Source organism: Lissotriton vulgaris, unplaced genomic scaffold (assembly GCF_964263255.1).
Source record: "Lissotriton vulgaris unplaced genomic scaffold, aLisVul1.2 SCAFFOLD_1412, whole genome shotgun sequence".
Lineage (NCBI taxonomy): Eukaryota > Metazoa > Chordata > Amphibia > Caudata > Salamandridae > Lissotriton > Lissotriton vulgaris.
The window spans coordinates 261,261-405,439 of NW_028255290.1; the positions used below are offsets into that span (position 1 = coordinate 261,261).

Below are 144,179 nucleotides of genomic sequence, written 5' to 3' on the forward strand. Positions count from 1 at the left end.
TTCTTGTTGTGTCATCCTGTAGTCTTCTGGAGGGGGGGCCGAGTATTATCACAGCTGGCAATCCATTGGTAGAGGTTTCTTGCCTTGGTGTTGGTCTCTGTCATAGTTGGAAGTGGATTTGAGGTGAGGGTGGAGGTGAGGTGTTCTTCCCGTAGGAAGTGGGCCAAATTCTCTCTAGAGGATTTTAATCTAGCACTGACAAGGGAAGGTCAGCCTGGAGGTGCGGACATTGAATCTGCTGTGTTCAACCTGAATAGGCGCATTACCGAGGCGCTAGATCAGACAGCGCCACTCTGCCGTACATCTGAGGGCGGCCGCAAGGAAAGATCTGCTCCTTGGTTTAATGGAGAGCTGCGGCGGACAAAGGCAGAGTGTAAGCGTGCCGAACGAGCCTGGAGGGTATCTTATGATGCTAATGCCAGGGAATCGTTCTTAGCTAAGAGGCGGCTGCATCACAGACTGATTAAAAAGTCGAAGGCTGCCTTTTACGCGGGGAAAATTCTAGGGGCAAAAAACTCTGCTAAGGAGCTCTTCGGTATCTATAAGTCACTGACTACAATCGACTCGTCCGCTGACCCGAAGAGCTGTTCGGTTGAAACATGTGACCGCATCGCCAACTATTTTTCCACCAAAGTGGAGAAAATCTACTCGACCTTCCCCAATCCGCCTCCCACGGGGGCTGAGTTTGAAGCCACGGCAGTGGGGATGGAGACTCTGGGTTCTCTCACAAATTTCATCACGCCACCCCCTGAGGAACTGGTCAGGACGTGCCTCTCGGTAAAATCTGGCTCCCCTATGGACCCGGTGTCTCCTAAGCGGTTGGGGGACAGCTTGAGTGTCCTGGAGCCTTACATTAGGCACGTCTTGGATATCTCCTTTAAATCGGGCATACTTCCTGAGGGGTGGAAACAGGCGGTGGTACTCCCCCTTCGAAAGAAGTCTCACATTGGTTTTGAGGTGTTGGAAAATCTGAGGCCCATCTCACTCCTACCTTTTTTGTCCAAAGTGGCTGAAAAGGTAGTGAACACCCAAATCATGAAGCATGTAGAGGAGGTGGGTTTGCTCCATGACACGCAGTTTGGTTTCAGGCCGCGTCATTCCACAGAGTCCGCCCTTCTCATGGCAACCGAACATTTGAGGCAGGGCGTAGACGAGGGGCAAACCATGGCCTTGATCCTGCTTGACCTCAGCGCGGCGTTCGACACTGTAGCACATTCCACCTTGCTGCAGTGTCTGAGCAAAGGTGGTATCGCCGGTACCGCGCTGAGGTGGATCCAGTCCTTCCTTACAGGAAGGAGCTTTCAAGTGAGGCAGGGGGACCATTATTCTAGAGGGGTACCTTTGGGCCAGGGCGTGCCTCAGGGCTCGTCCCTGAGCCCGACCCTTTTCAACTTGTATGTGGCACCTGTCGCATCGATAGTGGAGAGCCATGGCCTCCAATTGGTAACCTACGCTGACGACACGCAGCTGGTCATCTCCCTGTCGCACGCGCCCTGTCTTGCTGCAGATGGCTTCCAGTCGTGCATGAGAGATCTTGCCGACTGGATGGCCAAGAATTGTTTGAAGCTAAACGGCAGCAAGACAGAGGTGCTGGTGGTAGGGAGGGCCCAGTCAGCCTGGTCGTCAGCCTGGTGGCCATCCTGTCTTGGACCAACTCCTGCCCCTTGTCAGGAGGCCAAAAACCTGGGCGTCTGGTTCGATGCGGCTTTGACCTTCGGGCCTCAGATCAATCGGGTGGTAGGAGTTTGCTTTGGGGTCCTGAAGAGACTAAGGAAAGTTCTTGACCTTCTGCCAGTGGAAGCCCGCCAAACCTTGGTGCATGCCCTGGTGACCGCAAGGCTTGACTATGGGAACCTGCTGTACCTTGGGGCTCCGATTAAAAGCGTGGCACGCCTTCAGGTGCTGCAGAATGCGGCGGCACGCCTGATTCTTAGGCTGCCCAGGAGGGCGCCCTCGAAGCTGGCACTCCAAAAATTACACTGGCTTCCAGTAAAGAGCAGAGTTGAGTACAAAGCCCTCTGCACATGTCACCGGATTCTGCAGGATAGGGCGCCCCGACCCTTGCAGAAACTGATCGAAGCCTATGAACCATCTAGAGCGCTCAGATCTGCGGGAGGAGGACTGCTGAGGACTCCCAGGATAAAGAAAGCCCGTATGGGAGGTAGGTCCTTCAGGCACCTGGCCCCCAACTACTGGAACAAACTCCCAGTGGACCTTCGCTTGGAGCCAGTGGAAATGAAGTTCCGAGCTAAGCTAAAAACTCACCTTTTTACTAGATAATCCTGATCTGCCAGCACTGTTTTCCCTGTCTTATGTTTTTCTCACTGTCAGCGCGGGGACACGCCGGTGCGCGTAACTCAGCGCTTTACAAATGCCCCTATTATTATTATTATTATTCAGAGACTTTGTTCCACAGTGTGTGGTGGGTTTTCTGAAGGAGAAGTGGATGTAGTGGTGGTCAGTACAGAGGAGTTCTGTGGTGTGGTTGAAGAAGATGTTGTTTCCTCCTTCAAAGACTGGGTCGAGTGTGTGTCCTGCTTTGTGAGTGGGGGCAAAGACAAGTTGCTTCAGTCCTATGTTGGTGAGATTTTCTAGAAGGGTTGTGGTTTTGGGGTCATCGTGGTTGTCCAGGTGAAAGTTTAGGTCTCTGAGTAGTATGTAGTCTGTGGAGGTGAGGGCGTGGGGTGCGATGAGGTCAGTGATGATGTTGGTGAATGAAGCACTGGGCCAGGTGGTCAGTAGACAAGGGTCCCGTGGAGCATCATTCTGCGGTTTGTTTGGATCCGCAAGTGGATGTGTTCCATGTGGGGTGAGGCGTCATCTAAGATGGTGGTTGTCATGCAACGGGAGCCTTTGTGGATGATGGCAAGGCCCACTCCTGAGCAGGTGGGTCAGTCTTTTATCAGGATCTTGTATCCGTCAGGGATGGTGGTTGCGATATCGGGTGAGGAGCTGGGGTTGGAGTCCGGTGGGCTTGGGACTACTGCTGAGGTCTGGAGGTGGGGGAAGGTGCACCTGCAGTGTCGGCAGGAGATTAGCCTTGTGTATTGCTCGGCGTCGAGAGCTGGCAGTTGTAGTTGCATCCAGGGTTGAGAGCATGTAGTGTGCTGGGGTCATAGCAGCGGGGGGTCAAAGGACCAGGGCGCTGGTCACAGGAGGGTCAAGTGTGGGCGCAGACAGGCTTTCCTTTGGCGCACCATTGGTGCAGTGCCTACTATTAAGTAAGGGTAGGGGAAAGGCGATCAGGTGGGAGCGGGAGCGACACAATGAGGTGGCAGCAGCAGTGGTGAGTGTGGGAAGAGGGAGCGAAACAAGGAAAAGGGAAAAGTGTCAATAGGGGCAAGAGAAAAAAGAGAAAAAGTGACAAAAGTGGCAAAAGAGGCAAAAGTGAAAAAGAGAAAAAGTGGCACGAAAGGCAAAAGAGAAAAGGTGGCAAAAGTGGGAAAAGAGGCAGAAGAGAAAAAGTGGCAAAGTGGCAAAAGAAGCAAAAAAGAAAAAGTTGAGCGAGAGGAAAGAAAAAAGAGGCAAAATAAAAAGAGGACACAGAACAGAGTGGAATAGCAGAAGAGCAGGGTGCTCTTCTACTCGACAACCAGGGATGAGGCACAGGCAGGAGCCTGCCTGCGGGTGGAGGAGAGCCTCAAACACCTACATTGCAAGGAGTTCAGGCTCAAGGGCAGACCCTCACAGTAACCATGAATTGAGATTGCTTACACAAAGGTTGTGAGCAATAATTAATTTACATTTTTAGAAGTCTTCCAGAAAACAAATAAAGTTAAAGTCTATCAAGTTTTTTCATACATCTGTGAAAAAGTTCTTAATACTGTTATTTCTTCTGAGTGTCCCCGTTACCTGCAAGTTGATTTTAACCTTGGTCTGCATGCTCCTCCTCCTTATCATTAGGGCTTTTCTGATCCTCCTGGCCCTTGTCCCATTGCCCGTTGGTCCAAACGCATATGTCGTGCAAAATACAGCACAAAAGGATGGTTTTACCTTGAGGGGAGTGTAGCAATCTCCCCCAATACATGTTAAAGCCACTCCACTATTTACAGAGTCCTACACAGTGTGTTATTGTAGCTCAACTGGCCCCAGTCTGGGCAATTGCAAATCAGGTCAAGACCAATGGCTGCAGGCCATATGCATGGTCAGCTGAAAAGACCAGAAAGGAACAATCAGACAATGATCATGATGGTTGATGGACCAATATTCAAGTACATGTCTGTTATGTGTCCAGAATGACTCATGCACATTTTCACCATTATGAGACGTGTACTGACATTGTTTGGCATACACACCTTTTCATTTCTGGTATGGCTGATACTGTACCATGAACATTGTGCATCTTTACCAATATGGATTGTCAGCTTGCCATTGAGGAGTCACTTCTCTCACACTTCTCCTTGTTGTTGGTTTGGGGCTACTCTTGGCATATCTGACCTACTTTTCAATAGTTACTCAGTGCAGATGATGTGGTCCGACAGTAGCTTCTGCAATGAATTGATTACTGAGAATATGCCAATGTGGGACATTATAGTCTACATGTTGTAGTTCACTGTGTCCACTATGTTGACAGAACACAAGGGGAGTGTCGGAGAGATGGTCGGAAGCAGAAGCGAGGAGGCTGTATGGGGTTAATAATGAGGGTTTTATTGTTGAAACACAAAGGCTGTGGGGTTAAACAAACAGTCTGAATAAAGAAGACAAAAGGTCTGAGGGACTTCGGAGATTATGGTCATCGATTCCAGAAAAGGTCTCTTTGGGATTTTGATACATTTTTTCCATGACTTCTTTCGTCAGTGGGTCTTCGAAACCTATTACGGGTTTCCTTTGGGATGCCCGGTCCACGAGTCGCCTCAAAACAAAAGAGAACACTGGTCAAAAATCTAGGTTTAAAAGGGGGTCTATCATCGCCACCAAACCACGTGTGGTACACATGGAATCAATAGGGGGGGGAAGAAAGGTATGGAAAGTGTTCCCCTTAGTCTTTAGACTAGGTTCAGGATAGGGGAGGGCTTGCTCTAATCTGGGTTTAGGTGAGGGCTTTAACGCGGGTAACGTAGGCAGCTAGGAGTTGTAAAGGCGAAGGCTCTTCATTATGGCGTTTAAATAACAGATAGAACACGCTATTTCATGCACCTCTAGACCACCACACTTACACCTCCCTCCTCCCCTTCCCTAAGCCCTTTTCCCCAACACGTACCGCCACTAGCCACAACCCTCCAGAGTTGTGGCGGCTCGTGCGTCCTCCGGGCTCCACGACTCTTCGGTCCACATCTCTGGACCTCCATCCTCGTCTTCTTCTTTTGTCCCAGCATTGTCCTGAAGCAGCTCCTGACACTCTCGGTGTTCCGCTTCTTCCTCGGCATCGGCGCGACCTCTCTCCAGGTCCGGGATTCCGCGATGCTCCTCTTCCGGTCTCTCTACGTCGGACGCGCCTATGGCTCTGGTTCCTCCTTTTTTCAGTGCGTCATGTCCCGTCGCCCTGGCTCCCGATTCGTTGTTATGAAGGTGTGTCCTGCCTCCACGACCCGGGACCGCATCCAGGTCACTTCCGGGATTCTGTGAGAGGAGGGGAAAGTCAGGAATTAGCCATTTGGATCTCTCGGTGTCGTCCTCGCCACAAAGGAGGTAAGGGGTCCAGCCAGAATGAGGTGTCTAGTCCATGTATTCAGGTAGGGGCTTACGCGTGGGGTCGGGGTCTCCCTCACATGGAGATATATATATATATATAAGTCTTACAGTATAGTGCAACTGGTAAACTGTCAAAACTGCACTGCCTCACTAAGTGAGAGCAGTGTAGGACATATATTTTAGACATAGAGCAGAGTCTGCTCTATGTAGGCATCACTGGCACACAACTGGCAGCATTGCACCAATACAGGCACATTTGCAACAAGGTGAATGTCTGGCTGCATTTCCTGTCAGATCAACTTTGTGCATCATTGTCTACAGTGCTGCACATTCTGGACTCTTTGGAAGACTGATCGAGTAGACCTATGTGTCACACAATGGAAAACACATAGGATGGCAAGACTGTAAAAGATGACCCATATAATTTTACATGGTGTACATAAGCTGGAGAAGGGCAATTTTGTGTTATCAGTTTCACTGGTATTGGATATATGGCAGGTCAGATGACCATTGGATTTACATGTGAACACAGGCAACAGACATGGTGGCCCTTCCTTCTAGATTGTTGCATTCCTGATGATGTTTCTACCATTTCTAAACACACACAGTGGCTTAGCAGGTCTTATCATGTGTGACTTGCAGAGTTGTATTGGGCATGTGGCATGTTGTATGGTGCAAGTATGAAGCATACCCCTCCAACATATGTACTATCTCAGTCACCCAACAATAAAATGGCTATTTTATCATACATATTTTATTGTCATTAGGTCTGTCATATATTTCAGATGTACTTACCAACCAGTAGGCCATTCCCATATCTCTCATTCTGAAAGCACTCATTGATGATGGAAGCGTCTGAAGATGTAGGCATTGTGAGTATTCCCTGCATACTTTGCTACCACATGGATTAACATCAGCAGATGGTCCACTATTCCCTGCACGTTGATGGAATATGTGTGCTTCATATTGTGGTATAGTTGTGATATAGCAACAGGAGGCACAAGTTGCACATGTGTGCAGTCCATTGCCGCCAACACATGAGGGACTCCAGCAATGACATAGACGCCTTGCTTGTTTTCCAGTTGTTGCTGCTGTTTGTTGGGGAACATGATGTACTGGGGTGTCAGGCTTATGATGACATCCAGGACGGAGAGTAGGAATGCTGAAAAGGATGGCTGTATGATTCCTTCCACTCTGGGTGTGGTGGTTTGGGATGAGCCAGATGCCAGCATGTGGAATACTGCCATCAGCCTGGCCTGCAGAGGGATGCTGGTTCACCTCTGTGATGTTGCCTGCAGCCTTGTTGTAATCAAGACCAGGAGCTGGATGATGGAGTCCCTCCTGAGCCTATAGTAGGTCATGACCTCCTGCTCTCTGAGGCCACTGATGGTAGCTCTCCGGCGGTACACACATTCCCTTCTCCTGTGCGGTCTCCATGGTGGTGGTGGAGAGGGTGGTCTTTTTGGGGCTCCTAGTTGGAGCATTATCACCTCCAAAGTGATGTTTAGCTTGCCAGTGTGTGTTGCGCTATTTCTTACACCTGTGGTGTCGATGTACAGGAATTTTAAAACATTTTCAGCTATGCGCCACCCTTTGCCAATGATGCATCACTTTCCAATTGACTCAAAGATATCAATGTGTCAGTTCTGCAGTGGATTTTACATAGTAACCCCTACTGTGCATAAGTTTAACTTTACATGACGCATTCAGTTCAGTAGCAAGAAAAAAGTGATATAAGGCAGCGGAAAGTGACATATTGGGCCTAATGCATCTCTTTGTAAATTTGGAATATGGAATGTGGCACTGCTGCATCAAAAAAAAATGATGCCGTGGTGGCGCAACATCCTTGTAAATATGCCCTTGTATTTTTTGAGTCACAATTATACTTACAAGGACTTTGTAATTGCAGTTTATGTATTTTTGTTGCAGTGTGAGCAGTGTTACTTTTTAATTCGTGTTTATTTATTGTCTATATGTACGTTTTTTATGTTGTTAGTATATTTTGTGTGGGTATTAATAAAGTATTTGCTTAGCAGACACAATATTGATTTGTTTTTATTTATATTTTTAAATATGCATTATTGTAAATTGTAACTGTCATTCTGAAGTTTTGACTTGCTAAATCAGTTTTTCATTCACATGTGTATTTTAAATTTGCTTTACTGTATCAAAAACTCAATATGCATAATGTATGATGGTGTCTTTTTCAAGCAGGGTAAATGATGCTGCTATCCCTTCAAGTATTATGCCTTTATTTCAGGACACCGTACCTTAGCATTTGTGTTCAGCACAACATGTTCAGAAAATAACATTTGGAATAAAATACAATGAACAGAGAACTAAAACTCTATAATATATACTCTACAATTTCACAAAGGAGCATCCATGCAATGTTCTTCTTTCTTACAGTTACATCACAAGATCTGACTCATTCACATGCAATGCAACAACCTCCCAGTGCTTTGCAAAAAAGAGTCTGTAATTAACAAGGATTTTGAAAGTCATGCTGTTTTATCACCAAGAAACCTGATATACAGTCAGGTATGTTTGCAAACTTAGCACCAAGGTACCCATATCATTTCATGCCTGAGAATCCAGTTTAACCTGTTTATAAACAAGAGTAGCTTTTTTTCTAACATAATTTCTCAAACGGTTTCCCGGGCTATTGTCTTAGGGACACAGAAGAAACCCCATAATTAACAACTACTAATCTGTAAAAAAAGAAACTACCGCAATTATGACTGTGAATAACCTCTACTGTAATGCAAGATCAATGAAAGTCCTGGTTAATAATGATGTTAAAAGGCTGAGACCTGATAAAATGGACCATTGTTACCAAAGCCTGCATAACAGATTACAAATAATATCAGGCAAGGGCAGGGTGCTTTAGAAAGTGTGTTGTTTCCCTTATTCAGCAGTTCTGTTTGGAAGCCCAAACTCATGTTCTGCATGAATCAATACAATCAGAGAAGAAGAAGAAATTGAGGAAAAGGACTGTCATGATCAACAAATGTGAACATACAGGCTATGATCAATTGACACAGGGTATGATCTTTGGCCAACGATTTGCTCATCAGAAATGTTTTCATTTCTATTTTAAAGGAGGTAGAAGATGAAATCAGACGGATTTCTTTTAGCAAAGAGTTTCACATTTTCGGTGTGATACCCGTGAAGTCTCTGTTGCACGTTTTCTTTTTGTGGAAAATGTGTGGTTTCAGCAGCAGGGAACTAGTACTTCACAACTGAAAATTTGGGCTTTGTGAGTCATGCATATAATTTTTAGTTGGATTCTTGCTTCATAAGGTAGTCAGTTTGGTGATTTTAGATCAGGCAAGATGTCTTTGCTACTTTCTGTTCCGTTGACGAGTCTGGCCACAGCATTAAGAGAAGCCTATGGAGTGGCCAGCTTGTATTTTGGCAGGCCAGTGAATATAGCTCTTTCATAATCAAGCCTTGGAATGACTAGGGCTTGGACTGCAGATTTTAGGTCGGCCTGGGGGAGGAGGGGTTTAATATTCTTAGGGTGATTTGTTGTTGTTACTGATGCAGTTCTACATATACAGATGTTTGTCTAGTATAATTCCTTGAGGTCTGTGGCTAAAGAGAGCTGCCCCAGTGCCCGGCTACGGGGATAGTTCAGTAGAACTCTTCTTCAGGAGCGAAATCACTGTCATTTTCAGGAAAAGTCAACCCACAACCAGACCTGATAGACATCGCCACATATTCCCAATCTCATTCAAATAACCCATGCTAACTCCATGGTCCATCATCACCCCAGTAGAAATTGTTTCGACTATGAAGTTCATTTACTCAGGTGCCCCATCAGACCCCTGCCCCCACTAAATTCACCCCAGATGGCTGAAGCTCATTGGCACCATATTCACACCCATCCTGAAGCCCTTTACCCATTCCATGACCTTTCTAGATGCTTGTAAACACATAACTGTCCTCACATTGCTGAAGAAACCCTCGCAGACACTTCAAAGTTCTCCAACTTGACCAGTCTCTCCCTGTCACCATTCCAGGCCAAGGTCTTCAAGAAAATCATCAACAACCACCTCACCAAATACCTCAACAACCAACAACTCCGTAAGACTACTCCGTCTAACTTCAGAGTCAACCACTACAGACACTGCCCTCTTTGCCACAATGGATGACATCTGCATGACTCTTGACAGATGAGATACAGTGGCCCTCATCCTCCTGGACCTCTCTGCAGCTTTTGACAGGGTCTTTCACTCCATCCTCATCAGCAGCCCACAATACATGGGGCTCCAAGGAAATCCACTCTTTAGGTTCTGCTAGTTCCTGACTGGAAGAACCCAGTCAGCCAGACCGACATCGCACACCTCAAACACCTGCGACCTCCCTGAGCCTGGCCCTCTTCAACGCATACATGACTCATCTAGCCTGCATCATCTCCTTTTGTGATATCAACATCCAGTCCTATGCCGCTGACATGAAACTTATTCTCTCTCTCACAGACATGCAGTACCTGAATCAAGTACAATGCCTGCATGACTGAAATCACCCACTGCATGAAGACCAACTGCCTAAGCTCAATACAGACAAGATCAAAGTCATACTCTTCGGGAAGAGCACTTCATTGTGTGGGACTCCACCTGGTGACCAGCAGAGCTAGGACAAACACGCACTCCTACAACCCAGACCAAGCACCTCAAGATCGTTATTGACAGTAAATTCAACATGACCACCTAAGTCTTTTCTGTCCCCACCTCATACCTTGAAGATGGTCAGGAAGGTTTACAAGTGGCTCTCAATCAGCACCCCTAAATCATTACCTAGACCCTTGTCAGAAGCAAGCTGGACTACTAGAGAACCCATTATGCAGTGATCAACAACAAACTCATAAGAAGCTTGCTGATGATTCAGAACTCTATTCTCAGAATCACTCTCAAAGTTACAGTCACATCACACCTGAAGGAGCTCCACTGGCTCCTCTTTCGCAAATGAGCACAATTAAACTTCTCACACATATTTTCAAGGCACTACATAACACTGCAACAATTGGATCTGTTTTCCCAAACCTTCCAGACACCTCTCTTCATCTGGACTCCTTTTGCACACATCCCATGCATAGGGAAAACCAAATCTGGTTGTTGAGCGTTCTATTACATCACTCCTAAAGCATGGAATACCTTGCCACTACACATAAGAGCCTCCTCCTCACTTCTTGAATTCTGTGAGAGGCTGAAGACCTGGTTTTGAGTCGTCTCACTAGCCTTAAGGTTTGTTTCCCACCTCTTAGTTATCAGCGAAAATACTACATGGACACAATCTGGATCCTTACCGGCTTCAATGATTTGATTCCACATACTGATAGTGTAGGTAATCTCCAGGGGGTCCAGTGTTGATAAAAATGTACAATTCCTTTTATCAGGTTTACCCTTGAGACACAACTCATTCTAGTATCAACTCAAGGAAATTGCACTTCAGAGGAAAGTTTTCACTCACTGCAGTCAAACATCCCTGCAGTATTGACAAACTAACATAAGGGTGATGTGGTGAGGTGTGGTGCAGCGGCCAAAGAGGCTGAGTTTGAAGCACAGGGCTCACGGTTCGATCCCCTACTCCAGTGGCACCTCAGCTCAGCACCATGTGACTCTGGGCAATAGCTCACTTAATTTCCGCAATGGCCCTCAGCGCCTTGAGACTCATAGGGGTGACTAGTTTGCACTTTACAAATACAGATTTTTGCATGTGGAGATGTGGGTCGTGCCAAGTTGAGTGGGTGCAGAGGAGTAAGAACACCTCACAAACATCACATGGTAGAATTCTATCACTCGTCTTGTGACTGACAGAGCAAAGGAGGGACATGTGAGGATACTGAAGCTGGGCAGCGGAAGCAAACTACAGTCGTATGGAGTGATTTAAATGGGAAAAAGACGTGCAGATGTTTCCCAGCTTGAGCAGCAGCCTAGGGGGTGGCCTTGAGGAATAGCTACAAAGCAGGAATGTATTGGATTGGCATTCTTTTAGTGTAATCTTTATGCCAAATAGTGCAATTTCTAACACAATTTGTTCATACATTTTCAAAAACGTACTTTCTGAAAGGACACTGGAGAAAAGTTCTGGCACTCAATGGGAGAACATTGAGAACTGCTGCTACTCATTCTTCCAACATTCCTCCAACATCGACGATGCCGCCTGCAACCTCAGACACTGGATCAACGACTGCGCCAACACCCTCACCCTGCTGAAGAAACCTACCCACAGAGAAAACAGCAAAAGAGCTAGCTGCTTCATCCCAGAATTCTTAGCCTCCTAGCGAACCTGCCAGAAACTAGAGAAAAAACGGCACAATGAAAAGACACCGAACAGCCTCACATCCCACATAGACGCCATCCGCAAACACCATCACCTCAACAGGTCTGCTAAGAGGACCTCCTTCAAAGACCGCCTCGACAGCAACGCACACAACAGCAAGGAGCTCTTCAACATCGTAAAGGATCTCTCCAACCCCAGCTCCAACACCAATGACATTCCGCCGTCGCAAGCCCTATGCGACTCTTTCGCCACCTTCCTGCACCGCAAGATCACTGACATCCACCACAGCTTCAACGCCCAGACAGCCCCAACAGACATCGACACTTCAGACATCCCGCACACCATTGACCATGACCCCCTGCCAGCTTGGGCCAACGTGAACATAGATGACACCATGAAGACCATGAGTACAATCCCCTCCGGCTTCCCGTCGGACCCACTCCCGCACCACATCTTCAACAAAGCCAGCAGCTCCATCGCACCCCACCTGCGCAACGTCATCAATCTCTCCTTCGAGACCGCGACCTTCCCAGAGAACTGGAAACACGCCGAGATCAACGCCCTACTCAAAAATTCCAAGGCGGACCCGAAAGACCTCAAGAACTTCTCGCCCATCTCCCTGCTTCCGTTCCCAGCCAAGGTCATCGAGAAGATCGTCAACAGATAGCTAACCCGATACCTCGAAAGAAAGCGCATCCTGGACCCATCCCAGTCTGTGTTCCGCAGCAACCACAGCACCAAGACTGCCCTCTTCGCCGCCACCAACAACATCAGGACCCTGCTGGACAACGGTGAGACCGCGGCCCTCATCCTCCTGGACCTCCCCGTCGCCTTCGAAACTGTCTGCCACCGCACACACCTTCACGACACAGGGATCAGAGACAAGGCCCTGGAATTGACCACCTCCTTCCTCTCTGGCAGAACCCAGAGCATCCGCCTCCCTCCATTCCGATCTGAAGCCTCCAAGATCATCTGTGGCGTACCCCAGGGATCATCCCTCAGCCCGACACTGTTTAACATCTCCATGGCCCCGCTCGCCTGAAAGCACGACCTCAACATAATCTCCTACGCCGATGACACTCAACTGATCCTCTCCCTCACTAAGGTCCCCCTCACCGCCAAATCCAACCTCCACGAAGGAACGAAGGCCGTCGCCGACTGGATGAAGATCAGCCGACTGAAGCTAAACACGGACAAGAAGGAGGTCCTCATTCTGGGCTCCACCCCCTTCAGCCAGGGACGACTCCTGGTGGCCTACGGCACTGGGAGCAGCCCAGACACCCACCGACCATGCACACAACCTGGCAGTCATCCTCGACTCAACCCTCTCCATGACCAAGCAAGTCAGCGCAGTCTCCTCCTCCAGCTTCAACACCCTCCGCATGCCCTGCAAGATCTACACGTGGATCCCGACAGATACAAGAAGACCAGGGATTCTCTGTGACCTATCGGCAGAAGCGGAACTTTCCTTTCCCTCATCTCAGCCAGCTACTCGCGGAACCTAGCATATAGGTATCGTGAGCCTGGCACAACATGCCTTGCATATCCTGTTCTATTTCTACGCTTCACGGGTCCCGCATCGTGTGGGTTGTCATTTCCTTGCAACATCTCGACGTTTGATGAGGATTGAACAAACGCCAGTGGTGGTGACATTTGGCGTTTGAAACTGCAGGGCTGCGAGCAAGCGTAGGCGCAGGACTACCAGTCCCAGGAGCGGCCGCCCGCCTCAATCGCAACCACCTGGGCCGCTCTCCCTGCAGGCTCCTCCCCTTTTGAAGGATCAGAAAAGGCAGCTCCCTTGGACCCTCGCTGGGATTCTCTGTGACCTATCGGCAGAAGCGGAACTTTCCTTTCCCTCATCTCAGCCAGCTACTCGCGGAACCCGCTTCGCGGGTCCCGCATCGTGTGGGTTGTCATTTCCTTGCAACATCTTGACGTTTGATGAGGATTGAACAAACGCCAGTGGTGGTGACATTCGGCGTTTGAAACTGCAGGGCTGCGAGCGAGCGTAGGCGCAGGACTACCAGTCCCAGGAGCGCCCGCCCGCCTCAATCGCAACCACCTGGGCCGCTCTCCCTGAAGGCTCCTCCCCTTTTGAAGGATCAGAAAAGGCAGCTCCCTTGGACCCCCTCTGGGATTCTCTGTGACCTATCGGCAGAAGCGGAACTTTCCTTTCCCTCATCTCAGCCAGCTACTCGCGGAACCCGCTTCGCGGGTCCCGCATCATGTGGGTTGTCATTTCCTTGCAACATCTCGACGTTTGATGAGGATTGAACAAACGCCAGTGGTGGTGACATTTGGCGTTTGAAACTGCAGGGCTGCGAGCGAGCGTAGGCGCAGGACTACCAGTCCCAGGAGCGCCCGCCCGCCTCAATCGCAACCACCTGGGCCGCTCTCCCTGCAGGCTCCTCCCCTTCCCACACTGAACCTATAAACACATTGGTCTAGTCCCGCTGCGCGGGAGCGACCGGGAGAAGCCCGGGACCAGGGCCGGACCGTCTGTAAGGGTCGGGTCGGGCCACCCCCCTTTCATTTTGACTTCCCGATTATTTGTTACGTACACCTATTTGTCTACCTAGTGCATTATTTGGACACTGGTGCTGCCATATCGTTGGTTCAATTTTGTATTTAACTTGGGTTGTACCCCTTACTGCTTTGTATTCTGTGGGACGCGAAAGAATACTTGGTGTCCGGTATCAAAATGCCTCTACGCTCAGGTAGGGAAAGGCAGGTCCAGGTTTCCACCTCCAATGGCACCTTCACAGGTACTATTGATCAGTTCTTTAAACGTACCACCTGTATATTGGAGAAAGAAATAGCTCTTGCTGAAAAACGCTTATCACTTGACTTGATCACGGGCAAGCGTTCTTCACTTGGTAAAATTAATGAGGTTGTCTCCCCCGTTCCTCTAACCCAATTGTGTAATGTTACTACTAACGTAAATATAGACTTAGTGGTAGCAACTGCACCTATTAGTCAAACTCTGGATTCAGAGGGGGTTGTTATAGATACTGCTCATGACATTATAGCGGATAGTAGTAGTCCCACTTACCATGACTTATCCCGCAATGACACGGGTCTTTCTGATTCCCCTAACCTTACCCAAAGCACGGAGCAAGCAAATTTATCTTCTACTTCCCAGTGCTCGCCTATGCAAAATCCAGGCAAACGAAAAAGGGTAGATTCGACCGATATGGGGGGACATAACAAGGGGCAGAGAGCTAATAACGTATCCCCCCATACAGACAACCACTCCCACTGTAGTCGTCCATCCTGAGGAACATAATGCTACTATAAATATTGTAGAAAGTATACTCTTGGCCAAAATAGAATTACTGATCAAATCTTTACTCCTACCGCTATTTGACCGGACCAGGCTATTAAACACCAAGATGGATTCTTTGGATATACTAGTGAAAGAGAACATAGCTGCAACAAAAAGAATCCATATACCCTCAGCTCCCAAGGGTACAGATTTTACACTTTCCAAGAATAACCCAGTGAATATCAGGGACAGGGAAAATAGAGCCAAAACAGGACCAACTACTACAAAAGTTTCTCAGCAGAAACCCGTTCCCGTTTATAAAAAAAAACAGACGACCGAGAGCACACCTTTGCAAAAGGTTGCCACTGTTCCTAACCCACAGCCCCCACCTAGAAAATCACCTAAACCTACTAGCCATTTTGACCAAAGTATACGGCCTAGGTCCAAACCTGTACCCAGGAAACAATGTGTGAACCTCCCCCCCCCCGAGTCACTTCCATATACCATCATTTTAACTGGAGTGACCCCAATAGGAGAAGGTAAGAGGGAAACACACAAAGATCTCTACAACAAGGTAACATTTTGGTTAAACAAAAACCGCCCACTCCCTCCAACATCCAAAACAGAGATCCTTAACGTTAGGAGGGTGGACTGGGTGGGGTATAGTAAAAAAGATCTTGAGGGGGATTGTGTGGTAATCAGCTTTAGGGAGCCATGGGTAGCTGACTATATCAGCAGAGAACCTAGGTATGGAAGACTGGGTGATGTACAAACTTTGTCTCTGCATTCTTTCTATCCTACACTATCAGAGCCCAAACACCTCATCCCCATTTTCAAAAGTACAGACCTAGAGATAGATATTACCCTGAAACACCAATCTATCCAACGTTTCAGCCCCATATCTCTAACCGGTTTGCCCCTCTATTGAGATTAGATGGTGTGGATTGACTTAACAATGGGCCCCTTGGCCCCAAATTGCCTGGGGCTACAGAAAACTGTTCATTAAACAATTTTGCAAATATAGTGGATATGTTAGAGTCCGAGTTCGGAAAAGCCCCCATGGATGAAAAGGGACAGAGTAATCTTTCTCACACTTGAGAATAGTGGGGGGAATGCTAGTTCTGTTGTTATACCGATTAAGACATCTGTACCTACCCTTAAGATATTATCCTGTAATATTGCTAGGCTGAAGGGGAAATTGGTAGAAGCCGACTGGGGGTCCTTTGTGGAACATCATGATATAATTATATTTCAAGAAAGTTGGTCTGTGGATGCTATATATCGGGTTGGTTATTTGAATTTTTTTAAACCAGCCTGCAAAGGTCTAAAAGGTCGTCCATTTGGGGGTCTTGTTATTTGGATCAGACAATCTCTAGGCTTTAAGATTTCTGGCCTACGCACATTGAGTAATGACATCCTAGCGTTAAAATTGAGTAGTGAAATCAGCCAAGATCTCTTCTTGATTAACATATATGCCAGGGGGCGACCAGGAGGGAAGTCATCTAAAACGGCTGATGATCTAGATCCCCAACTGAATACCATTGGTAGAGACAAATGTGTATTGGTGGCTGGGGACTTTAATTGTACATTTGAACCTGTCCCCAATCTGGATAACGGGTGCTATGGCGAAGCTGATCAGATTTGGAATATTCCCAACTTGACCATCCCACCTGTTAAAAAAGTAACAGAGGCCGTCATGCAGTGGCTTGGTCTTTGCCTAGAATGGAATCTACGAGCGGCGAATGGGAGGACAAAATCTGACCTGATGGGAAATGTCACTTTTGACAATTGCCATAACTCGAGCCGTATAGATTACTTCTTAATCAAGATGGAGTTCTGGAGTTTACTAGAGGATATGGAAATAGTCGCAAGGTCAGAAAGTGATCACAATCCCTTAGTAATAAACGTATCAACAATTGGCGACCTACAGAGAATCAGTGCTACAAATTTAATTACAGCTGAGGCAGTCCTTACGAATGATTGCAGAAGGGTACGCTGGGCTAGGTTTCTGGAAGATCCTGCTATCATCGATAATGTTTCGAAAGAGGTATCAGCAGCGACTAAGCTGATGGCGCCTATTCTAGATGATGCGGGTTCACTGGAACAAATTGGGGTGATCCACGAGTCCCTTTTCAACAAAATCAAAACTTTTTTATCAAACCAGCTAGAGGAAGGAAAACTGGCTCGTTTCAAACAGGAGCTAAATGGTACGATAAGACCTGCCGTCTTGCCCATAGACCTGCTTCAGAACGGTCGCTCCACCACGCTCCTACTGTTCATCAGCTGAAACGCTCCTGTAGGAGAGTAGGGTCTGCAATCCTATGATCACCCAGATTTTTTGCTTTTGTTTCACTGGTTTACGACTTTCTCTGGCTGTGGGCCTGCTATTCAGACCCACAGCCTGGCTGTTCTCTTTCTAAATTACGTGATGTACCCTAGGTGCATTTACCAATTGGTACTGGGCCACCTTATCAGACCCTGTAACTCAGGGCATAGGTGTACCCAGGGCCGCCAGGGGCTGCAGCGTGTATTATGCCACCCCTGGCTGGCCTCCGAAATTTGACACAACTGGCTGCATGACAGCTGGGGCGAAGTCGTGTAATCACCCTTTGCTTTAGATATAGTAGCCCTATATCTAACCGTACAATGGACACCCGAGTTCCTATCAGTCACTCCTATGGCAGGCCTTGACAATCCTGAAGGCAGAGTGCGTGGGCTTGTGTGAACTGTGCTCTGGCCCGAGCCGAGCTCGGTTGCAGCTTGCGGATAAAAGACCCAATGGCTGTTCCATGATAACGCGTACCACACCGGTAACTTCGGTGTCGCGTTATCAAGACATGTCGAGTAAGGTGTCATACGAATCGGGATGCTGCCCTCTCACCAACCCTGGCGACGAGGTTAGCATTCCGCCCTTCTAGAGGGACACGACATGTACGTAACTGTGAACCCCGGTTAAAGTTAACTAAAGCCTCAGCTCCACAAAATGGATGCTGCCACCACAGACACGAGTCTGACCTCCTGCTGCTGGGAGTCCTTCCAGCGAGGAGTGCTTGGACAAAGGGTTTCCTGTCGAGGGCGGTGTTCGCACCGTCCCAGACAGGGTTTGTGTATTCTGGGTAGGTAGGGCTTTTGCGAGAAGGTGACTGCGGAGTGGCACCCCGGTGCTCACTACGCATCTGCCGGTCAGAACCAGTTCCAGGGGCGCCAGCCCTGGCCTGGGGAAAGTCTGGCAGGGGAGAGGGGTGTCACTACCCCCCTTCCTGGTCCCACCCTTAGGGCAGGACCTAGTCATGTACCCACCCCTTTCTTTAGGATAAAGACGGGAGCGGGGACCCTTCCAAATTAGATCATCTTTGAATCAAGAACTACTTTCTACGAAAGGACATTCGAGACTCTTCTCAAGATTTCTCCCTTGTGACTAAGGAGTAGTCACCCTGCATCAGCGGGCACCATCTAAGAACTCTGCGGTTTGCTGCAAGTCCTTCCTCAAGGATCCGACGGCCCAGCTCGACGAGAACCGGCTTCCCTGGCACCTCTGACCTCTACCCACGTCATCAGCTCAGCTGTGATCTGTGGGTGCGACGAGACCTCGAGGGACCGGCCATCATCAAAACCTGCACGCTCTTAAACCAGCACGACCATCGAAGCAATTCTCTGGTGAGTGCTCTGGGGTCCGAGAAGCCCCGACCCTGAGCCGCTCCAGCACCGAAGTGCAGTCTCCCAGCATCTCCACGATCTGCGTGGGGCCCTTCTGCTCGCTGCTCAGCACGTTGTCTGGTCACTAGCCGCTGGCTTGTGTCCTTCTGTGACGACATCCGACAATCATCACTGCTGGTCTGGTTGCTCCAGACTGGCCCTTGCTTCCATCTTTGCGAGAAGCATCCCGGACCCTCCTGGTCCACTCAAGACGCCATCTTAGGCCCACCACGTGGCCCTGAGATCTGCCAAGGCTTGTTGCCCCATCCTGGGCCCAGCGACGCCGACAGCATCATCCTTCGTGGGACAGCTCGCACCTCCACCGTGGTCGCCGACAACGCCTCCTGGTCCGCGAGACTGCAGAGCCTAGCGTCGCCCACTCACCTGGTCGAGGTGACGGCCAACCGGTGCCTTCCTGGTACCCTCTGACTACTGGCTAGTAGTACGAACTTGGTCCCCTCTGCTTTCAGGTACCATCAATCTCTGATCCAGGCTTGGATCTCTACGAACTATTCAACACTGGTCGCCGGCCAGCAACTCCTTTTCTTCCGGCTCCTGGCTCGTCAGCGAAGACCCCGACGCCTGTAAGACTTGTGCAGCCGCAGCCCTCGTGGCTAGGTAACTCGGCATTTCGGTGCCTGCATAGCCTCCTTACTCTAGGGTCCCGAGTCCCTCGCTTCCGACTTGCCTTATCGGGTCCGCCCGAGACCTTAAACTTTCCGTGTCCTCGGACACTTGTTTTAATTGTGCACTTGAAGTATTTTCCTAAGAGATTTGGTTTGTGCTTAGTACCCTGTCCTCATAAAGAGTACAGGGCTGTTGTGATTCTTAATAAATATACTGTTTATTTTCATAACCCTTGTGTGGTGTCCTTTCACTTGGTGTTCAAGGGGTACATGTGTGGTAAAAAGCTGGCTTAACACGCCCTCTCGAGTCTTTAGCCTTAGACTGCTCGTATCCACGCTACTAGGATAGCTGGTCTATAGGTTGACTTACAACCAATCACCATAAGGGTCGTTTGGAACGATACATAGCGGTCGCTAGAATAGCGAACGCTGCATATCGGGCCAACTTCTCACATTGGTGAGCAGCGGTTGGGATTTGAGCTTGCTGTTGTTTTACCACACGTATCCTAAGAATATCTTGTTGAAAGATCACATAAGTACTGTTAGTACATATAACTAAAGCTTAGAATACTCTGAGTTCTACTGAACCAGCTGTTGCAGCTCCTCAAGGCTTAGCACACCTTGGCTGCAACTCTTAGCAAGGGAACAGTAGGGAAACACATAGTGTAGGTAGGTGCATCACTTACACCACACTAGAAACAGTATGTCGGACAAAGGAGGAAACTCTGAGTCTCCCCTTGTGTCAGTTGACCCTCCACAGGTCATCCCTTCGAGATATACTGTGCTGAGCTTCAAGGAGTTAAGACAAGTGTGTCACTCCCGGAAGATCAAGCAGGGGTCTAACCCCACAACGTCCTTTCTGATTGGTCTCTTGGAGACTTATGATGCCAGAAAAGCTGAGACCCGTCCCAGCTCTTCTAATCCAGAAGGAGACATGCCTCCCCTCGAGGGAACCAGAGGTGACCCTGACCTAATCCTCCTCTCAGCCGAGAACGAGAATGAGGAGGAGGATGAGGATGAGGATCCCTCTGGGGATGAGGCAGATAAGGGACAGGTAGAAGTCGTCAGACTAACACGGTCCAACTTAAGCAAACATGATAGTGGTACTGGGGGACCCCCGGCGCTACTGTCAGGTCCGCTTAACATTGGGAATGGACGAGCCCGATCTCTGTCGAGAGACTCTGGCAGATCCCTTCAAACCAATGGCTCTCACAACTCTTCTCAAAGAGGGATGACGTCCCCTCAGAGGAGAGTGTACGAAGCTAAGGAAAGGGCAGCTAATCTGAGGATCGAAAGGGAAGAACTTGCCCTGGCCAAAGAAAGGCTTGCCTTTGCTAGAGAGCAACAGTTAAGTGGGGTAGTCCCCACTGGTGGCAGCAATGTACCTAGTAATAGGGAAAGGAGTTTTGATACGAAACACCTTGGGAAGATAGTGCCCCCCTTTAAACAAGGGGACGACATCCACAAATGGATTACTGCTTTGGAGAGGGCCTGCACTGTGCAGGGTGTTCCCCAGAGTCAGTGGGCAGCTATCTTGTGGCTCTCCTTTGAAGGAAAAGGAAGAGACAAGCTCCTCACCACAAGGGTGGAGGATGTTAACGATTACCAAGTCTTGAAAAATACACTCGTTGAAGGGTTCGGCCTAACCACTGAGCAGTAAAGGGTGCTGTTCAGGGATACCCAGAAAACGCAGTCTCAAGATTGGTCTGATTTTGTCGATTGTGCCACTAAGGCTTTTGAGGGCTGGTTGCTGGGCAGTAAGGTTACTGATTACAAAGGATTGTATAATTTGATGATGAGAGAACAAATTCTAAACAATTGTCAGAACCAGTTGTTGCATCAGCATCTTGTCGACTCGGATCTGACCTCTCCCCAAGAATTGGGAAAGAAGGCAGACAGATGGGTTCGTACGAGAGTTAAACAGAACCAGGGCCAGAATCAAGGTGGTCAGAAGAAAGCAGACCAGAAGGGTAAAGATTCTAAGGGGGAACAAAATGACCAGAAGTCTTCGACAGGTCCCCAACAACCCAAAGAGGGTGGGGGTCAGGCTCCCCAAAAGAAGAAAGAAGGCCAATCCAAAAGATGGTGCCAGTACTGCAAAAGTAAATCTCACTGGTTTAGTGAGTGCACCAAGAAAGGAGGAGGGCAGACTCCTGCCACTGCAGCCCCTAAGGCACCTGTGCCCCCTAGTCCAGTCAGCAGTGGTAGTGCGCCTCCCAAGGGTTTAGTAGGGTTAACCCTGGGTTCTGAGGGGCGTGACAACTTAGTTGGCACACTCACTCAGGCTGTCCTTGTCAGTACAGGGGACGTGGACGTGTCCTCTGACATAAGTCCCAATACTTTGGGCAAATACAGACAGACGCCTTTCATAAATGGAAAGATGGCTCAGGCCTATAGGGACACTTGTGCCAGCGTCACCATGGTGACGCCTAACTTTGTGGACCCTGGACAGATCATGCCAGGTACAGAATTCCTGGTGACATATGCAAGCAATGTCACTACCAATCACAGTATGGCAATTGTAGCTTTCTCCTGGGGAGGGGTAACTGGCCAAAAGAAGGTTGTAGTTAGTCCAGACCTCCCAGTGGATTGTTTGTTGGGCAATGATTTGGAGTCATCACAATGGTCGGAAGTGGAGCACCGGACTCACATGGAAATGTTAGGTTTGCCAGCACATGTGTTCGCTGTGACCAGGTCACAGGTCAGGAAATGCCCCACTGAACAGGTGCTGGATCCTGGAACAACGGACCAGACACCTCCCAAGAAAAAGAGCAGTAGGGTTAAGGCTGCGCCTTCCCCCTTGCCCCAGGTCGTGGATCAAGTCTCAGAGGAGGCTGACCTACAGGAATTGAGGGAAACTGAGCCTAGAGAGTTCGAACTTGATCAAGTTGAATTCTTGGGTTCAGGGGGACCCTCAAGGGAAGACCTGGGGAAGGACCAGTTAGACTGCCCTTCTCTTGAACCCCTCAGACAGCAGGCTGCTGCTGAGGCTGCTGGGAACGCCACAGGTACCCACAAGGTATACTGGGAAGACGGACTCCTGTACACTGAGTCAAGAGACCCCAAGCCTGGCATGACCAGGAGGCTGGTTGTACCCTTGTCTCAGCGAGGTTTCCTACTTACCTTGGCCCACGAGATTCCCTTAGCAGGTCACTTAGGCCAGACGAAGACGTGGGACAGGCTTGTCTCACACTTTCACTGGCCTCACATGAACGAAGATACCAAGGAGTTTTGCCGCTCCTGTGTCACTTGCCAAGCCAGTGGTAAGTCAGGTGGCACGACAAAGGCCCCCCTTATACCAATGCCTGTGGTGGGGGTGCCCTTTGAACGGGTGGGGATCGACATCGTCGGTCCCATGGAACCACCAACAGCATCAGGGCACAAGTTTATACTGGTGGTAGTGGATCATGCCACCAGGTATCCTGAAGCTATTCCCCTTAGGACCACTACAGCCCCTGTGGTGGCAAGAGCCCTAGTTGGAGTATTCTCCAGAGTGGGCTTTCCTAAGGAGGTCGTCTCCGACAGAGGTGCAAACTTTATGTCGAGCTACTTAACTGCTATGTGGAAGGAATGTGGTGTCAACTACAAGTTCACTACACCCTATCATCCACAATGCAATGGGCTTGTTGAAAGGTTCAACAGGACCCTAAAAGGGATGATTCATGGACTACCGGAAAAGCTTAGGCGTAGATGGGACGTCCTGATCCCCTGCCTCTTGTTCGCCTACAGAGAAGTCCCACAGAAGGGGGTTGGCTACAGCCCTTTTGAACTTTTGTACGGACATCCTGTAAGAGGACCCCTGTGTTTGGTGAAGGAAGGATGGGAGAGACCTCTCAAAAAGCCTGCAGCCAACATAGTGGACTATGTGCTTGGTCTCCGCTCGCGGAAGGCTGAATACATGGAGAAGGCATCTGAAAACCTTAAGGCCAGCCAAGAACTCCAAAAAGCTTGGCATGACCAAAAGGCTGTCTTGACTGTTTATCAGCCCGGACAGAAGGTGTGGGTGTTGGAGCCGGTGGCCCCAGCAGCACTCAAGGACAAATGGTCCGGGCCCTACACCATCCTGGAGAAAAAGGGAGAGGTCACCTACCTGGTCGACCTGGGAACTCCCCGGAGCCCCCACAGGGTGCTTCATGTCAACAGGCTCAAGGCATATGTCGACAGGAAGGACATGAGTTTGCTCATGGCCCTAGATGAGGGACAGGAGGAGGAGAGTGACCCTCTCCCCGACCTGCTCACTCAGAATCCTGACGATGGATCGGTAGATGGTGTTGTCTTTTGTGGCAGCCTCTCCGAACATCAACAGAGCGACTGTAAACAGGTTCTTCAGTCGTTCAGACATATGTTTTCTCTAACACCCAGCCAGACCGATTGGTGCACCCATGAGGTTGACACTGGTGACAGCTTGCCCGTTAAGAGTAAAATCTACCGGCAGCCTGATCACGTTAGAGACTGCATCAAGAGTGAAGTGCAGGAAATGTTGGAGCTGGGAGTCATTGAACCCTCGGATAGCCCTTGGGCTAGTCCCGTAGTTCTAGTGCCGAAACCTCACACCCAGGGCGGTAAGAAGGAGATGAGGTTCTGCGTAGACTACAGGGGTCTCAATGCAGTCACTAAGACTGACGCCCACCCAATACCAAGGGCAGACGAGCTTATCGATAGATTGGCTTCGGCCAACTACTTAAGTACGTTTGACCTGACAGCTGGGTATTGGCAAATCAGGTTAGCTGAGGACGCCAAGCCTAAGACCGCATTTTCAACCCCTGGTGGGCATTATCAGTTCGTGGTGATGCCCTTCGGTCTGAAAAATGCACCTGCCACCTTCCAAAGGTTGGTGAATCAAGTCCTTACTGGGCTGGATGACTTCTGTGCGGCGTATCTAGACGATATTGCTGTCTTTAGCTCCACCTGGGAGGATCACCTGGTCCACCTGCGGAAAGTGTTAGAGGCTCTGCAAGCAGCAGGCCTCACTATCAAGGCCACCAAGTGCCAGATAGGGCAGACACAGGTTGTATACCTGGGCCACCTTGTAGGTGGAGGCCAGGTTCAGCCACTGGAGAGCAAAATACAGTCAATCAGGGACTGGGCTCCTCCAACCACCCAGACTCAGGTTCGAGCTTTCTTGGGCCTGACTGGATACTACCGAAAGTTTGTCAGGAACTATGGTTCCATCGTGACACCATTAAACGAACTGACAAGTAAGAAAATGCCAAAAAAGGTTCAGTGGACAGCGAGCTGTCAAAAAGCATTCGATGACCTAAAGCAGGCCATGTGCACGGCACCTATCCTCAAGAGTCCAGACTACTCCAAACCATTCATTGTCCAAACAGACGCTTCTGAGTTGGGTGTGGGAGCTGTACTTTCTCAACTGAATTTTGATGGTCAAGACCAGCCCATTGCTTTTATAAGCCGAAGGCTGACCGCTAGAGAGAAGAATTTGTCAGCTATTGAGAGGGAGGCCTTTGCTGTGGTTTGGGCCCTGAAGAAGCTGAGGCCATACTTGTTTGGCACTCACTTCAAGATTCAGACCGACCATAAGCCCCTCTTGTGGCTAAATCAGATGAAGGGTGAAAACCCCAAACTGCTTAGGTGGTCCATTTCCCTACAGGGGATGGACTTCACAGTGGAACATAGACCTGGTACTGATCATGGCAATGCCGATGGGCTCTCCAGATATTTCCACTTAGAACAAGAAGACTCACCTGGTCAAGGTTAGCTTATTGTTCCGACCTTTGGGGGGTCATGTAGGAGAGTAGGGTCTGCAATCCTATGATCACCCAGATTTTTTGCTTTTGTTTCACTGGTTTACGACTTTCTCTGGCTGTGGGCCTGCTAATCAGACCCACAGCCTGGCTGTTCTCTTTCTAAATTACGTGATGTACCCTAGGTGCATTTACCAATTGGTACTGGGCCACCTTATCAGACCCTGTAACTCAGGGCATAGGTGTACCCAGGGCCGCCAGGGGCTGCAGCGTGTATTATGCCACCCCTGGCTGGCCTCCGAAATTTGACACAACTGGCTGCATGACAGCTGGGGCGAAGTCGTGTAATCACCCTTTGCTTTAGATATAGTAGCCCTATATCTAACCGTACAATGGACACCCGAGTTCCTATCAGTCACTCCTATGGCAGGCCTTGACAATCCTGAAGGCAGAGTGCGTGGGCTCGTGTGAACTGTGCTCTGGCCCGAGCCGAGCTCGGTTGCAGCTTGCGGATAAAAGACCCAATGGCTGTTCCATGATAACGCGTACCACACCGGTAACTTCGGTGTCGCGTTATCAAGACATGTCGAGTAAGGTGTCATACGAATCGGGATGCTGCCCTCTCACCAACCCTGGCGACGAGGTTAGCATTCCGCCCTTCTAGAGGGACACGACATGTACGTAACTGTGAACCCCGGTTAAAGTTAACTAAAGCCTCAGCTCCACAAAATGGATGCTGCCACCACAGACACGAGTCTGACCTCCTGCTGCTGGGAGTCCTTCCAGCGAGGAGTGCTTGGACAAAGGGTTTCCTGTCGAGGGCGGTGTTCGCACCGTCCCAGACAGGGTTTGTGTATTCTGGGTAGGTAGGGCTTTTGCGAGAAGGTGACTGCGGAGTGGCACCCCGGTGCTCACTACGCATCTGCCGGTCAGAACCAGTTCCAGGGGCGCCAGCCCTGGCCTGGGGAAAGTCTGGCAGGGGAGAGGGGTGTCACTACCCCCCTTCCTGGTCCCACCCTTAGGGCAGGACCTAGTCATGTACCCACCCCTTTCTTTAGGATAAAGACGGGAGCGGGGACCCTTCCAAATTAGATCATCTTTGAATCAAGAACTACTTTCTACGAAAGGACATTCGAGACTCTTCTCAAGATTTCTCCCTTGTGACTAAGGAGTAGTCACCCTGCATCAGCGGGCACCATCTAAGAACTCTGCGGTTTGCTGCAAGTCCTTCCTCAAGGATCCGACGGCCCAGCTCGACGAGAACCGGCTTCCCTGGCACCTCTGACCTCTACCCACGTCATCAGCTCAGCTGTGATCTGTGGGTGCGACGAGACCTCGAGGGACCGGCCATCATCAAAACCTGCACGCTCTTAAACCAGCACGACCATCGAAGCAATTCTCTGGTGAGTGCTCTGGGGTCTGAGAAGCCCCGACCCTGAGCCGCTCCAGCACCGAAGTGCAGTCTCCCAGCATCTCCACGATCTGCGTGGGGCCCTTCTGCTCGCTGCTCAGCACGTTGTCTGGTCACTAGCCGCTGGCTTGTGTCCTTCTGTGACGACATCCGACAATCATCACTGCTGGTCTGGTTGCTCCAGACTGGCCCTTGCTTCCATCTTTGCGAGAAGCATCCCGGACCCTCCTGGTCCACTCAAGACGCCATCTTAGGCCCACCACGTGGCCCCGAGATCTGCCAAGGCTTGTTGCCCCATCCTGGGCCCAGCGACGCCGACAGCATCATCCTTCGTGGGACAGCTCGCACCTCCACCGTGGTCGCCGACAACGCCTCCTGGTCCGCGAGACTGCAGAGCCTAGCGTCGCCCACTCACCTGGTCGAGGTGACGGCCAACCGGTGCCTTCCTGGTACCCTCTGACTACTGGCTAGTAGTACGAACTTGGTCCCCTCTGCTTTCAGGTACAATCAATCTCTGATCCAGGCTTGGATCTCTACGAACTATTCAACACTGGTCGCCGGCCAGCAACTCCTTTTCTTCCGGCTCCTGGCTCGTCAGCGAAGACCCCGACGCCTGTAAGACTTGTGCAGCCGCAGCCCTCGTGGCTAGGTAACTCGGCATTTCGGTGCCTGCATAGCCTCCTTACTCTAGGGTCCCGAGTCCCTCGCTTCCGACTTGCCTTATCGGGTCCGCCCGAGACCTTAAACTTTCCGTGACCTCGGACACTTGTTTTAATTGTGCACTTGAAGTATTTTCCTAAGAGATTTGGTTTGTGCTTAGTACCCTGTCCTCATAAAGAGTACAGGGCTGTTGTGATTCTTAATAAATATACTGGTTATTTTCATAACCCTTGTGTGGTGTCCTTTCACTTGGTGTTCAAGGGGTACATGTGTGGTAAACAGCTGGCTTAACACGCCCTCTCGAGTCTTTAGCCTTAGACTGCTCGTATCCACGCTACTAGGATAGCTGGTCTATAGGTTGACTTACAACCAATCACCATAAGGGTCGTTTGGAACGATACATAGCGGTCGCTAGAATAGCGAACGCTGCATATCGGGCCAACTTCTCACAGCTCCCTGGTATCGTTATAGCGCGCTTTACACAGGACTGCTGTTACCTTGCATTATAGCGCCTCACACGCATAGCGCCACTGTCAATATCTGCCTCATTCAGCGCGACCTCGCTCAGGCTGTTGGAATCATTCTAGGTTTGTCTGTGCATTTGATTTTAGAGCACTGCTCACGCAATCGTTTGTAATTGTGTTGCATTTAAACTGCGCATTTGCTCTGATTGTGCTGCTCACTCGTCGTATTTCTGTTTTTGCTGCCCCTGACTGCCTTTTCCTCTGACCCTCCATTTTGTTGTTGTTGATATCCCCTGGCCCGCCCCTCAGCCACACTACCGCCTCCCTGCTGCCCCTCCCACCCACATTCATCGAGCCTTCCTCTCTCCCAGCCTAACTGTGACCACCTGGACCTTCTTCAGAACGGTCGCTCCACCACGCTCCTCCTGTTCATCAGCTGAAACGCTCCCTGGTATCGTTATAGCGCGCTTTACACAGGACTGCTGTTACCTTGCATTATAGCGCCTCACACGCATAGCGCCACTGTCAATATCTGCCTCATTCAGCGCGACCTCGCTCAGGCTGTTGGAATCATTCTAGGCTTGTCTGTGCATTTGATTTTAGAGCACTGCTCACGCGATCGTTTGTAATTGTGTTTCATTTAAACTGCGCATTTGCTCTGATTGTGCTGCTCACTCGTCGTATTTCTGTTTTTGCTGCCCCTGACTGCCTTTTCCTCTGACCCTCCATTTTGTTGTTGTTGATATCCCCTGGCCCGCCCCTCAGCCACACTACCGCCTCCCTGCTGCCCCTCCCACCCACATTCATCGAGCCTTCCTCTCTCCCAGCCTAACTGTGACCACCTGGACCTGCTTCAGAACGGTCGCTCCACCACGCTCCTCCTGTTCATCAGCTGAAACGCTCCCTGGTATCGTTATAGCGCGCTTTACACAGGACTGCTGTTACCTTACATTATAGCGCCTCACACGCATAGCGCCACTGTCAATATCTGCCTCATTCAGCGCGACCTCGCTCAGGCTGTCTGAATCATTCTAGGCTTGTCTGTGCATTTGATTTTAGAGCACTGCTCACTCGATCGTTTGTAATTGTGTTTCATTTAAACTGCGCATTTGCTCTGATTGTGCTGCTCACTCGTCGTATTTCTGTTTTTGCTGCCCCTGACTGCCTTTTCCTCTGACCCTCCATGTTGTTGTTGTTGATATCCCCTGGCCCGCCCCTCAGCCATACTACCGCCTCCCTGCTGCCCCTCCCACGCTCCGCCCCCTCCACATATGGCACATGTCCCAACGTGCAGCGTCCACGCGCTACGGCCGCGCCGAAGGTGCACCAAAGGTAGGCCCGTCTAAGCCCGTCCGCGCCTGGCCCGCGCCCAGTGCCAGACCCCCTGGTCTTTGCAACGCCCAGCCCTCCCGTATTACCTATGACACCTCCACTCTCCTAGCCCTTAACCCCGGACGGCTCCCCAACTGCGCCCAAGCCGCCCCTGGACACACCCATGGACCCTTCTCCTGCAATTCCTGCAAGTTTGACGGCACCAAGACCAACTCCTCATCCTCGAACACCAAACAGAGCTCCGTCACTAACCACCTTAAATGCATCCTGCTCAACACCCGATCGGTCCACAGACACGCCATCAACCTTTGGAATCTACTAGACACCATCTCTCCGGACGTCGCCTTCCTTACAGAAACATGGATGAATGCCTCCTCAGCCCCAGACATCACCATTGCCATCCCAGAAGGATACAAGATCATTCGTAAGGACCGCACCGACCAAACTGGAGGTGGCATCGCCATCGTTCATAAGAACTCCATCCGTATCTCTACCAGTTCAGACGTCAACCTTAACAGCGCCGAACACCTTCACTTCCAGATCCACATCGACCCCAAGACCACACTCAGAGGCACCCTCCTCTACCGACCTCCAGGATCCCGCTCACAATTCAGTGACGACATCACCGACTTTATCACCCCTCATGCTCTCCCCTCCGAGGATTACATTCTACTTGGAGACCTCAACTTCCACCTGGAAAAGAGCTTCGACTGCAACACCACCACCCTCCTGGACAATCTCGCCAACCTTGGACTCAAACAAATTGTTAATACCCCCACCCACGTCGCAGGTCACACACTCGACCCCATCTTCACCACCAGCAAACATATCTCCTTCAGTCACACCACAACTCTACATTGGACGGACCACAGCTGCGTTCACTTTACCTACAATAAGACCACATCTCACAACCTCCCTCAACCCACTCTACGAAGAAACTGGAACAAAATCACCATCGACCAGATCTCCTCATCGCTTCTCCAAAACTCCCCTGCCCACTCCTCAAACCCCGACCAAGCAGCAACTAACCTCTCCCAATGGCTATCCAACAGCGCCGACACCCTAGCACCGTTGAAAAAACGTCAAACCAAACTAGGCAGCAAAAACGCCTCCTGGTTCAACGATGATCTTAAGAAATCCAAGAAACTCTGTCGCTCCCTTGAGAAGGCCTGGAAAAAAGACCCAAACACCAGCACCAGGGACGCCTTCAAAAACGCCACCCGCATACACCACCAACTGATCCGGACTGCCAAGAAAGCCGCATTCAAAGACCGACTGGATAACAACGCCCACAACAGCAAGGAATTATTCAACATCGTCAAAGAATTTACCAACCCCTCCGCCAACTCCAACGACATCACTCCCTCGCAAACCCTTTGCGATTCCCTAGCTTCGTTCTTCCACGACAAAATCGCAGACATCCACAACAGCTTCGACAACCAACCCGGAGACCAACCCACCCAACCTTCTGCCACACCCTCACCCCCCTTGAACATCCTCAATGACTGGAACGCCATCTCCACTGAGGACACCATCCGTCTGATGAACTCCATTCACTCAGGATCCCCAACAGACCCATGCCCTCACCACATCTTCAACAAAGCTGACTCCATCATAGCACCACACCTCCGAGACGTCATCAACTGCTCCCTCAACTCCGGCACCTTCCCAGAAATCTGGAAACACGCCGAACTCAGCGCCCTTCTGAAAAAACCCACAGCTGACCCCACCGAACTCAAAAACTACCGCCCCATCTCGCTTCTGCCATTCCCAGCCAAAGTCATCGAGAAAGCCGTCAACAACCAGCTCGCTGCCTTCCTCGAAACCAATAAATCCCTCGACCCTTCACAGTCCGGCTTCCGAGCCAAACACAGCACGGAGACCGCCCTCATCGCCGCAACAGACGACATTCGAACTCTACTGGACAATGGAGACACAGTCGCCCTCATCCTCCTCGACCTCTCCGCAGCCTTCAACACAGTCTGCCATAGCATCCTTCTACAGTGCCTCAGAAACATCGGAATCCAAGGAAAAGCATTGGAATGGATCACTTCGTTCCTCACCGGAAGAACCCAGAGAGTCCGCCTCCCACCATTCAAGTCAGAGGCCACTGAAGTCATCTGCGGCGTGCCACAAGGATCTTCACTCAGCCCCACCCTCTTCAACGTATACATGAGCCCCCTCGCAGCCATCGCACGCCAACACAACCTCAACATCATCTCCCACGCAGATGACACCCAACTGATCCTCTCACTCACCAAAGACCTTAATACCGCCAAAACCAACCTTCATGAAGGAATGAAAGAAGTAGCCGAATGGATGAAGCATAGCCGTCTAAAACTTAACTCAGATAAAACAGAAGTCCTTATCTTAGGAACCTCCCCCTCCGCCTGGGATGACTCCTGGTGGCCAGAGGCTCTTGGAAAAGCACCCATCCCGACGGATCACGCACGGAACCTGGGCGTCATTTTAGACTCCTCACTCTCGATGTCCAGACAGGTCAACGCCGTCTCATCATCGTGCTTCAACATTCTTCGCATGCTCAAAAAGACATTTCGCTGGATCCCCACTGAAACCAGAAAAACGGTCACCCATGCGCTGGTTACAAGCCGCCTGGACTACGGAAACACCCTATACGCCGGCACCACCGCAAAACTCCAGAAAAAACTCCAACGCATCCAGAACGCATCAGCCAGACTAATACTCGACATCCCAGGTAAAGACCACATCTCCAGTCAACTGAAAAAACTCCACTGGCTCCCCGTCAATAAGAGGATTACTTTCCGCCTCCTTACCCACGCACACAAATCACTTTACGAACTCGGACCCGATTGCCTCAACACTCGACTTTCCTTCTACACCCCCCCGCCAGGTACGTTCCTCCAGCCAAGCCTTTGCTACCGTACCTCGTATCAATAAAACCACCATGGGAGGTAGATCCTTCTCCTACCTGGCGGCTAAGACCTGGAACTCACTCCCCACTCACCTTCGTCTCACTCAGAACCATCTAGCACTCAGAAAGCAACTGAAAACTTGGATATTCGACAAGTAATCCCCCCACCCTTCCTCAAGCGCCTTGAGACCCTCTGGGTATGTAGCGCGCTATATAAATTCTTTTGACTTGACTTGACTTGACTTGATAGCTGCTTTTAAAACTAGATTAGCTACAGACATTAAGAAAGAAAGGGCAAATTATAAGAAGGTGCTTAAACAGGCAAAGATAAATTGGGACGAACAACGTTGGTTAGATTTATATAAGGCCAGCCTTTCCACTAACCAGCAAAGATTTTGGCAAGTAGTGAAATGGGGAGGGACAGGGGACCTGCAAACCCCAGCTAACCATGTTCCAGCTGAGACATGGGTTAAGCATTTCTCGGCGCAGTTTAGTAACACAGATTTGATCTCCTACAACTCAGGAGAGACTATCTGTGCTCCGACTGTAGTTCCTTCTCATGACCAGATAGTCTTCACGGAACCGGAGGCTGCAAATGCTCTAAAACTAGTTCATAATGGGAAAGCTCCCGGAATGGACTGTGTCCCAGCGGACCTTTTTAAGTTCTATCAAGAAAATTGGGTCCCCTACATAACCAAATTAGCCAATGCCATAGCTAGAGGTGTCAGAATTCCTGATTCTTGGAAAGGGGCGGAGATCCTACCTGTGTATAAAAAAGGAGATAAGACGGTTGCGGGAAATTATCGCCCCATCAGTCTTATCGACGCCCTGCAGAAGGTAATTGCCAGAATGCTGCTGGGTAGAATCCAGTCTTGGATGACAGAAGAAAACATCCTGTCCCCATTGCAGGCTGGCTTCAGGGCCAACATAAGCACAGTCGACCAAGTACTGAGATTTGTCATGATTTATTGGAAGACTGTGTTTTTAAGAGGAGGCACAATATATGCAGCGTTCGTGGATCTCAAATCTGCGTTCGATCTGGTCCCCAGAGGAAAGATGTGGGCAGCATTAACCACATGGCTGCTGGGCGTTTCCCCCCCCCCCCCCCCCCCCTGTGCTGGAAAATGCCATTTTAGTGGCACCATGACGAGCTGAGCTCGTCATCAGCACACGACACCCGTGGGTGATGACGAGCTGAGCTCGTCATCAGCATCGAAAGGGTTAAGGAGAATGGGTATACCATCTGCCCTTCTCGAGTTTACAATTAGGCTGCACGAGGAAAACTTTGCCAGAGTAAGGTGGGGTTGCCAGGGACAGGTGACCGACTCTTTCCCTGTGACCCGTGGAGTGAGGCAGGGCTGTGTTCTGGCCCCTACCCTATTCTTACTTTTTATTAACCAGGTTGTTCAGTTCCTCTCAGCAACTCCAACAGATGCGCCAACTCTGGGTGGGACCAAATTTCCCCTTTTAATTTTTGCTGATGACACCCTAATCTTGGCAAAAACGCAGATGGGCCTCCAGTTAGCTATAAACAAGTTTATGGACTTTTGTAGCCAAAATGACCTCGAAATTAATGTTTCTAAGACTAAGTTTATGGTCCTGACAAAGAACAAACCCCTGAGGGGCCATGTAACCATGAATGGGACTAGCTTAGAACAAGTAGAGGTAATGACATACTTAGGAGTTGTTATTGACTACAGGTTACGCTGTAAAGAATAAATTGAGGCACTTAGTTTAAAATTTGCACGATTATCAGGGTGTCTTGTGAAAGAACAACGTTGTTCCCTGACCAAAAGAGTCTTACCGGCGCTCAAAATCTATAGCGCCAAAATTAGTACCGCCATACTTTATGGGGCTGACCTATGGGGGAATGTAGATCTGGCTGCTTTGGATAAAATCCAGAACAAATTTTTTCGTAGTCTAGTGAGTCTGCCACCATCGACACCATCACTTCCACTTATGCTAGATATGGGCTTTCATTCTATTAAACATCATGCCCAATATAGGATGGTTGCGTTTGGAGACGTATCTGGACTACTCCGGAATTATCCATGTTTGCCAAAGAGATACAGGATGTGAGATCAATACAAGGGGCAGGGGATATACCCTGGTTTAAATCTATTAAGAACACCCTATTTAGAATGGGTCTCCATCTGCTATGGACAGAGCCGGGAAACCACATCTTTCCGTCAAAAAAATACTTTAAACTACTTTTCTGGTCCGTAGTTAAAGAAGAGCAGGTTGCGCTTTCTGAGAAATCTAACCTGACAAGTATGTTTCTGATTTATAAAGTGGTTCCACACACAGAGACTTATTGGGACACTATCCTTAAGAGTTCCGATAGGAAACTAAACCATCAGTTTCGCGTAGGTACGCTGCCACTAAGAGAATTCACTAATAAGTGGCATAACCATCAGTCCTTGTTCTGTCCCTGGTGTCATGAGCGAAAGGAATCCCTAGGGCACTTTCTGTTTTCCTGCCCAGCTTACTGTGCACCACGCCATAAATGGCTAAAACCAATATGTAAAAGATTAAACACCCGGGTGAGCAGTGAAGCAATGTCAATCCTAAGATATAACACAGCTGAATGGCTGTCTATAGGGGTGGCAAAATATCTTGGGTGGGCCTGGATTATCAGAGCAAGGTGTATACGAGGAGCCAATAGTTGAATGTCAAATATGTTGATCTTAACCTATACCTCTTGGGTAGCATTTCTGAATTGTCTTTTTACATTTGTATTAATTCTGATAAAATCGTCTTTCTATGCTATTTAATTGATATTTTAAACAAAATCCATGATAATTTTAATTGCTTGTATAAACTTGTACATATTTGTTGTGTGTTTTGTGTACATATTTTATATGCTTGTCTTTTATGAAGAAAAACTTCGAAATAAAGACGTTAAAAACTGAAACTGAGAAGACCAGTCACCCACGCCCTCGTCAGTAGCAGACTCGACTATGGAAACGCCCTCTATGCGGGAGCCCCGGCCAAGCTCATCAAACGACTGCAAAACATTCAAAACGCCTCTGCACGCCTGATCCTCGACGTACCACGCCACAGCCACATCACCCCTCACGTGAGAAACCTGCACTGGCTCCCCATCGACAAGAGGATTTCCTTCAAGCTCCTCATCCAAGCACACAACTCAGTCCACAAGACCGGCCCAGCCTAGCTCAACAGACAACTATTCTTCTACATCCCCAACCGCCAGCTCCGTTCTGATGACCTCGCCCTCGCCACCGTCCCTCGCATTCGAAGAACAACCACCGGCAGCCGATCCTTTTTCCACCTCGCTGCCAAGATCTGGAACACCCTGCCACTGAGCCTACGACAGACCCAAGACCTGCTGACCTTCAGGAGGCTACGCAAGACCTGGCTGTTTGACCAGTAGCGCCCCCCCCCCTTATTTTTTCCTCCATCACCTTCAGACCCTCACGGGTAAGTAGTGCGCTCTACAAATTCTTGATTGATTGATTGATTGATTGATTGATTGATTCCTGCAAGTGCTGGCCTATTTGAAGGGCTGCCCTTGCTGGCATCGCTCCCCACAACATCATCTAACGAAAGCAGCAAAGGTCTTGAGTATCCTCCTGAAGGTCAGCAGGTCTTGGGTCCGTCGTAGGCTCACTGGGAGGGTGTTCCATGTCTTGGCGGTGAGGTGGGAGAAGGATCTCCTAACGGTGGTTGTTCTTTGGATGCGCGGGACGGTGGCGAGTGAGCGGTCAATCAATCAATCAATCAATTTAAGCTTACAAAGCGCCTGGTTGCACAACCTGTGCGTCCCCGCGCTGCGACAAGGTCCCAGCTGAAAGAAAAGAAGAAAAAAAATCAGACAATGGAATTATCCGCTGGAAAGAGCCATGTCTTAAGTTTTTGTCGAAAGACACTCTCAGATAGTTCCAGTCGGAGCTCCACCGAGAGCTTATTCCAATAGGATGCTGCAAGGAACCTAAAAGAGCGACCGCCCATCCTGGCTCTTCTAATGGTAGGGATGCGTAATTGACCCGTACCACTAGATCTTAACCCTCGGGCGGGGACATACAGGATTAGAAGATTGTGTAGATAGGAGGGGCCTTTCTTCTGCAGGATCCGATGACTAAAGCACATGGCCTTGAACAGAACATGTTTCCTCATTGGAAGCCAATGTAGCGATTTAAGAGCCTTGCTAGAGGCTGCTCTCTTGGGAAGCCTTAAAACCAGACAAGTCGTCGCGTTCTGAATGTGCTGGAGTCTCTGAACGCACTTGATGTTGGCCCCCAGGTACAGAACATTCCCATAGCCCAGCTGAGATTTCACAAGGGCATGGACCATTGACTTTCTTGCTGACACTGGGAGAACATCTAAGGTCTTGCGAAGAGTGCGTAGGACCCCCACACAGTTACCCATCACCCGTCTGGTGTGGTTCTCAAAGGACAGGTTAGGGTCCAACCATATCCCCAGGTTCTTCACCTGATCTTTCGGGGAGGGGGTCTGTCTTAAAGTGGATGGCCACCAGGCAGAAGACCAGATTGAAGGGGACTTGCCTATAATTAGAACCTCCGTTTTATTACCATTCAGTTTCAAACAGTTTGTGGGCATCCAGGACGCCAATTCCTGGAGACACAGTGTACAATTCTGTGCGGCCACAGCCGATTCTTGTGCTGGGGTTACCACAAGTTGTGTGTCGTCCGCATAATACACCACACTAACTCCAAACTTGTCCACCATCTCTGCCAAAGGGGTGATGTATAGATTAAAGAGAGTAGGACTAAGAATGGAGCCTTGTGGGACCCCCTGGTCAAGCTTAACACTTTCCTAAAGAAATGGTTTTTGTGACACCTGAAAGCATCGGTCGGTTAAGAAGGATCGCAACCATTCCATAGCCTTACAGCCTACACCACCCTCATATAGACGCCGCAAAAGAGTGTGATGGGCAATGGTGTCAAAAGCGGCACTCAGGTCAAATAGAACTAGTGCTGCCATCTGTCCTGCGTACACTAAACCCCGGATGAGCATGGTGGATAAAAGCAGAGCTGACTCCGTAGAGTAAGTGGCACGAAAACCAGATTGGGTTGGGTGTAGTAGATTACGATTATTAACATGCTCAATTAATTGAATATTAACCACCTTTTCCGCTACTTTAGCAAAGTCGGTGGAGCGTAGCTGGTGGTTGGGGATGTAGAAGGAGAGCTGTCTGTTGAGATAGGCTGGGCCAGTCTTGTGGAGTGCCTTGTGTGCGTGGATGAGGAGTTTGAAAGATATCCTCTTGTTGACAGGGAGCCAGTGTAGGTTTCTCAGGTGGGGGGTGATGTTGCCGTGTCGTGGTACGTCGAGGATCAGTTGCACCAAGGCGTTTTAGATGCGTTGTAGTCGTTTGATGAGCTTAGTCGCGTCGAGGGCGTTTCCGTAGTCGAGTCTGCTGCTGACGAGGGCCTGAGTGACTGTCTTTTTTGTATCTGTTGGGATCCATCTGTAGATCTTGCGGAGCATGTGGAGGGTGTTAAGCAGGAGGAGGAGACAGCGTTGACTTGCTTGGTCATTGAGAGCGTTGAGTTGAGGATGATTCCCAGGTTGCGTGCGTGGTCGGTGGGTGTCGGTGCTGCCCCCAGTGCAGTTGGCCACCAAGAGTCGTCCCTGGTTGAGTGGGTGGAGCTGAGGATGAGGACACCTCTGACTACCTCTAAAAACGACTCTACATGACTTATAGTTTAGGGAGTGAACATTTACTGGCGCCTCTGCCGTCCCCTACTTGTGACTTCACATATGACTTAAAAATGTTGCGCGGCGTGGCCAAGATGGCGGAGTGAGTGGTCGCACTTGCCACAATCTCCTCCGAGCCCAGGCCCCTAGGCTGCTGTATTACCGCTGATCTCCCCCCACGCTGCTAGCCAGCGGCAGCGGAAGGTGCGGGGAACTCAGGTGTCTCACCCCGAGGAAAAACGAAGCTTGGAGACACCATCGGCAAGCTCCGGACACCGTGCTGGATCAGAGAAGGCCTTCGAGTCCGGCCGGAAGTGGGATCGGGTTCGCCCTACAGCGTGGGCCGAGCCTGGGAAGCTGCCCTGAGGCCACGGATCCCGCCCGGAACTGTGCAGAGCCTCTACCGGGTCTGGCTGATACCCCTGGGAAGCCCGGCAGGTTGCTCGCCGGAGACGGTGGCGCGGAAGGCTGAAGGTAAGGGCCAGGTCCGGGTGCAGAGCAAGGCCGAGTCGCGGCCGTGAGGAGAATCCAGGTGGCGCCGGGAGGGACCCCCAGCTTGATTGGACCCACGGGAGGTGAGGTAGCGGTCCTCCCCGACGGCCCGGCAGTGACGAGTGCCACTCTCCAGGAGGGAGAGACCACTCGGGGCTGGCTGCGTCCCTGCCGGCCGTCGGGGCAATCAAATTACGCAGGGCCCCGGCTTCTCCCACAGAAGGCCTGAGGTGAGCAGGAGGAGGGCCGCCCGGGCGCAAGTCGACGCTGCCCCTCCGGTGTCCTGGGGTAGTGTTTTGAGGAGCAGTGACTGGGTCAGGCCTGGAGGCTTAGTGGACCCGAAGCAGGGGCTAGCTCGGCGACGGCCCTCGCGCCGGAGAGTGGGTGCCTAGGAGGCCGGAGGAGCCGAGAGACACGGTTGCCCGCCGAAGGCTGCGAGCAAACCTAAGGGGGGGATTGGGGCTCCATCCCCCTACCCCGACATCACCGGAGAAGCGAGGAGTGACGTTTGACCGGACAGCAGGGGACTGTGTGGCCTACCGGCAGGGGAATCTACGCTACGCCGCGGTCGCGGCCTGCGGGCCCTGGGTCGCCGGTGGAGAGCGGGCCCTGGAGGCTGAGGTGGAAGCGACCCCGCCCGACCCTCCCTCAATATTGCCTGGGGGGGACTGGGTGCCTGCCGGCCCGGTCTGACAGGTGGCTACTCGGGTCAGTTGGTGGCGCAGTGGCACAGTGCGATGGCAATGGGCCTACTTTGCCCTTGAGACACAATTGACCTTGGAGCTTGAGGTCCTGCCCCCGCCCGGTCCGAGTGGTGGTGGACGACATTGGCGTGGCCCTAGCAGTGATTAACGAGCCCGGTGGTGTTTCAGATTGTTGGAAGAGTGGCGCTGTGCTCAGGGTGGACCGCCTCGCCATCATTGCTCACGGTTGGGCCGGGCCCGACGTGTGGGGCCGGCCCCAGGGAATAGTCGGATTGGGACAGAGCGGACAACGGGAGACGGCATACGAGCGCAGGGGACTCAGGAGACCGGGGCAGGTCGGCTGGCTAGTGGCCCGGAGGTGCGGCAACCATTGGTATCTCTAGTGGTGACTGCTGAATCCAGACATCGCTCAGAAAGGCCGGCAATAAAGGGAGTAAGAAGGGTGATCGTACCCTACCGGACATGCTGAACAGGGGCGCCGCACGGCAAGACCGAGGACAGCACTCCCCAGGACAATCGAGCAGCTCCCAAGGGGCGAGTGGAGGGGAGCCGCCGGTTACCAGGTCCTTTCTTGAATCACTTTTTAGCTCCCTCTGAGAGGACTTTCAGACACTAAAGCAAGAAGTGGCGGGAGAGGTCCGAGAAATACAGAGGGAGGTCGATGGCCTGGGAGAGCGGGTGGCCTCTGTAGAAGAGGCCGGACACACTCGAGATGAAGAACTCACGCAGCTTCAGCAAGAGGTGATTCGGCTTCGAGACCAACAAATCGATCTTCAATCGCACGTGAGGATCTCAAAAACCGTTCCTGGAGGAACAACATTCGGGTCCGGGCTGTGCCTCTCGGAGAGGAAGGGGAAGACGCTACGGGCTACCTGCAGGATCTGTTCAAAGAAATATTGGATGAACCGGACGACTTTCTTGTCAGAATCGACAGGGCGCATAGAGTGGGCCCGCGGCGCCGATCCCCGGCGCCCCCTCCCGACCTCTTGGCCTACTTGCCGTACTACCCCTTAAAAGAGAGGATCCTCCAGGTGGCCCGAACCAAGCCTTCTCTGGAGTTCAGGGGTCATCGTGTGGCCCTCTTCCAAGATCTTTCGGTGGTCACACTACAGAAACGCAAGTCCTTTAAAATTGCGACTGACTTCCTACGAGAGCATGACACTAAGTATTCTTGGGGCCACCCGTTCCGCCTCATCTTCCGATGGAATGGTACATTGCATCAGCTGCGCTCCCTTCAAGACACCTGTGCGGTACTGGGCATCACCGCAAATGATGAAGATGCGCCCACCCCACGCCGTAGACGTGTCACCAGAGACGGCTGGCAATCGGTCCCTGACCGCCGACATTCAGCTTCCTCGGCGAGACCTGACTCGCCTACTATCCGAGCGGGAATGGATAGTGCAGTGAGAGGAGTTGCTAGAGACACGGCGACTGGTGAAGTTGCACTGACCGCTTGAGGAGAGCTCCGGGGGGAGATCGACATCGCTTTCTTGGAATTGCAGGTTTGGGGGCCGGGGGGGGGGGCAGAGCAGGGGTTGCGTGGTGGCTGGACGTCCACTTTTGTGACTTTCCATAGACTTGTCCGTTATAGGCCGGACTTGGACAATGGTTCCTTTGGAACAGTTTGAGGGGATAAGGGGGTGGGAGGGGTCTAGTTGGGGTATGGGAGTGTCGGTGGGTTCCGGGAGTTGGGTGAGGGGGAAGGGGTCGCCCAGTGCACCATGCAGGTACTTGTTGCTTTAGCTGCCTTTCTTTACCTTGTTTTGGCCGGGAGGGGACGGGGTGCGCATGTGGAGAAGAGGGGATGGGTTGACCAGTGCCCTGCGCAGCACACGGACGCGTTGGTGTCAGCCACACACAGTGGGTTACCTGGTAAGGAGGGTTGCATGCCCATATATTATTCTCTGTCCGCCGTTTTGCTACTGAAGCTAGGGTGGGTGCTCTCGCCTTCCGCGGCTTCCGCACAGAGTGACCACGCTTCCGCACACTCCATCCATTATGCCTCCTCACACTTTTAAGGTTATGACCCTGAATGTTCGGGGTCTGAATAACCCCGTCAAACGGCGGGCAGTGCTCTCCCTACTGGAGAATACTCACGCGGACATATGCCTCCTTCAGGAAACACACTTGCTACCTCAAGACACACATAGGCTGCGCTCCCATAAATTTCCACTCCAATTCTTCTCCTCTTGCACAACCAAGACAGCAGGGGTGGCGATTCTGGTTGCCAGACACTTTAAGGGGGAACATCTCCACAAGTTCACTGAGCAGAAGGGCAGGTTGCTGGCGCATAGGTTCAGGGTAGGAGGACTCACGTTCACGATCGGCTCCCTCTACAGCCCCAACGATAGGCAGGACCGTTTCCTGCAGTTAGCTGTGAAGGATATCACTGCCTCGCCAGACAGACATATTATCCTCGGAGGAGACTTTAATATGGTCTTCGACTCTGCCATGGATAGATCGGCACAGCGCTCTCCGCAGGTCGGAGAATTTTCGGCCTGTTGTAAGGCCCGGCTTGCAGAGGTAGATCTCATGGACCTTTGGCGTCATATGCACCCCAAAGACAGGGATTACTCGTATTATTCCCCCGCACACAAGACCTATGCGAGGCTTGACCATCTTTTGGTTACATCGCCAGTGCAGGCATTGGTCTCGACAGCGGACATGGGGATATTATCCTTATCGGACGATGCACCAGTCGAAGCCTCGTTGTGTCTGCCCCCTGCTACTCGTCCTTCAAGGACATGGCGCCTTCGGGACACTCTGCTACATAGGAAGGTGGTGGTAGACCGTATTGAAGAGGTGCTCCGTGACTATCTGGCCCACAATGCTAACACCGACACCACCCAGGCTACACAGTGGGCAGCTCTGAAGGCTGTCCTCAGGGGGGAATTATCGGTGAACTCCGCAGCTGAAAACAAGGAACGAAGGGTCAAGAGGGATGAGCTTACCGATAGGGTCCGGGAGCTGGAGTTTATCCACCGCAGGACGGGGGCGCCAAGGATTTGGCGACAGCTCAAAGAGGCAAGGAAGCTTCTGGCAGCCCTGGATATGGATCGGGCAGAGTAGGCGGCTCTCCGGCTGCGCCATGCATTTTATACAGGGGGAGACCATTGTGGCAAGCTGCTGGCCATTAGGATCCGTGTTGCACGTCAGAGCCAGCTAGTAAAGGAGATCTCCCACACCGCGGGGAGAGTAGAGACGGAGGATGATCGTATCTCAGCCGTGTTCCGGGGGTTTTACGCCAACCTTTACGCCGGTGATCCACCGGACGAAGCAGCCACGACCTCTTATTTGGATTCGGTCACCCTGCCGTCCCTGGACCCCTTGCAGGCGGAACACCTAAATAGGGATATTAGAGTAGAAGAGGTGGTGTCGGCCATTGCCAGACTTAGACATGGCAAAGCACCGGGTCCGGACGGCTACTCCGCTCTTTTTTAAAAAACATTTTGCACATCGCTAGCCCCGGTCCTCACTCGCCTTTTTAACTCATTTGCGGAACCTGGTGCCATCCCGTCTGAGCTCCTGCGAGCCTCCATCACGGTCATCCCTAAGCCGGGGAAGGATCCGAAGTACTGTGGGTCCTATAGACCGATATCCCTTTTGAACGTGGACTTGAAGCTCTACACCGGGATCTTGGCCAGTCGACTGGCGCCTCACTTACCCGGTCTAATTGACCCTGATCAGGCGGGCTTTGTCCCAGGGAGGCAGACGGTCGACAACACAAAGCGGGTGGTCGACTTGCTGGAGAAGGCCTCCCGGATTCCTGAGGAGAGGATGGTGCTGGCGGTGGACGCAGAGAAGGCGTTCGACCGAGTGCATTGGCCCTTCCTGGAACAGGTCTTGGTGAAGGCGGGCATAGGGGAGAAATTCCGCTCCATGGTCCTCAACTGCTACAAAGAGCCGACAGCTGTGGTCCGCGTGAATGGATACACTTCTACGGCTTTCAACATTGAGAGGGGCACTAGGCAAGGTTGCCCACTCTCACCCTTGCTCTTTGCTTTATACATGGAGCCGTTTGCCCAACGGGTTCGTGTCAACCCGGCTGTGGAAGGGATACGGATAGGTGGCTTTACGCATGCGATCAGCCTCTACGCTGATGATGTCATCTTCACGTTAGCTGCACCCCGGACAGCCTTGCCGGCTTGTGTGGAGGAGCTGGCCTCCTTTGGGGCAGTCTCCGGCTTTAAGATGAACATGGGGAAGTCGGTAGCTTTGGATGTCTCCCTAGAACCGGCCACTAGGACATCCCTACAGAATAGATTCCCCATGCTCTGGTCATCGGAGGCGATCCCATATCTGGGGATCAAGATAGCGCCCACGTTACCGGCTATGGTTTCGGCTAACTACTCGGCCCTGGGGGCGAAGATCAGAGAAGAACTGGGTCGCTGGAACCGTGGCACCCTCTCTTGGTTAGGAAGGATTGCTGCCATTAAGATGATGATCTTACCGCAGGTTCTTTACTTATTCAGGGCTTTGCCGCTCCAGCCACCAGCCGGGTGGATCCCGCAGCTGCAGTCAGAGGTGGCGCGCTTCATTTGGCAAGGGAAAAAACCCAGGATGCGCAGGGCCCTCTCACTTCTGTCTCCTGAGGCAGGAGGTCTGGGCATCCCCGACTTTCGTAAATACTTTAAGGCAACACAACTGCGGTATCTCATAGAATGGAGCCGATGGGAGTCAGATAAGCATTGGCTTTTTCAGGATCAGGCGGTGGCAGGTAGGCCTCTACAGGAGATACCGTTCCTGCGCCGGTCACACCGACCTAAGAATCTGTACGCGTCCTTTATCACCAGGGTGCCTTTGCGGGTCTGGGACGCTACTTGCCTTAAGTATGATCTCACCTCCTTTCCGTCGCCGCTCTCACCATTAGTAGACAATCCGGACTTTACCCCCATAATGGAGAAAGGGGCCTTTACGCATTGGAGGCAGGTGGGGTGTAGAGCTCTACGCCATATGTATGGCCCGGAGGGGGTCGTCCCATTTACGCAGTTCCGTCAGGAATTCTCTCTCCCCGAGACCGAGAGACACCGCTATATGCAAGCCCGACATTGGGCTCTCTGTGAGAAGTTGGCCTGATATATAATGTTCACTATTCAAGTGAGCACTTTGTGTCAGTCCAAACAACCCTTATTGATGATTGGTTGTAAGTCAACCGTAGACCAGCTATCCTAGTAGCATGGACAAGAGCAGTCTTTAGGCTAAACTCTAGAGGGCGTGTTAAGCCAGCTGTTTTACCATCACATATACCCCTTGAACACCAAGTGAAAGGACACCACACAAGTTGTTATGAAAATAAAAGGATATTTATTTAGAACACAACAACCCTGGACTCTTTATGAGGACATGGTGCTAAGCACAATACAAAGCTCTTAGGTAAATACGCAAAGTTGCACAATTTACACAAATGCCCGAGGGGCACGAAAAACCATATACTCTAAAAGTGGAATGCGAAATTACTAGCAGGTAAGTACTACTCTAATAGACTTTAGGATCGCTAGGACTGGACTACTGAACCTTCAGATTACTAGCAGGAGGCCTAGGAGGATCGGGTGCAGAGTGTGCACTCTCACGCGGGATGCGGGACAAAGTCTATGGTTGCTAGAAATTACAAAGTTAGTGTTATCGGACGAATCCGACTAGGTAGAGCTGAAACGAAAAAGGATCTGGACCCTTGGATAGCAAAGCTATGCTGGAGCACCGAAATGCTGAGTTCACCTAGCCCAGGGGCTGCGGCTGCATAGGTCTGAAAAGACGTCGGGAATCCTTGTTGCAGTCTTTGGAGCCTGAAAGAAGAAGTTGCTGGCAGGCGACCAGTGAAGAGATTCGGATGGATCCAAGCCTGGATCGAAGATGGAGGACACCTGTAAGCAGAGGGGACCAAGTCCTGAATCACTAGTCAGTGATCAGATGGGCACCAGGATGGCACCGGATGGAGTCACCTCTACCAGGTGAGTGGGCGACGCTGGGCTCTGCAGTCTCACGGACCAGGAGGCGTTGTCGGCGACCAGGATGGAGGTGCGAGCTGTCCCACGAAGGTCGCTACTGTCGACGTCGCTGGACCCAGGATTGGGGCAACAAGTCTTGGCAAATGCAAGCCCACGCGGTGGACTTAAAATGGCGTCTGGAGTGGACCAGGAGGGTCCGGGGTGCTCCTCTTTTGGAGGGCAGCAAGGGCCAGTCTGGAGCAACCAGACCAGTGGTGTTGTCGTCATTGGGCGTCGTCAAGAGGGCCACAAGCCAGCAGGCAAGTAGCCGGACAACGCAGTGAGCAGCAAAGAGCAGAAGGGCCCCACGCAGATCTGGTGGATGCTGGGGGGCTGGACTTCGGTGCTGGAGCTGCTCAGGGTTGGGGCTTCTCGGACCCCAAAGCACTCACTCGAGGATCCCTCGGCGGTTGTGCTGGGCAAGCGTTGTGCAGTCCTGAAGATGGCCGGTCCCTCGAGGTCTCGTCACACCCACGAATCTCAGCTGGGCTGATGATGCAGGTTGACTTCAGAGGTGCCAGGGAAGCCGGTTCTCGTCGAGCTGGGCAGTCTTGATCCGGAGGAGAGACTTACAGCAGACCGCGATGCTTGGATGGTGCCTGCGGATGCAGGGTGACTACTCCTTAGTCACAAGGGAGAAATCTTGAGAAGAAGTCTTGAGTTCCTTTCGCAGAAAGTAGATTCAGGATTCAAAGATGATCTAATTTGGAAGGGGGCCCGCTCCTATCTTTATACTAGGAAAAGGGGCTGGCACGCGACTAGGTCCTGCTCATGGGTGGGACCAGGAAGGGGGGTGGTTACACCCCTCTCCCATGCCGGACTTTCCCCAGGTCAGGGTCTGGTGTGCCCCTGGAACTGGTTCTAGCCGGCCTATGCATAGTGAGCACCGGGGTGCCACTTGCAGTCACCTTCCTCTAAAGCCCTGCCTACCCAGGATACACAAAGCCCTGTCTGGGAAGGTGCTAGCACATCGGGGCACACTTACGCACATTTTATGGAATTGCCCTCTTTTGGACGCATATTGGAAGGAGGTGCTGGATGAAATAGACTCTCATTTTGGTATTGAGCTCCCGCACTTCCCTGCATATATCCCGTTAGGACTCCCAAATGGCTTAATGTATCCCCTCAGGTCCTGTAAAGGTAGGCAAATAGCGATCGCCCTAGGCTCCGTGGTCCAGAACATTTTGATACACTGGCGCACTGTCACACCGCCCGACATCACAGGCTGGCTCCATAGATTGTGGCACGTGCTGGGTATGGAAAAACTGTCCCTCATGGTGGCTGGGGATATAGCACAATTTAATGAACTCTGGCAACCTTTCCACTCTTTACTGCTCACGGAGTTCAGAGAACTTACTTGTCCCAGATATCTCCGCCTCCTGCGGCTTACGAGCCCGGCAGCTCCTGACCAGTGAATTGGTACGAGACTCACCTCCCCGTGAGCTGTGGCCTTGAGGTACACGTTAGATGGAGATAGTGCACTGGACGACGGGTGGGGAGGGTGGGGACGAGTTGGGCTGGGGAAGTTGGAAGTTGGGGCTGGGGGGAGTTTGTACTGAAATGTTGTGTCACCCTGGATCAATGCACTCCTTCTATTGCCATGCCGAACTACCATATGTGGACTGTGCTTCATAGCTTTTTGCAAAAGGTTGGGGTTCTCTGGCCGAAATAGGTTGCTCCATGGTGGTGTGTATTTGTCTTGGTGTGTCATGATGAATAAAATACTTTAAACATAAAAATGTTGCGCTATGTCGGCGGCTTTAGGAGCTCCAAATTAAACAAAGACCATTCTGATTCGCTGTGGGGGCTTTTCTCCAGTTGGTCATATTGGTAACAACATTGTTCAATGAAGTTCATGCTCTCTAACTACCTTAAAAGAGAATTGGTGAAGTAGGTGCTCTTTACACTTCCAAAGATGAATCTTGATGCATATTATTTTTTTATTTAGGGGGCTGTGCGCAGAGGCGGGCGCTGCGTTCACCCGCCCCTCAGGGTCACTAGTCTGCGTGAGAAGCTTTCAGAGGCGCGTGCACGTGTGAGGGCGTGCCGGTGCGCGTGCGGAGGCTGGAATGCAGCAGGACCAGTTCCCCATAAACTTCCCATACAATTGAAAGGTCCCTTCATTCTCACCTTCGGTGGACAGGATGGCGGCCGCGAACCCTCTGCAGCGTCTGAAGGATGAAGCCTCCTGCCCTCTCTGTCGGGAGTTTTATAAAGGCCCTGTGACCACGGAGTGCGGGCACAGCTTCTGCGGCTCGTGCATCACTGGGCACTGGAGCGTAGCGGGGCCCGGCGCCCCCTGCCCCCGGTGCAAACAGACCTGTACCCAGGAGACCCTCAGATTCAACAGGCAGCTGATGACCATGGTGGAGCTGGTGAGACAGCTCGCTGAGCCACCCGACAGCCGAGTCTGGTTCAATCTGTGCGAGGGGCACCGGGAGAGCCTGAGCGCCTTCAGTGAGGGGGTTTCAGAGCCCCTCTGCCTGATGTGTAAGATCCCAGCTCAACCCCCCAAGTCTCTGAAAGGGGATGACCCGCCCTCCCAGGTAAGGAGTTAAACTGTGTCAAGCTCTAAGTTGTGTTCAGTTGCCCAAGCGCTGGTGCTTTCTCTCGTTGTCATCGTGTTTCCGTCCTTTCTTCCCCCTTTTTATCTTTTCTGTTTTCAGCTCCGAATCAACGTTAATAACTTCATATTTGTAAAGCGCGAACATAACTCCCATAGCTTTTCAAGGCGCTAGGGGCCGTCGGAGCGATTAAACCAACTTGATACTCAGCTGAGTCGCCGATGGTGATCGAACGATGAGCCCCGTGGTCCAGAGTCAGCCACTCTAGCCACTACGCCACACCGCTCCCAGCGTTCATAGCTCATGTCATTAAATATGTCATGAATGACGTAATGTGTGCAATTTTGACAGGGACACAAGATATGGTTGTAGTGACATTACTGGTGAACTTCAGTAGTTTGGGGAATTTTGCCAGATTGTCCCACACAACATGAAGGCCACAGTACCAATCCCATAGCGCTTTGGCACCATAGCATTATGTCTTTGAATGAGAGTGTGCAAGCTCTAGGCGCTGCAACCCACTGTCTACAAGTGGCAAGGGACACAGCGCCCGGTTTCACGCTGTGGCTTGTGACACACAAGACACATCCACTATCACCTGCCACTCAGTACCAAGCGGGGGGGGGGGGGGGGCACTGGAGTGGGTGGTCGAGGGGGCAGGGGGCGGCTGTGACTTTTTATGGCCTGTTGTGAACCCACACCCTTTGTCTTCAGTGTAACAAGTTCTGTGCCCAAGGAAACCTCAGTAACAACAGGCAGCCGCTGAGGGTGGTGGAGCCGGTGAGACCACTCGCTGAGCCACCGGGGGGTAGGGGTGTGGGGGCGTCCTGTGTGAGGGGCACCAAGGCCCCCCGAGCATCCCCAGTTTAAAAAAACGAAGTAAGCAGTGAGAAACGCCCTCGATGTCATATTGTACATCAGTGATTACACCAATGACGTTATATAATATGTCACGAGTGAAGTAATTGAAGATGTCACTTAACACGTCATGAATAATATAATATGTGACGTCATAGCTATGCTAGACAGGGCACATGTCACTTTAAGATGTATTTTTTATGTGTGAGATGCTGAGGTTTTACAGAGGTCTTCAAACTCTGGGCGTCCTTTCAATGGAGTCTCTGGCGGTATTCACAGGGCTCCCAAATGCGTCATCAAGAACTTCCAAATAAAACTGCCACTCACAATAGTTTCTCATGTGCACCAGCTCTCATCTTGCGTATGAGACTGTCTCTTCATACTCACACCTATTACTGACAACTAGTGCTCCAATGAACTTATCGTCAGTGACAGCTACTCATGCCAGTGTGTGCAGGGATTTCATGTCTGGTCATACCCATCCCTCACATGTTTCCTCTGCAGTATGTACACTGTGGAATCCACAGGTATCGGCTGCTTTTGAAATCCTGGCCTCATTGACAGAATCAGTCAGTACAGACTGACAAAAAGAAATGTCATTTAGCAGTAGCCGTGTAACGTGAGCCTAAAATCATCTGATTTCCATTGGATACCTGTGACAGTTCTATCTCCGTTCATGTTGCATATATGAGGCGATATGCTTTGCCTGTCTGACATACCATAGCCGTCCTGTGGACTACATGACAATCCTGCAGGTACACGTGATCATTTTGCACACACTCCTTGAGTGGCACATTCACACAGCCACGTTTACAGCCACATCATCAGTTTCTAGACGTTGGGTGGTCAATATGTGCTTAGCATATTCCACAAGGATGTGTTTAGACAATTGACGTTGTCTGATCCCTCATTGTGTATGAAGCAGACTTACACACAGAACATGTTGGCAAGTGTTCCAATTGGAATGGGTTTTGCGATAGATATTACACAACAACAACTATGTCATATTGCAATGTGGCATCTTTAAAAGTGTGGCATACATGTGATCCTGCACATACATTGGGCATACATTGGGACCTGTTAACAAATGTTCAGATCTTTGCACATCGAGGATAGACAAGTTAGACCATCAGATTGTGTGTTTTGTCATGTGTGCTGCATTGCACAGCTCACATGGGCATTTCATGCACATTGTGAGTACTCATATACATATATCCTTAAACACGATCCTAATATGCTGCACTGTGCAAAACACACTAAAAAGGGATACAGCACTTCATGAATTTGCAGGAGAGAACACATTCCTGCACATGATGAATCATTATCATCAACACAGGGACACTTGCACAACGCTGCAAGTGTGAGTGTGTTTGAGCTTGGCAGCCTTGCTTTAGTAAAACATGTTTGGCACCATCCTGTAGTGTTTAATACATAGTGTCACTAACTACAGTTGTTGACAGAGGATACACACTGTGAAACTTTAGGAAGCCCCCCAATACCCAATCTGACATCCTGCTCTCCCTACCTACACCCAACGTCTCCCAAAACACACTTAACCCCACTCTAGATCAATAAAGCCCAATAAAACTACCCTAAAACCTTAGGAAAGACAACTATACCCTTTGGACAGACACTCGACAAGATAATCAAGAAGACACAAAAAACACATAAAACTTACGTAAAGATGCAGGACTTGACGGAGACACTAGGGACAGTTCAGTGGGCACAAAACCACTGTCTTCCAAGACAAAACCAGCACCCAACTCCAAACACGTCCACAGACGATTTGCATACGCGGATCGACATAATGTTTTGCTCGGATAATGCTCTACACAATGTGGTACATGCTTGTCGGGCCCGTGTAATTAGATGCGCAGCACTGGTGACGCTGCGCGATACAGACGGGACCCAGGACACGCATTAGTTCCGCGTGGTCCGGACTAACTCCGTGACCACGCCTCCTTTATTTTATAGCACGCGCGGACGTGACGTACCACGTCCACGCTGGCGCACGTCTGCGTGCGCAAACACTAGACTGCAACACGCAGCCTTAAACATTACACTCCTTTCAACCTTTATTAAAACAAAATAAGTGCATTCGATAGTCTGTGGTGGATCGTTTGGGTTCATCAGGATAGGTGAAAAGAAATAAACAAAATGGCCGGCAGGCCTGTTACCAGTCTGATGATCAGGGACCACAGTCTCAGCCTACAGCAAAGTCCGCCAGCTGTGAGGAGGAGGCTGGGTTTCTCCTCAGCCCGTAACCTGCAGCCTCCCCTCGAAACAGCATTCTCCTTGGGGTATCTGGTCGGGCTGGGGTTGGTGACAGCCCATCTCTGGAGGGGTGATGACTTTCAGTGCTGGGCCCCTCGGACTCAGGCGGGCTCGCCACAGACCATTCCGCGGTGCCACCATACCCGCTTGCCGGGGAACTGGCGTTAGGTGTTGTCGGGCTTGGCGTTGCTCTGTCCGGTTCCTGGCTGGACAGGTCTTCGGATGGGGCAGAGGCCCGCTTGAAGAAGGACACATTGCGGGTGACGGTTTCTCCGTCGCGTTGAGCAGTTACAATCGTACCTGTCCGGCGGGTGACTGTCCAAGGTCTGGGTTCGAATGGGAGCCTGAACTTGCTCCCGGGGTATCGGTCTCTCACATACACTCGATCTCTTTCCCCGATGTATGATTCCTTGGCTCGACGTCTGAAGCTGGCGAACTCATTTGAGCGCTTTTTGTTGAGCAGGGTTTGTCGGGGATTTGCTTCAGTTGGGGTCCAGGTGTGATGATGAGGAATGGTGTCTCGGACTATTCTACCCATGGCTGACAGCCCCGGGGCGGCGGTGGTAGTGCGATGGGGCGTGAGCCGATATTCCCTCAGGAACGTATAAATGGCTTTCTCCAGAGGTACTTCCTCCGCATGGGCGATCCGAATTACCTTATTGAGGGTCCTCATGAACCTCTCCGCCTCTCCGTTAGCTTGAGCCCATCTGGGGGTGATTTTCTTGTGCTGAATCCCCCACTCCTGGAGATAGTAGGCAAACTCTTGACTTTGGAACGGCGGTCCGTTGTCGGTCTTGACCAGTTCGAAAATGCCATGAGTGGCGATGAGTTTCTCGAATTTTGCTGTTACTTCCTTGGCCATAAGTGATGTTATTATCTCCACTTCTGGATACTTGGTCAGGTCGTCAATGACAACGAGCATGTAGCGTCCATCCGGGAGATGCCCGAAGTCAGCGCTCACTTGCTCCCAGGGCCTTTCCGGGTTCTCTTCGGTGATCACCGGGGGTGGTGGTTCGGGTGGACCTGCCGCTTGGCACCAGCGGCACTCCTTGACCATCTGCTCGACTCTCGTGTCCAGTCCTGGGAACCATACTTTGGCCCTGAGTCTGCTCTTCATTGTCACCACTCCCTGGTGGGCACGGTGCGCTATTTCGGTGACCTGTTGTGTCAGGCTTGCTGGCATCACGATCCTTGGTCCTCGGAGGACGCAGCCTTGACTGTCCACTGACAGTTCGTCCTTCACCTTGAGGATGGTTTCCAGGGCGCGCTTGGCTTCGGGAGTTCTCTGACTTAGAGATGCCTGAAATGTTCTCCAATCGTTTTGTCTCATGGCGATTATCACTAGCTGTAGAACTTCATCATTTCATTTCGGGTCGTGTCCACAATCATGTTGATGCTCATGGGCAGTGGTCGTGATAGCTCCAGGATGATCTTCACGTATTCCTCCGTCTCTTCGGCATCTTCCTTTTCCTGGGTGGTGGCCGCTCGGGGATGCCTGGAGAGGTAGTCGGCCGGGTTAGTCGCACCGGGCTTAAATTCCAGCTTGTAATCATATTCTTGGAGTTGTAGAATCCACTTTTCGATTCTGGGGTGAGGCTTAGAGACTGATCCTCGGAACAAAGGAAGCAGAGGTTTGTGATCGGTGGAGACAGTGAACGGATGTCCGTAGACGTACACATGGAAATGCCTGCAGGCCCAGTGGATTGCGATGGCCTCCCTCTCAATTTGTGAGTAGCGTTTTTCTGTTTCCGTAAGTGACAGGCTTGCGTAGGCTATGGGCACCCAGTCATCACCACCGTGGCTCTGTGTCAGTACCGCTCCGAGTCCAAATGGGCTGGCGTCTACAGCTATATTGGTTGCTTTGGTGGGGTCGAAGTAGTACAGGGTCGTGTTAGCTGACAGGGCCGCCTTGGTGCTCTAAAATGCCAGCTCCTGCTCTTCTCCCCACTGCAATGGGGTGAGAGACTTTGTGAGCTCCCTTAGTGGCCTGGTGAGATTGGAGAGGTCTGGGATGAACCGCCCGCAGAAATTCACCATCCCGAGGAAATTCCGAACTTCTGACGTGTTGTTCGGCGCTGGGGCTGCTCGCACGTCTCTCACTTTTTCAGGGTCGGGGGCCACTCCCTTGTCGGAGAAAGTGTATCCAAAGAAGCTAATGGTGTTCTGTAGGAATTGACACTTCTCCCGATGTAGTGTAAGGTCTGAGTCTTTAATTCTTTGTAGTACGCTTCTGAGCCTCCGGTGGTGTTCTTCCACTGTATCAGTGTATATCAGCAGATCGTCGCTGACATTTAGGACTCCTGTGATCCCGCTCAGTACTTCTCGGATCGTATTTTGGAAGACTTCGGCGGCACTTGATATCCCAAAGTTGAGTCTTCGATAGTGCCGGAGTCCTACGTGGGTGGAGAAAGTGGTGATGTACCTGGAGTCCGGGTGCAGGGACAGTTGGTGATATCCTGACCTCAGGTCCATTTTGGAGAACCATTTCGCTCCATTTAATTCTCCCAGGATGTCATCTATGGTGGGTGTCAGGTGTCTTTCCCTCTTCACGGCTGCGTTGGGCAGGCGCATGTCGACGCAGATGCGGACCTGCCCTGGCTTTTTGGTTTTCCGCACCACCACAATCGGCGACACCCATGGGGTGGGCCCACTGACCTTCTCGATTATCCCCTGTCTTTCCAAAGTCTCCAGTTCTTGTTCCACCTTCTTTCTTAGGTGAAATGCTATTCGTCAATGACGAAGGGCCACTGGCTGGATGGATTTGTCGATATGTAGAGACACTTCTTTTCCACGGAGACATTCAATACCCTTGAAGGCGTCTTCAAATTCTTCAAGGATCGTGTCCAGTTCCTCCTCCAATACTGCCATGGCGAAGGAAATCAGGTGAAGTTCTTCAGCTGTTTGGCCGCTAAGTAGCATTCCGCTACCTTCTTTGGTGATGTAGATGGTTGACGGCGTCCTCTTCTCCTGATGCTGCATCTCTGTTTGGAAGCACCCTATTAACGGTATTGGCGTTTTTTGTCCATAAGCAAAAACTCTGATCTTGGCTGTTTTCAGAGTCGGCTTGTCTCGCAGTTGATTGTAGACATTTGCCGCCATAAGTTCGATCGAGGCCCCTGTGTCGATGATTGCTCTCACCTCTTGGTTCTGTACTTTTAACCTGCACTTCGGGAGTCGCCGTTTTTTCCTCAGCGGCTGGTCTATGGCAAACACGTAGTGTAAAGGATAGCTGTGAGCGTCGTCGTCCATGTCCTCACTCTCTGGGTCCTCCCTTATGGCATGAGTGGCTTCAGGTCTGGGTTTGGATGACCTGCACACTGATGGGAAATGGTTCATGCGCCCGCATGATCCACATTTTCTCCCACGCGCAGGGCAGTCTTGTGCCCTATGTGGCGTGTCCCAACAGTATCCGCATTCTTTCCGGCGTTCTAGTTGTCTTCCTCTCCCGGCCGGGCGTTGCTTTGGCCGCACCACATTGACGTGCTCTGCCACGTGAACTTGCTCCGTCTTGATCGGTCTGTGGAGTGCAGCTTCCATATGAGACGCCCTCGCCTGGGATAACTCTTTCGATCGGCCTAGCTTTAGAATGTCCGCCAATGGTTTGCCATCCTCTTGGAGGATCTTTACCCTCAGGTCGGAGGAGTAACAGCCTTGAATGATCTGGCCGCGAATTTCTTCTTGTTCATTGCGGAATCCGCACGTGCTCGCCAGCTCCTTCAGACGACCATGAAATGCATCGAGGGATTCTTCCGCTTCCTGTCGCGCCTGCCTGAAGATGAAACGCTCGTAGTCTTTACTCTGCATTGGCTCAAAATGGGCATTGAGCGCGTTGAGAAACGTGACATAGGTGTGGGGGGTGGCCTCTACCAGGGTCTTGTAGATCCGATAAATGTCCTTCCCACCAAGATGTAGGAGAAGCGCCCTCCGCCTTTCTCTCGCCGTACCTGCCCCTTCAAAGTAGAACTGGAGCCTTTCCACCCAGTCTTTCCACCGTGGGGCCAAGGACGCTGGGGCCCCATCATCCACAAAAGGTTCGATGGGCGGGATGGTCGCCATGATGGTGTGGGATGACCAGCCGCCGCTTCGCAGGTACGTAGGGGTGGGGGCCGCAAGACTTGGGGTCCTCCTTGGCCTGGATCTCTAATCAGGCAGCTGAGGAATGGCGTAGCTATCTTCAGCTGGGAGTGGGCAGTGCGCTGGTGCCCAGAGCGCGCCTTCCTGGATTGCGCGGGGGACGCAGGGACAGCCTCCGCCTTCCGGGACAGCCTGGGACAGCCTTGCGCAGTTACCTCAGCACAGTTGAATACTGCATGCCTTCTGCACAAGGGTAGTGTGCCACGTGTTCACCAGCAGCTCACTCCCACGTTGTCTCCACTGTGGGGCAGAATGCGGTGAGGCAGGCATGCGCCGGTGTGAAAGTGCGGGGCCTGTAGCTCTGTCATCGGCAGCCACGTTGTGGCCTGCGGAGGTCGGGGAGCACGTGGTCGCTCCAGCGGCGTAGATGAGGCTGCCGCTCCTTGCACAGCATGGGCACTTTAAGCCCTCGTTGCCATTGTCGGGCCCTTGTAATTAGATGCACAGTGCTGGTGACGCTGCGCGATACAGACAGGACCCAGGACCCGCATTAGTCGTTCCGCGTGGTCCGGACTAACTCCGTGACCACGCCTCCTTTATTTTATATCACGCGCGGACGTGACGTACCACGTTCCGCGCTGGCGCACGTCTGCGTGCGCAAACACTAGACTGCAACACGCAGCCTTAAACATTACAATGCTGAGTATTCAGCACGCGTGCTTTCAGATCATACACCTTACATCTGAACCTGACCTGGTGAACTCAACGTACTGCGATCCCGACTTGACGCTTGCCTGGGGCAGCACTTGTTGATTCCTCCTATCGGGCCATCCTATTGGAGTCTATCACCTCCTACTTTGAGGAGAATGAGGGGACTGCCCTTTCGGTGGGGGTAGAGTGGGACGCTTTTCTGTCTGTTCTGCGGAGCCATGCCATCAACACCACATATGGGGCTCATAAATCCCTGACTACGGCTCTTGCCACACATGAGTCCACGATCCAGAGTTATGAGCAGCGTGTTACGACTGATCCCCTGCTTGCCTCCTCCCTCGCCCTGGCTCGATTGGCGTATAAGAACGCGTTGGTTGACCTGTGTGCTTTGGATTACAGAACGTATTTGGCATGTAGGCACAAAGAGGAAGACAAGGTTGGGAAGCTCCTGGCATGGCTCCTCCGATCCGACACTTCCCAGCCTCCCATTACCACCATTTACACGATTGCTGGGGCCCTAGCAAACACACAGACTGCTATCAATCTCTCCTTTTATGAATACTACACTACGTTGTATGCAACACCGGCCCCGCACGACCCTGTTTGCATTCGGGAATTCTTGGAGGGAGTACAGCTCCTACAGATCACCCCGACCCACCGAGATGCTCTGAAACAGCCCATCGCGCTGGATGAGATCACAGATGCCATCCAGCAGTTGGCAGAGGGCAAGACGCCGGGGATGGATGGGTGGCTGGCAGAATTTTATCGTACCTTCTCTGCACAGTTAACACCTCGGCTGGCCAGGGTGTATGCTGAGGCCTTTGTGACGGGTGAGTTACAGCACACTATGAGAAAGGCAACACTGGTTATCTTACCTAAACCAGGCCAAGCCGCTCTTCATATCCTCTTATTGTCCTCTGTCAATGCTAAACATCGATGAGAAGATCCTGGGGAAATTACTGGCTAACAGACTACTTGACACTGTCCCTCTGCTGGTCCATGAGGACTAGAATGGTTTTATTCCAAGCCGCAGTACAGGGCTGAATCTACGACAGTTATTCACACTCCTGGAGTGAGCGCCAGGTGGGGGAACAGCCTTGGATCGCCTCACTGGATATAGAAAAGGCATTTGACACCTTAAGCTGGGCTTACCTCGAGGCGACCCTGACAGGGTTTGGCATGGGTCCCCACTTCCTACAATGGATATGACTATTATACCGTGGGCCTCAGGCTAGGGTGAAAACGGGTCGCACTTACTCACCGCTTCTATCAATAGCAAGGTGAATGTGACTGGGCTGCCCCCTATCACTGATCTTTTTTGCTCTGGCCATGGAGCCGTTGGCATGTAAGTTGCGGTTGCGGGTAAGGGAGTGTAATATAAGGGTCGATCAGTGATGGCACATTGTCTTGTTGTATGCCAATGATGCGCTGATTTTTCTCTGCGGTGAGGCTGGGATTAAACAATCCATCATGGCTCTTTTAAATGAACACACAGGCTTGTCTGGCCTCGAGGTTAACTGGGAGAAATCAGTGGCGTTTCCAATGACACCATTGACACCAGTGCAAAGACAGCTAGCACCGCTTAATCTGCTGAAGTGGGCGTTCAACACCTTTAAATACTTTGGGGAACAGATTTACCATTTGGGATCGGATACGGTTGATGGGAGCCTGGGTCAAGCTATCACACGGCCGCGCACAACCCTCCCATTTTGGACGGGCCTTCCTTTGTCTCCAATGGGCCCGGTAGCAATATCCAAGATGTTCGTTCTTCCTCGTCTCTTATATTTTTTATGTGTACTCCCTTATCGCCTGCCCCAGAAACTCTTCCAAGACCTGGAATCCCTGCTGGTATCACTTATATGGGGTGCTTCGTGGGCTCAGATGGCCATACATAAATTAGACAACCTATTAATGACTTCAGCAAGGAGGCACTGGGCTAGATACGTGACCCCCAGGGCCAACCCCGGTTTAACGCTCCTAGTCTGCCCTTGGAATTGCTCCCTGGCACGTACACATGCCTTGGGTGTCCTGAGTCGGGGTCATCGAGGGAGAGTGCGTTGGACACGTGAGGGGATATGTTCACTGACACACATTTGTTGATGTTTGAGGGCCTTGTGGAAACGTATGGGGTGCCACAGGTCTAATTTTTACTACATGCCCTACTGACCCACCTGTCCCTGCAGTCCTGGGATGCTGACGGGGTAGAACCTGTTACTTCGCACCCTGCTTACACATGGCAGCGGGCATCAAGCTATAACAGCCATAAACACCTCCATTAGATTAGATGTTCGTCCTGCATTGCTTACACTGTGAGCGTATTGGAATGGCGAACTGTCTATTACCCTGTTGGATAAACAATGGCAACAATGTCTTTCCCACTCCAAAATTATTTCGACTAACTCCAGGGTGGAAAATACTCAATTTAACTACCATCACCATATGTACCCTAATGCTATGGACATCTGCCCTAAATGCAGACATCAGGGAGCTACTTTTACTCACATGGGGCCTCATTTATGAGAAATGACGCATCGCTGCGTGAAAGCAGCGATGCGTCACTTCTCAGGGCGCACTCCTAGGGACATACCTGATGCGTCATATTTAATGTATGACACATCATGTCGCAAGGAGTTACAGATACGTCAGTATTTCTGACGTATCTGTAAGCGCAAAAGTGACGCATTGCTGGAGTGTGTCACAAAAGTGACGCATCTCCATCAATGCATCCTTTCACATAGGGCCTGCGTCAGTCTTACGCCTGCTGTGAGGCAGGCGCAAGACCAAAGTTGGTTGGGTACTTTTATCATTGCTAAGCAGGTTAGCGAGCAGATTGATAATAGCAGAAATGTTTGCTAGCAAAATTATCCACGTTATTTTAGTTAGGTACACCCACTTTGCATATCATTAGCGTTGCAAAGCTGGGCGTTAAGGAAACGGGCTCTGAGGCATGGAATCATGCGCTAGCGTGTCCTTGCTGATAAGGCAATATAATTATTGCCACTTTTCGCCCAAAAGCGGATGCTAAAGCGGCGATAATTATATCGCCAGCCCTTGATAATATGCCCCTAAGTGACCACAAGTGACAGAGCGAAAGATAGTATATTGTTTCCACGGTTTTGAGGGATCAGGGTTTTCATGTTCTGAGGTTGCCAAGAATTATTGTCTCTCCGATAAGAGGAGATTCTAGTGGCACTGTGAGCAAGCTGATACAGACAGGCTAACATATATGGTGGGGGTGCACAGAATCAGTCTGCCACCAATCCCACAGTTTAGGTTATCCAAAACATGCAGATCCTGTACAGGTAATATAAGAACTACACGTCATGGTGCCGCCAAAGTTGGTTGAGTACTTATTTAGCAATAGAATCTGAGTAGTTCAGTCATGCTATTCCCAGAGACCCCTACTCACAAAACACCAGATACGTCTTGAGTGGGTGGGGACAAACTCCACAACCGCTGAGTAGGCAAAAAAAATCCTATTTATTGGCTGTTGATTAATCAAGCTTGAAGGACATATTGTTCCCAAATGTTGCATAACAACCCTATCTTAGTTTCCTTGAAATATTATTTGGTGTTCTATACACAATGACTAACCAGGTCTTACACCCACTGCAACAAGCACAACCCCTCACAGACGAGGAGAAAAATGCAAACACAATACAAACTGTACCAAACTTTAGAAATACAGTCACCCTGAAACTGCTAGAGCATGGGTTATCATCTAGGGGTGGCATAGTAGTTTTCGTAAATGAAGCACCCAAATCTAATAAAACAGAGGTATTTTATTTGTGGGTTACATTCCCAGCAGCAAATGCAAGAAAAAAAACATTTCAATCTTAAACAGAAGGATATGCACCAGCAGAATATTGTCTGTGCGAGGACATTGAAGTTCCGCTCACGTACCAGGAACACATATACTGGTTTAAAGGCGCCCTACCCCATATAAGAAGAAGAGTAAGACTCGGCCTGCTCGGAGGAGAAGAGGCAATATGGCCGATACTAGCAGCCTACACACCACATCCTCACATTGAAACAATGCCACTAGGAGACTTACTCACACAACACATAGATTTAATTAAAATCTATTGAAACTTGACCCAATTCGCCTAAGGGAGTTCAGTCCTTTAGAAAAGGAACATGAACTGCCAAAAATAATTGAAACTGCCAATGCAGAATTAGGTGGAGACAGTCTGGGTTGGACAGTTTTAAAACCACAACTAATGGGCAGTCCTGAGAAGGACACTTCCAATCAGACACCTGTTCAACTAAAAAGAAGTGGTACAATAAAAAACAACAAAAAACAAACACAGCAAAGCAAGAAAACATCTGGAAAGGGGTTTCATTCTCATAAAATGAGGCACATCAAAAGACAATTTTCAGAACAAAGCATGGGGTTTTATTTGTGCAACATTCTCTAACAGAAAGGCTTTCTCAGATGTCAAATGAAACAACATGTAAATGTAGAAAACATAATGTTTTGCCATCTTTAAGATGGCCCCTCGTTTAACTGGGTCTAGGAGCCCACGAAGGATCCAAGACAATATCTAAATGGGTCAATCCACTTGGGATTATTAGATCAGCTATGGCAGTGGCTTAGAAAATTGAGAGCAAGCTAGTGTTGAGCAGTCTAGAGAGAAAATAAGAGAACAAACAAATCTTGCAACAATTAAATAGTAACTCAACCTCATCTATACTTATAAATGGGAAGGATATTAAAAAAACATAGATGGCTAAAGTATCCACATGAGAGAAATAGCAGTGAACAATAAACATATCTATCCACCAGGACCCACACTTAGAACAACAAGAAAAAACATACAATAAAGCAAAGAGCATGGCTGTGAGAGTATATAGGTCACAAATCCCAAGGGAATAATTTGGTGCTAAAAAGTAGTTATAGTAATAAAAGGCTATAAAGGGTCATTGGGGATCCTTAAAGTCAGAGTTATGGCACAGTCTCAGTATCCACCTACCGGATGCCCCACTGAGGTTGATTAGGATGGAGCAGCTATAAATGTTCAACCAGAGTCAGAGAAGCTACAAGGGGTCCAATGTCCAGGAGAAACATCTGTCTGCAACAGGGGGAAATACAGGCTACACTTCAGACCACTGTATAGCCTCCCAGGGGCAGAAGCGCCTAAAAGGGGTGTTGAAAGGATTTGATCTTCAGCAAAACAAAATAGGAATTTAACAGATTGATATCATTTCTTATTCTTACAATAAATACCTTTCATTAGCTGAGTAAAATTAAAAATATGTCCTCCAAAATTATTTCGACTAACTCCAGGGTGAAAAATACTCAATTTAACTACCATCACCAAAGGCCTTTTTTCATTTATTTCTTTAGACAACCCATATTTTGAAAATAAAGATTGCCTATGTAAAACTGGTTTTAATTGTGTATGTGTTTTCCAAATGAATTTCCTGAAAATCTCTCTTTGATATGTTCCTCATGAACTGGTGCTAAACATCATTGTTTTTTGCTAATCTTGTACTATCCAGTTGTGAATACCTCTAACATATGCAGTGGAAAAACTCATTGGTTTCATTTTTTCTTTTTATTGCAGGATCCCAGAAGTATGATAGGCATGTAAGTCTGGCTTGTTTTGTCAAATACTCATCTGGAAACACATTTGAGATCTGTGTATCTATGTAATTATGTATATATATATAAATATGTATGTATGTATGTATGTATGCATATATGTATGTATGTAAATATGTATTTATGTATGTATGTATGTATCTATGTATGTATCTATCTATCTATCTATCTATCTATCTATCTATCTATCTATCTATCTATCTATCTATCTATCTATCTATCTGTCTGTCTGTCTGTATATGTGTCTGTCTGTCTGTCTGCCTGTCTTACTAGTGGACATGCAACACTCATTGTGACAACCTCTAAAAGTAGTGTTTTATAACATTGCTTCCGGTCTGCCACTGCAGCCTGTTTGAGCAGTCTAAACTGCCATTTCTACCTTTTTCTAAAGGCCTGGGCCTTCCTTTTTAAAAAATATAAGTCACCCCCAGGGTATGCCCTTACAGATCATAGGGCAAGATTCTAAGTATTTAAAACATTGCACATGTTTCACTGCTTTTCTTCCCTATAGCCTAATATTGAATTAGATCTAATATCGGATTGAGAGCAGATAGATAGATGCTAGTTACATTCAAATGAATTTTAAATTAACTTCCTTTTTACGGGTAAAGTCAGTTTGGCATTTTTCTGCCTAAATAATCTGTGCCTTTTTGCCCTTGTAATGGGTCACAAGTCTGTGACTGGCTGACCGCCGGAGTATGTGGGACTGCCTGGGGAACCTCACTCCCCTCCATCTGCTCCATCCTCCTGTGGCACTGGCAGGTCATAGAGGTCAGTACTTCCCTCATTCTGCCAGCACTACCCCCACCTACGACCAACAATGCTTCCCTGCCCAGACTCTTCATGGCCTACTTGGCTGCCTGGAGCTGATGAGTACATTTTACACATTCCCCCAGGTAGACTTGCAAGTGATCTTGTACAGTTCCGTTGGCCCCCGGGTGGACCACACATGGAACTTTCAGGGTGGGGGACCTTACTGCATCAAGCCCTCCCCTCCTTGCACTGTTGACCATGGATAGGTGCACTCTCAAGCCATCACTGGCTCATGAGATAGACATTCCACATGTGAGAGCTCATGACAGTATGCTTTCTATCAATTGCGGAGAGACAACATCTTAGCATGCTGCCTTGCTGATAGCACTTACTCCCTGTCCTTGGATATATGGAACCTGCACCTGAAACCTATGGTCTTGCCTGGCCGCACCACTAACCATAGGGCACAAAGGGCCAAACATCACTTTCTTGGATGTATTTTGACTCTTGGCTGCCTCAACAATTTGCAAATCACATTCCTGTTGGCACTTGGTCAAGCTCTTGCCTACAGTGATCCCGTTCTAGTGGACCTATCATCTTGACCAGCACACTGGCCTTCTCTTCCTGCTCAATCTTCAGATCAACCTCCAGCCAGATCAGTGACATCTTTGTGGGGCTGACTGACAATAATGGTTATCAGTAAAGCCACCCGACAGCTGCGGGTAATACGGAGTTAGTTGGGGTCAAAGTACATTCATCCCCCAAGAAGTCACAGTGGAACTTATCCTCAAAGAAATATCATCATTGGGGGCACAACTGGAGGCCATGGACATGAATATATCAGACCGTACCATGCATATGAAGAGGGCGCTTTTCACTCCAATGTAGATGGCCTGGACCAATGGATGACCCTCATTTAGAAGCACCTGGACAAAGTTGACATAAGGGGCCCCAACATCTAGTACATCAAACAGAAAGTGTTTGATTTGGAGGACAGGTTGCAACAAAATAATGTTCAGTCCCATGGCATCCCTGAAAAGATGGGACAAAAAATAATGCTATACCCTCTAGCAGGAACTGCTCCCATACTTAATTGGCCTCACTTTCGCCCATCACCTGGAGATATAGCGAGCCCACAGAACACCCTCCCGAGGCACTGTCATTGGGCAATTGGGTGAGATCCCCCTCGATCATTGCTTGCTTTTTTGCATCACAAGCACAGTCCTGTTTTCAGCCAGAAATCATTACCAATATGATTTTGATGAATATAAAGCGTGGATAGCTGCAGGCTACTCTGTGGAAACCAATGCCAAACAGAAACCTTTTTTGTCACTCAAACCACGTCTTCAGTGATATGACATAAAATGTGGCCTTCGGAACCTACCATGATGTGGAAAACAATGGACTGGAACTCACAAGACCATTCCAAGCAAAATCGTCTGGCCCGCTTCTCAGATTACGAGATGATAATCACTTGGACAATGCCACACCTATGCTTGCAGTGAAGCCCCCACTCACTCCATGAGATCAACCTTCTCAATGAGTGGGATGCACTCTTGGCAGACCCTCTAAACAGCCGTCCTATTAAGAGAGAGTAGTGCGATGCATGGAGGAACTCATAACTGAAGCTGCCAGGGATACATTGAGATCACCTTTGAAACTGCATCCATCTACTGCCTCTGGCACCACTACTTGTTGCCTGCGAAACTAAGTAGCCTTACCACAAACTATTGTTACAATTGTTAATTGTATTGTTTCTTATTAACTTCTAGGTTTCTCTCCTGCTCTTCTTTGAACCCACCCTAGGTGAAGTCCTTGCTAGCCCTGCCCACTACTCCTTTTTCCCCTTACCAAACCTTATACCTCACCCTCACATGCCCTCAAGATTTCACCTGTCAGTCATTGCAGCCACCTCCCAGTGGAGTCTAGTTTAGGGCTGAGATGTGAACCCCCAATGAAAGTTTCTCTCCTTGGTGAACCCAGAAAGCGGATTACTATCTGCTCGAGACCAGCCTCCCACTTGTGATGCCATCTGCTCCAAAAAACCCACACTAATATTGATACCTTCCTTCCCCCACTACGCTCCCCTGTAGCTGGGACTGCCAGTGCGCTGGCAATTTCCCTGTCTCCTCCCTTCCCCATTGGCTGCTAACTACCTCCTCACTTTTTACCTCACTCCAGCAATGAATGTTACCCCATTGTGAACAATCTACTATGATGTTAACTGCTAAAGAGTTATGTTAAAAAGAAACATAATTCTATCCTACCTGGCCACCAAATGAGCAGACATAGTAACCCCTCACTTAGCCCACATAGAATCAGCCAAGCACCAATGAGTCTGGGTGGGGCATGTCTTTTACAGTCTCTTCCCCTCTCAATGTCCCAGGTGAATCTGAGTGTAAAGCATTGGTTTTTGGAAGTTTGTCATAGCAATAATTTGGGAGCAGATATCAGATACTGCACACCTGAACTGATGCTCCTGACCATCGTCGGCTACTGCTCCAAGTCTATCGGGACAAGCTGCTGAGGCAATGCAGGGCAGCATCTGAATTGTGCTTTCGCAATAATTCCGCTCAAGTTCTTCCAAGGGCTGGGAAGTTTATTAACATTATTTTGACCACATTGCACACAGCTCACAGCTAAAGAAACATGAGACGGCACCAAGGGGGTCAAATCAGATCTTCTTGCAGGGCCCAACAACACACTTACAGAGATAGCTCACTAACAGCTGTTGAAGCATTCTCAACTCCCTTCTTATATTGCCACTGCACAAAAGGACTTTGCTGAAAGCCAGATATTGGCAACTGCAACACACCCTGGGACATTCTGATATTGCCTTTTGCACCTCACACTTCTCTTATGGCTCTGAATAGTTACATTTAACATTCCTGCCATTACCAGAAATGCAGCTTGGGAACCGGTATTAATCTTGAATATTTGCTTTTATAATGTGCTTTTAAATTTTTCTTGCTTTAAGTAAGTATTGATGAGTGTTAGAAATGGGACCCTGGCTGGCCAAGACTCGCGTCGAGGTCAGTCAGGGATCACCATTCCTAAGGTCAGGGCAAGGGAGTCACACACCAAGTTAACCCCCACTCGCCCTCTAGGTAACGTGGCACAAGCAGTCTAGGCTAAACTTGGAGGCGATGTAAGTTAAGTATTTGCGCACGCACCCCAGCAACAACACCCAAGGCCCACCACAAAGGAAAACTCCACACAAGGATATATATAAAAATAGCCTTTGTATTATAATAAATGTACACCAGATAAAACACACATCTTGTTACACTGTGCCAACAGGCACGGGCGGAATTTACAAGGGATATTTGTACAGGACAGGGCCACTTGGACCACTGTCAAGGGTATCAGCACTTTTAGAAGCAATACTTTCAGAAATAGCACTTTTAGAAAGTAAAATCAGTGTAGCACACAATATAAACATAGAGCACACAACCAGTAATCACTGGTAACAGGACCTCACTAGCACCACCTGTACTAGGGAGAAAACAACCACCTACACATCACAATACCTGTAGGGGTGTAAAAACAAAACACATGATGCATTAACATTCAGAGGTGTAGCAATACCATTGCGCAAAACTTAAATCAGTCACCACCTGTGACAGTCCCTGTGTCCCAATGTCAGGGCCTAAACGTAGCAGTTGCCCACAAAGTGCTGGGCAACTGGTGCAGGGAAAGTTAGGGCAACGTTGGAGCCTCTCCCCGGGGTCAAGAACCACCACTGTGGCACTGCGGAGCCTCTCCGGACTCTCAAAGCGAATGACCCTCTCAGAGCCTCTCTGGGCTCACAAAGCAATCTGCCACCTCGAGCCTCTCAGGGCTCAAAACCAAAAAGGTGCAGCCTTACTGGGCTGTGGGGGTCCCTCACGGGGGACTTAGAGCCAAGGGGGGGGGGGGGCCACGAGCCTCTCGGGGCTCGGTAGCAACTGCGGGGTCTGGGAGTCCCTCACGGGGGACTCAGGACACAAGAAAATGCCCCCAGAGCCTCTCGGGCTCACAGAACACAGAACGGGCTCCTCTCAGTGGAGCGGCCCTCCCTCAATGGGGCCGCTCGCAGGACACACCAAACCCGCCCTCGCACTCACCGGCTGATCAGCTGGGCCACGGGCAGGGCTCCTCTCCTCTCGTCCCGGGGTTCCAGGCACAACGCGGCAGGCTCTGCTCCTCGAGAGCTCCCGCTCCTCGGGGCTCTCTGGACACTTCTCCCTGGGCTCTCCCTCACTTTGGGAGCCTGGGGAGGAAACGGGAAGACGCCGGCTTCTCTCTTCCCCGGAGCGCGGGGTGGCCTCCCGTCCGCTTCCGATTGCCTCTCTGTCTTGCCCCCGGCCTGCCTGACTTCCGGGTCGCGGCAGCGGGGCGGGACTTCCGGTCGGCCTCTCCGGGGCCGCGCTGTGATTGGTCGGCCGCCTCACCACTTCCGGGTCGCCGCGGGCAGCGCGGCGGCTCGCTTTTAGGCAGGCAGGCGGGCTCCCATCCGAGGAGTGGCTTCCTCGTGGAAATAAATCACGGACCTGGGCACAATGAAAGCGGCAATGAGCGGGGTGGCACCCGCGCCGCCAACTCGCCACACGGGGCAGTCAGATGCCGGGTGGGCACCGGCTGTGCACACCCAGCGCTAGCAGCGCTAGTAACGAAGGGCAGGCGCTCCCAAGCGCCTCCAGGACAGAATACAGCGCTCACAGCGCTATAGCCAAAATCCAGCGCTTTCAAATGCTAGTCAGGCGATTTCAGCGCTCCCAGCGCTGAAGGGCAGAGAGCAGCGCTCTCAGGCTGTAGGCAAGGAATCCTCGGTGCTCCCCAGCACTGGAGGACAGGACAAGGCTCCAGCAGGGGCTGGAGGCAGGCAGGGGGGCAAGGCTGGGCCAGAGCCAGCACACTGGGTCTCCAGGCAGGGAGACACCCCAAGTGGCGGTCCTCCTGGCCCCAGCAGCAGCAATAGCCCCCTCTGGCAGGATCCAAAAGCAGAACATTTTCTAAGGGGACACAGCCCCTTCTTATACTGTAAATCCTTTGTCTAAGGTGCAGGGTGGGGGAGAAACCAGTCGCAGCTGGTTCTGGAGCACTCTTGATGGCCCAACCACCCATTTCTTTCACTGGGGAGGCTAGGGTCGTTAGACACACCACAGGGGGGCGGAGCCAGCATTGTGTGGGGAAAACCCAGCCCATCCAGGACACAGGTACACTCCTCCCACACATCACTCATGCTAATCTCCCACTCACCACCGGGCAGACCCATACAGACTTCCTGGAGCCTGGCAGGCCAGCCAGCTCCAGCCAATCATGCTCCAGCACCCTCACTGCACACATATCTCAATGTCCAGAAGTAGCACTTCCCTTCTAGACACATACATGCCGCAGACACCATCTCGCAGCATTCACTCTCACGAGTTTACACATACTAAACTCGAGCCTGCACTCCCCACGCATCAGGAACTACCAGGGACACACACATTCCCCATGCATTCCTATGGGAGGGCAGGCCAGCCCTCCTACACGCACGCACTTTCACTCTGGGACTCAGGGGAAAGTGCGCAGAGACCCAAAAATCACTGACACAGGGTCACACATAAGGCAAAAAGTCTAGGGGTGAACCTGCCCTAAGGGCCAAGTCCAACACAACCCCCGTCCAGCCAAAACGCAGGGGAGAACAATCACCACCGTGATGGACTTCCCTGCTTGGGGCGATAGAACACGGACGCAGGCCCGCCACTGCCGGGACACCCTCCTGTTCTATGCCACGGTGAACCCCTAGGGTTCCTTCTAAAGCTACTGTAAGGTCCAACTGGGCTACCCCACTGGTACTCCTCAGCTGTCCGCAGCCAGGACCAGGCCCTGGGCCACCCAGGTGCCACCGGTCCTTGCCAATTAGGAGAGCGGGGGGTAGTAACCCCTGGCACATAGTATCCATTCTCCACTCTCCCTGTCTGCAAGACAGGACTAGACTGCCACTGGTTCACCAGCCTAGGGCCTACAACCTCAGGCTGACCAGGAGTCTCGGGGAAGGCGCTCCTCCCCCTACCTCTTCTTCCAGGGTTCCTCCTCCCCGTGCGAGGGGTACCCTTACAACGCCACTCCAACCCAGGGTTTAACCCCTCAGGTTGCACCGGGGTCAGAGGTGGGCTTTCCCACCCTCTGCACCCCCTTCCAGAGGTCTGCCCTCTCCCAACTGGAGAAGTTCCTCTGGAAGAACTGGTCAGGACACTGGTTACAGTCGTCCTACCCTTCAGGTCAGGCAGAACCTGAACCTGGCCTCCCAACCTCCGGTCTAAAACCTTTGGTGGAACAATTGCCTGGCACTCCAGGACTTCTGGGGACTCACACGCAATCCCCCTGAGGCTGACACATGACCCATGTGTCGTGTGACTGTCTGTCTGGCGCAGATCTCCCGCCTCCTGTCCACCTGACAGTGTGCAAAGATCCCCCAGACCAGAAGTGGCGCCACCCGGGTCCCCCCAAGAAGATCTAGCCCAACTGGCTAGTCTCTGGTCCACTGGTGCATGCACTGGGAAACTCATCCCCCAATCACTCCTCACTTCGGACTTCTGTGCACTCCCTCCTGGAGTAGCACTGCCGGACACTGGAACCCCTGGAGCTCTAGTTACAGACGCTCCAGGTTCCCTAGACACTAGGAGATCCTCCTCAAGTGTACTAACAGGAAAGCCTAGGTCCCTAACCTGGTGTTCCCTCAAGAAACCACCCAAGTTCTGAGACAGGGCTTAGGGCCTCTGGGGGCTCTCAGCCACCCACTGACTCCTGCTCCACTGAGCCAGGTAGTCAGCCCCTCCACCCTTCTCACTATACTGGGACCTAGCTGGGCTACACTGAGCCTCTTCCACCACGCTGGGCTGGAAGCTCCCTGTACCACTACTGTTGGACTCACTCTCTAATGACTGTACAGAACCTCTAGCACTCTCCCAGCGGTCTGCTTCCTCTGCAAGCTCGTGTGGTTCAGACAATCCACACCCTACTAGGTGTTGGCGCAATCCTGGATAAACAACACTGAGCAACTGCTCTCTGAGAAACATATCAAACAATATGTCCCAATCACATTTCGTGGGCTCCCGTACCCAATCACACAGGGCTCCACAACAGTCATCCTCAAAGTCTACCCAAGACTGGTGAGACGGTTTCCTAAGGTTCCTAAACCTCAACCTATTCTCCTCCTCTGGGGAAACAGGAACCATACTCTGGGAACTGGGAATTTCTAGACTGAGATTCAAATAGCTGCCACCACTGGACTCAACCCTCCCTGGGGGATCCAGAAAATTATGACTGCGGTCAGGGGATAACCTACACTCTAGGGCTATCTTCTCCCTGGCTAAGGCCCTCTCAGCCTCTGCAGTCCACTCATTCACACCCAGCTGCACCATCTCTCTGGCATACTCTAACCTGAGCTTCTCCATGGCAAGCTCGTGCTCCCTCTCTTCTCTCCTATCCACCCACTCCTCTGGGGACAGGGAAAGGGATGGGGTGCTACATCTGACACTGGACCCAGCAAGGGACTCCCTATCTAAGGGGTACTCGCTCTCTGCTGGCGTCCCTGTGCTATCATTTTCTTCCTCCTCCTCTGAATCTTCAGGGCTCCCCACAGATCCACCACCCTCCTGGTGTGAATCTCGGGCCCTTTCCTCACTGCGCGCAAGATCCCACTGATCCTTTTGCCATAGGATCAGGCTGCTCCTAAGTTCAGACTGAGTATCTGACTCATCCACTCCTATGCCTCTCTCTCCACAGAACCTTACCAGATCACACATACTGTACCCAAACAGATCACAGAAATCAAAAACTGGTTCAATTCTGGTGGACGTTCTAGAGAAGAGATTACACAGGGAACCTAGGGGTCTGAGCTTACACATGAGTACACAATTCACAAAGGTTCAGCAAGCTCTCTCTCCCAGAGAACTCACACTCACTTGCCTAGTGCCACACACCATTCATTCACACACAACCCCCCCCTCGGACTGGTAAGGCAGTTTCTACCACCCCTGATTCCTCAACCTGACCACACGTGACACAGGTACCAAACTCTGGGCGCGGGGCAGGGGAACAAATGTACTGGACACAATTGCACAATGAAACCTTCAGGAGCAGAAAATAATGGAACTTCAAAAACAATAATCCCCTAAAATGTGGTCATCTAAAATGCAGAGCTTTGTAGTGGCCAGTTGCCACTGTGGTACAACGCAAACACAAATTCTCATCCCACCGCTGCCGCCAATGTTAGAAATGGGACCCTGGCTGGCCAAGACTCGCGTCGAGGTCAGTCAGGGATCACCATTCCTAAGGTCAGGGCAAGGGAGTCACACACCAAGGTAACCCCCACTCGCCCTCTAGGTAACGTGGCACGAGCAGTCTAGGCTAAACTTGGAGGCAATGTAAGTTAAGTATTTGCGCACGCACCCCAGCAACAACAACCAAAGGCCCACCACAAAGGAAAACTCCACACAAGGATATATATAAAAATAGCCTTTGTATTATAATAAATATACACCAGATAAAACACACATCTTGTTACACTGTGCCAACAGGCACGGGCGGAATTTACAAGGGATATTTGTACAGGACAGGGCCACTTGGACCACTGTCAAGGGTATCAGCACTTTTAGAAGCAATACTTTCAGAAATAGCACTTTTAGAAAGTAAAATCAGTGTAGCACACAATATAAACATAGAGCACACAACCAGTAATCACTGGTAACAGGACCTCACTAGCACCACCTGTACTAGGGAGAAAAAAAACACCTACACATCACAATACCTGTAGGGGTGTAAAAACAAAACACATGATGCATTAACATTCAGAGGTGTAGCAATACCATTGCGCAAAACTTAAATCAGTCACCACCTGTGACAGTCCCTGTGTCCCAATGTCAGGGCCTAAACGTAGCAGTTGCCCACAAAGTGCTGGGCAACTGGTGCAGGGAAAGTTAGGGCAACGTTGGAGCCTCTCTGGGCTCAAGAACCACCACTGTGGCACTGCGGAGCCTCTCCGGACTCTCAAAGCGAATGACCCTCTCAGAGCCTCTCTGGGCTCACAAAGCAATCTGCCACCTCGAGCCTCTCAGGGCTCAAAACCAAAAAGGCGCAGCCTTACTGGGCTGTGGGGGTCCCTCACGGGGGACCTAGAGCCAAGGGGGGGGGGGCCACGAGCCTCTCGGGGCTCGGTAGCAACTGCGGGGTCTGGGAGTCCCTCACGGGGGACTCAGGACACAAGAAAATGCCCCCAGAGCCTCTCGGGCTCACAGAACACAGAACGGGCTCCTCTCAGTGGAGCGGCCCTCCCTCAATGGGGCCGCTCGCAAGACACACCGAACCCGCCCTCGCACTCACCGGCTGATCAGCTGGGCCGCGGGCGGGGCTCCTCTCCTCTCGTCCCGGGGCTCCAGGCACAACGCGGCAGGTTCTGCTCCTCGAGAGCTCCCGCTCCTCGGGGCTCTCTGGACACTTCTCCCTGGGCTCTCCCTCACTTTGGGAGCCTGGGGAGGAAATGGGAAGACGCCAGCTTCTCTCTTCACCGGAGCGCGGGGTGGCCTCCCGTCCGCTTCCGGTTGCCTCTCTGTCTTGCCCCCGGCCTGCCTGACTTCCGGGTCGGGGCAGCGGGGCGGGACTTCCGGTCGGCCTCTCCGGGGCCGCGCTGTGATTGGTCGGCCGCCTCACCACTTCCGGGTCGCCGCGGGCAGCGCAGCGGCTCGCTTTTAGGCAGGCAGGCATGCTCCCATCCGAGGAGTGGCTTCCTCGTGGCAATAAATCACGGACCTGGGCACAATGAAAGCGGCAATGAGCGGGGTGGCACCCGCGCCGCCAACTCGCCACACGGGGCAGTCAGATGCCGGGTGGGCACCGGCTGTGCACACCCAGCGCTAGCAGCGCTAGTAACGAAGGGCAGGCGCTCCCAAGCGCCTCCAGGACAGAATACAGCGCTCACAGCACTATGGCCAAAATCCAGCGCTTTCAAACGCTAGTCAGGCGATTTCAGCGCTCCCAGCGCTGAAGGGCAGAGAGCAGCGCTCTCAGGCTGTAGGCAAGGAATCCTCGGTGCTCCCCAGCACTGGAGGACAGGACAAGGCTCCAGCAGGGGCTGGAGGCAGGCAGGGGGGCAAGGCTGGGCCAGAGCCAGCACACTGGGTCTCCAGGCAGGGAGACACCCCAAGTGGCGGTCCTCCTGGCCCCAGCAGCAGCAATAGCCCCCTCTGGCAGGATCCAAAAGCAGAACATTTTCTAAGGGGACACAGCCCCTTCTTATACTGTAAATCCTTTGTCTAAGGTGCAGGGTGGGGGAGAAACAAGTCGCAGCTGGTTCTGGACCACTCTTGATGGCCCAACCACCCATTTCTTTCACTGGGGAGGCTAGGGTCGTTAGACACACCACAGGGGGGCGGAGCCAGCATTGTGTGGGGAAAACCCAGCCCATCCAGGACACAGGTACACTCCTCCCACACATCACTCATGCTAATCTCCCACTCACCACCGGGCAGACCCATCCAGACTTCCTGGAGCCTGGCAGGCCAGCCAGCTCCAGCCAATCACGCTCCAGCACCCTCACTGCACACATATCTCAATGTCCAGAAATAGCACTTCCCTTCTAGACACATACATGCCACAGACACCATCTCGCAGCATTCACTCTCACGAGTTTACACATACTAAACTCGAGCCTGCACTCCCCACGCATCAGGAACTACCAGGGACACACACATTCCCCATGCATTCCTATGGGAGGGCAGGCCAGCCATCCTACACGCACGCACTTTCACTCGGGGACTCAGGGGAAAGTGCGCAGAGACCCAAAAATCACTGACACAGGGTCACACATAAGGCAAAAAGTCTAGGGGTGAACCTGCCCTAAGGGCCAAGTCCAACAATGAGATGTTTGTATGTTATGGTTTTAATTAACTGTATAATAAAGAGAGATGATGCCGATGGCTACTATATAGTGGCCAGGCTTAAAATTGGCTGAAAGGTCCTCAGGATAGGTTTGAACTATGCCCAAACCGGGATTAAAGATCTTTCTCTCTTACACCTCAAACAGTGGGAATGGGGTATTCTCATATAGTTTTGGGGTGACAGGAATCTAGTTCCAGACATAATTAACAATAAGACGGGTCCTCTGGACATGGTGTACTATCATGGTATGTTTGATTTGTGATGTCTTCTCCATCAAGGGGTCAAGGAACAGGGGGATATACTGTGTATTCAGGAAACCTGGGCAAGGGCAACGACCGCCATTGGTGGCTTTTACGAACATTTTAAACCAGCGACCAAAAGGACAATCTTTGGACGCCCGTCAGGGGGTCTTTCTTTCTACGTAAGTCATGCGTGCAAAATTAACACAACTGAATTAAAGTTGGGGTCTCCTGATCTTCAAGACATCATAATCAGTGGGTTGTCACCGGGTCAAAAATCTCGCCCCCTTCTACTAATTAATTGTTATTTCAACCCAATCAAGTATCAATCCTCCCAGGCCATGGAATCACTTATTTCAATTTTGGAAGATCTTTTAATAAATTGGAAGGACCAAGACGTAATAATTGCGGGCGACTTTAACCACAGAGGCCTGGGTTAAATTTCGGAGGCTCCATCAAGTAAGAAGTCAGCCCTACTGACTGAATTTCTCGCAAATTTTAAGCTGCCCTCCACCCATAGAATACTAAAAAAGACCCAACCTGAATGGACCACCATCCCGACCTTTAGAAATGTCTCTACTATAGACTACATCTTTATCAACGAAGGGCTTGTCCACAATCTTTGCAACTTCACAGTGGACGACAGAGAGGAAAGCGATCATAGGCCCCTCCGTGCCACATTCAATCTGGCGCGGGTACAAGCAGAATTACAAGTAGTTATTGGAACTACCACAGGGGAGGAACATCACAAAGTGCTTAAAAGAATAAAATGGTCAATCAATCTCAGTCATAGCCTGCTAGACTATGTAGCTAGAAGGGAGGAAGAACCTAACCCAGTTCAAACTAAGAACCTCATTCACCTCTGGGAAACTCTGACCTCCGATTCATTGGAACGTCTGGGCAATAACTGTCATCCTAGAAGTCGCCAATTCCACTCTGATCCTCACCGTGTAACATCGCGGTGCCTGTCACAGTGTAAGCGTGATCTAAATAAGGCAATCAGGGCACAAAAGAAAGGCACTCATCTGTCAGGGAGATACTCCATGGCTGCTCTGCGAACAGACTATAAAAAGAAAGTCTTGCGCCACTAAAAAAGGCAGACTGAACAGAATTGGTTGACTGTGTTCTCCTTAATTAAAGGAAATGACAATAGCAAGCTTTGGCATTTCATCAACAGTCTGACCCCCAGAGGAGAGCAAAAGGAAAATAGTGTTGCAGGGAAAGTGTGGGAACAGTATGCCAAGGGGCTGTATACCTGCAAGTCAAATCATGCCACTGCAGGAAGTCGTGCGTGGTCCAAGGTGGCGGCCGAAATTATCGAACCCGAAAGAGTTACGTCAGAAGGCGTAAATCGGACCTGCACCGGATCGTTCACAGAAATGGAGGTACTAAAGTGCATCAAGGCCATTAGAACTGATGGCCCTCCAGGCCCAAATGGGATTCCGGCCCAGGTTCTGAAAACTGCCTCAGCCTTTTTTGCATCCAGACTCACCCCTTTATTTAACCATTCTTTTGCCACGGCAATGTTGCCATCCTCTTGGAAAGGTTCTATTCTATTCCCCATCCATAAAAAGGGGGACCACACGAACCCGGCCAATTATAGGCTTATAGCTCTCCTCGACGTAGAAGCAAAGATATACGCCCGCCTTCTTCTCAGGGATCTGGAGGACTGGGTGGATAAGAACGGTATTCTTCTGCCCACATAGACCGGCTTCAGGGCTCACAGCTCCACTCTTGACAACATCCTAGCCCTTTCCTACCTTGCGAAGAAGGCCAATATGAGGAACAAACCGCCCCTGTTCTGCTGTTTCATAGACTACTCCACAGCCTTTGATCGAGTGAACAGGGGCCGGCTCTGGGCAAAACTCGACTCTTGGGGGCTACCACAGGCTCTACTAAAAGCTATAAAAGCGCTCTATGAGGGCACCTGGGTCAAGGTGAAGCTAAGCCCTACAATAACAACTGCAAGAATTGAAACCAACTCGAGCCTCAAGCAAGGGTGCGTCTTGGCCCCCATGCTTTTCAACTTGTATACTGCGGACATGGGGACAGCTCTGAAAGATGCCAACTTAGCACCTCCAAAACTGGGGAGACTCATCTTGGGAACACTCCAGTATGCAGACGACACGGTGATCATGGACCACACTAGGGTGGGGCTCCAAAGAGCCTTAAGCAGTTTGGCATTATACAATAAGTCAAATGACTTACGGATCAACGTGGGCAAGACCAAAATTGTCATTTTTGGCAAATACCCCCTCAAAAAAGAAGTTTCATGGTCTCTGGGGGAGCACCGTATCGTCACTGCCACTTTCTACAACTATCTGGGCACCTGGGTCTCTGAGAGTGCCTCTGCAGCCAAACATCTGAACGAGCTTAAACCTAAAATTGACAAAACCATTCTGTCGCTAAGACGCTTATGCCAACGCTTGGACAGTCCCTCAGCAGAACCAATGCTGACAGTGCTCCGGGCAAAACTGATCCCTGCCATTGCATATGGGCACATAGCCTACCCTGGTGCATTTGACAAAATGGTCAACGCGGCCCAGGCGAAAGCCTATAAGTTGTTGCTACAGGCCCCTAGATACGCAAGGAACACTAGATTAAGGCTAGAAATAGGCCTTAAGCGACCGGAGCTTGTATTATTGGGGGACCTTTTAAAACTCTATATTAGAGTATTGAAAGCATCAGAACATTCGCTAAAGCACTCCCTAAGATCAATCTTTGATGAGGTGGGCTCCCCCTGGTACTTAAAGGTAGGACAAGCTATTGCAGCATTGAAAATCGAAAGAAGGAGTTTGCCCCTGCACGAAATTCCTTTCTCAGCCTGGGCCCAAGCTGTTAAGCGCCAAGTCCGGATCATCTCCTTTGGACTTGACCCTGCATCTCTTCGGCAAAATCCACTAACTCAGGCCCTGGACAAATCATATATTCCAGGTAAACCCCAACCGTACCTGCAAGATCCAGTATCCACTTACGCGAGAAAGAAAATTTTGTACTTTCGACTTTTGGCCCTCAGGATCATGGACTTCAACCCCAAATGGGCCCGTACGGATGGCACCCTGGCCTGTCGTCTATGCAATTACCGTAGAGAATCCTGGCTACACTTGCTGTGCTGCTGCACAAAGCTGGCCAATGACCGCCATCGCTTGCTGCTTCCGATTTTACGGAATACGGACTATAGAACTTGCAGAGAGGCTTCGGACTGGTGCCTCTCAGTCTCCACGACCTGTTTGATAGCCAGAGTTGGGAAATTCATACACCAGGTAAAAATGGCACTCGACTCCCACTTAACGGCATTGTCTGCAAAGTAACTGGAAGCCTTCTGCCCCAGTTATCCAACCTGGGCTGGTTTAAAGATCCACGAAGAATCCATCTTTCGTCAACAGCCCTTGGTACATGAGTTGACTCTACCAAACTTTCATGTGCCCCCCTTTATCAACTGGGAAACACTTGTACAATCTATGTATCACTCCTTTTAAAAGAACCTTGTTTTGGACAGCTAATCAGGACTAATATGTTAGTATTTTAACTTAAAGTGACTCTCACTTTTATGTTTGGATGGGACTTGAGAGTGGCGGAGTCGGGACGTTCATAAAGCTTTTTATTCTTTTTTTTCATTTTTATACTGTAAAGATTTTAAGTAATCATGCAGTTTATTAATAAAATTGGGTCAAGGAACATACCTTTTTCTCTCGGGACCATAAGTCCCATCTCCGCCTTGACTATCTCTTAGTGATGCAAGCAGTGCTTGCGTGTATTCATGGCAGTGTCATTTTTGACTCAGGATTCACAGACCACACCCCCATAGGCCTCCCTGTGGACTGGAATATATCCGTCCCCATAGAATGCCCTCACCCCGTAATGTTTCCTGCTACAGAATGCTGGCTGAATGAACACATTTGAAATCTCATCTTCCTAATTAGTAGGGTTGGGCATATCCCCCCAGATTCTATGGGCTGCGGCTAAGGCTACCCTCTAGAGACAAATGATGCTAGACTCTGACCTTGCTAACACAACTAGGTTAAACGGCCTGACATGCCTAGAATGAGATATTTCCACCATGATGAAATTACAGCTCTAAAGTCCCACGACAATGACCTAAAACCGTGAACTCACAAAAATAGAACTGAACTCACTGTATATTTCTAAAGCGGAATACATTGTACAACGTCTGCAAGTACGAAATTATTAGCAAGGCAAAAATGAGGGCTGTTTAGTGGTTGCCTAATGATGTGACATTGTGACGGAGTATCCCGTCCGCAAAGATCTAAATGAGGCCCAAAGTCTTTGCTGATATCGACTGCCGAAACATACAGAAGAAGTATTGCCATTTAATACAGTTAAATGCCTTCTGTTGTCCGCAAAGATCTAAATCAGGCCCTTTATCTCCAAAGGCCATTGGCATCATGAGTCAACTGCGGTGGCTTCCTTTCAGCCTCCTTTGAAATCAAAAGTAAAAACATGCCAAGGCTGCCTTTTTTCTCACCTCTGCTGTTCCTGCTTGCTCTAGAGCCCCTGGCAGTTGAAATTTGGCAACACTTTCTAATCATGGGTGTCCTTTCTCTGGCGGGCGCTTCTAAAATCTTTTTGTACATGGATGATATCCTGCTCACTCTGACTGACATGCACACAACCCTACTAGCCCTCATGTTAAGTATTTCAGAATTTGGGACATTTTCAGACTAGTGGATTAACTGGAACAAGGTCTTCTGGCGATGGCCCATGTTTCTCTTAAGCCAGGGCTCTCACAGAGCTCAATGCTCTATGCAGACAATTACAGTAAAGCAGCCAGCTCATCACTGGAGACCCATACCAGTCTTAATTGGAGAACAGGTAACAAGAGAACAGGGGTATACGTATACAGGTCAGGCCTCATTCTGTTCTCTGATTTTCACAGTACAGATTTATTCTGAGGAAACTGGTGGAGGAGTGACATTTGTTTCCAGTAGCAAGTGATTGGAGACTTCCCTAGAACAAAGCACTACAGAATTACTACCACAATGGTAAACCCTTTAACATTTCTTGTCCTAATTGAGCTTGACAATTCTGAAGAGACACATTGTGAAATATGTTTAGTCACAATCCCCACTTTGGAATGATGTCTGTTCCCAAGCCTACCTCTATTCAATTGGGGACCTAGCCTCTCTTCCTGCAAAGATGACTGTATTCCTTATGGGATATCAGTGACAAATGATAGTTCTCTGCTCTGGTCATTTTGATGCTGTGTGTTCAGCTACATGTTCATTGTTTGTCCCACCATAGTTTGCCTGTGTTTGGAAGGTAGCGTGTTGCTTCTTGGCAGCACACCTTGTCACACCTAATAGTTATATAAAAGTTCCCTTGGTAGGAAGAAAGAACTAGCAGCAAAATGGTCATCACTGCTAGCCGGCCATTCAGGAAGATCTAAATATGCTTCATGAATGCACAAACGTTCTGATCAATTGGTAAAAAAGTATGTTGAAGCAAGCTTATCAATGTCGGAAAATGTAGACTTTTATACACAATCACGCCTCTCTTTGAAAAATTGTAATTTGGAAAATTCAGTGAGAAACATATGTTTCTTTGATATTTAGCATGTCTCCTTTTCGACATGAAGCACCCAAGCCTGGGGGATTACTGGGCACAATTAGCGATATTTTAGCTACTGCAAGCTTTTAAACTGCAGCTAGCCAAATTACTATGGTATACCTATAACTGCATTGTTTGTCACACATAATTACTTCAGACTACATGTGACAGTTAACTTCAATGAAAATGGCAAATTCATGCCTAGTTTACCATAATCTAGTGGAAAATAGAATAAGTAAACACTGCCTATTTATATAGTGGTTGAACTGTGAGACAAAAAAACATTTAATAACACCCTGACTCCTAATACAAGAAACAGTCAGTACAGAGAAAGGTAAAATATACAGGAAAACTACACAGGAAGATGGCATTGCTACACTTCACTACCATACATAACAATGTGCATGTCAAGTTGGTCAGTCATTTATACTCTGACAGTCTCTCAGATGTCTTGGCTTGGTTGATTATCTCTTGAATTAGTAAATCTTTGTTGTACTACCACCTCACTCAGTTTCTCATATCTTCCTTACACAACTCTTACTTAGTATTTTATGTTCCTGCTTGGTACAAAAGACTCATTATTCTGACTACATATCTGCCCATCTCAAGACACAATTGTAGCACATTGCTTCTTTTCAACCCCATTTTAATAGACTGATGCTCCTACTTGTTGAACTCTGCATGCTGTGCTGGTACACTGCTATTTAGTCCCCAGTGACCCATAGCACATGGTAAAATTGACAAACTCTTAATTGACATATTTAACTTTTCAAAACACACAAGCACCCTCGGGTCTAGCAAGAGATACTGGGGGATGAAGGGGGCTGGCTATGCAGAAGGCGTTCATCTAAAGGACAGTTTCCATCACCCATCAGAGGTGGCATGCTTCTTTATTGGGAATCCTCCTCACATCATGAAGCAGAGTCATGATACAGGCCACAATCCCCTCCCTGCGAGAGAGGAGCTCAGGGATGTTTTTTCGTGGGAGGGGTTGTTACTAAAACACAATGTGAGCTAGCAAAGTGTTGCGAGGGGTGCATTACTGAAAATGAAGTGATGTGCAACTAGCTAAAGGGTTTACCACATCCTTTTATTCTGTTTACCTTGTGCTAGGAATAGAAACAGAAAATACAACAGAAAACATTAGAGCCTGTTGTAATGTGCTCAGATCTGATCTAAAACGATGCGGTAAACCCTTTGAGTAGAAGGAGGAGAAGAGCAGGGTCTATTGATGTGGACCTACGGTTAAGAGAATGGACAAACTCATAGGGGCATGTGTATCAAGCCCTTTTCCCATTCGCAAACAGGCCGATTCTCAGAATCAGCCCGTTTGCGAACAGGAAAAGGCCGTTTGGGATGTATCATCCCAAAAGGGCATGGCAAATTAGAGAATTGCAAAATTCTCTATTTTGCAATTGCATTTAAGGAATCGCAAATTGCGGTTCCTTAAATGCAATGTATGAAGCACAGAAAAAGTGTGATTTGGCCTTAAGTAATCGCAAATTACCACCAACTTCAATTTGGAGGTAATTTGCAGTTTTCTTTGAAAAATTCCCTTTTTATGCATTTTTCCAAGTGCCATGTGGCGCACCTACATGCCCTTAGGGCATGCGTGTGAGCCACATGTGCACACATGCATATTTCAGGGGTGCAACAGGGTGTACTTTTGACACCCTGGCACCCTTGAAATTGCATTCTCAAGTTGTGATTCTCTAATTGCGAGATAGCCTATTCTGTTCCTGGGTGTGGTGACATTTCACAGTGCTAGTTTGATTTAAAGTGCTAATCTGGCCCTATCTGCAGCATGTGGTGAGTAAGGTTCCTATGGCAGTAAAAGTGACATTTTTCAAATGATTGTGATTATTCACCCATCAATCAATGTGTTTCCCCTTGAATGGTATTTCACCTTTGCATAATACTGTTAGTCTGCACTGTTGTACAATGAGGCCAGCAGATCCTGCATGTTTTGGGTGGTAGGCAGTGGCAACCCACTCTGCATGTGGGTGCTCTCGTCACAGGTCACTTAGTGGAGATCATAGTCTCTTTTTCTGCCCAGATGACATGGTCAGGAAGAAAAATGCACTGTTGCCAGTGCTGTGAGTATCATTAATGGTTTGAAGAAAAAAGGTGTGCAGCCTATCTTGCAGCAGTAATTATAAAATAGTTGTTGAAGTCCCCTCCAACAGTTTTGGGAACTCGACTCTCAGGCACAGTACCAGGCCATTAGTTCTGCTGTGGAACTCATGAGAATGGGAAACAACCTTTACAACACAGTCATTACATCTCAACATCCTTTACAATGCATGTCATTTCCTCACATGTCACTATAACGCAGACATTACATTGCACGTCATTACAACACATACCATTACCATGCATAGTACCCCTACTCTATCCAACTCTTTGGAGTGGGAATAGTAATTTTTACTCCTACGCTATCCAGCGCTTTCCCTACTGTTGCACTCACTGGAGTGGGAATAGTAATTTTTACCCCTACGCTATCCAACGCTTTCCCTACTGTTGCACCCCCTGGAGTTAGAATAGTAATTTTTATCCCTGCATTATCCAACACTTACCCTACTGTTGCACCTCCGGGAGTGGGAATAGTAATTTTTACCCATATACTATCCAACACTTATCTTAAATGCAATGTAATGGTATGTCTTGTAATGGTATGCGTTGTAAGGGTAGTATGCGTTGTAATGGAATGCGTTGTAAAGGTAGTTTCAAAAAATGCGATATTGTGGCATGCGATGTAACAGAATGCATTGTAAAGGATGTTGCGATGTAAAAATTGCGCTGTAAAGGCATGCATTGTAAATGTATGCGTTGTAACATCATACATTCCTGGGGAATATGGTCAGGATTCTTTAGTAACTCTCCCCTCTTCTGGGTACCTTTTATTACCCCTTTAGAGCTCCCTGTTTGAAAGCAAGGTAGTCTCCCCATCCAGAATTGCAGAAATCCCAAAGTTGAAAGTTCTGAACTTGACAGCCAGAGCTGTCGATGAGCATCTTTACCTTTTAACATGGAAGAGTTTCTCAGTTGCCACTGGTGCAGCAGATTGTGGTAGAACAATCTTCATGAACTGGCTATGGGTTTCTGCCACATCTTATTCATAAGCTGCAGACAGTGGTTGTGTATTCCAACAGGATGCTCAGGGACCGATGTTGGTCATTTCATTCATTTTTCCTATTTCTTCCGGTTGGGAAGAAGATGGAGTAGAATTGGTATCCCCTTGTCAGAAGAGACCCAAACAAGGGCACAAAGAGAGTGAGCCTGCCATCTTAATTGTCTGTTAACCTATGGAATGTCACCATTCTGGTGCACAGTGGGCCAGGAAGCTGTCAGAGCTCTTTCTGTGAGCTTCAATGGGACCCTCTGCCTGTTTTCTTCAACATCCTCAAATCTGACCCACTCATGAATGATTTCACCAGTAACATGGAAGAGTGCAGCTTTTGACATTGCTTTCTGAGGCTCCCTCCACCATTATTTTTAGGCACCAGGGAAGACCAACATGGATATCAGTGTGGCTACAGACACATGTGCTCAATAGTCACTATGCAAAACACGAGGAAGCTGCAGGCATGCCCACCAAAAGGGTTGAAACATGTTGCGTGGCCTTTTGTGCGATGCTCCAAATATGTTATATGTTGAACTATAAATCCAAAGAATGTGTGTAAATAAATAACTGTGACAAACATAGGTTGAGAGGTGACCAGTCATTACCCAGAGACAAGTAAAAAGGCTTGCCTTGCTACCAGAATGTGTTGCTGCTACCACTGTCACTCTAGTGAGGTGATGGTTGACATGCCAATTACAGAGGGATGCAGATGCTCTAGATCACAACTACAGAACTTCAATCCCAGCTGCACTCCAGGTCATAGGAAACACTCAGCACACAGCTATAATGATTGTCATGTGTGCTAGGGTGAAAAAGTCTCAAACGTAATGCATTGGTACGTGCTCTTTTGAGCTATGCATGGCAGTTATATGTTCCAACATTGATAGTTTGTGATGCACTGCTAATCTCTTTTTAGTTTTTACAACTTTAGTAAAACAGACCAGCCTCATCAAGGGCATCTCTTTCACTTCTGACCTATGTATTTGTGAAGGTAGATGCTAATAAGTGGGGGTATCTTCTGCCTCCACTGGAGTGTTAGGAGTTGCCAGTGCAGTGTGCTCAAGTGCATGCATGGGGTATCTGTGGAACCAATCAATTGTATAACTGAAATCTGTTTATGTAGAGCTCTGGAAAATGTAATGGTGAAATGTCTAAAAGTAGGAATTGCATAGCATGTGCGAAGATATGGATACTAATAACTTAAGAGTGACCGAAATATTTCAAGCCGACGTCTAATATGCATGAACACTGTTTTTGTTTCAGTTGGGAACCCAAGAAGAAGAACCAGAAAGGTAACATAACTTTATGGGAAGTATCTGAATCTTTTTTACCTAAAGACATTTTGCAATTCAATGTGCATGAAATACAGGTCAGACAGTACCCCTTCCTATACCTTTAGAATTTCAATTTCAATAAGTGTTCTGTAAATATAATCTCTGATTCAAGTTGTGAGCCTTTACCAAGCAAGCTAAGTATATATAAGGGCATACGTCTATATTGGACTAAGGTACATATTTTCAACAGAATGGCGGAGTGTGGTGTTATGTCAAATTTGGTAAGGCAGTGCTCTGACATTCTGAAAATGCAGGGGTGCGCAATATTTACAATGATATGGCACAACCCTGTGTTTCCTTAGTGCTGGCACTAAATTACACTGCCTAGCGCCATTCATTGTAGGGAATGATTTTTCAGGTGCAGGAAGGTGTACCTTCTTGCACATATACAATCACTCTTGTCAATTTACTCGTTTTATGTGTGCTGAAGATGCAGAACACAAAGAAACAGGGAAAGCAAGGAGGACTTACTCATTTATCTTTGTTGCCCCAGTTTAAGCCAAGGTTTTTCCTGGTCTTATTTTTGGCACTGACCCATAACTTGTAAATATGTGTTGTAGTGGAAAGCCCACTGCAACACACATTGCCCACCCCTTTTACTCTAGGTGCTGTGTGAATGGGGGCCTTTTTTACAAGGCAAGATTAATCCATGTTGAGATGGGGTCCCTGGGGTCAGAATCAGCCTGGGAGGGGGGTCGCACGGACCCCAGTAACTTTTTATTTTATCCAAAAAGTAAAATATAGGTCAGGCCCCGGGGGACGGGGCCCCTGGGACCCAAAATTGTCCAGGGAAGGAAGGCCATACAGCGCCCCTTCCTAAAAAGAAAAAAAATCAAAAGCCGGCAACTCCTGGGAAGCCCCATTTTCTCGACTACTCTGCAAACGCACCTCCTGGCATGATCTTGGTTGGGGGATGAAGTCCCCTTCACTGATGAGGCTCTTTAGGGACCAACTAACCCTCCAGTTACCTCCAGTAAGCCCCACACAGTGGGATTGCTGAGAGGTAGTCGAAGGCCACTCCCTTTCCACCTCTCTGAAAACACGCCTCTCCACATACTGCCGTTGGGGAAATGAGGTCCCCTTGCCTCCTGAGGGCATCTTGACTAAAGTGGACGTTGTCCCTTAAGCAGCAGTGCACCAGGAAGCACATTTGACGAGTGGTGAAAAAAGGGGCCCTAGCCTCTGACCACCTCTCAGCAATCCTGTTTGTGGGTCTCACTGGAGGCAACAGGTGGGCTGGTTGCCCCCCAAGGACCCTCATTAGCCAAGAAAACTTCATCCCCCACTAGTGATGTGCCAGGAGACATGTTTGCAGATTAGTGGAAAAAAAGGGCGTGGCCTGCTATCAGTTCCCAGCAATCCTGCTGTATGGGACTTACTGGAAGTAATAGTAAGTGTAATTGGCACCCAAGGGCGTACTTGGGGGCAAGCTAGCCCTCCTGTTATCTCCAATAAGTCCCACAAAGTCCCACACAGTGGGTTTGCTAAGAGGTCTTTGAAGGCCACACCCACTTTCACCACGACTCTGCATTTGTGGGTCGTGGTCCACTACTGGTTAGGAGATGAAATGCACTTTGCTTCAGAGGGACCTTGGGGGGCCAAGAAGCCATCCTGGTACCTTCAGGAATTCCTACAGAGCAGGATTCCTGACAGCTGTTCAGAGGTCATGCCCCCTTTATCAATCACTCTGCAATCATGACTACTAGTAAAACAAGCATATGCAAGAGTTAGATCTATTGACATTGCAAATGTAATAATTTTTTCATTATGTGTTTTGGAATGTAGTGGGTGTATGCGACGTGCAATGGAATTATTTGGTACGTTGGACAGTTGAATTATACGGATAAAAAGTTTGTGGTATTTACTTTACAGGAATTATGTGGATTGGGATTGTGTGTTCTTGGAGTTTTATTATATGGGGTACTGTTTTAATTTACTGGTACAATAGTGAATTATGTGGTGTGTATTGTAATTCTGTGGTGTCTTATATAATTGTGTTATTGATTTATGTTGAATTATGTGATGTGTAAAGGAAATGTGTTGAGATTATTAATGTGATGTGGAACTGTGCAATTGGGTGAGTAAAAATAGATAATATTTGTAAAGTTTAAAAATGCACTATCCCCCCTCCCACACACCAATCGTAGCGGTCAATTTCAAATGTTGTTTTTTATGCCCTGTTTATTTAAACCTTTAAAAAGGTTTTCCCAAATAACAAAATATATTAAGTTTAGAAATGCTAGTTAGGGCCTACAAAGTGACCCCCAAACAGGATTTAACACATGATTTATAATTGATACAGACCCCAAAGGCAAAAGCATGTGCTTTAGAGAATAAACTAAAGCAAGAGTTAGAGCTATTGGAGTTGTAAAAGTGTTTAATCTATATGTTATGGAGTGGAAGTACATGGTGGATAGTGGAATAAAGAGTGTTAGTTTGGAATGGTTAGGTGTGGCATTGTGTGGGGTGGGTTTGTGTGGTGTGGAGTGGATTTGTCTAGTGGAATTATGTGGTATGGTGTTCTGTGAAATTCTGTGGATATAAATTATGTGGTATTGATTGTATTGTAATTATGTGGAGTGGGATTATGTATCATAGAGTGCAAATATATGGAATGGTGTTTTGTGTTGTGCAGTGTTATGTAGTGAAGGGCGCGCAAGGTGGTGCACAAACAAGATGGCCACACGCCTGTGAGGCTCTTGCTGCTTGGCAGCCTCATCCTATTATTATCTGTCATGAATACACAATATCATCATTGAAAGTGCCTGCCAATTGTGTATCAACATACCCCACAGCTCCGGCTTGACGTTTGGCGGCCGCAGACACCACAGGGCACTCCCGAACCTGCTGCACTCACGGAGCGGGTCTGACATGGTGCATCGCTGGAGGTGGACTCGGCTGCTGTTGCTAAGTGAGTCCTGGGGATCTCACGAGGTGCCTGTGCCCCAGCTGATTCGCGCACTCATCCGCGACCTCCTGGTTTGTCTGGCCATAGCGAATCTAGATGGGTGGACTCTCGCTTGCACCCTCACATATTGAAACAAAGGCAGTAATCCAAAAATACTGCATAAAAAGAAACTGTTGACCTGCTGGGTCCCGTGCTGCCGGGCCACTTTTTATGCTCGCACTACCTTGGTAAGACGCTGGAGAATCTCTGACCCCCCATGGAACCGTGTGCACTTGTTTTCTGCAGTAACCCACTCATCCCTTAATGCGCAATTGCTTTTCAGTTCCATCACCTGCCTTTTCTACAAGGATATCCTTCCTGGAGCCCACTGCACGTATCCAGAGGCACACTATGTTGGGACACTAACGCTGGATCTGTCACCTGAAAATCCCAACATCTTTTGGGAATAACCGCACAGACACGCACCCTCTAACATTTCCCCCCCAGCATGGAGGCAGATGCGGGGAGTGAAGATCTCTGCTGCTGGGAACTAGTGCGGAGGGCTTACCGGTTCGCGGTGACATGCCACTAAGCGGACTGCGCTCGCATCCTATCTGGGCAACAGAGACATTGCAACAGTCCCGCACAGGCCTGTACCTGTCCTTGCATACTTTTTTGGGTCGGGTGAAAGGCGGCTATTACCGTGAGTGTCTGCACTTTAAAGCTTCACAGACATCTAAGGTACTCCTGACACACTGGTACCAACCCTGTTTGCAATGTGGCACGCGTTTCCGCCAAAGGCCTGCTTCCACTGTGCAGCATCATGCTCCTCTACATACCCTTATTTCCAACACGTCCAGCTTCACTACCACCAAGAAAATACACCAGTTGGGGCTCTGACACATTTGTATGATGTGCACAGTGAGATTTTTCCTCATTACGCTTTGACTGAGGGTGCAGCAAAGCTCAGAGTCTCTATACACTTTGCATCATTGAATCATTTGCCTCTATGGAAGAAGTAAACATCCGCTGCCATCATTATCCGGGATATAGCCAGAACTAATCCAATCTGCTTTCTCTTAGGACAGTGCACTGATGGGGGTGCTCTTCTACACCCTTTCCACCAACCTATTACCACCACTATAAACGTCACGCCTCCCCTCTACTGGTCGCTTTATAGACAATAAAAATCACTCTCACTCAAATGAGGAAAACAGATGGCCGGCAATCTAAGCTCCTCTTTGAATCTAAAAAGGCTAGGGCAAGGTCCAGTTTGGAAGAAATAGATCAGCCCAACGAAGAACAACCGCAAACGTGGTCTCAAACTGCCTTTGAGTTAGTAATAGAACCTGTAGATGTGGACTCTGGTAGGAGTAATGCAGGTTCATACCTATTACAGCTAGCTGCATAGAGTGCAAAAGTCATGCACAGTAAAGCACACTGGTGATGGATTGTGAAAGATCCACACTGAAGCCTGTTCCTTTTGATGTATGCAGTGTGTTGTGCCTGTACCTAAATTGTATGCTTGACCCAATTGCAGAATGTATCCGCACATGCACAGAGTGACCAAACCAATTTTAAAGTGCAGGTTTTGTATGCCTTATGGAAGGGGCACTCGCATAAAATTCTAATGAGCCCCAAACGGAAGCCTGTTCCTTTTGTTGTGTGTATTGTGCTGTGGACTGGGAAAAGGTATAAATGGCAATCAGTAGCAGAAGCAGTGGCACAAACAAGTCAATGATTTATACTTAGAGTGGTGATGGAGCACACATTGACAAAGCCAATATCTCTTGAATTGGTGCTGGCCTTTTGGCGTTGTCAATGCTCATTGTGTTTTATCATGACTTTTGTAATATTTATTGATGGGGTAATTTCTAGAACCTCAAACTATTTCTTTAGCATGAAAATGTGTGCATTGCCATAGCAGTCCCTTGAACTGCAAGGAATTGCTTTGTGTTTGGACGTGCTCTTTGTGAATGAGCAAATTGCCCTATGCTGGATGCTGTAGAAGGCAGAAGAAAAATGTAAATGAAACAACTGCATGGTGAATTTATAAGTGCTTTAGTTTTGGTGGCGTGATTGGATCAGTACATGGTGCTGGCTGGGTGATTGGAGAAGTGCATGGGTAGTGACAAGGAGATGGCTGGACTACATCAGTAGTGCTCAGGAGATTTTAGCAGTGCATGTGTTAGTGCCTGACCATTGCATAAGTACATGGGTACTGACTGGATGATTAGAGTACTGCAAGGAGAGTGCATGGTGAATTTATAAGTGCTTGGGTTTTGGCGGAGTGATTGGATAAGTACATGGTGCTGGCTGCGTGATTGGAGGAGTGCATGTGTAGTGACAGGGCGATGGTTGGACTGCATCAGTAGTGCTCAGAGGATTGTAGCAGTGCATGTGTTAGTACCTGGGTCATTGCATGTGTACATGGGTATTGACTCTATGATTAGAGTACTGCAAGGAGAGTGCATGGTGAATGTATAGTTGCTTGGGTTTTGACGGAGTGATTGGATAAGTACATGGTGCTCACTGCGTGATTGGAGGAGTGCATGGGTAGTGACAGGGCAATGGTTGGACAGCATGGGTTGTGTTCAGGGTATTGTAGCAGTGCATGTGTTAGTGCATAGGTCATTGCATGAGTGCATGGTTAGTGAATTGATGATTAGAGTGTTTCAAGGAAAGTGCATGGTGAATTTATGAGTGCTGGAGTTTTGGCGGAGTGGTTGGATAAGTACACACATGTCACATATGTCTGCCCCCTCCGTTCACCACTGTGCAAATGCACCCCGAGGCAGGTTTCCAAATTGAGAGATTAAATCCGCTTGAATCCTATGGGTTCCAGGGGGCCAACTAGCCCACCAGGTACCTCCAGCAAGCACCACAGAGCTGCGTTGCAGATAGGTGGTCCAAGGCCACGCCCCCTTTAACACCTCTCTGCAACACAACTCTGTGGTACTTACTGAAGATTCCTGGTGGGCTAGTTGGCCCCACAGATCCTCAGGATTCAAGCAGACTTAATCCCCCAACTTAAAATACGCACCTGAGCGCGTTTGCACACTTGTCACATCAGGCCCTGCCCCCTGCCTTCACCACTATGCAAACAAGCCACATGGCTCATTTTAAATTAGAGGATTAATTCCCGTTAAATCCTGAGGGTCCCTGGGGTCCAACAAGCCCACCAGGTATCTCCAAAAACTGCCACAGAGCTGCCTTGCAGAGAGGTGTAAAAAGGGGAATGGCTTTGGACCACCTCTCTGCTACGTAACATTGTGGTGCTTCCTGGAGGTACCTGGTGGGATAATTGGCCACCAGGGACCCTCAGGATTGAAGGGGAATTAATTCTCCAACTTAAAATGCGCCACAGGGCGCATTTTCACAGTGGTGCAGAGAGGGGGCGGGTCCTGATGTGACAAATGTGCAAATGTACCCTGTGGCGCATTTTAAGTTGGGGGATTCACTCCCCTTGAATCCTTAAGGTTCCTGGGGTCCAACTAGCCCACCAGGTACCTCCGGTAAGCGCCACAGAGCTGTATTGCAGAAAGGTGTAAAACGGGGTGTGTCCTCAGAACACCTCTCTGCAAAGCAGCCCTGTGGCTCTTACTGTAAGTACCTGGTGGGCTAGTCGGCCCCCAAGGACCCTCAGGATTAAATGGAAATTAATTCCCCAACCTAAAACACGCCACGGGGCGCGTTTGCAGAATGTTGCTGGGAAGAGGCATGGCCTTCGGCGCAATGCTGGCTTTTAAAAAAAATATTTTTTAGAAGGGGGGCTGTGTGGCCTCCCTTCCTTTCCCTATTTTGTTAATCTTAAAAAAACATAAAGCAGAAGGGGGCAGCATGGCCCCCTTCAGAGGCCATTTTCGGCCCAGGGGACCCCATCCCCCGGGGAATGGCCAGTATTTATTAACTTTTTATAATTTTTGGACAGGGATGGTGAGGCCCCCATCCTCAGGCCATTTCTGGCCCTGGGGACCCCATCCCCAGGGACGGCCTTTCCTCTTTTATTTTTTTTTATAAAGAGGCCACATCTGGCTCCAGGAACCCCATCCCAATGGGGCCTGGCCATTCTTTTTTCCAATTTATTTTTGGGAAGGGGGCCCCCCTCCTCAGGCCAACTATGGCTCCAAGGACCCCGTTCCCCAGGGCCCGCCTGCCTTTTCTTTTTTTTTGGTTTCAAAGCAGAAGGGGGCCGCGTGGCCCCCCTTCCAGGTCACATAAGGCCCCGGGGACTCCATCCCCCGGGGCTGGCCCTATCCGTTGGGGACAATTGGGGAACCCAATTCCCCCCCATGGGTACCTGCCGGCTCCCGTCTCCTACAGGAACTGGCATTGCTTTTCCACAAGGGGAGCTGCTGACATGCAGCTCCCCATGTTGAAAAGCAATCTGCTTTTGATTTTGGAGTCGAGAGCAGGTTTCCTGTTCTCGCTTCCAAAATCCAAAGCAGAGTTTGCTAAGACTGGGCAGGAGCCATGCTCCCACCCTCCCAAAGCAAACAGTAGTGTTCTCTGGTGGGTACCCCGGGACACTGCAGGAGCCGGCCATGGGGGGTGGTGGTCCCCAGGGCCATCAAGGGTATTTAAAGCAAGCCCCGGGGCGGCAGTCCCCAGGGCTGCTGGGGGCCATGTGCCCCCTGCAAATATTTTAGAAAAGCACCAGGGGGTGGTGGTCACCGGGGTTTGGGGTTCCTTGGAGGACCACAAAAATTAACAAAAAGGAAGCCCCGGGGGTCGCGGTCCTCGGGGCTGCAGAAGGGCCATGTGCCCTCCCACATAGTATTTAAAGCAAGCCCAGGGTGTTGGCAGTGCAAGGGCTGTGGGGAGGGGCATGTGCCCCCTGCAAATATTTTTTATAAAAGTCCCGGGGTTGGCGGTCCCAGGGGTTTGGGGGTGCTTTGGAGATCACCAAACATTAAAAAGGAAGCCCATGGAGGTGGTAGTCCCCAGGGCTGTGGGGGCTCCCAGGGGCCCCCACTACAAAAATAAATGCCCCCGGGCCTTGGCTCACCCGGGGCTTTGAAAACGAAGCACGGGAGACATTTTTAGACAGATAATCGCACGGACACGACCCCGCCTGAAAATAAAACAAAATGGGTTTTTTGGGCCTGGGGGACCCCCTGAGCAGGCCTGGGGGGTCGGGGTTATATCATCCTGCCCCCTTTTATTGTTTTTTTATCATTTTTCTCACTTTTTCTTTCTCCCTCGGTCGAAGTGTTGGCAGCCAATTAGAGCCAAGCTTGTGCTCGGGGGGTAAAGCTCCCCCCAGATATCGACACTCTTTTTTTTTTTAATGTCTCAGGAACTACTGAATGGATTTACACCATTTAACAAAAATGACTCTTTCTGAATCATGTGCTACATTTTTGCCAAATATGGTGTACTTCAGTCCAGCAGTTGGGGCTGTAGCTTTGTCTAAAGTTTTCTATGGAAAATAACATGGGGTAAATGAGTTTTGGGTCCCCCATTTTTTCTCAGCCTCCGCTTGGTGAATAACCCCGAAACTTAGTCTGGAGGTTACCTGAGCGGATCACCAGTTTTGAAAATTTTGCGAAGATTTATCAACCGGGGCCAAAGTAATTGGGGAAACAAAAACGCAATGAAAACTAGGTCCTAGCTATAACTACCTACTGGAGACCGCCAGTAGGTAATATTTATATATATGTATATATATTCACTGAAAAAAACATAGGTTTCAGGGGCGTTATAGTTAAATGGAAATTTCACTCGTACAAAACCATAGAAATTCCCCCAATATAGTTAGTTCAGCTAACTATAACTTGCACGCCCGCAATGCACTGATGATGACGTCACATATTACATCACTCAAGACATGGTCATCACTGATGACATCTCAAATGACATCACTGATGACATCACTGATTACATCATCCTTTTGATAGAGTGGCTGACCTCCTCTCACCCTAATATAACCTTTGATACACACACTCAAAAATACAAACTAACATTTTCAAAACAATGGACATTCCATTCATTTCATGAAGCTTTATTCGGTTCAAATAGATGACCATAAAAGCACACACAAATTACAACATGATAACAATGATAAAACCATTAATACATAATTCATAACATCGTATGAAGTAAGATGTAGTTATTTACACTAAAAAGGCATATCTAATCAATTAACCAAGATTTTTTTTTTTAAATCATGCATTTCCTAGCATTGATGCACTGATTTAAAAACGTTGCAGTATATAAACAGATGTCAGCTGATTCCAAGTTAAAAATTAAATTCATAGCATGTGCAACTGTTCGAAGTCTGTACTTAATAAAGTGCAGTTTGCAGAACAATAGAAAGTGTACAGTGCTTTGGGTGGATACATTATCACACCTACAAGGCCCAGTCGGATGATTCTTTATATTAGGATGGGCCACCAAACAGTGGGCCATTCCGAATCGGAGCCTTGTTAATACAAATTTATGAGAATTCCTTGTCACCATGGTTAAATACAAAGGGAAACCTACCACTGTGGTATATTTGTTATAGAAAATAACAGTAGACAAAGATCTGGCTGCAATTGCCCGCTTTCTCCCCATGAATGTCAAGAAGGTAATTTTCATTTCGGATTCAGAGATCATAGATGCTGCACCAGGATCATCTAAAAGATTGAGGTTAAAAATGGCTGAAAAACAAGCAACAACATATTTTAACCAGGGAATGTTTTGGTATTTGTCCAGGCGTAAACAATCCTTAACGATAGATCTATTAAATTTCTTGTCATCCTCTAGCCAAATAGACCGCCAAGTCATCAGAGGCCTAAGGCATAATAGATCAGTTAAGTGATTGACTGCTAGCTATCGATGGATTAACTCAGTCGAGGTCGACTTGGGTAAACAGAGGACCCTTTTTAGAAATAAATTTTCCTCCAGTTGTAAATCAGAGACACTGCTGTGGCCCTATACTCCTGCCCCATACAGAGCTATAGTGGCACATCTAGCCTGGTACATTTTTTACATATCCCTTGAGCGACGATCCCCTATCTTAGCGGCAAATCTGTAAATACCGTGGGCATTTTTTGCCATTTTATTCCGGATATTAGTAAATTCATTTTTCCATTTCCTGTCATTAGAAAAAGAAATACCTAGGTAACAATATTTTTCCACCTGTTGCACCTTCTCTCTATCTATAAAAAAGGTCTTTAAAACTCTGGCTTTAGCTCCACAGGTCATGGTGTACGTCTTCCCTTTATTGATTACCAATTTTCTATCTTTAATAAAGGAAGGAAAACAGTCCATTAGTCGCTGTAGTCCCACCGGGGTCCTTGATAATAAAACAGCGTCATCAGCGTATAAGAGCACCGGCACTGGTACACCATTGATCTGAGGGGCATCAGCATTAACTTTTTTAAAAATGACATCGATTTCATTAATGAATAAAATAAATAAGAGGGGAGCCAAAACACAACCCTGTCTAATTCCTCTTCTGACACTACATTTTTGGGTGCATTCTCCTCAAGTACCAAAGCGCACACTGGTTTTCAACTTCTCATATAACCTGGCCAGGAAAAAGATTTGTGGAATTTGTGGAATTTGTGGGGGTATTTATAAAGCGCAGCGTTCGCTCCGGAAGGAGCATCTTGGCACTGAATTTCCTGGTAGAGGATCGAAATCACATCGTAGTAGCTGTGGGAGTTTAGATGGCTGCCTTGGTGTAGTCATCCGGAAGGTTAAAAATCCAAGTTTTTACCAGTTTTCTGAAGGGCTTTTCTTGGGTTTATTATACCTTCGGGTGCGCCTAGCTTCAGCAGCGTTGGCCACAGTAGTGCATGGTCTACCATATCGAAAGCACTACTCAGGTCTGCGAAGCAGAGGTACATTGAGCCTGGTTTGGCTTTGGTGTACTTCCCGATCAATAGATCAAGATTAACACATTGATCGAGCCTACCGCGACCTTTTCTGAAACCAAACTGACTATCAGCTAATATTCCATTCTGCTCAACCCAGTCCTCTAATCTCACAAGCATGACTCTACTCATCACCTTGACAGATGAGTCAAGGAGAGAGATTGGGCGGTAATTCTTTGCATCAGTCCTCATACCCTTTTTATAAATTGGTACTATAATTGATTCACCCCAGGTTGCAGGGAGCTCAGTATACACAGCTGCATTAAAAACAGTTGTAAGAAGAGGTCCCCATACTTCTGGTGCTGCCTTATAAACATCTATAGGGACTCCGTCAGGGCCCTGGGCTTTCCCTCCTTTACTGTTACGTATTCCGCATTAAACCTCCTGGACTGAAATGTCAAGCGGCAAGACCGCCCACTGATTTAGACAAGTCTCTAAGAGTCTATTGGAATCGAAAATATAAGAAAAATGGGCAATCCACACTTCACTCCATACATTAGATGTTAACTCTGGTGTTTTTTCTTCTTTTAAGAAGGGGGAATTAACAGTGGCCCAAAATAGGGTGCAGTTTGAAAGTTCTGCCGCTTGGTTAAGAGAGTCCCAAGCCAATTGCTGTAATTCACATTTCCTCAATTTGAGCTCACGCTTATACTCCATTCTCAGGTTAATTATTACATTTTTGTCCCTGAGCTTGTCTGCTAAGGCCGGCTTGAGTTTAGTTAATGCGGCAGTGCATTGATGGTTGAACCAACCCGGTCCACTCCTACATCGTCTGATATTACGTCCAGTAATCGAACTACCTTCCCAAAAGCTGGTATTAAAAATAATTCGATTATGATCACTTAATGTGGTGACTTCAATTTGTGGGGGGGCACAATAAGGGATTATATTCGATGACACGATCACATGGTCAATGACAGAAGTGGCATGCCAGTTTTTGAAAGTAGGAATTGCCAGTCCATTAACGTCTTTACAGCACTCCACTATTTCCAAATCATGACAGCCCATAAGCTTATGCAATGCTTCGCCATACCCACTGTGTCCAAAATGCAAAATATCACACTCCGCATTATTGGTAACCCCACAAACCTTCTGTGCTGACATTTCACACAGTCCAATAATAAAATCCCCCACCCAGATAAAATCAAATACAACATTGGCTTCCTGGCACAGATTGTCAATAGTTGTGGCCAAATCTATCACTAATTTAGTCCTAGTGCCATCAAAAACATTGTTGTAATAATTGATCAACAGAATGTTACGCTCTTTACCCTCTATTAGCCATAAGATCTGTACAAGATCATTTACAGGTATATACTTGTTAACCAGAATAGGACGTGAAATACTTACAAGTGTGAGGAGACCCCCTTTGGGTCTGCCTGGTCCCCCACCCATTGCTAACAAGTTGTGGGAGACAAATCCATCAAAGTTAACTTCACTTGTACTCCACGTCTCCTGAAAACATAAGATATCATGGGCATTGATGAATTCTGTCCAACCAGGGTCTTTCTCCTTAGATTTCAGCCCCACCACATTCCAACTGGTAATTGTTGTGCCTTTTTCCCTAGCTCTATCACTGTCATACACCAGACTAGTGTTTCTCACCCCACACTCGGTCCGAATTGCTTTATTTAAGTCCCCACGTACAGATAGGGCACTTTCACCCAACTCCAGATCAATATCTGTACTGGTTATAGACTCTGGAGCCATACAGATTATAAATTACTGAACCACACTATTGCCTTCACAAACAGCCATAAGAGAACTAATAGGCTCCTGAAGTCGAGATTTCCCTGTCTGCTCGGGTCAATCGTTGGCATTAGAATTTAGAATCTGATATCGATTTTGCATCGTGAGATCAGGATGTGGCCTTTGCACAACCGGCCAGGGTTTACCTCTTCTACCATCGTGGGGGGGATACCAAGTGGACTATAGAAAAACCCAAGTGAGCGAGCACACACATTGCCATCAGTTATTGGTAAAGATGCTGCTCTCAGGAGTACGGTGGCTGTATGTTGTGGATGCTTAAAATTAATTATAACACAGTCACCCCTAACATTTTTCCTGGAGCTCCCAATCCAGTGCACCCTTCTGGTCGTCAAAACTTGGTCTGCAAATGCAGTTGGGAAGCCGCAGTAACTGTGCAGCCAAGATACCATTTTGGTTTTTAGGGTTTCGTGTGTTTCTTGGTATTTACCATGCTCAACTGGGGGGACATTAGTTAAAACTACCACGTATGGGGCACAGTCAGGAGGAACATTAGGAACGCGCCTATGTCTTACCTCGGTCCATTCTTCATTACCGTCGGCTTTTGTTACAGCCTGAATGTCATTACTGACTAGAGGCACAGGAGTTAAAGGGTTACTAATACCATTATCGCTGGGGACATTCCAATATCAGGTACAACAACCTATTCAGTAATTTCAGGATCTACACACCGCCACTCATTCACCAACAGTCCCTATACAGTAACTCATACATGTACTCACTCATCATATGTACTCATACACCTATACATCCTGTTACACACCGCCACTCATCCATAGAGTTACTCTCACACATAGTCACACATGCAAACAAAGTATCAAACATCCATTTACTTGCATATACAGTTATACAGACACTACCACACTTACTTTACAGAAAATTACACACTCTCTTAAACAATCACTTATAGAAACACCTACTTATTTGTACAGGAACTCTTCCAATCTCTCACTTTCACATATACTCACTTATATACACCAATACTCACATATACTAGTTTAAAACATATGTAGTTACTCATAAAGACACTATTGAGACAGTCATTCACTCACTAACACACCCATAAACACACTCATCCACCTATACAGTCCTGCACACATGCTGTCTTCAACACATACATACAGTGAGTCACTCATTCATGCATCTATGCACTAAGTAATACCCCCCACCGAACCATACAGACACTCATACTGATACTCAAAAAAACATTGAATAACCCATATAGACACTCCCCAACACATGCAGCCACTTATACACAAAGTGAGAGAGTGATACAGATATTTACATATTTAAACATTGCTCATGAACCCATGTATTCACTAAGATACACTTAATCAGTCAGTTATACAATCAATAAAAAAAAATCATCCATTTAGACACTTATATGCCCATTTGTTCTTCCATCGACCTTGAGATATACATATGTAAATCATATTTAATTTTCAGAAAAACCCAAATTCACTAGATGATGTCATCAGTAATGTCATGAGTGATGTAATATGTGAGGTCATCAGCAGTGCATTGCGGGCACGCGAGTTATAGTTAGCTGAACTAACTATACCAGGGGAATTTCTATGGTTCTGTACGAGTGAAATGTCCAACTAACTATAATGCCCGTGAAACTTATGGTGTTTTCAGTGAATTTCTATGGTTTTTAAATGCTAATTTCTAACTATAACGTACCTGAAAAATATGATTTTTTCAGTGAATTTCAAAGGTTTTTTAAATTCTAATTTATAACTATAACGTGTCTAAAAACCTATGTTTTTTTCAGTGAATATATATATATATATTTATTATACTATATATACATGTAAAAATGTCTTGGTCCGCCTGTTTGTCTCAGTGACACAAGAAAAATTTGTGGAACTCAAGTCTGCACGCTGACAAGGTCCTCTTATGGCTCGGATGACGTCATAAGGTGTCGCAAGCGGAGCTGTGCTATTATGACATCCTCGTCGACGTGGGAGAGCTAGGAAAGAATTTCCATGGAATGCTGGTGCAGGAGATATTCACCTAAGTATTCAGGCTAGTCCTGTGATCCGAGGTCAGAGGCCCTGCAGATTGCACATGAGGTGGGGTGCCCAGTCATGTGCACCGATGGGGAAGTGAAGTGACAAGCACCACAACCCACAAAAAATGTAACAAGGGCACTGAATAACACAGGATCTTCTCTTTTTATCTGGCAAGAACAACGAAGTTAAAATGCCCTAGTACCAAAATGTGGAATTAGTGCTACAACTGTCTTCAAGAGGACCTGCGATGCTGCTTCTGCCTACCATACCTTGGAGGCGGCACATGGGTCACGCAGTACGGTCATACCACAGTGGGACGCTCACTCATTGACCTCTCATGGCACTGCTCCACACTTCAGGAGGACGCGTTCCATTAGCTGTGTTTTCTGATGATGTGTCGCGCTGGCCCCGTCCAACAACAGAACTCCTTTAGATCCAAACAGACTCTTCCACTCCCTCACCGGAAGAGAAACTAGGCCAAGTGGACACTTTCACAATACAACAGCTGGGAATACAATTTTCGGTAAAAGAAACACATTCCTTGCTCCTAATTAATCAAATAAACGCCTTACTGAAGACCAGGGGCCAGCTTCGATCGGTAAACAGCCTTTACACTGACTTTTTTACTTCGGAATACCATTACGCGTGCATTACCACGCATGCGTTGTACATCGCAAAGTCATTACTATGAATTTTTTTCAAACGCATGGTCATTTACCACGCATGAATTTACAACAAATTTTGTTGTAAAGGTATGTATGGTAAATAACCATGCGTTCTAAAAAACATGTAGATGATCCACGTCGTTGTAAGGAAACATAGACTGTTCCATTTCCTCACAACGACGTGCACTGCCACTCAGAGATGACCTGAAGCAGGAACGACGAGGAGAGAGAAACCACGAGGAGGGAGAGGTAAGGGGGATTGGGCATGGTGTGGGGGGTTCTTTTCTAGGGTTTAGGGTAGTGCAGTAGTGCTAGGGTAGTGTAGGGGGTCGTACTGGGGTAGTGTTTTAGGATTTAGGGTAGTGCAGTGGTGTTTTGGTAGTGTAGGGGGTCGTGATGGGGGTAGTGTTTTAGGGTTTAGGATAGTGCAGTAGTGTAGGGGGTCGTGCTGGGGTAGTATTTTAGGGTTTAGGGTAGTGCAGTGGTGTATGGGTAGTGTAGGGGGTCATGCTGGGGTAATGTTTTATGGTTTAGGGTAGTGCAGTGGTGTTTGAGTAGTGTAGGGGGTCATGCTGGTAGTGGTTGTTTTAGGGTTTAGGGTAGTGCAATGGTGTTTGGGTAGTGTAGGGGTCCTGTTGGGGGTAGAATTAGGGTTTAGGGTAGTGCAGCGGTGTTTGGGTAGTGTAGGGAGTCATGCTGGGAATAGTGTTTTAGGGTTTAGGGCAGTGTGTGGTGTTTGTGTAGTGTAGGGGGTTGTGCTGGGGTTTTGTTTTTGGGTTTAGGGTATGGCAGTGGTGTTTGGGTAGTGTAGGGGGTCGTGCTGGGGGTAGATGTAGGGTTTAGGGTAGTACAGGGGTGTTTGTGTTGTGAGGGGGTTAATGGTAGTGTAGTGGTGTTTTTGTAGTGTAGGGGGTCATGCTGTGGGTAGTCTTTTGGGGTTTAGGGTAGTGCAGTCATGTTTGTGTAGTGTATGGGGTCGTGTTTTAGCGTATGGGGTAATGCAGTGGTGTTTGAGCAGTGTAGGGGGTTGTGCTGGGGGTAGTGTTTTAGGGTTTAGGATAGTGCAGTGGTGTTTATGTAGTGTGGGAGGTCATGCTGGGGGTAGATTTAGGGTTTAGTGTAGTGCAGTGGTGTTTGGGTAATATAGGGAGTCATGCTGGGGGTAGTGTTTTAGGGTTTAGGGTAGTCCAGTGGTGTTTGTGTAGTGTAGGAAGTCATGCTAGGGGTAGTGTTTTAGGGTTTATGGTAGTGCAGTTGTGTTTGTGTAGTCGTGTAGGTGGTAGAGTTTTAGGGTTTATGGTAGTGCAGTGATGTTTGTGTACTGTAGGGGGCCGTGCTGGGTTCTAGTGTTTTAGGGTTTAGGGAGGTGCAGTGGTGTTTGGGTAGTGTAGGGGGTCCTGCTGTGGGTAGTGTTTTTAGGTTTAGGGTAGTGCAGTTATGTTTGGGTAGTGAAGGGGGTCGTGCTGGGGGTAGAGTTTTAGGGTTTAGGGTAGTGCAGTTGGGTTTATGTAGTGAAGGGGGTTGTGCTGGGGTAGTGTTTTAGGGTTTAGGGTAATGCAGTGGTGTTTGTGTAGTGAAGTGGGTGGTGCTGGGGTAGTGTTTTAGGGCAGTGCAGTGGTGTTTGTCTAGTGTAGGGGGTGGTGCTGGGGGTAGATGTAGGGTTTAGGGTAGTGCAGTGATATTTGTGAAGTGTAGGGAGTCGTGCTGGTGGTAGTGTTTTAGGGTTTAGGGTAGTGCAGTTATGTTTGGGAAGTGTAGGGGGTAGTGGAGGGGATAGTGTTTTAGGGTTTGTGGTAGTGCACCCAACCAGCCACAATATCCATGGACAAAGTGGATACTGACTCTTTTGAATGCTCCGCCAAGTGAATAATTTGTGTCAAGGGCCCTACCACGTCCAAGACCTTTCAATTCCTTTCTTAGGATCCCTCATATACTTGGAGAAAAATGTACATGGTTTCTCATCAATTTCAGGCGTGTGTGCCACCTTCCCCTTCAGTGAGGGCCTGGGGCATTCTCCCCTCAAAACAACAGTAGAGGGAGAGTAGAGGTAATGATAGAATCACCCCCCTGGCTAGTATTTATAAACAAAAAGATTCTATCAATGTGTGATGGTGGATTTTTGATTTTTATCTTTATTTTTAGTGAAAAACTAATACGTGAATGGCGAACTAGGCTCTCTCTTAGAGTGACAAGACGAGGGCACTTATGTGCTTTTAAAAATACCCCTCACACACTAAGAATCTGTTGTAAAGGGTAAATGAAGAAGGTACACAGGGCGTCAAGGCAGTAAGGAGTTTATTCAAGTAGAGCGCAGAAAGACCCGACCAACAGGACCGGGATCAAACGGGCAATAACGGCCGTTAGCATGGAACACTGGCCACGTCAAGGAAACAAGCAGCTCGAGAGCAGCACGAGATGCATGTTGAGGACAGGGGAGAATATAACACATCTCCTTTCCTTAAACAGTGGAAAGAGAAAGCACCTTACAGTAAATTAAATAAAACACAGCACAATACAAAAGTAAAGATATTGCTTATAACACATAGTTCTCAGTTTAAGAGCAAAAGAAACAAATATACCATGACCATGTAAATAGCATTGTGAATAGCACTGCTCAGAACAAATATATCATGACCATGTAAATAGCATTGTGAATAGCACTGCTCAGAATATAAGCTTTCCAAGTAACATAAAGCTATGTAACCCCACTCCTTTCCTTGGATGAGCAACATTACACAAAATCTTTTAAGTAAGCAGGAGCAACTCTTTTGCGGGCTGGTCTGCAAGCCTCTTCAGCAATAACCTCTTTGGTGACAGGCACATGAGTGGTTGGCTTGGTCTTTTTCTGGTAAAGCGCAACTCTGCGCAAATTCCAGGTTTGCCCATTCTGCAGCCTAACGTAATTACCAGCCACGGACTTCACCTGGTAAGGCCCTCTAAACTTGTTAAACATACTCTGATTCCCGCCAGGTTTTACCTTTACCAAATCCCCTTCAGCAATGTTACTGGGAGCACAATTCCTTGACTTACAGTGACTACCGTTCTCTACTTTCCCATGTAGCCAAGTGGGAATCAACTTGGTACCCGCAGGCCTCCCTCTCATGAGTTCAAAAGGTGTGACAGACATGTTACTATGAATGGTTGTACGGTATGCCCATAACATTTCTTTGATCTCCCTCTGCACAGACCGACCAGCGGCCAAAGCCAGTTGCATAGTGCCTTTTACAAGTCTGTTCACCCTCTCGCACAATCCGTTCCCTTGAGGGTTGTAGAGTGACGTGCGCAGATGCTTTAAACCCAAAAACACAAAATAATTCTCCATGTTTGCCGAGGTAAGTTGTGTGCCATTATCTGTCAAAACTACCGAAGGGATCCCTTCACGCCTAAATATCTCATCTAGAACCTTAACTGTGGATTCAGCAGTGATGCTCTTCATAAAGGCCACCTCTACCCACCTAGAAGACGAGTCCACTAATACCAGAGCAAACCTTTCAGAATCCAGCAGGTCATGAAAAGGTCCTATGAAGTCAACACAGACTTTCTGCCACGCACCATCATCCGAGACGATCTGTCCCGTAGTACCCTTGCTGGCACGAACCTGTAGTCTCTTTTCCGACTCTTTACATGAGTGACATTGCTCCACCCAACTCTTCACCTGTGCATCAACTCCCGGCCACCAGAAGTCAGCCTTAACACGTTTGCCAGTAAGGGTCTGTCCTAGGTGGCCCTCATGCGCTAACGCAATGATACGGGGTCTAAGGGAAACAGGTGGTATGTACTTCTCACCCCGCACAAGGATGAACTCAGTAAGCAAAGAAATTTCATCCTGTAACTGCACGTAAGGTCTGAGTGCGGGAGAGACCGTACTTTGCCTAGATACACCCTCCTTGCACATCTTGATCAAACTCTCCATCACAAGATCCTTTTTCATTTCTTGCATCCATCCCACCCTCGTCGCCAAAATGTTGTAAAGGGTAAATGAAGAAGGTACACAGGGCGTCAAGGCAGTAAGGAGTTTATTCAAGTAGAGCGCAGAAAGACCCGACCAACAGGACCGGGATCAAACGGGCAATAACGGCCGTTAGCATGGAACACTGGCCACGTCAAGGAAACAAGCAGCTCGAGAGCAGCACGAGATGCATGTTGAGGACAGGGGAGAATATAACAGAATCCCTTAGTGTCATGCTTCATCATTGGGGTCTTCCCGTCCGTCTATGGGGCGGGGCGTCCTACGACCTACGAACTACGCGGGAGCACTGTTGTTTGTGACAAAGGCTATGTGTAGGTGCAATGTAGGTGTGATCAGTGAAGTGTAGGGACCTAATTCAGTGAGTGCAAGATAAAAAGTTAAAAATTCCCTGGCAAGTAGAAAACATATATTTTATTAACTTCTCTGACTGGGAACATTAAAAAGGGGGGTTTGTGAGGTAGGGCTATTAGCTCACTACCTGGTCGACATGTTTCATAAGCAGTCCCCTACTGCTTAGTCATCAGGACCTCTAGAGCTCCCTACAAATTGGTACTCAGTTCTAAAGTGGTATGCCTATTGTCCTACAAAAAGGTAGCAAAAATCGGCCACCTATTTGAGCTTCTGGGCATGAGTTGGCCCTCGTTGAAGCGTACAAAATGACCTAGTATGGTCTCCGTAAAGGAATAAGTTCAATATCACATTATTATCGATAAGTCTCCTTATTCAATCAAGGTTCACAACGCTGCGGAGTGGCCTCGTATGCCTAGAGCATTCAAGTCACGCTCACTGTAGAGGGGAGGAACAGTAGTGTACTCCTGTTTACTCGCTAACAGACTAAATTGTCTGACGAGTATCGTTTGCCTTAAATCTATGTGGACAAATTCAGACTCACAAAACACACAAACACGCAACTCAATACACTAAAATGGCACCATTGCAATGGGGGACTTCGGGATCTATATACAAAAAATGTCGATCCAAATGACCGTCGGATTTGTAATCAGGAGAGGGAGGTGGCAGATAACGTTCTCATTATCACTGAGGCGAAAAAAGATATGTATACATACTGATTTGGCAAATGTTAGCTGCCCCATGAGCTGGCAGGCGAAGGGTTTTCCACGCGGTACACTGTAAAGAAAACCACACCTTTTTCTTAGTTATACAATTCGCGTGTAGATCTTGCTGCCTCTCGTAGTGAAAGTAACCGAGTTTAGAGACTCGTGGTAAGAGTCTTTGTACTTACATTTACCGGATTTCATGCAATGCCTTATTCCTACCCTAGTGCCGCTCTGCAGACTAAGAAGGCGTTTTGTCTCCTTCCTAGTTAAAGTTCAAATGCGAGTGGTGTTTGCATCACCTGATTACGGGTGGTGCTGAGAAACTGGTGCGCTAACCCAAAATGGCCACCCATAACGGGACAAAGGGAGGGTGATTCCGCAAAGTGTTTCATCTGTTTCTATGCTCTCTGTTGGACTGCAACCTAAATCGAGTGCGCCTTAACTAAGGGTACCCCTCGTATGCTATATTTATAAAAACAAGAAATTTATTTGATCAATTTTAAATACCATTGCAGAAGATTTTTTTGTTCATTATTTGGTGGACACGTAAAAGTTACTGGGTTTGCTATAATTGATCGCGAACTTGACGCATCAATTGAAGCATATATTACAGTGAACAAGAGATTCTACTTCTTGGCAGATGTCATATGTGGGCTAGGCGACTATTTGGAATGTCGTACTTTCCCTCTCCCTCTAAGGGAAACCCGCCACCGGGGTCTACAATAGTGGTGACAGCGTCGCAATTTTCTCCGGGCTCCTCCTCCTCCCGGCAATGTGCCTGTTTTAGCTGGGAGCTACTGGGACCCGCCACCACCAGATCTGGGTCACTGAACACCCCAGGGATGCTTTTCGCCAGTTTATCAACCTGATCCCTAAGAGGAGCCAGCGCCCAAGAAATAGCCAGATTGATGGTGTGGTCCACTGCTGGAGGGAGAAGTTGGTGGGCCATTCCTCCTTCACTTCCTGGTAGGAGGAGTAAAAATGGTCTTCTGGAGAAGACATGATAGCAGAAGGTGTGAGCACAGAACAAAGGCCCTTAAAATCCTTAAGGTAACCCCCATGCCGGTGGTCCAACAGCTGGGCTTTCCCCGAAGCTATTATAGGAATAGACTGAGGCACAATACCAATTACTATCGTGGATGTGTGGGGAAACACCGCATAGCGGTGTCAAAATTAGGCGTGGGTTGATCGGGAACTAAGCGGACACTAAAGGAGTGACCAGATTCCCAAATGCGTGTAAAGACCAGCGGGAGCGCTCGACGCCCTGAGGATATTTACATTCAGGTTAAAACCCTTGAGGGTCTAGCTATCCCAAAACCCATCATAGGTCGAACTTTGGTGCCCAGGCCTGACTGAAGGAAGTTGTGTGCCAGGCATGTCTACCTGATCTGTTTTGAGTATGAGGACTTCTTTTTTTATTTCTTTTTGATAGTTATCCACCCTCCCCACCTTGGGGAAACTTCCCTGTTGACTACGGGTATTCTACAAAGGTTACTTCTTCAAGCACTCCCAATTCCCTAAGTTCTTGGATATTTTTTCTTAACTCTCACTGCCTGTCTTGTGTAGCTCTGGAGATATCCGAACTTAAAAGGAAATGTCCAGTCTCCCTTTGCATGGGTCCCTGCTTTGAGGGACTCCGCAAGAATATTTTCTTTAAGAGAGTCTGTATTAAAGTCAACCAGGATTCTTCTCTAAATTTTTTTTGCTGATCTTCTGGAAAACAGATCGCGTTTGACCCTTTGAATGTCCTCTTCTAATTTAAGTTCATTGATATCTGGGTTAACTTCTTTCAGGAGACTAATCGTGAATCTCTTGATACTCTCCCCCTCAAACCCTTCTGGTACAATCAAAATCCGGATGTTATTTCTATTTGCATTAATTTCAAGGGCTTTTAACTTATCTCAAAGCTCCTTATCCCCAGGTTTCAGTGTCTTAATCTCCCTTTGGTTAATTTCCACCTTCTTGGTGACTTTTTCCTGAGATGTTTCCAATACCACTACTCCATTAGGGCATTGATCTCTACTTCTAGAGCCTCACATACACCTTGAATTTTTTGTTGATTTGATTCAGACAGAGCACATTTTTCTCTGACCTCAAATATTAGTGTAGACAGAGGTTTCTCCATGTCTACCTGTTTATCTCCCCCTGGCATTTCCCATCAAATTCATGGGGTAGGGACAGAGGGGCCAAAGCCCTTAAATTCACCTAATCATGCTCCAAATTATCACTTTCATCTAAAACATGAAATCTGTTGATGGAGCTGAGTGTGTATTTACTTCCTGAGGTCAGCTTGTTCACACCAGATATGTTCATTTTGTTAAGGCTACTATAGAGCTCCAACTCGAGCGCTAGCTCAGGGTGCAGCACTTGTTGGGGAGTGAGAGGGGCAGGAGGAGGGGCAATCTTCTCCCCTTTTGACTGGACCCTAAAATATGAGCAAAGTGAAGGCGTCATTTTCACCCATTCTACCTTTTTTGGGACCTTCCTCCCTGTTGTCTTCGGTAGTGTTTGGTCAGCTGGGACTTTTGGGACACAGGAGGACGAGGGGTAGGGGGACAAGCTCCCTTTAATTGGAAGTGTTTTCCCCTGTATGACTAAGGGAATTTTGTTTTGTGCAGCGAAAAGTTGTTGGCGGGAAATCTTTGACTTGTCCTTCTCTCAAATATGCTTGCTTCTCGGGATATATCTTTTAGGTGGTTAATCTAGGGAGATAGAGGTCAAATCTGGTTTGCCCCCCATCCCTCTACTAATACCTATTAACCCTGGATCTGGGCTTTATGGGTCTCCCCATAAATTCGCTTTTTCCCAGCTCTTCCCACTCAATGGACTCATGGATGGACCGGGGCTGACATCCTCCAGATTGCCTTTTATGAAGTCCCAAGGAAGACTGCAAAGGTCGAAATAAAATGGCCTCTCCACTGAGCACAGCCATGCCGGCACCTGAAGTGCCCCTGAATCTGACCCTTGGGGTGGCTCGCCAACCTCTGCTAAGCTGTGCCCCATTCTCTGCTCAAACACCTGCTTTGGATCAATAGAAGGCTTCCGTCATTCAGGGGGTGCCATCTTTGGCTTGAAGCAGCCACCCGGAAGCCAGAAATGCCACAAAGAGCCCCTGCCAGTACCTCCAGCTGCCAGGACTAGTGGGAAGAGCAGTGAGCTCCGCAGGAGGTATGCAAAGTTGCACCAGCATGCCGTGGAAATGGGAGAGCTCTCAACCGGCACTACCTGTCTCCCGCCATGTTTCCTATCCTTTGTCCAAACCCATCAATGTTGACAGTGCAAATGTATGGGAGTCACTCCGGATACCTGAAACAGCACACGGCCAGGAACAAACAATATTGGCTACACCTTCTATGGGGGATCACATGATATGTTTCTGAGCAACATTGGAAATATTCTTCAACCCAGCATCAACTATTGCAATTCTCTTAGCAGGCCTCCCCAAGACCCACCTAACCCCTCTGAAAACGGTTCTACATTCAGCAGCACACTTCAGTATATGGGGAATAAAGAAAAAACACATCTCACCTAAGCGTGGCACTTTCCACAGAAGCCACTGCAATTGATAAGACTGCCTTTGGAAGGCTCTATGCCATCATGAAATGCAGAAGCTATGTTGTTGGAGCCTCTGACCTTTACAAAAGAAAGATTTATGGGGCAATCTTTCTTGGGTAGTGATTTCGGAATATGGAACTCCTTATTCCTGAAACTACACACCACCTCATTGCCGATCTTCAAGATGGAGCTGAAAGCCTTTCTCCTTCAAAGACATTTTGGCCAGTTGTCATCTTAGGCAACCACCCTATGATAACACTCCCCAACATTTTGAGCAACTGCACTACCCTGTCTCACTTGACCTAACCTTGCTGCTACTACCTATACCACCTTCATCCTCTAACAATCTGTAAATATGTGCCTTTGTAACGATCAAATGGAAGAACTACCCCTATCTTACTGTATCTTGAAATCAAACTGGTTTTATTGTAGAGCACTCCAAAATCTTTGAGTAAGGTTGGCGCAATATAAAAACACATAAATGAATAACTAAATCAAGCAGCTGATATCATTTGACAATTAAATGGATTCTTGTGTGATGGTTTTACATATTAGGAGTCATTTTGAAATTTAAATCGGTTGTATCCAGTATGAGGCACCAGACACACCACTTTACTGAGTAATAATTCAAGAGATGTTATTTTAAAGTCAGTAAGTGCTTTGGAATTAACAAATAGACATTGGAATTTGCCTGACAACACCCTTGTGAACCCCAACAGCATAAAGTAAAGGAAGAGGGCTCTAAGGGAGAAAACATGTTAATTATCAGTTCCTGACCATTTTTGGATTCACTTCTTAATATTCTTTCCACAGGTGAACTCAGACTAATCCTTGTCGGCAGTGCTGGAGCTGGGAAGAGCGCCACCGGAAACAGCATCCTGGGGAGGAAGGAGTTTGAGTCCAGAGCGTCAGCAGTGCTGGTGACCAGAAAGTGCCAGAGGGGGGAGGGAGAGTGGAGGGAGAGACATCTGGTGGTGGTGGACACTCCTACCTTCCTTTCCCATACAGTCCCTGAAGAGGAGGTCTCTGCAGAGATAGAACGGTGCGCACAGCTCTCCTCCCCGGGCCCACAAGCCCTCATCCTCATGCTCCAGGCCGGACGTGTCACCAAGGAGGAGCGGGAGTCCGTGCAGAGGATACGTTTTCTCTTCGGAAAGGAAGCACTGAAGTTCACGGTGATTGTGTTTACTCGGAAAGAGGACTTGGGGAGTAAAAACATACAAACCTTTGTCCATGAATCTGATGCAGAGCTTAAAGAGCTGGTCAAGAGCTGTGGGGAGAGGGTCTGTGCCTTTAACAACCGAGCGACAGGAGCAGAGAGGGAGGAGCAGGTGGGGGAACTCATTCAGCTGATTGACAACCTGGTGGAAGAAAATAAAGGACAACTTTGTAAATTTAATAAATGAGGCACTACTGGCACTTTTGCCTCGCTGGATTGTCACTTTTTTGACGTTCCGGTGGTGCAATGTGCAAACAGCATATTTATAAGGCCACATAAAGCTATGTAACATGAGTCTTCATGGCCTTATAAATATGAGCTACTTTCATGCAGAGAACTGGGGGCGTTCCCAGCAACATCCATGGCCTTTTGACACTGCCCCAGATTTACGAGAAATTGTAACTCTGAGGCAGCACCAAAAACTTAAGGGAGGCGCAACGAGGAGAAATATCTTTATCTTTCCTTATTTTTCCTTTTTCTGCAAAGGTTCCTGCATTGGCACATGGCAGCCCATTGTACGCCGGTGCGGGGGACAAGGACAGGTATGCACATTACCTAATGGATACTGTGCATAGCTGCCCTTTTCTTGTGCCATATGGCAGTGCAGAAGCAAGGCCTGTTGCACTGCCCTATGGAAAGAACCCATACACGAGGCCCTGAAACTCTTTGAAACAACTATGTAGGAATAAAGAAGAAGTAATGTCTGATGTATGGTGGTTACAGTTTATAGTTCATGCAGCACGCACACCACTACAATGTCCAATTCATTTTTATTTAAAAAAATAATTAGTAATATTTCAACCAAGTACTATGCTGAATAATATACATTTAATGATATTAACCTGGCCCTAGTACCTATAACTTCTCTGTGTCCTGACTCTAAACACATTGTTAATGGATGTAATACTATGGCTAAACCTACCATTAGAGCAAAGAGCATTGTTTTTCTACAGAACTCCTTCTTTTTGGGATCACATCCATGTAGATATCCGTAGCCCCAAAGGAATCTACAAGATATGCAAAAAAAAAAAATATCAACAAGTCCTTCTCACCACAATCTCCGAATGTTGCATACTGTTGTGATAGGGAGTTTCAAATCTGACATCTGCCAAAACCCCTTCTTCCAGCATCCTAAAGCCAACATTCAATGCACATTCAAACATTGTAAATTGTATACTTAGTATTCATTATGTCCTAAACGTCAGCAAATGATGTAGGAATTACTAATACTTTAACGAATATATAAACAATTATACATCTTGCTCGAATTAATAAAATGTACACCCCAAACATTATTCATCACATATGCTTAATAATGTCTACTAAAACTTCTTATTTGACTTGTGGCAATATAGTATTTCGTTTAGTGTTAAGTCACGTAATTCCTCCCCCAACACCTGAGCAAGAGGTCTACAGTTAAATGTCTTAACAAACAACAAGTGTGCTCTCTCCCTCTCATCCTAGGTTAGGATCTCTTTTTACATACTTATTTATGTGGTATTTCTGATCATGCAAACATCAAGAAAAAGGAATGATTTCATTTGAAGCCTCACAGGGTCAGAGTTGTAGTTACAGCTACTATTCAGCCATGTCAATAGAAGTGGCTCCTATGCTCTGAAGACGGTCTCCAAGGGTACCAGTTTTATATGTGACACTATCCTACGGTTGGGCGTGGGGGACCCCTATGCCCTCCCTGACCAATATAGACCTATTAGGAAACATTTCCAGGGGAAACCCTGCACATCAGCAAACAGTTTGGGAAGGCATCCATCAGTCTAGAGGTCGGAAAGAAGCACATCAGTCCTCATTTTTGGGCAGACACACATCATATCAGTTTACAGGCTAGGCAGACCTACGTCACATTAAAGTTGAACAAACACACATCAGACTTCAGGTTAGGGAAAACACATCAGGCCAATGATTACGTAGACACACACCAGTTTATATTTTAGGTAGACACACACCAGTTTACAGGTTAGGGATGTACACATCAATTTGTAGGGTAGGCACACACAGATTAGTCTGCATGTTAGACAGGTATGCATCAGTCTACAGGATGGGCAGTCTAATAACAACAAATACCAATATTAATAATTATAATAAGGAAAATAATAAGAATCATAAGGATAACAATTATTGCAATGTTCCAGCACTAGGGGCCTCATTTATGAGGCCCCTTGCGCCATCGGAACTTCACTTTTCATGAAGCTCCGTGGCGCAGAAGCCTGCGTGGTATTTATCAGGCAGCAGTACGCCAGTTTTTGTGGCGTACTGCTGCCTGATAAATATCAGTCCCTTTAACGCAGTGTTCTGCGTTAAAGGGGCTGCAATGGGTGTTGCTGGGGGCGTTCCCAGCAACATCCATGGCCTTTTGACACTGCCCCAGATTTACGAGAATTCGTAACTCTGAAGCAGTGCAAAAAGTTTACGCCTCCCCAGGGGAGGCGTAAGGGAGGCGCAACAGGGAGAAATGTCTTTATTTCTCCTCGTATTTCCTTTTTCTATGTGTGCTGCATTCTACAGCACACATAGAAAGAGGAAAAGCCTCGTGATTATTTTTGTACAGAAAGGTTTCCCTTCCTGTACAAAAATAATCTTCCCCACAACGCAGGCATCCTTGCACCATAGTGCAAAGGTGTCTGTGCTGGCGCAGGCAGCCCATTGTGCGCCGGCGCAGGGGAAAAGGACAGGAATGCGCCGTATCTTACAGATACGGCGCATTTCTGCCCTTTTCTTTTGCCGTAGGGAAGCGCAGCAGGCCTTCCTGCTGCGCTTCCCTACGGCAAAAAGTCATAAATGAGGCCCTAGGATTCTAACTACGGAGAAAAAGTGTTACCCATGAGGCTGAAAAGTCTGAGCCAGTCCAAAGAGCCCGGCTTTTATTTTTTTCCTGAAACAAATTTCAGAAGTTGCTACCCAGAGTTCAGCAGGGAGTGAGTCTCAGCCTTTTGGTGCAAGATGACTGAAAGCATTGTCTCCAATTCTGACTTTTGAATAACGGACTGTTTTCATGCATCTTATCTTAAACTCCTAATTGGAACAAAAGGAGTAAACATTGGGCCATATTATCAAGCATGGGCGATCCATTATTGCCGCTTTTATCGGCGGTAAACTGCTGCTAAATCGGAGATAATGGGCTTAATAATATGCCTAGGTGAATTCCCATCGAAGCCCAGGTTAACACCAGAACCTGAGCTGCTATGGGAATTTACAAGCGCCTATTATCAACCCCTTATCGCCGCTTTAGCGGCAGTTTCCTGCCAATAAAAGCGGCGATAATGGATCGCCCTTGCTTCATAATATGGCCCAATGTCTCTATGTAGGAGGAGCCTTCGAAGGAGAGAGCCCTGTTGCAATAACAGAGAGCTTTGAATGCAATTCTTTGCTTTACGTGCAACCAGTGTCTTCATTCTGGAACTGTTGAAGACTGTTTAAGCAGGACTGAGAATTGCACAGGTAGAGAACATTACTGTAGTCCAGCCTGGATATAACACGGTCCTAGATATGACGACTGCAGTTTCTTGGGCGGATTCAGGAACAAGATGAAGGATCTCTGTGTTCCAAAGCACTAAAGTACCTCTAGTCAGACCTATATATTTTTTTTCCAGTGATAATCTTCACAATATATTTCACAAAAGATGCTATATATATGAAAAAGACATTTAATTTATTCAAACATATTATTTTTATTTTTTAATTTTTTTCATTTGTTCTATTTTTCTTGTAATAAATACATAACAATTTATTTGCATACAGAAAATTAAGCAACATTTTCTATAAATCAATCTAAGTGATACATAGTTAGACAAAAAAAGAAGAACCCCATAAACTCATCATAAACTCATACCATTCATTCCATCATGCATACTACCACATTCGCTACCCAGTCTAAAAAGAACTGGATCTCTGTGTCCCGAAACACTTTCTTGCAAAGGCATTCATCTGGGCGTCAGACACATTTCAGTGTACAGGTTGATCAGCAGGCACTGATTTTAGAGGCAAACAACTTAAGCTGTGCCTTTAGGTCATTCTTTTGTTCATGTGTTGCTCTATGCAGGTCACAAGATAACCTCCTAAAACCTACTTGGTCCAAATCCATTGCTGCAAGTGACCCTTCTTTCCTTTTTAAAGAGAATAGTGGTTGACAGTTGGAATCAGAGCAGAAGAACAAGAGGACATGCAGGGAGAAAGAGGGGTGACAGCAGTCTGCATTACCATTAAACTCAGAAAAAACCTTACTAACTTAAAGGCTGCGCAAAAACAGGGGACACCCCAAGCACCCACATGCATACTCCACATGGCCCAGATGTGAATCACAAAGTATGTAAAGTTGAATGTGGAAAATTTGAGAAACATTAAATAGTATAACACCTCAAAAAGTCTGGTTCAAATTATGTGTTTTTATTGTTTTAGTCATAAATGAACAGACAAGTACATAAAAATGTCTATGAACAAATTTCACATATCTCAGAGCAAACTGTTTTCAGATCTGAAACAAAATCCTGAACATAATCTGTCATGGCCCCAAATGCCCTTTCAAAGACTGTTAAGGCTCTCACAAAGCTCCCAAAATTCATGTAGTCAATGAAAGGCCCTCCCCTCTCTTCAGACCTAGCACTTTCATGCTTTCAATCTCTAGCCACAATTATCAAAACCATAAACATGACTAAGACCCTAAGATAGTCACAAACAGATGAGTAGAAGATTCCAAAGAGCCCCCCTTCAAGACTCAACAAATGGAAATGCACTTGATAAAACCCAGCTGAATCCTTGTGATTGGTTCATACACATGTGAGTGTACAGCACATCTGCTTTCCTCTATTGTAAGCTCCTCTAGCTGCTCTAAAAAAACATACACTTTTCTAGAGACGTTGAGCTCAAGGTCATGGCCCCTTTATAACCATTAACGCAAAAGAAAGAAAATAAAGCTAGTTTTCTTCACTAAGCACTTGTCAAAATTCCATATAACATCAGAATGTACGGTATACAACGTTTACAACGCGCGCGTTACAACGAAGTACCATTACCACGCGGTTATAACAACGAAAGTTGTTACAACGAATTGCGCTGGGTGGCGCTCAAGGATAATAAATCATTTAATTTACTATCCCAACACCTTCCCTACTATCCACGGAGACTGGTGTTGGAATAGTAAATTATATTTTTTAAATTTGCGCCCCCCAACGCAAGTCGTTGTAACGACTTGCGTTGTTACAACCGCGTTGTAATGGTACGCGTTGTAACAGTGTGCGTGGTAGTGACATACATCCGAATGTACAACAAAGAGAAGTGAAGAGTTTTCTTCTCCCACGGTTTGTGTTTGTCACATGTTCATCCACCAGAACTAACTTGGTTCAGCTCCATTGACACAAATGGCAGTTCCTTCTTCTTCACAGAGAATAGTAGACAGTGGGAGGATTCAAAGGAGTAGAACAAGGGGACTTATAGGGAGAAAGAGGGATGACATCTGTCTGGACTGTCACTAAACTCAGTCAAATACCTTACTGCCTTAGAGTCTGCACACATGCAGGAAAGATCACAAACACTCTCATGCCCACCCCACTTATGGGGTAATGGTTAGCCCAGGCATGAAGTATGGAGCACATAGACAGCACATAGAGATGAATGTAGAAAGTGCAAGAAATGTTAAATAGCGTAACACCTGAAAAAGAGCCTATGTCATTGTAGAGGGTAAATGTTATGTGTTTAAAAAGTTTTTGTCATTAATGAACACAGTCACAAGTAAATAAAAAGACTAAAACATGAGTAATGTCAAACACCCAAAAAAATCATTCCATGTACAAAAGAGAATATGTCCTTTTGCTTTGCTTTTATTCCATCAACTAGGTTCCAATTACTACACATCTAGAAAGATCTTCATACATTCAATAGCAGCCAACACATGTTTTGTGACTGACTCGCTTCTTCAGCGTATATACAAAACAAAAGTGCAATATATGAAATATGAAATACAGAGAATTAAATATTATGCAATAGAATTATAATGCAGTATTCATTGGCCACAAACAACAGGCAACAACAAGTCTCAATTTTCTGCATTAAATCTCACTTACAATAGGCTTGCAACTTCATACAACAAATAACAAATAAATAGAAGATGAAAAGTTATTTACTTTTAAGATAATACCCAGTCAGGAACAATGGCACATCACATATACAAAGTCCGCTGCATTTGTGCACTTGTAGCAGCATCAATCATTTGAACCTTAACATAATTTTGAATAATGATGGACAATCATTATTCAACCACTAATAACATAAAATTAAAAAAATGGATACATCTGACTGCTACTTGAAAATGCACATAAGAGTTCTATCAAAATTTCTATGCGTTGATCATGGCTTGTATCAGAATTAAAAACAAATGCTCACTAATAAATTAAAATAGTATCTTGAACAATAATTATTTTGGATGATGAGTACAGATATTTAAACAAGGATAACACATTATTACCCATTATTGAATTTCTCCTGAAGGTCCTTAGGGTAGACTGATTCCTCCAGGAAGGCCGATAATAGCTGATATAGATTCACATACAGAACAGCTTTCCAAATTTGTTGATCTTTTTTTGCTCCATTTGTACAAACTCCTACTATCATTTATTCAATAGATAAAGGATCTATTAAGAAACATGAATGGTATAACTTGAGACTCCAATTATCTATTTGCAAGTGTAAATGCTGCAAGTTTATATAGATGTATTGAGCATGATAAAGGTTTAGAGGGAGTGAAATCTTTCCTATTGACCAATTCAGCTAATGTCTTAAAACATTCAGAAATTATTTTGGACTTTCCAGAATTTGTGTTAAAGAATAATGTTTTTCTCCATCAGTACATGTTGTTCCATAAGAAGAGAGAATCTGTAATGGATCAATGTTTGTTCCATACTGTGCAAACCTATTTATGGGTCTGTTTGGGAATGCCCATATCTGGACCGGTACTTTGGGACAACAGTAATAAATGTATATACTGGGGCTGTTACATTGATGGGATTTTTGTTATTTAGAATGGGAGTGTTGATGACCTCAAGCTTAATCATAAATATCCCAATCAAAACAATCGGAAAGTATGTTTAAGCTTAGAATTTTATAAGCAGCATATGTGCTTTATGGATTTTGACTTGTAAGCTGATAATGGTACTCTGGCTTCCAAAATTTTCAGAAAGCCAAGAGCTGTTAACTCTAGTTTACATGCGTGTCCAGGTCACTCCAAAAAAGAATACTTTCTTGGTGATTTTCTATAATTTACAAGAAACTGTAATGACATAAATATATATGAAATGGAACTACATTAAATTGTTGATTGATTTTTGCAGCATGGTTCTAATAGGTAACTCATTTACAGAACTAAAGCGAAAACCAACAAAATTGAAAGCTGCACATTCCTTGAAGATAAGAATAAGTGATAATTAGACAATGTTACTATTTATATGAAGTATCTGTAAACATTGGAGGATTGTTTTATCAGATCCTGATATTAGAGTGTTTCTTTTCAACCGCCCAATAGATTTTTATCATAGTAAATGTTATAACAATAAATCATTTATCAGTTTTAATACTGAACAATGTATTTATTTGATTGTTTTCATCTGTCATAGATTATATCTGGATCCAGTGTTAGGAATGCTTAAAGATCTATGGAAGAAGTATATTAGAGAATTGCACAACAGGGATATTAGACATCCTATGGTCACTCATTTTGATAAACAACATTCAGCATCTGATATAGATACAATCAAATTGTTGAGTATAGAACAACCAGTTCCAGATGGAAGAGGATCTAATTCTTATGAGAAAAAATGTGTTGGACCAATGAATTACATACTCTGCAATGGAGACTCAATATCAATAGAGAACTTTACACATTTCTATGATACATATCATACTATAGAGAGTGAAGTAATAGATTTCATATATTACATGTAATGGAAGGTCTTCATTTCTTCAACTCCCCCCCTGTTTTCCACTTTTACAGAACACAAGCCCACAGGGAAGTGCCACCAGTTACCTGTATTTCTGTTTTTTTTCATATACTGATAACTGCTAATGTGGTGCATTTTGTATGTTCTGCCGCATTTTCATTTTCTAACTGATGTTTTTTCGAGATTCTTGTTCATGTTTTCACATGCCTGTTAACATTCGGATTAGGAGATACGTGTTTGGGATGGTAGACATGCTATGGACTTTACTCACCATTCATCCTTATTTATTAATAGGTACCATTATTATTAGATGTCAAGGTACTTACAGGGTATCATTTTAGGTCAGCTACTTGATTTTCTGCAGGTACGGGTTATTTAAGTTGTCATGCGAATCCAGATAAATTGTTAATTTGTTACTACTTGAATAGGTAGGTTTGTTACCTTTACAGTTTGTTACATTATTAATATGTGGCATATACTTTATTGTAATAACCCAGCTGTAACTGTACAACACTGGCACTTTCACATTTGGAAGCTCCTCTAGCTGTACTGCCATCTTTTGCCACACAATGGCTTTAAACAGTCATGCATCTTTCAAGAGATGTTTAGCTCCAGGTCATGGCTATTATGTATAACCATTCCATAGCACATCGGAATACACAACAAACAGAGGTGATGAGTTTTCTTCAACTGAGATTTGAGTTTGTCAATACAATGGAATCTCAATAGCTGTGTATTATTTTTAATGATATGGAAAACACAAGAGCTGCACAATACCAGCTCTCACTACAATGGCACAACACAGTCTCCTGTTGAGGGTGGCATGTGAAATAAACAATGTTAAATAGACGAGTCCAAACACATATTTATACCACGCACCACAATAAGACAAAATGTGTCAGCTTAAAATGTAATCATCAGGTTCCCATGTTCGAAAGACACCACAATGAAAACATAATAGTGTGAAAATAGCAACAGAAACTAGTTGTGAAGGAAATGCTCTACTTTACATGGTTATTAGGTTATACTGTGTGCTACTATTATATGCCTTGTCTGTCACTTGAAATAGCTCCTTGCTGCTGCTGAGTGTGTCAAGACCAGTGGTTCAATTAGTCTATAAGAAAAGTGTATAGCCATGCACTAAGCAAGCCCAGAGTCACCACAGTGTCATGTTAGGTAGTCACACACAGCTCTAACTGGTAATTGATAATAGTAGAACTGGGTACAGAAGTGATGAGATTTGGCAGAAGTGCTTACAGAGTAGAAGCTTGTCTGTTCATGATTAAGCCTACCAATATTTTACCTTTTTACACTTTCTGTACCTTAGACCCAAGCCAGTAGCTCAGAGAAGCAGGACAGATTTAACAATTGCTGATGCCTCTCTCTGTCTGCCTTGGGCAGCAGTGCTTAATCACTTAGCTGTTGGTCCCCCCCTTCCCATGCTGACCCCTTTTGTGGTCCTTTGGGGTAGATTGTGCTGTTCTATTTCAAATAGATGCCTTAACATAGGCATGATCCTAAATGCCGTAATAGACGTGATCCTTCACCTATATTAGTTTCCTACACTACACAATAACGGACTCTGAGGATTGAACCTTATCTACTCTGAGTTATGGGTGCAGAAGCAGGGTTGTTCCTTAAACAAATGCCTCCTACTCATACATTATGTATGAGCATTCATGAGGGTTCTTGGAAACGAAGCAGAAGCTACATCACCCGTATAATATCTATGTACAAGGTTCATCCCTTACGTATGCCTCAGTCTGACAATGGCCCATACAAACGACACAAGGGACAAAGAAGCCCTAGATACTTTCACTTATGAATACAACACATCTTGCTTGGGTAAGCTAGAGGGAACCAAGGCTACCAGGCCGACACCCTGACCAGCTGCCACGGTCTAACGCATCCCTTGCAGGGTGTCCGACTTGAGACCAGGACAAGTCCCACATTCTGTATTCAGGTAATACCGTTACACTAACTCCTAAAGTGATTCTAGGCTCCACACCTACTCAGATGCTAGACAAACTTACATACATCTAGATAGGCATCGTAGGAGTATGCATGATTTTATCATGCATTTCATATTCATGTATGTACTCATGTTTCTTGCAAGACGGTAGAACGGCACTATCCTTTTATATTCACTGTACTGCTAATCATATATCTCTGCTACTGTCTAATGGTTGTTACAGCACATCTATTTTACACTAGAAGAACACTTGTGCAATAAATTCTTATTGTAACATGCCCAACTATTTATTCTGTGTAACTCTCTGAGACAGAATAAGGGAGCACGAGTGACTGAGCGAAAAGTAGTACACTGATTTCAAGATTCTGAGGGATCAGGGTTGTCATGATCTAAGGTTGCCAGAAACTATTCTCTTCCCGATAAGAGGATATTCTAGTGGAACTGTGAGCTAGCTAATACGAAAAGGCTCACATACCAGGTGGGGTTGTATGGAACCAGTCTGCCACCAATTCCGCAGTCTATGTTATCCAAACGTGCATATCCTGTATGGGTAATATAGGAACTACATGACAGTGCTTAGGCCTCTATAATATTTATCCACATACATTTTCGATGGAAAATGTGTGTCCATTTTTTCCAATATCCAGAAGATTCTAAAGGGTGACCTTCCTGCACATAAACAATCTTTGCCCTTTTGCTGTTTTTGTGTTCTGCACAACGCATTTCTCCTTGTTGCACCCGGGTAAGACCAGGTTAATTCTTTTTCTGCCTCCTATTTACGCCTCCCTTGTAAATAGGAGGCAGCGTCAGAATCAATCGGTGTTGCGGTAGAACCTGCACATCAGCACCTATTTCCCGCCCCTTTCACGCTAAGCATACTGTGTAAGGGGACCTTATTTTCATGTTAAGTTAAGTGGCTTAACACTGCCTTGTAAATAAGACAAGACCCCTATCGCCATCTGTGACGTTGTGATGGCGATAGGGACTTGTAAATATGCCCCCTTGTTCCTTAGCTCCAAAGTTGGCAGCTCTTTGCCATTGCACCAGGTCTGACCCATTACATTTTTAATCCGAGTTTTGCCTTCTTCAGCTGTCTGATGAAGGGCACTAAACACATCATGTATAGCATGGATGCATGTGCCTGCTGGGGGAGGTGTCTATATATAATGCTGCGCCGACCTCCAGCACCTGTTACTCTTGTTAGCACTCTCTGGGCATAGTTCGCAGCTCTATATTACTGGTATAACCCTTTTCATGCGCCAAACGGATCCCGGCTGTCTGACGTCATGGTGGGCATTTGTAGAGGACGGCCAGGGCCGTCCAAACCACGCACAGGTCATTTTTTTCAGCACCGCGGCAGAATGTCTGCTGCGGTAAAGTTGTTAACACCAAAATATAGCAATAAGCAATAGAAAGTTGACCAATAAACCATTGCAAAGGGCATTCCACTGCACGGCTACATGTCATTGTAGTTTTCATAACAGTTTGGGCTAGAAACGTTTTTCTTTCAATCTACAGATTATGCGGAAAATGCAGCAAATCCAAAATTGAATGAAGAACACCATTACTGCACATACTGCCTTTCACAATAAACAAGTGACAACACGTTTGCAAAGTTACAGTAACTTATACTGCACAACTGTTCACCAAGTAAAGATTTTAAATGAAACAAAGTATTATTAATAACACTGGTGACACCTAATGCATTAACCAATGATCGTTTAAGTAATAGTCATGTTTGCAGAGTGGTGGAGAAAGGGGCCTTGGCCACCAGACATCTTTCAGAAAACCTACTGTGTGGGACTTGCTGGACTTAACAAGAGGAGTAGTTGGACCCCAAGGACCCTCAATAGCTAAGGGGACCTAATTCCCATACTAGTAGTGCATTGGGAAATGCGTTGCAGAGTGGTGGATAATGGGGGCATAGCCTGCAACCACCTCTCATCAATCCCGCTGTTTGGGACTTGCTGGAGACAACAGAAGTGGTGGATCGCCCCAAGGATTTCCTTGGGATACAACTGCCACCCTTGTTACCACTACCAAGTACCACACAGCTGGATTGCTTTCACCTGAGTAGGTGACTATGCACCCTTTTTCCACAACTCTGCAAACGGGCCTCCTGCCAAGTAAGGGGAGGGGACCGGCTCGCTAACCCTGTGCCCACTACCGCCGTGAGGGGAACAGCTGCTCTACCGGCCACATCATCTCCGCGAGGGCAGGTACTACAATCCCCAGGTGCCCCGGCGGCCACAGCGCACGTGTGATGCCATTTTTGCGCCCGGCGGTGCCTGAAAACTGAGGAACGGGACCGTCTGTGGCTGTACGGGGCCGGACATGGCTGGTCTGGGCCACCTCCTTTGGCTTTGGCTAAGTAACGTTTTTCATACCCATTGTGAAGTTAAGGTATTATATACTATTTATACACTGTCATTATAATTGTTATCTGAAACATGGGCAAAAATACTCCTGTGCACACTCGTTCCACCACTAGACAGAAAATAGGTAATACCACCCCCCTCCCAACCTTGACTGCGATAGACAGGATGTTACAGAAAACCATAGGGGTCGTTGTAACAGCCTTTCGCTTCCCCCAGGTATGTGTTTACCTCTATTACCAGTAAATAAAACGATAATAATGGCAAACTCTTTTGATTCCATGCTTATGGATTCTTATGCAGAGTTCCCAGGGACAGAGAGCAATCCCATTATACCGCTAATACAAAATCCATCTCTTGAACCTTTCCCCCAAGTTACTAGACTCTCACTAACACCAAATATGCAGATTTCAAATACAGGGGAGGAGTCCCCCCTTGTAAATAATGATTTAATTGTCTTGGAGAGGTCGGATCCCTCTTTGATGCTCGACTCTGACTTATCACCCAGACCAATCAATAAGAGCCCCCTTCGAAGAACTAGAGGGCAAAAAGCTAGATACAAACAAACTTATAGCAGGAAAGAACAGCCTATAAATAAATACAGAGGGAAAGGTAAAAGTAATCATTTACAGCGGAAAATAACACCTATCCCATCAGGACAAAAAGGTGATAAGCATGTGGATCAGCCAATTACTGTTGAGGTACACCACAGCGAAGAGAGGCCTAAGGTTGATCAGGAAACATTGCCCCCAAATCCTGTGGCCTTTATGATTCATCTGGAGCAGCTGATCAAATTTTTAACTCTGCCCCTGTTGGAAAGAATAAAAGTTCTAACAGATAAAATAGGGAATCTGGAAAAATCGGCCCTAACCAACTCGAATCTATTTAAAAACCTCTAGAGTTATGTTAAAACTATTGGCACACCTAGCCATGGTGTTGTCCCAACTACAGTTAGTAGCGCTTTGAAGCCACCCCATAAGCCAGCTATTACTATGACGAAGTGCAATACTCATCCTGATCAACGTTCTCTGTCTCTAGAGAATAGAGTACAGGCTCCTGAAAATACTGAAAGAAAGGCGCCCGAGAGGGAGACTATAAAGGATACATAGGGGGAAGGGCGGATCAGGGACATTACTGACAGAGATAACGGAAAGAACAGTATTGATATAGAGAAAGTCAGATATCCACGCAGTGATCTGCCACCACAGTCCATGCCCTATACCGTGGTGCTGACGGGGGTACCGGAATTGAAAAATGATGGAGGGGAATCTTATTTAGAACTTAAGAATAAGGTAGTCTTTTGGTTGAATAAAAACAGACCCCTCCCAGGGCAATTAAAAGCAGAAATTTTACATGTTCGTAGAGTGGGCTGGGTTGGACACAAACAAAAAGATCTCCCTGGGGACTGTATAATAGTAAATTTTAGAGACATCAGTGGGTGGAATAATTATAGAATGAATGGCGGGATTCAAAGTTTGGATCTGACTAATTTCTACCCATCGATGTTTTCTAACTTGACTACATCAAATTTATGGCGTCAAGAGGACCCTATGGACAGAAATGGGGCAGCTATAATATTCCAACATTTAATCGGTATGAAACACTCCAGGGAGTGGAGGATATTGATTGACTTCCTGTTATAATCTACTGCTGCATTTCCCTTGCCTATGGTTCTCTTCTCTACTGCTCAGCCAGTGTGAGTGTTGGTGTACCTGAAGATGTCTAGAAGGTTGGGTGTATGAAGATGTCATGGAGTGTTGGGTGCTTGGTGAGCTGTGGAGTGTCAGTTGGAGTGTGCAGGCAGAGTCTGCTCCTGGTGGGGCATCATATGGACTTACCATCTTCCTATGGATATTGATGGTATTATTTTATCAATAAATCTAAGAATATATCTACTCATCATCTGGTCTCTAAGGACTATCTTATTTACAATACTGGTGACGAGGTAAAAGAAACTGCGTGTTCGTGAAGGATTACCCTGGATTACCCTGGACTAACCAAAGGAATATAAACTTTTGACTCAAAAAATAATACAGAAGGAAAAGGAAAAGAATAAGGAAACGTGTAACAAACGCTCTGGTTTGCCCCACCAGTGTCCATCATTCAACAGGACAGCCTACATCCCAGGGCGTTTGGATTTCTACAACATGAGCTGTTGGAACCTGAAGAAAGCTCCGGTGTGTACAGGCGATTGGCATCAGAGAAGGGAAGTACCTTTGTACATACCGCAGTGAGAATGGAGAATGGAGATTTGACCTGTGACCAGAGTGTTTGACATTTATCTGCCGTGTGCAACTTGGATTTTGAAGGTCTGCCTACAGTTATTGGCCCTGTGACTGACTGAGTAACATTTAGAAATCTAATTTTAGGTAATCAGCAAATCCCTTTACATTTTGGACTGCATTGAGCATTGTTGCTGCCATCTGCTGGTTAAAAAAAATATGTGGTAAAGGATTTCATTATTTAGTTGGTGCTCGAGCAAAGGGGCACATGCATCAACCTATTTAGGAAGTGCAAACGGTGCGAATCGGTAAATTCGGCCGTTTGCACTTCCTAAATATGTGTTTGGGATGCATCAAGCATTTTTGAGTAATTCGGTATTTTTACCGAATTCCAAAAATGCGATTGCTTTTAAGGAATTGCAAATTTGCGATTCCTTAAAAGCTATGCATCATTTAAAAAAAAATTGCGATTATTCAAATTGGAAGTGCAAATTACCACGAGGTTCAACCTCGTGGTAATTTGCGAAATTGTTTAAAAATGCTTAAAAATGCATTTTTTAAACTGTCCAGTTACAGACACACATGTCCTTAGGACATGTGTGTGTGAAACATGCACTTTCAAATGCATTTCAGGGGTGCAGGGGGGGTCCTTTGGACCCCCCCCTGCACCCATGAAATTTTCTAAGTGCCACTCGCAATTTGCTACTGCCTTCCAATTGACTACATTGATTCCTATGGGCCTCTAGGCCCATAGGAATCAATGTAATGCCATTCCTTAATTGCACTTCGCAATTAAGGAATCGCAATTTCCGAAAATTAAGAAATCCTAAAAACTTTTAGGATTTCTTGATGCATAGCATTTTGCATTTCCTAAATAGCGATTCCTTAATTTTCGCTATTTAAGAAATGCAAAATCCTAGATTGATGCATGTGGGGGATAGTAACTGCGTGATAGAGAGGCTTGTTCAATTTAAAATAAAAGACTTCTGTGAGACTGGTGGGAGTGCTGACAGAAACGGGAAGAAAGCTACAGTTGGCTTGAACGCTAACAGTGTGGAAAGCTGAAGTGAACGTAACGCTGGCTGTGGGGATCTGATGACGCATTCTGCGATGCCTAAGGTGTTGGTGATTCTTTCATCGAAGAAGGCATTCTGAGAATAGAATGTGATGAGGAAGTCTCTCTGCGCGCACACGTCACAACATTTTGCTGCGTCCTTGCATCATCACGGTTGTTTGTGGTGACTCATCGGAAGCTAATAATCATCGTACACTCACTGCTTCTGGCGTTTCTTAAAGGAGTTTCAGCCTTGTATATTCGGCCTATGGAAAAGCCTCCGGTACTGTTTATTTCACTTTTCCGGGATTTTGGAAAGACAGTTATGCCTAATGTAAAAAGTCTCCGGTTTTGCCTACTTTACTTTTCCTGAGTTTTAGAAAAACGGCAGTTATGTCTTATGGGTTGCAGCTTTAGTTTCAACTTTCACATGCTGTGTTTAAAGGAAATTGGTTCTTTTCAAAATAATGGTGGTGCTAATACAGGCTTTTGGAAACACTGGATCTGGCCTGCAGCATTTTGTTACTTTGAGACAGAGCACACTTTTTTTTTATTACTCCATCCATTGTGTGACATCAAACGAGAGGAAGGTCTTGCTGTACTACCACATGGACTTTGGGTGAGAGCTTACATGGATTTCGGGTGAGAAATCGCTCACCGATCATAGACAACGGTGACTACGTTTATTGCTTTAGTTTGTTGTGTTACTGTTGTTTTTACCTATTTACAACGGTGTGTTTGCAGTATTGTATGGGGGCATGTTGCATTTGTCACAGGTTCTTTCTGTTTTTTTTGTGAATTTATATAGATGAGAGGAGGTTGTGTGTATGGTTTTGGTTGTCTTTGTTGTCTTTGCCTTCATGTTAAGGTTGGTGTGGTTTTCCGTTACGAGTTGCTTTGAGTTTGGGGCTATAGTATTTATCCCTAGTTTGCCTGTTCCTTTGGTTTATCAACCACTTATTTGTGGTTATGGATTCACATTTTATGTGTCACGATTTGATCAACACCTCATTAGCATCCGGCGTGGTCCCGTTGAAGTGGAAACAGGCAGTGGTCATGCCTATTCTCAAGAAACCATCTCTGGACGCCGGCAAGCCCGGGAACTACCGTCCAATTTCACTTCTCCCGTGGCCTGCCAAAGTGGCGGAGATGCATGTCAACTCTGTCCTCTCTGACCATCTTCTCCAGGCAAACATCTTGGACAGCACGCAGAATGGATTCCGGGCTGGGCATAGCACGGAGACTGCTCTACTCTATATGGTAGAGCACTTACGCTCCACGCTGGATGTGGATCAAACGGCGGCGCTTGTGCTATTAGACCTGAGCGCCGCCTTTGACACCGTGTCCCACCCTATCCTTCTGCTTCGTCTGGAGGAAGCTGGTGTCACGGGGACTGCTCTCCAGTGGTTCCGTTCCTTTCTTGCCAACCGCTCCTTCTGCGTGGCCGTCCCGCCCTATCACTCCAAACTCCATCCTCTGGATATGGGGGTCCCCCAGGGCTCCTCGCTGAGTCCCACGCTTTTCAATCTGTACGTGAGACCGCTGGCTGAGGTGGTCAGGCATTGGGGTATGACCATGGTGTCATATGCCAATGACACCCAGCTAGCGGTCACGATCAGCGGGGATGCGGATGTGGATGCCCCCAGATTCCAGAAAGGACTTCGGGCGGTTGCCAGCTGGATGACTTCCAACTGTCTCCAGCTGAACGTCAGCAAGACGGAGGTGATGATCTTTGGCAAACAAACGGACCTCTGGGGAGACAGGTGGTGGCTGTCGGATCTGGGACCTACGCCAACCCCGGTCGCTGAGTTAAAAAACCTTGGGGTCTGGCTCGATCCAACGCTCTCTTTTGTCTGCCATTTTGGCCTGCTGTTTTGGCATTTTACGCGGACTACGGCCTGTACTTAAATTTTTCGACGCCACCACCAGGCAACTTGTGGTTCAAGCAACCGTGATCTCTCGGCTTGACTACGCCAGCTCCCTGCTAGCGGGATTAAATCAATCCGAAATCACCCGCCTGCAGCGTGTTCAGAACGCCGCAGCGAGAGCTGTTGTGGGACTTCCTAGATTCGGTCCAACTGCTAACACCTTGCTTACACTTTACTGGCTACCGATTGCGCAAAGGATCCAGTTCAAGGTCCTTTGTGTAGCTTATAAAATCCTCAAGGGATCCCCTGCAATGATCCTCTCCAATCTTCTGTCCCGCTATGTTGCGACCCGGGCTTTAAGATCTTTGGACTTAGAACTTGTGGTTGTTCCTCGCTTTCAGCGTTGCAGGGCAGGCGGCCGTTCTTTTCAAGTTCGTGCCGTAATGTTGTGGAACTCTCTTCCCCCTGCGATTCGCGCCCTTAGGGATCTGCTTTCTTTCCATCGAGCCTTAAAAACTTTTCTGTTTCCTTAAATTTTCCCTGCTCTGTTCTGTCCAGTTGTGTTGTGTTGCTACCTTGTCGGGCGCCAGAACGCTCCTTCGCTGGAGCATCTGTGCGCCTAATAAATGAGCCTAACATAACATAACATAACATAACGATTCACATTTTGTGTTTTATCCTGGTTGACATTAGTTGTCAATTTACTTCACTTTTGGATTGGGTGAGTGAATGTTTTATGTTGGTCTGCATAGAGTAAACACCTTTGCTTGAAGTTTCTCTGCGTGTACACTCACTATTTGGTCTGTGGGTGAATGGTTTTCCTGTCTGGTTATTGTGGTTTGGTCTGCGTAGAGTAAGCACATCCTCTTGTAGTTTCTCTGCGTGTACACTCACTGTTTGGTAGTGGGGGAATTTTTTTTTCCTGTACTTTCTTTAAGTACTAACTGCATGTACACTCACTGTTTGGTTTGTGGGTGAATGGTTTTTCCTGTACTTTCTTTAAGTGCTAACTTGGTTAAGATTGTGTTGCAGATGACACTTTCTTGTGAGTTTTCTCTGCTTCTTACTTATTAAATGTTTGTGTTGAAGCAATTTTAGGTTTTACCTGGTTATGAGTCTTTTTGAGGTTTTTTGGTTTTACCTGTGTTATGTTGGATTGATTATTATACTGTCTAAGTTTAATGCTTTCCGGGAACTCTTTTATTGTGATTCAAGGTGTGTGATTTCATTGGCATTTTGGATTGTCATGCATTTTCATTTATGTTATATGTATTTGACTCATTTGCTCAATGTATTTCCATGCATTTTTTATTATTCTTTATTGTGTTTGGTATCCTTAGGGAGGGGGATGTGTTACAATCTACTGCTGCATTTCCCTTGCCTATGGTTCTCTTCTCTACTGCTCAGCCAGTGATGATCTGTGGAGTGTCAGTTGGTGTGTGCAGGTTGAGCAGGAAACAGGCTGCTCCTGGTGGGGCATCATATGGACTTACCATCTTTGTATGGATATTGATGTTATTATCTTATCAATAAATCTAAGAATATATCTACTCATCATCTGGTCTCTAAGGACTATCTTATTTACAATTCTTCCCTTAGACACTTTCCCCATCAACCCGATAATACCTATGACACCTTGTGATTTAAGGACTGTTCACGATAATATGGGCATAAATGTGAACAAGACAAAGGATGGGGCAGCCCCTGAAGATTTTATGAGAAAAGAGCAGGCTCTCTGGCACAACAGTATTCCAGTTGAAAAGCCATTGTCAGGGGTTAACCCGGATCCTAAGTGTACCCTGGATACATGGTTAGTCAAATGAATAAGGAAATATGGTCATTTGTGAGCTGGAACATCGCAGGCTTACGATCAAAATTGGGAAATGAAATTTGAGTAAACCTTGTGTATAATCATGATGTTGTTAGTCTTCAAGAAACCTGGACTACGGCACCTGATCATGTCAAAGGTTTTAAAACGTATTTCTCCCGAGCTATTAGCTCAGTCCATGGCAGAGCTAAAGGGGGTTTATGCACCTACGTGTCCAATATGTTAAAATGCACTAAAATAGAAATTGCTTTTAACAATACATGTTATCATATTCTCAGGATTGTTATTGATAACGTGTTTTCTCTGGTTTTGGTGAATTTTTATAATAACGTCCCATGCGAGGACGTGGATAATGTTTTTAAGCTTTTAGGGGGTAATATAAAATCTATGGTGGAAGGAAGATCCAGAGAGGTTTGTGTTATATGGGCAGGAGACTTTAATTGTTCCCTGTGTGTAAGAGGAGACAGAGGAACATGTGGAGTTAATCTTGATAAAAGCACCAGTTTGAGCCATTTGGAGCATACCAAGATCGGGGACTATTTAAATTAGGTCATCTTCGGTTGTGACATGGGTTTTGTGAATAGTCTGGACAGCCCTAAATGTCCATTTCTCCCCACCTATAGTGGTAGAGGGGTCACTTCAACTATTGATTTCATAATCATGACTGTGAGACATGGGGGTATGATCCAGATATTTAACATCCTTGATAATTCATTAAGTGATCATTTTCCCTTTAATTTAATTCTTCAAGGTAGACCTAGGGCATTACGCGCAAGAGATATGCCTAAAACACGAAGAAATAATATTTTAAAGTGGACAAAAATAATCCCGGAAGATTTTCTTCTAAAACTAGTAAGGTGCACCATGCCTCAGTTTTATGCCTGCACGGATGCGAATACTGAAGATACTGTTTTTATAAAAAACGTCTTATTAATTATCTCACAAATTAAGAAGTTATTATGGGTTGAAACAAAGGGTGATAAGAAGATTCAAAAGAGCTGGTTTGATACGGCCTGTACCAATGCAAATTCAAAGCTAAAACACGCCTTAAATGCCCCTGTCAAAGACAGCATCCTAATTAAGGAGTGCAGACATGTCTATAAGCTGACCCTAAAAAAGAGAAAAGATATCTTAAAAAAAGAATCATGGGATACTCTGTGCGAAGCATCATTAAGCCGAGATACAGCAGCTTTTTGGAAAGCTGTTAACGCCCCTTTTTTTAATTACAATGCTTCAGCCACAATTGAAGTAGCAATAGATGAAATAGAGTGGGTGAAGCACTTTTCAGAATTATATTATAACGAAAGACAAGTGGGAGATTGTCTAATACAGGAAAATATAAATGGAGATTCTAGCAATTTTAAGAACAATTTGGTATCTGATATTTCCATAGTAGAAGTGAATGTAAGCATTATTGCAAGTCTGGGGGGCAAGGCACCTGGCCCTGACGGGGTCCTGGTGGATATTTATAAAGAAAACATAGATCTCTGGGCCCCGATTTTGACCTGACTTTTTAATGCTATGCTCCGAAATGGCCTTCTATCTTCCTGGTGTGAATCGCTGATAGTTCCCATATTTAAAAAAGGGGACAGAGCTAGCTGTCATTGCTATCACCCGATATCACTTCTGGACTCCACTATGAAAGTTTTTGAGCGGGTGATTTTAAATGGGCTTCAAACCTGGGCTGATGAAAACATGATAATCAGCGATTTACAATATGGCTTCAGGAAAGGGCTTAGTACAATTGACCAGTGTTTCAACTTGCATATTTTAATAGAAAAATACACAACAGCCAAGGACGGCCGAATGTTTTTAACTTTTATAGATTTAACTTAGGCATTTGACTGTTTTTCACACAGCAAACTCTGGCTGATTATGGATAAACTGGGGGTAGACATATCAAATATTAATTTCCTACAGGAACTTTATTTAGGTCCATCCGCTAGAGTTAGATTTGGAAAATAATGGTGAATGCACAGAATCTTTTGCCATTGCTAGGGGCGTACGACAAGGCTGCATCTTGGCCCCATTCCTTTTCACACTTTATATCAATGAGGTGGAGAATACACTAGTGAAGGAGTGCAGGGACATGCCAATGGTGGGGGAAAGATCAATCCCAGCATTGTTGTATGCCGATGACGCATGCCATGGAGAGCTTGGTTACCTCCTTTGCAGATTTTATGTCAGGTTTAGATCTAAAGATAAATTGTTCAAAGACTTTCACCATGAACTGTGGCTTGGGTGCACACAAAAATAGAAAGGCAGTTTTCATTGGTTCTTCTCCAGTTGATTTTACTTCAACTTTTTCTTATTTAGGAGTTCTGTTTGATTACACTGGTCTATGGAACACTACAATTAAGACAAGAAAGTTATTATATTGCAAATCCATAATGGCATTAAAAAATTTTAGTTTAAAAATTGGCAGAAAACCTATTGGGGAAATGTTAACAGTATATAAAGCTACTTGTGTAGCAATTGTGACTTATGGCGCAGGATTTTGGGGACACACAAATGTATCATCTTTACAGGTAGTGGAAAACTTTTTTATGAAATATCTTCTAGCTGTACCAAAAGGTGTTTCCACTTACGTCTGCCATGCAGAACTTGGGGAACCATATCTGGAAGACACTATAAAGACAGCCCCGATTCTGCTATGGCATTGAGTTTGGACGACTAATGAATGTGGGTTAAACCGCTTGATTATGAATAACGTGGTAGGCTTAGAAAAGAGTGGCTAAATTGGATGGTTGTGCTACGTGAAGAGGTTCTTTAGGGACCTGGGCATGGCAAATTATTTTAATGCAACATCCTCTTTGTGCAACATTTCCAGAAAAACTTGAAGGAAAAGTGTATGACCTACCTGTATGAGCGTAGAACGTCAACAGAAATGAAAAAAATAAACGGTGGTCGCCCATGAGCAAATTGTGATCTCTAGGAAAATGCAGCCATATGTTAAATTACAACTGAGTTACTACAAGAGGTTTTTATTAACTCGTTTTAGATATAATTTATTATTCAGGTCCCTCAGTATCCCCGCTGTGAATGACTGGTTGAAAGTTTTGATTAAGGGCCCTTGTGATGATGTGTCCGAACAAACAGACATGCACATCCTGTTCTTTTGCAAATTTTATACAAAACCTAGGCGAAGGTGGGTTGTTCCTTTACTGAAGACAATGGAACTAAATCGCTGTCGCCCTGCCTTTTTAGCTGTACAGAAACGTGATAATGTTTTACCTATTGCATTTATTTCCTCGTTCTTAAAAATACATTTTAAATCACGTAAATCGATTGTAGCCTGAATTATGATGAACTGATTTTGGTGCTTTGGATGAATTTGTTAACTGTGATTTTATCTGAACTTTTATGGTTATTTTGTTTTAATAACCGAATAAAGATTTGAATGAATGAATGAAGTAAGGCACTGCACCATCATGATGTTGTTGTCACTTTCAAGAGTGGGTAGGTGAATGGGGATGGAATGGGCTATTGTTGTATTGTTCAGGTAAGAGAACATCCTGCAGTGAGTTGGTGTAACTTTCACCACATCGACCCCATCAAGTGTTTAATCCGTTTAAGGTATAAATTCATAAGTCACACCTCAATATACCATACAACCTGGGGGAAGAGGGTTCGGGTTTGATGAATAGATAGGAATGGGGAGTTGGGAAAAGGTGTGACAAAGACAAACACAACATTCATCAGGTCGATGAGCAGCACATCTTCATCAAATCTGTTGTGGGAGGAAATAAAGAAAGTATACAGTTCAGTCAATGAATGCATTGCAAACAGTCCTTCAGCCCAAGAAACCCATGCCTACCTAATTTTTCTGTCATCTAGGTTTTAAAAATACAAATTAGGGAGGAGTCGAGCTACTTATTTTAAAAACAATATGATTATTAAGAAAAGACCCAGTATATGAATACCAAATTGCATGGTGCATCTGCATTCTTCTCAGAATGGTTGACTTGGCTGCATGGCTGAACTGGTCCAGTAAGCATGAGTGTTATGGAATATGGAGCTTACATAATGAAGAAGAAAAGGCCTGCACATTGCAAAACTGTACGTCATCATTGTAGATGCAAGGAGAAAATAAGCTTGATGAGCATAAAGAGGCAAAGCAAGAGCATAGGATGCAACAAGCATTGCTCATGTACAATTAACTGAGAAGTGAGAACAATTTTACAACCATTCCCAGACAAGTAGCTGCATGTGCCTGACTGATCAATCTCACAACTGTCATAACATGTACCTGTATTGCCAGCTTCCTGAGCTCTGGCCATTATCACATCTTCTGAAACCAAAGGACCAATAGATTTTGATCCAGGTACACCTCTTTAGGGTCACCCAGATTCTCATGGAACATCCTCTGAATCGTCATTTGTGCTGCCACTTGCTAGATATTGTTGCCTTTGTCTCTGTACTTAACTTTATCCCTTCCACTTGAAACCAAGCCATTGCTTCTTCCAAATCCCCCACATGCACAGCAATCCACGACTTGTAGTGTGAAACATCTCCTTATGAAAATGGCCAGGTTTCTTTGTATCGTGGATAATGTATGGTGGCACACATGTACTCTTAGGAGGTGACAAATTATTTTTGTAGTCTTGTCAAGTGAAGATTACGTTCTGAACCAACTCATATGATTTATCATAAACACGGGTGTACCTTTGCGACACCTTTTTAACTGGTCCTTTACAGATGAAACAATGGGATTGCTTGGCTCATCATACTGTCCTCCTTAAAGTAGCATTTGTGTGCATCCATGGTCATGCTTTTCCCAGTTGCATCCCCTCCTCTTTGAATAACATAGTCAGTGATTATTCAAGTTGATGCAGATAAAACACAGGACCCTGAAATATCTACTGTGAGAAAGTGCCATCTTTCTTGCCTTGGTATGCCCCACTTTTTTTCTGAACTGCTGATGCACTTTGACTGAGTGTGCCCTGGGTCCCTGCCAACCAGGTACCCATGGCCTGTGTTCCTTCCCTACAAAGAAAAGCTATGCTAAAACAAAACACCCAATTGGCATCTATGGCCACCTGTCAGCCCCAACTAAATGGTAACCTAGGTACCCAGGGCATGGTGACCAGAGAAGACCTCTGAGGGCTGCATCACTTATTGTGCCACCCTCAGGGACCCTGTAACCTGGCACCCACACACTGCCTTTGTAGGCTGAGTGCCTAAGTACAGAACTAAAGCAAGAGTCAACATGGCACACATCCCTGTGTGCCATGCCCACAGAACCCACTGCCCCAGCATACTTCAGTCACCCCTCTAGCTGGGTGCCCTATGCCAGAGGTGAGGGCACCAGGGCATGAGCCCTGTGCCCCTACAGTACCCAGGGCCATTCCCGGGCACTGTAAGTGCAGTGATGCCATTTAAGAGTATATGGTGCTGGGAGGTCGTCATTACGAACTCCACAGAACCATAATGGCTACACTAAACTGACAAGTTTGGTACCAAACTTCTCAGCACATTAAACCCGCACTGATGCCAGTGTGGGATTTAATGTAAAATGCACGAGAGGGCATCTTAGAGATGCCCTCCAAAACCCGGACCTACAATCCACATCTGGGCTGAGTGGCTGAGTGGCTGTAGAGGCTGCCACATAGCAGACATGTTGCTGGACCCCTGGGTGGAGAGCCCCCCGCTCTTCTGGGCCTGCAACAATGCACATCCTGGGCGAGGTGATATGTCTCCTCCCCCAGGATGGACAGGGGGAAGCTTAAAAGGCATACCGCCCCTGAGAGCTTCTCCAGACCATTGGCTGTACTCAGCAACCATCCCCCCACCAGGCCTTCACCCACCCTGGCGGGAAGACTGGCAGGAAAAACTATGTGAGGAAGGGGGGGTGCCAACCCCTCAGGTGTAGGAGGCAAGGTGTAGCACGACCCCGGACCCCGGCCATCTCGTAGATGGGTAGTCCTGCCCAATCCCAGCTAGGCTCCTGCCCACCTCCCACTGACGAGGAGCAGGCTAGGGGGTGTACTCTCCCCAGGATAGGGACCCATTGGTCCCTGCCCTTCCTCTACCTGTAACGCCCCTTAATTCAGTATTTAGGGGCTCCCTGAACCTTCCTTCCTTAGATCCCGATATCAAAAAGAAGAAAGAAGATCAAGAAGAAGAAGATCCGCTGTGCAGCTGCTAACAACAGGACAACAACAATTGACTTGGCCCCAGCCTTACCAGCCTGTTGATCCTTGAACCTGCTCCAGCCTAAACCTGGCGACCTCCGGGGACAGCAACCTTGGGACACCCAGAGGACCTGCCTGCCTGCCTTGACCCTCTCGATGATTGGGACTCCCATCAGTAGAGGCTCTTCTGCAACAACCCAGCTGGTGCCCACCAGGAAGCTCCGGACCAGCCCACTCTGCACCAGCCGAGCCAGGGCCGGGCCAACCCGAACCAAGACCACGAAGACGTCCCCCCGGCGACTGGGACCCGAAGTCCAGTGTCCAAAGACCCTCCTCGATGAACCAGCCGACACCTGCAGACTCAGAACCAGGGGCCATCCCAACCGGGACCAGCTTTTCCGACACCCAAAGACACCCCTGCACCCGGCACCCTACAGCCCCCTGTGCCTCCCTTTGGGGTACCTACCTGTGCTCCAACATCCCAACTTACCGCTCGAAGAGCTGGTCGCCCCTGGAGAGTCACCGTCCCCGAGCCTGCAGCCTTTGTTCCTTTTTCAAGTTCCTCATTGGATAGCATTGAGCGCCGACGGCTCAAAAGCACCCTGCACCCGGCCGCCCCTGCGCCGCTGAGACTGAGCTAACTGTACTCACCTGACCCTGGTGGACCCCTGAGTCTATGCCCAGAACCCTAACTTCACCAACCAAGTACTCACCTGGAAACCAGTAATTCACTTACCTGCCATTGGATAACACTGACCCATTTTTGACTCGAAAATGTTCCAAGTGTGAAGTTTTGAAAACTGAAAATATTCCTATAAAATCAGCCAAAATCTGAATTCGAAAATACTCACCTGTGATCAGGAATGAAGCCAGTACTGTACCTTTCAGCCCAGTACTGAACTGCAAAAGTAATCCCTAGCGGGGTTACTAGTAACGTGTATTTTCTCCATAGGAACCCATTGTCTGCTTTTCTATGAAATTTCTTCTAAGTGTCTACTTTTGAAAACTGCAAATATTCTTTAAAAATCGTACGACATACTGAAACGCAATTACCTACCTGTTTTGAGTTAAGCCCCCCGTGCTGGACCTAGGAGACTAGTGCTGGGTTACAAAAGTAACGCAATCGTACTTTACGTGTAACCTGAATTTCCTCCCATTGAATAACATTGTGAGAATCACCTCGAAAAGTTTCTAAGTGTTAACTTTTAAAACAGTTTTATATTCAGGAAAAATCATCACTGTAACTAAAACGTTTTTGCTACTCTGGTTTCAGCTTAGACTCCAGGAATGAATCCAAGATCTAGTCCTGGAACTACCAAAGTAATCCATAAAGTAATCAACTGTACTTTCCAGTGAAAACCAATTGAGCTCAATGCTAGAGTGTGTTTCAGAACTGTTTTGCTATTAGCTATCCTGTGATTATTGTGTGTACAAACTTATTGCTCCTCTGCAAAGTATTTACATGAGAGTACTCGTATCTCGAAAAGTATATTTTTATAACTGTTGGTTCTAAAAATAAAACAACTATATCTAAGGATATAATAACAATTGGCCTGGAGTTCAGTTCTTGAATGTGTGAAACCTTTGGCTGACTGAGTGTGTACAACAAATGCTTTACACTGTCCTCTGGTACTGCCTTGCTGCTAGACCAAGCTACCACTTTGGAGAGTAAGGTCAGTTCTGACTTTAACCTCTGTTATACCTTTGGGGTTTGTGGACTCTATACACACTGTACTGCCTTACTGTCCAGTATATATAGAGCCACCTTCTCAAATTGGTGGATCAGCGGTGGGATACAAACTTGCATTTGTTGGACTACTTGGCTACCATCTGATCACACAACAGAACTCATAAATTGCCTTTAGAATTATGAAATTGGTCTTTTCCAAAAATACTAAAAATCTGATAGGGCCTTGCTTAAATCTCATTATAATTTTGTGAAAATAAAAGTCACTATAAGCTAGGGTAGAGGGTTAGAGCTATCAGGTTAGAATGTCTCAACAGAACCCAGCTGTTAGTGAAGATAATACAAACATGGTGGAGGAACTCGATCTCACACCCTACTTGCACCTGGACTTCAAGGAATTGAGGGCCATATGCAAAGTAAAGAAAATAACTGTAGGTCTGCATCCAACCAAACAAAAGCTCCAAGAGCTCCTGGCTGAGTATGCAAAAGACCACCCCTCTGTGCAGGGTGACACCCAGCTGGAGGAAGAAGGAGTGGATGAGGAGGAGGACACTGATAATCCCCACATCATTCCTAGGGACGAGGGGGTCCCTGTACCTCTGACTCCAAGAATCAACCTCTGGGAGCCTAGGGATCACACAGGTGGACTAGTCCCCAGGGAACACATTGGGGAAAGCCCCAGTGAAGAGGACAGCTTCCTAGCAAAGTTGGCCAAGAGGTTAGACCTAGAGAACAGGCTCCTGGCTCTAGAAAAAAAAGAGATGGGTCTAGCCCTCATCTCTAGTGGCAGCAATGCCCATGACAAGGGTAGAGAGCAATATTATGACCCTAAAATCCCCAAAGGGATTGTTCTTTAATTTGAGGAAGGCGATGACATCACCAAGTGGTTCACAGTCTTTGAGAGGGCTTGTGATATCAGACAGCTAAAGAAACCTCTCTGGGGGGCACTCCTGTGGGAACTGTTCTCTGTTAACTGCAGAGACAGACTTCTGACCCTCTCTGGGCCAGACGCAGGGTCCTATGCTCTCATGATGAAGACTCTGATTGAGGGATTTGGACTCACCACTGAGGAGTACAGAATTAGGTTCAGGGAGGCTCACAAAACCCAGACCCAATCCTGGATAGATTTTGTAGACTACTCAGTAAAGACACTGGATGTTTGGTTAACTGGACACAATGTGCATGACTTTACTGGACTGTATAATTTGTTTATGAAGGAACACATTTTAAGTAATTGCAGAAATGAAAAGTTACATCAGCATTTGGTAGACCTAGGTCTAATTTCTCCCCAAGAATTGGTAAAGAAGGCAGACCACTGGGTCAAGACTAGGGTGACAAGGACAGACACTGGGGGTGAACAAAAGAAGGTGGTCTCAAAGGCCCCTCAGGGGAAAGGTGGAGAATCCCCCAGATAAAAAGTCTGAGTCTTCCAAAGGGTCCCAAAAACCTGTTCAGGTGGGTGAGTCCCAATCTACTCCGTATGTGCCTTAGCCCTATAGGGGAAGAAACTTTGAACCTAACTATGCCTATTGTAACAACTGTAAGAAGTTGGGACATTTAACTGTAGACAAGAACTGCCCCTACAACAAAGCCCATAAGGCACCTATTCCAGCTACTCTAGGGACAGTAAATCTACAGATGGGATCAGAGGAGTTCCCAGAGCAAATCTGGGAATACGCTCAGGCTAGTCAAGTCTGCTTGGGGAACATTTTATTTTATTTATTTATTTAAGAATTTATAGAGCGCGTGGCTGCCCGTGAGCGTCCCAAAATGGAGGTTGCCAGTGTGGCCAACCAACTGTAACAAATATATGCAATACCCCTACATCAATGGAAGCAGAGTAGAAGCCCTGAGGGATGCAGGTGCCAGCATCACTATGATAAGGAAAGAGCTGGTTTCCCCAGAGCAATACCTGATTGGGAAAACCTACCCAGTCACCAATGCTGACAGCATTACCACCCAACGCCCCCTAGCTATGGTAACATTAGGATGGGGGGATGTTACTGGGCTGAAACTGGTAGTGGTCTCACCACAATTGCCAGCTGACTTTAGACCACAGTCTGGGCTGAAGTTGAGCAAGTAACCCATGCAGCCATGCTGGGTATCCCTAGATTGGTGTGTGTCCAAACCAGAGCACAGAGCAGAAAGAAGGGTGAACAAGTGGGGTTGGAGCCTGAAAGTATGGCCCAAGCAACCAAGAGAAAAAGCAAGGAGACTGGGGAACCACCTTCTACACATCCAGCCTCTCAGGACCCCTCTCCTCAGGGAGAGGACTTGGAAACCCTAGAGGGAGCTGAGTCTATGGAGCTTGAGCCTTACCAGATTGGACTCCTGGGCCAGAGGGGGACCCACTGGGGAGTAGCTGTGCCAGGGCCAGCGAGACTGCCCGACTCTTGAAAGCCTGAGGCAGCAAGCAGCTGCAGAACCAAAAGGGAGATGTCAGTGGTATCCACAGAGCTTATTGGGAAGAGGGATTACTGTATGCTGAGGCAATAAAACCTAATTTTGGAGCTACCAGGAGAGTGGTAGTGCCACATAAGTACAGGGAGTTCCTCCTAACTTTGGCTCATGACATCCCCATAGCTGGACACCTGGGGCAAACCAAAACTTGGGAAAGGTTGGTTAGCCACTTTTACTGGCCCCAGATGAACCAAAAAGTGAAGGAGTTTGTGAGCTCCTGTGTTACCTGTCAGACCAGTGGCAAGACGGGTGGCAAGCCAAAGGCCCCCCTGACACCAATACCAGTGGTGGGGATGCCCTTTAAAGGGTAGGTATGGACATTGTGGGTCCTCTGGAACCTCCCAAAGCCTCAGGGAACACATTAATTCTAGTAGTAGTGGATCATGCTACTAGGTACCCTGAGGCTTTTCCCCTTAGGGTGACTACAGCTCCTGCAGTAGCCAAAGCCCTCCTAGGTGTCTTCACCAGGGTAGGGATTCCCAAGGAGGTGGATTTAGACAGAGGTACCAACTTCATGTCTGCTTACCTGAAACACATGTGGAAGGATTGTGGGGTGCAGTACAAGTTCACTACCCCATACCACCCACAAACCAATGGTCTTGTAGAAAGGTTCAACAAGACATTGAAAGGTATGATCATGGGGATCCCTGAAAAACTGAAAAGGAGATGGGATGTCCTATTGCCATGCCTGCTTTTCGCTTATAGGGAAGTGCCACAGAAGGGAGTGGGGTTTTCACCCTTTGAACTTCTGTTTGGTCATCCTGTAAGGGGACCCCTCTGTCTGGTAAAGGAGTGTTGGGAGAGGCCTCTCCAAGAACCCAAACAGGACATTGTGGACTATGTGTTTGGCCTAAGGTCCAGAATGGCTGAGTACATGAATAAGGCATCCAAACATCTTGAGGCCAGCCAGGAGCTGCAGAAGCACTGGTATGACCAAAAGGCTGCCATGGTTGAATTTCAACCTGGGCAACAGGTGTGGGTTTTGGAGCCAGTGGCACCAAGGACTCTCCAAGACAGATGGAGTGGCCCTCACCCTATCCTGGAGAAAAAGAGCGAGGTCAAATACTTAATGGACCTGGGCACCAGCAGGACACCCAAAAGGGTTATCCATGTGAACCACCTCAAGCTCTACCATGACAGGGCTGACCTAACCATGCTGATGGCGACTGATGAGGAACAGGAAGCAGAGAGTGAACCTCTTCCTGATCTTCTCTCTACTAGCCCAAAAGATGGGTCAGTGGATGGAGTAGTCTTTTCAGACACTCTCACTCCCCAACAGCAGGCTGACTGCAAGTAAGTCTTGCAACAGTTTGCTAGTCTCTTTTCCTTGACCCCTGGCCTGACCAGCTGGTGTACCCATGATGTGGACACTGGTGACAGTAACCCTGTCAAAAACGAAATCTATCGGCAATCAGACCAAGTCAAGGAAAGCATCAAAGCTGAAGTCAGCAAGATGCTGGAGCTAGGGGTGATTGAACCCTCTGAGAGCCCCTGGGCCAGCCCAGTGGTTCCAGTCCCCAAACCTCATCAACAGGGTGGAAAGAGAGAGATGAGGTTCTGTGTGGACTTTAGAGGGCTTAACTCTGTCACCAAGACAGATGTTCACCCCATTCCAAGAGCAGATGAGTTGATAGACAGACTAGGGGCAGCCCGATTTTTAAGCACCTTTGACTTGACTGCAGGGTACTGGCAAATTGGCATGGCCCCAGGAGCCAAAGAGAAAAGAGCATTCTCCACACCTGATGGGCATTATCAGCTTACTGCGATGCCTTTTGGGTTAAAGAATGCCCCTTCCACCTTCCAGAGGTTGGTGAACCAAGTCCTGACTGGGTTGGAATCCTTCAGTGTACCCAATCTTGATGATATTGCTGTCTTTAGCTCCACCTGGCAGGATCACCTGATCCCCCTTGGGAAGGTTCTGCAAGCCCTGCAATCTGCTGGACTGACTACCAAGGCATCCAAATGCCAGATAGGGCAGGGCACTGTGGTGTACTTGGGCCACCTTGTTGGTGGAGGCCAAGTCCATCCCTTACAGCCCAAGATCCAGAGCGTCCTGGACTGGGCAGCTCCAACCACCCAGACTCAAGTCAGGGCATTTCTTGGCTTGACTAGATATTACAGAAAGTTTGTGAAGGGATATGGGTCTATTGTGACTCCCCTCACAGAACTCACCTCCAAGAAAATGCCCAAGAAAGTGAACGGAACTGTTAGCTGCCAAAAGGCTCTTGACACCCTGAAAGAAGAAATGTGCTTAGCACCCATTCTAAAAGCACCAGACTATTCCAAGCAGTTCATAGTGCAGACTGATGCCTCGGAGCTTGGGATAGGAGCAGTCCTCTCCCAGATCAATGAGGAAGGCCAAGACCAACCTGTTGCTTTAATAAGCAGGAGGCTACTCCCCTTAGAGCAGTGTTGGAGTACCATTGAGAGGGAGGCCTTTGCTATGGTTTGGTCCCTGAAGAAGTTGAGGCCCTACCGGTTTAGGACTCACTTCCTGGTTCAAGCTGACCACAGACCTCTCAGGTGGCTAATGCAGATGAAAGGTGAAAATCCAAAACTACTGAGATGGCCCATCTCCCTACAGGGTATGGACTTAGAAGTGGAACACCGACCAGGGACTGCCCATGCCAATGCAGATGGCCTTTCCAGGTTCTTCCACTTAGAAAATGAAGACTCCCCAGGGCAAGGTTAGTCTCATCACCTTTCGTTTGGGGGGGGGGGGGGTTGCGTGAGAAAGTGCCATCTTTCTTGCCTTGGTATCCCCCGACTTTTTTTCTGAACTGCTGATGTACTTTGACTGAGTGTGCCCTGGGTCCCTGCCGACCAGGTACCCAGGGCCTGTGTTCCTTCCCTACAAAGAAAAGCTATGCTAAAACAAAACACCCCATTGGCATCTCTGGCCACCTGTCAGCCCCAACTAAATGGTAACCTAGGTACCCAGGGCATGGTGACCAGAGAAGACCTCTGAGGGCTGTAGCACTTATTGTGCCACCATCAGGGACCCTGTACCCTGGCACCCACACACTGCCTTTGCAGGCTGAGTGCCTAAGTACAGAACTAAAGCAAGAGTCGACATGGCACACATACCTGTGTGCCATGCCCACAGAACCCACTGCCCTGGCATACTTCAGTCACCCCTCTAGCTGGGTGCCCTATGCCAGAGGTGAGGGCACCGGGGCATGAGCTCTGTGCCCCTACAGTACCCAGGGCCATTCCCGGGCACTGTAAGTGCAGTGATGCCATTTAAGAGTATATGGTGCTGTGAGTTCATCATTACGAGCTCCACAGCACCATAATGGCTACACTGAAGACTGAAAAGTTTGGTACCAAACTTCTCAGCACATTAAACCCGCACTGATGCCAATGTGGGATTTAATGTAAAATGCACGAGAGGGCATCTTAGAGATGCCCTCCAAAAGCCGAACCTACAATCCACGTCTGGGCTGAGTGGCTGCAGAGGCTGTAGAAGCTACCACACAGTAGACATGTTGCTGGACCCCTGGGTGGAGAGCCCCCCGCTCTCCTGGGCCTGCAACAATTCACATCCTGGGCGAGGTGATACGTCTCCTCCCCCAGGATGGACAGGGGGAAGCTTCCAAGGCATACCGCCTCTGAGAGCATCTCCAGACCATTTGCTGTACCCAGCAACCAGCCCCCCACCAGGCCTATCCCCACTCTGGCGGGAAGACTGGCGGGAAAAACTACGTCAGGAAGGGGGGGGTGCCGACCTGTGCCAACTCCACCCCTCAGGTGGAGGAGGCGAGGTGAAGCACGACCCTGGACTCCGGACCCCGGCCATCTTGTAGATGGGGAGTCTTGCCCAATCCCAGCAAGGCTCCTGCCCCCCTCCCACAGACGAGGAGCAGGCTAGGGGGTGTACTCACCCCAGGAAAGGGACCCATTGGTCCCTGCCCTTACCCCACCTGTAACGCCCCTAAATTCAGTATTTAGGGGCTCCCTGAACCTTCCTTCCGTAGATCCTGATATCAAAAAGAAGAAAGAAGATCAAGAAGAAGAAGACCCACCGTGCAGCTGCTAACAACAGGACAATAACAACTGACTTGGCCCCAGCCCTACCGGCCTGTTGATCCTGGAACCTGCTCTTGCCTAAACCCGGCAACATCCGCGGACAGCAACCTTGGGACACCCAGAGGACCTGCTTGCCTTGACCCTCTCGACGATTAGGAATCCCATCAGCAGAGGCTCTGCTGCAGCAACCCACCTGCTGCCCACCAGGAAGCGCCGGACCAGCCCACTCTGCACCAGCTGAGCCCGGGCCGGGCCAACCCGAACCAAGACCACGAGGACGTTCCCCCGGCGACTGGGACCCGAAGTCCAATGCCCAAAGACCCTCCTCGACGAACCAGCCGGCGCCTGCAGACTCAGAACCAGGGGCCTCCTCAACCGCGACCAGCCGAGGGTAAGCTTTTCCAACACCCAAAGACACCCTTGCACCCGGCACCCTACAGCCCCCTGTACCTCACTTTGGGGTTCCTACCTGTGCTCCAACATCCCAACTTACCTCTTGAAGAGCTGGTCGCACCTGGAGAGTCACCGTCCCCGAGCCTGCAGCCTTTGTTTCTTTTTCAAGATCCTCATTGGATAACATTGATTGAGCGCCCGACGGCTCAAAAGCACTCTGAACCCAGCCGCCCGAGTGCCGTTGGCTGTGACCTCTTTGCCCTATCCAACTTCCCCCCTTGCCCAGAGCAAGTGACCAGGAGCCCAGCTCCCAGAGCCGCGTAGCCTGCTAGCCAGCAGCCATCAACCGAAGGCCCCTTTTCCTCATTGGACCTACCTACCTCTGCACCCGGCCGCCCCTGTGCCACTGGGACTGAACTAACTGTCCTCACCTGACCCTGGGAGACCCCTGAGTCTATTCTCAGAACCATAACTTCACCAACGAAGTACTCACCTGGAAACCGGTAATTGACTTACCTGCCATTGGATAACATTGACCCATTTTTGACTCGAAAATTTTCTAAGTGTGAAGTTTTGAAAACTGAAAATATTCCTATAAAATCAGCCAAAATCCGAATTCAAAAATACTTACCTGTGATCAAGAGAGAAGCAAATACTGTACTTTTCAGCCCAGTACTGAACCGCAAAAGTAATCCTTAGTGGGTTTACTAGTAACCTGCATTTTCTCTATAGGAACACATTGTCTGCATTTCTATGAAATTTCTAAGTATGGGCGTAAAATACGTTCCGCTCGCGGATTTTGCGGATTTTCGGCAAATTCGCAATCCGCAAACTCTCGCGAATTTGCCGGAAATTCGCAAATATGCACGAAGCGGATTTTTTTGCTTGGTCGCGCTTGACAGATAGAATATTATACAATTTTGCGACGTGCGGCGTTCACTTACCGTCATTAAGCGTTTGAAGAGTTGTTTTTCTCCATGTTTGCGTGTGCTGCGCCATTTTCGATCTTGCTGCAGGATCCTGCGGGAGTTTGTCGACCGCGATTACGTCATCGCGGCTTGCCACCTTGCACAGCGAGAGTTTGTCAACGCGAGTACGTTATAAAGGCCCGTGATCACGCATCGCGGGAGTAAACACTTGCGAACACGTAGATGCGGCGGGCAGCGACAATCTCGCAATTGCGAAATTGCAAAATCTGCAATTTTGCACAAGAAATCCACCAGCAGTCAGCTGGTGAAAATGATGATTTTTATCAGAATAACTCCTCAGGTTGACATTTGCTTGCACTTTTTTTTGCAAGGAGTCCATTTTTGGGGGGGGAGGAAGGAAGTGCCCCACAGTCTCCAACTTCCTGTTCCTGTCCAGCAGGCTCCTCCCCGTGCTTTCTTCATGTGCTGGTCACTTTGATTTGGATCTTGACCTGGAAGGATTACGTTTTGTGGATGCTGCTGGATATTTGGATTTGAGGCCTTTTTGACTTTCTTTGGATCACTTTTGGATTAGAAATTTCCCAAGTAAGTTTGTTTGGGGCATTACAGTTGCTGCAACTACAATTTTGGAACTTTTCTTTTTCAGAACAATAAATAAGAAATATTGTGGGTAGCCACAGTAGTATCCAGTAGGACCAGGGTTAGGTATGGGTGCATGATACAACTGTTTTGTTGAATTTCAACATGATTTATGGCATGGATGGCATGGGATTGTGGTGATTTTTGTGTGTTTGTCGATTTTTGGGCTGTTGTTGGGGCCTTTTGCCCAGGGGTACTCAGTGGTGCATGGACTGAGTCTTTCTGTGGGGTCTCTTTAATGTAAACATCATGGAGGGCGTGGATGGCATGGGATTGTGGTGATTTTTGTGTGTTTTTTGATTTTTTGGGGTGTTGGTGGGGCATGGCCATGTGGATGAGGGCCATTTTGACGACTGGTACAGGCAGGGCCTGGCCGTGTGGTGAGGGTTGTGGTGAAACCTAGGATGGTGAACTTCTGGGTAAATGTGAATTAGTTGGGGAGTTCAAGATGGTCGCCGCTATTGCCGTGGTGAGATATCGGCGATGTTCTAGTCTCCCGCTATCTTGAAGAGCGAGAGCGCTGAGAACTGCGCACTTCAAAACAGACTTTACCGTGAGTGGCCGTAATTCAAGGCGCTCACAGGAATTTCGAGTTTTAGTGTTTTCTGTGAGAATAATTCATAGTCCCGTTCCTGAATATCTTAGTCCAGAGTCGAAGTTGGGTGTAAGCTGTGAGAACCAAGACTGTGAACGGTTCTCGTCTATCGACGTTTCAGTGAAGAGAAGTCCGTCGAGAGCAGGTTGCGCTTTGACAGCTATTCTAGCAAGAGTCTGAGGAGTTTTTGTGAGAGACTTTCTGGACTTTT

At 47.6% G+C, this 144,179-nt stretch overlaps 1 protein-coding gene across 1 annotated transcript; it reads left to right on the plus strand.

The window, feature by feature from the left end:
• Positions 1-46,985: 46,985 nt before the first annotated feature.
• Positions 46,986-109,991, plus strand: LOC147659181 (GTPase IMAP family member 4-like). Its single transcript, XM_086951917.1, has 4 exons — positions 46,986-47,376; positions 60,879-60,901; positions 82,769-82,797; positions 107,435-109,991. Exons 1-4 carry the CDS (start codon positions 47,188-47,190, stop codon positions 108,025-108,027), a joined length of 834 nt encoding a protein of 277 aa, XP_086808043.1. The 5' UTR covers positions 46,986-47,187; the 3' UTR covers positions 108,028-109,991.
• Positions 109,992-144,179: the final 34,188 nt, after the last annotated feature.

Coding starts and splice junctions, on each gene's coding strand:
- LOC147659181 (XM_086951917.1), top strand. CDS start 47,188: ATGACCATGGTGGAGCTGGTGAGACAGCTCGCTGAGCCACCCGACAGC. Junction 60,902..82,768: donor CCCAGAAGTATGATAGGCAT/GTAAGTCTGGCT, acceptor TTTTTGTTTCAG/TTGGGAACCCAAGAAGAAGA. Junction 82,798..107,434: donor CAAGAAGAAGAACCAGAAAG/GTAACATAACTT, acceptor TTCTTTCCACAG/GTGAACTCAGACTAATCCTT.